Source organism: Oncorhynchus clarkii, chromosome 13, assembly GCF_045791955.1.
Source record: "Oncorhynchus clarkii lewisi isolate Uvic-CL-2024 chromosome 13, UVic_Ocla_1.0, whole genome shotgun sequence".
NCBI lineage: Eukaryota > Metazoa > Chordata > Actinopteri > Salmoniformes > Salmonidae > Oncorhynchus > Oncorhynchus clarkii.
In genome coordinates this window covers 32,094,060-32,216,418 of record NC_092159.1, presented here as the reverse complement: position 1 = coordinate 32,216,418, position 122,359 = coordinate 32,094,060, and the positions used below count along the sequence as shown (strand labels likewise).

Below are 122,359 nucleotides of genomic sequence, written 5' to 3'. Positions count from 1 at the left end.
TGGATTATTGCATTTTTGGGTTGAGTTTGCAAGAAAGGCATTTCACTGTATGTGTGAAATTTGAAACATACCAACGATGCATGTGAACAAATGCTAGATTAACTCACGCGGTGAGGTCGCAGACTTGACTAACAGAGCCCAGAGAAAACATCATGGAAACCATTTATCTTTTTGTAGAGACTTCCCAAAGAAGACACCTCCACTAACTGTGTGGAGCAGTTAATGGTATAGAAAGTATTCCCAATGTTCAAAATACACATCTACATCTTGGCAGAAATTATTCCTGTAGGTTTAATAGGCTTAAAAATATACAGTTGAAGTCGGAATTATTACATACACCTTAGCCAAATACATTTACACTCAGTTTTTCACAAATTCTGACATTTAATCCTTGTAAAAATTCCCTGTCTTAGGTCAGTTAGGATCACCACTTTATTTTAAGAATGTGAAATGTCTGAATAACAGTAGAGAATGATTTCGGCTTTTATTTATTTCATCACATTCCCAGTGGGTCAGAAGTTTACGTACACTCAATTAGTATTTGGTAGCATTGCCTTTACATTGTTTAACTTGAGTCAAACGTTTCATGTAGCCTTCCACAAAATTCCCACAATAAATTGGGTGAATTTTGGCCCATTCCTCCTGACAGAGCTGGTGTAACTGAGTCAGGTTTGTAAGGCCTCTTTGCTCACACACGCTTTTTCAGTTCTGCCCACAAATTTTCTATAGGATTGAGGTCAGGGCTTTGTGATGGCCACTCCAATACCTTGACTTTGTTGTCCTTAAGCCATTTTGCCACAACTTTGGAAGTATGCTTGGTGTCATTGTCCATTTGGAAGACCCATTTGCGACCAAGCTTTAACTTTAACTCAAGACTGATGTCTTGAGATGTTGCTTCACTATATCCACATAATTTTCCACCCTCATGATGCCATCTATATTGTGAAGTGCACCAGTCCCTCCTGCAGCAAAGCACCCCCACAACATGATGCTGCCACCCCCATGCTTCAGAGTTGGGATGGTGTTCTTCAGCTTGCAAGCCTCCCCCTTTTTCCTCCAAACATAACAATGGTCATTTTGGCCAAACAGTTCTATTTTTGTTTCATCAGACCAGAGGACATTTCTCCAAAAAGTACGATCTTTGTCCCCGATGCAGTTGCAAACCGTAGTCTAGCTTTTTTAAAGGCGGTTTTGGAGCAGTGGCTTCTTCACTGCTGAGCGGCCTTTCAGGTTATGTCGATATAGGACCCGTTTTACTGTAGGACTCGTTTTACATTTTACAATTAGCAAATCAGAAGCTTCTAAAGCCATGACATAATTTTCTGGAATTTTCCAAGCTGTTTAAAGGCACAGTCAACTTAGTGTATGTAAACTTCTGACCCACTGGAATTGTGATAGTGAATTATAAATGAAATAATCTGTAAACAATTTTTGGAAAAAGTACTTGTGTCATGCACAAAGTAGATGTCCTAACCGACTTACCAAAACTATAGTTTGATAACAAGACATTTGTGGAGTGGTTGAGAAACAAGTTATAATGACTCCAACCTAAGTGTATGTAAACGTCCAACTTCAACTGTATACCCACTAAAATGTCAGAGAAAAACTTAAGGCTTTCTATAGTTCATCAGTCAATCAATGTATCCCATCATGAGTTAAAATGTTTAATATGTAACATGTCCAAATATAGGCAGTTGTACAGGCAACATTAAGCAATTTTATTTTACAGTATTTACATGAAACAAAAGCAACATGAAAATAAACCAAGTGAGAAGATCCTTATACTTCATCATACCATCTAAAATTTGAGAGAGAAAAAAAACAGGTTTCCTATGGCTCATCTGTCAATCAATTTAGTTAAAATGTTTAATATGTAACATGTCCAAATATTGGCAGTTAAACAATTAAGCACTTTTATTTTACTGTATTTACATGACACAAAAGCAATCGCAAAAGAAACCAAGTCTGAAGATCCTTGTACTTCATCATACCCTCCCCTTTAGTCGTGTAGGCTACATGGAGTCAGCAAGGGACATATAGTGTTACATGTTCAATTTGGCCCCACATATTCTCACTGACTCCCAAACGCATGAGGTAGAGGTCTTACTATGACACCCAAACACCATAACAAACAATATGAACAATGCAATTTGGCAACATTCAACTCATTGCCCACCATAAGGAAAGGGATTCTACAACTGCCCAGAGTCTCTTCAGTTTGACTGCAGTTTTAACAATAGCTTGGCGTGTATGTAAAAAATAAACCTTACATTGCCTGGTTAAATGCCTTAAGTTTACATCTAAAGTGTATAGCATGATGTATTCTAATGCAATCATGCAGATACTTTGTTATGAGTGCAAATTAACCCTACCTTAAATGTATGAATAAAGTGTTTCATTGCATACAACTATGTGCAAATTTCACAACCAGTGCATATCTGAGCATTGACAACTTTCTATGGGGTTGGAATTGAAGTGTAAAAATAAAATGACATTGCATATGGCTCTGTCTTAGGTCAGTTAGGATCACCACTTTATTTTAGGAATGTGAAATGTCAGAATAATAGTAGAGATAATTATTTATTTCAGCTTTTATTTCTTTCATCACATTCCCAGTGGGTCAGACGTTTACATACACTCAATTAGTATTTGATAGCATTGCCTTTAAATTGTCCAATTGACTCAAATTATGTCAATTAGACAGTCGTGAAGAGGGCATGACAAAGCCTATTCCCCCTCAGGTAACTAAAAATATTTGGCATGGGTCCTGAGATCCTCAAAAGGTTCTACAGCTGCAACATCGAGAGCATCCTGGTTGCATCACTGCCTCGTACCGCAATTGCTCTGCCTCTGACCGCAAGGCACTACAGAGGGTAGTGCGTACGGCCCAGTACATCACTGGTGCTAAGCTGCCTGCCATCCAGGACCTCTACACCAGGCGGTGTCAGAGGAAGGCCCTAAAAATGGTCAAAGACCCCAGCCATAGACTGTTCTCTCTACTACCGCATGGCAAGCGGTACCGGAGTGCCAAGTCTAGGACAAAAATGCTTCTCAACAGCTTTTACCCCCAAGCCATAAGACAAACTAAACTGACAGGTAATCAAATGGCTACCCGGACTATTTGCATTGTGAGGCCCCCCCTCTTTTTACGGTGCTGCTACTCTCTGTTTACCATATATGCATAGTCACTATAACTATACACTCATGTACATACTACCTCAATTGGGCCGAACAACCCCTGCTCCCGCACATTGGCTAACCGGGCTATCTGCGTTGTGTCCCACCCACAACCTGCCAACCCCTCTTTTACGCTACTGCTACTCTCTGTTGAACATATATGCATAGTCACTTTAACCATATCTACATGTACATACTACCTCAATCAGCCTGACTAACCGGTGTCTGTATGTAGCCTATTATGTTTTAGTCAAATATTAAATCTGTTTGGGCTTCTTGTGTTCAATTTGCAGGTTACAAATTCTTTGTAATTATGTTCCGGCCCCCTGACCATCCGCTCATGAAAATAAATTGGCTCGAGGCTGAATCTACTGTAGTTGATGATACTTGCTAAACGGATTTAGCCTCAATCTAAAAATGGATTTCTCACCTGTCTGATCCTAGGAGTCCTGGTGTTGTCGGAAATTTCCTGTGTAATCTGGTGGGAATATGGACAAGATCCAATAGTCAAGTCATCGCAGTCACTATCATAGTCATCATATATTTTGAGCCAGCAGCACACCACTCTGCATACCACTGCTGGCTTGCTTCTGAAGCTAAGCAGGTTTGGTCCTGGTCAGTCCCTTGATGGGAGACCAGATGCTGCTGGAAGTGGTGTTGGAGGGCCAGTAGGAGGCACTCTTTCCTCTGGTCTAAAAAATATCCCAATGCCCCACTGCAGTGATTGGGGACACTGCCCTGTGTAGGGTGCCGTCTTTCAGATGGGACGTTAAACGGGTGTCCTGACTCTTTGAGGTCATGAAAGATCCCATGGCACTTATCGTAAGAGTAGGGGTGTTAACCCCGGTGTCCTAACTAAATTCCCAATCTGGCCCTCAAACCATCAGTCACCTAATAATCCCCAGTTTACAATTGGCTCATTCAACCCCCTCCTCTCCCCTGTAACTATTCCCCAGGTCGTTGCTGTAAATGAGAACGTGTTCTCAGTCAACTTACCTGGTAAAATAACAATTCAATTAAAAAAACATTACAACAATAAACAGTTCAACTGTATATTGGTTATATACAATTATTGCGTCCGCCGGGGCATTGACACAACTTGCCTCATTAGATTTGAAACTCCGTCCTTGCATGCCATGTCTCCAGAAAGCCAGAACACTGTCTCGAAGGCAGACTGTGGAAAAGATTCATGTTTAATATACCGTATGAAAAATTCAATTTTGCCAAAATGTCATTTATCATAACATGACTGTGATACTATGCTCTCCTCTCCATTCTATAGCTGTTGATACATGTGTGTGTGTGTGTGTGTGTGTGTGTGTGTGTTTTAGCTAATCTCTAGCAAAGGGGTCAAGGGCGATTACCTATCGACTCAATCTGGAAATTAAACGTCAGCTCAGCTGAAAGCTTTCTACTGGACTTCAGCCTCCCCTGCAGATTCACAATCTTAATGGATCCTGAGGGGGAAAATAACATATGGAAGTTAAACAATGATGCTATTACAAGAGACTGAAGACATCCAGGCACAAAATGGCTGCCGTCCATCCAGGCGGGGTGCATTGGTGGCTATTGAGGTGAGTTTCCCCCATGTCATTTAAAGGACAGCTCAGTGATAAAACATTATACACTGTTAATATATTGTCATAGTGTTATTATCAATGCATACAATTAATGTACAATGCATGTATAATCTATATAGATAATATTACAATACAAATCAGATTTTTGGATAGTCAAGACATGCTGCTAGACTCACGATCCAGGCAGACAAGAATGGTGTCTCTTTCCAGTTGAGTCACATGGATAAGACAGGTCTGTGGAGTGTCTAGGAGGAGATTAAACATAAAAACCTCAACTAACCCATTATCTGTTGCTTTATTAACGTCAAACATTTTCCATTATGAATGTGCACAACGATATAGGACTATATTTTCTCTATAATTGTTTACTTTTGAAAAGTTAACCATTTCCAGTAAGGTCAATGTGTAGAATGTGAACGTCAGTCTCCAGTGTGTGCTACGATAAAAAAGAAAAATAAATATTTAATGTTTTTTTTTTATTTCAATGAAGTTCCATATTAGAGGAGCACTAAAATCTAGAGTTGTGTCAAGTCTATGTCAATGAGGAGTCAAGGTCAGTCTTTGAATGAGACCTTACCGGACTCTTTGAGCCAGGGGCAAACGGTGTTGGGGTCTAGCGTCTCAAAGCGTACCACCTGGTTGAGCTCCGTGCCCTTGTTGACGCCCATACAGATGAGGAGGTACTGGTGCTCGGACACCACAAGCATCTCAAAAACCTCCATCGGGCAGGGCAAGGGAAAGTCAATGTTCTTAGGAGGAGAGGGTTAGCGTTAGCATTAGGCTTGTCAATGTTAGGAAGACAGGGTTAGCATTATCATTATGCTACATGGTCTAGACTCTAGCATGTTATCATGCTAATCTCAAAATCATTATTCTTGGGAGGAGGAGAGTTAGCATTAGGCATGTAGACGGGGTTGGCTTACAATCAAAGTATTATTGACAACATGTACGATATATATAGAACAAAACATAAATAAAAGGGTAAGCATTAGCATTAGCTCGTCGGTTACAAAGCAAGGTTAGCTTAGTCTCAAACACAAACACTTCCAGTGCCAGCGGGCAGGGGGAAGTCAGTGTTTTTAGGAAGAGGGAAGTGTGTTTCCATTAGCATGTAGGCTACAAAGTAAAGGGATGTCTCTTAGCATATCTCAAACACCTCCATTTGATAGGGCAGTTAGGGGAAAGGTGTGGATTGTTATTAGTCAATTTTTCCCCGGAAGCTCTTAGCATAGTCAATGCTTTTTTGTTTTTGGTTGAAACCTCAATGGCCAAACTCTTATATGGCTATGACATGGGTTGTCAGCACTCCTCAAAGGTTTGGGGAGAGTGAGCCTGGCAAACTGATGGAGATGGCTAAAAAATGCAGACATAAAAATTCTTACCTTGATGAGCATGAACTTCTGCATGGGCTCCACCCATTCCAACATGACCACACTGGATTGGAAGGCTCCACACAAGTGCTTGTGGCCCGTGTAAGGATTTCTCACTAAGGGGGAATAGTTGGTAGTCAGCCGGGGTTGTCAATCATACTAAGCTGGGACCACAATAATGTATTTCAAAGACCTTTCTACTATTGGTACCCAGTTGAAGAGGTTGTTGTCCTAATTGGTTATAAGGGGAATGGAGAACTATTGTGTTTATTACATGTAGTGAAGTGATGCATCTACTCTCAATCTTGTAGCAAGATTATGTAGCAACTTGTTGGAAAGTAGTGGGTCTGACGTAGACAGAGATGAAAACCGAGGGGGGAGAGAGAGAGAGAAAAAAAATGTCCATGACTACTCACCCACACAGCACTTCTGACATCCCTTGGTGTCGGGAATCTTGTTGGCGATGGAAAATTTCCTAAAAACCACAATAACAAAGTCTCAAAAGTAGGACTCTACCCACAGAAAACTCCTACACACAGAGGCATCGCCATCTTCTTACCTTGGAATGATTTTGGTGGGTGGGGATGGCCATTGGCAGCTTCTGCATCTGTAGAGCGTGCTCATACAGACCCGCCAGATTGTGACAGTAGAGCTGCGAGGCTTTTCCTGCCAAAAAACACAACGAACACACCTTTTGAATGCTTTGAAGGCAATTATAAAATCTTTAATTTTCACGCAAAAAGTGCATCATCTAACTGCTTGTATATCTGGAGAAAGTATCGACAGGTAGAATTTACATTTACAAGTGCATATTTCATGATAAAATTAGACTAATGCTCTTGATGACAGATTGTTGCTTATGATTTATGTTTTTAATGTCTGTCACAGTCATTGTGTGCGGCCAAAGGTACATTTAAATGATGTGTCTGGAGAATCTATTCTATTCTGGAAACTACAAACAAACAACGTAAAACTTTGTGTGCACTACAGTTATTTATTGAGATATATTAGCAATGTGTGGCAATACAGGTTTCTATGATGAATCCTTACCAGATATGGAGAGCAGACTATTACTCATGACATAAAGCCACGTACACCTCCGGGGAAAGAGCTAGGAAAATTTTTTTTTAATCTGTTTTTAATAGTTCTGTAGGTAGTCAAATCAAATCATAATCCGTGTCTCATTGACCAGTTCTGGATAAAACCTCAAATCCTTGTGGATAAAACCTTGTGGATCAAACCTCAAATCCTTGTGGATAAAACATTGTGGATCAAACCTCAAATCCTTGTGGATAAAACCTTGTGGATCAAACCTCAAATCCTTGTGGATCAGACCTCAAATCCTTATGGATAAAACCTTGTGGATCAAACCTCAAATCCTTTACTTACGTCACAAAGAAGCAAGCATTCAAATTGAACTATAATTTGTAATTTGATGTGACAGAGAATATTTCAATCTTCACATAAATACATAGATTATGTTTAATACATTACACTGTAAAAACATTGGAAGCAGTTAGAACAATTGACATTTACTGACAAAAATATAATTCAAATGAAATAATGAGACACTGACCTGTTCCATGGAGGAGTCATGCAGTTCGTTGAGATTTAGAGTGTAAATACCCTCTTCGGCACCGAATAGCAGGTATTGGTCTAAAACAGAGAATTAAACAATCATTAAGTATTATAACAGAGAGAGACCGGTAAACTTGGACAATACACACATTGCTTAGGACTCTGCCTAAGAAGGAAACTAATAGTAGCACATGCAAACTGCAAATAAGACATAGGGTAAGACAAAGACGAAAGTCAAGTTAGCTTAGACTTCTGTTCTAGGTTTCTCCAAGCCTTTCTCGAACAAGAATACAGTGGGACACCTGGTAGCGCGAGACTGAAAATAAAGTAATCCAATCAATTGCAGATAAAGGTCAACCGCACAGCGGGTTTGGTCAAAATATTAACCGTGCTCCGTCTGTCAGACCCTGCACACCCCACACCCTTGCAGACATTGTCATTGAACATTGACACAAATCCACATGATCTGTCCTTAAAATACAGCATAAATACAGTTTCCTGTTATCTGCAATTGATGGAATCAGGGTCCACGGCAGTTAGACAGAAATGAATTGGCACGAGGCCCACCTCTCGTGTTGGGGTTGATCCATGACGCCGCACAGTGGATCTTTAGAGGGCAGCCATTGAAGACTTTGGAGAAACAGGCTCCCATCTGTGCAGCGAAAACAGAATGTAGATGTTTAGTTATAGTTGATCAATGTAGAGCACCTGGAAAAACCCTTTATAAATTCAGTCCAATATAATAAATAGATTTTAAAACAAAGTTATGGCAGGATCTCTAGCTCGAGGGTTGCGGTAATTACAAATGTGTTATGAACTCAACACTACTACTTTTAGGTTGCTAATGAATTAATTACAATTCACATAAATTATTTAGATAATGAATGTGTAATCAACACATTTGTGCTTTTGTTTCTGTATCTTAGTGCTCATTTGCTTTTTCCTAGGACAGAGTTATAGTTTTCTACTTGACAATGTGTGTGTGTAAGAGCAGGTAAGGGGTGTTAAGACTTACGTGGACTTTTGGCGTGGGGGGAAGGCCATTACTGATTGGTTTCTGAGGAAACAGGAAATGACATCATCATACCAAGGTCAGTGTAGAATAATTAACAATCATAGTTAAAATATACTGCATATTATACTGTAATATTATTAAATATGAAAATAATATGTGGATCTATTGAGCTGTGCGTTAACAATGGCATCACTCTGTCTATCAGTGCTGTAATATCTTGGGAAAAACACAGTGGCACTAAGTGAACTATAAGTGATCTTTAAATCATGAGTCGTTGCTTATTAACGAGTAACTAATGAGGTAAACATAACAAATGCTCTTTGTTCAGAGCTCTGGATGCAAATAAAAATCCACTTCTAAGAAGAATGAGAAGATGTATGTTTAGTCATAATGCAAAACTGCATAATTATCTATTTTGCAATGACAATTTAAGTCTTATTATAGCTGTTAGGACATGTTAATGAATTAATCACCATTTACATTCATTATTCACCAAATAAATCACTTTCAGGTAACACATAGTAAAGTTAGTATGTAAAAATGTGAAAAGGTCAGAAACATTTTAAATAACACTTTCTATGAACCAGCGCTGTGCAATGCATTATGAATAGATTAACGCATGATGTACATAATGAACACCTCATTATAGATATTAATGAATTAATGACAGCCATGACCGGTTATCAATATAATGCACTTTACTACCTATATGTTTAACACATAATGCTTACAGGAAGTCTTATAATGCACTATGGATTTGACAGAATCCACTTCAAGTGCATTATATACAGACAGAAAATTCACCAAAAGTGTCGCCACCAATTTTTACGCACAGCTTCTGACCAAGGCTAAATGACTATGATGTTACCGGAATGTCTTTCCTGTCCTTCCTCGTGGTGACACAAGGTGGCATAGTAGACTGCTTCTCGGCAACACCAGCATCCCCGCTCACTTCTGATGGGCTGAACCCATTGCCTGTTAGGAGGGAACTTAATTATTGATTCATTTTGAAATATTACATTATTGAAATGATTCCCCAATAGCCACAATCTGAATGGTGCTGTGGAGAGTGAAAAGGAAGCAAGAGAGTATGTGGCTCTGTGGGAACTGGGCAATTACAACAATTGTGCTGAAACAAGACACTGATAAGACTAAGATCACCACAGTGACTAAACTAAGATGTGTCTCAATAGTCTAAAGTGGCGTCCACTCCTCGTCTCTTCTCCTTCACCATGACATATCTAAAAACAACAGGACAGGAGAATGCAATAGGATGGAATAGCCCTGGTACTAGTCCAGTTCTTTCATGTCAAATGCAGATGAAGGAAAGCTGATGATGGGAGGAAAACTATTGAGATGCACACGTGAGGGACAGTCAGCTTCGTTTGAAAGTTGGCCCCTGCCACCAGACTGCTCGAAGTGGACAGGATGTGGAAACTGGGGAAGTTTGTGTGAGTGTATTGGAGGGTGACTCATGTGGCAGAGAGGGTGTGTGACATTATCGCATGCCAACACCAGACACACCACTGCTCCTAATTAAACTGACAGGCTATAAATACTAGCTGGCAACCACAGGGTCCACTTTGGAAAAGCTGACTGGCTAAGACAGGGAGGAGGTGGGGCGGAGCCTCTTGAGGATGTTGGCAGGGTTGGAAGGAGAAAGGAGAGATCCCTGAAAACAGTGGTAGCTTTTATCTCAGCATCATCACACTTATTGTCTAAGTGGTCCAGGTTTGGTATTGTGGTTGGTATTGTGATGAATTGAAGTGACTGACTGATTCATTCATTCGACTCACTCACCCACCGACCCATTCATTAATTCATTCAAAGGGACCACAGCTTTGGTCCTCCAATTAAGTGCAGGGTAGATAAGAAAACCCACATTAATGCATTTCTGACAGAATTGTCTACAACTCCCAGAATGCACCCATTCAGTTTGTGAGCATGCCTTTAAACCATGTTACCTACCTAAGCTAAGCTGCTTGTGCGGGGGGAGTCTGGGGGGCGGCGGCCTGGGCGGCACATGGGTGGCAGAGCGGACGGGGTTCTCGGTGGCTGGACAACGCTTTATGGTCCCCCCGTGGTCGTCATGGTCACCAGGGGAGCCATGGTGAGCAGGGGAGCCATGGTGTGCAGGGGAGTTGGCAACATCCTGTGGAATGGGAATGGGCTAAGAGCAAAATACAAAACAAAGAGATAGGATATCAGAACCCTGATATCCTATTTAATGAAGTCAACTGAATTGAAACAAATTACATTTGTAAAATAAAATCATACGTTGAAATTGATTTGACCCCCAACGCTACAGGATCGGCATCAAAGCACACACGTCAACATGTAAACATCATCATTAGATGTAAAGTCACACCAAGAAATACCTCAAATATTATGCTCTATTGCACACAATAGGGCTATAGGAAATATAAACAAATGTTGTGCTATGTTCAATTTAAAGTGGTGCCACAAAAGGATTCCTGTGTGTACACTGTAGTAAATAGATCATCTTGCAGGTTTATATGTGAGAAAACACTACGCTCTCAGTCTCAAAATATGGGCAATGAGTAATTTGAAGAATACATACCTTGACGTTGGGAGGCGGTGGTGGAGGCTCTTTGGGCCGCATTGTGGAGCCCTTGGCACTAAGAGAGAGATAGTTATGCCCTATTAGAACAACCTATTGTACTAATAGTTATACCTTTATTTGTGTATCATATACAGTGTACAAAACATTAAGAAGACCTTCCTAATATTGAGTTGCACCCCCCTTCCCGTTGCCCTCAGAACAGCCTCAATTCGTCAGGGCATGGACTCTACAAGGCAACAAAACCATTCCACAAAGATGCTGGCACAAGTTGACTCCAATGCATCCCACAGGAGTCAAGTTGGTTAGATGTCCTTTGGGTGGCGGACCATTCTTGATACACACGGGAAACTGTTGTATCAAACCGGTGGGCTTGTCACCTGCTACAATACCCTGTTCAAAGGCACTTAAATATTTTTGTCTTGTCCATTCACCCTCTGAATGGTACACATACACAATACATGTCTCAACTGTCTCAAGGCTTCAAAATCTTTTTTTAACCTGCCTCCTCCCCTTCATCTACACGGATTGAAGTTTATTTAACAAGTTACATCAATAAGGGATCATAGCTTTCACCTGGATTCAGTCTGTCATGGAAAGAGCAGGTGTTCATACACACAGTGTATATACTGGGTCACGTTCATTAGGCACTATTTGGCATTATAAGGCATCAAATGGAAGAAAACACAGTAAATAAAAAGACGGACTACCTGGACTTGTCCAATAAGAAACGCTTAATGAACATGAACCTGGCCCCTGGTAGAGTATCCAGTTCCTATAATTTGCATTACAAAAAATGTATAGATACAATTTATAGATGAAATTTTAAGAGGACAGTTAAGTTGAAAGAAGAAAGAGGTTGAAGACAGTAGGACTTACTGTTGCATTTCATCATCATGGTCACCACCATCATTATCACCACAATCATCATCATCACCACCATCATCTAAATGAGTCTCGTGTCCCCTAAGGGAGAAGAGGGATGTACAATACAATTCAATACAACTTTATTAATGCCTTTATAGTTGCCCCTCTGGGATTAATACAATACAATTATTTGTAGTGGTATTGAACTGAAGAGGTACAGTGGTCTAGAGGCATTTCTCAATCATGGCTCAGAATCAGCTGAGGACTCCCTTCTAAGGGCTTATGAGAGATGAGGAAAGATCCACCCCATAACAACAATCCTTTTGAGCAGAATTTCAGCAGTGGGGATGCATGCTCTTCTCCTGTCCAATGCAGAAAAATTGTTAGTAAGCACCTCGTGTCCAAAACATTTCAACAGTGAAATGTGATAATATGCACCATTATTCATTTCAATGTGAGGTCTACCTTAAGGCGTCCGCATGCTTCCCAACCGTAACCAATCGGAAGAGTTTGTGCATATAATGTGTTTGTTTTTGGACTTCGGTGAGGGTTTTTTCGGGGACACATTTTTTTTTCTTGAGGCAAACTAAAGTTGGTAGCCGAAGTCTACGTCCCTTCATCAGTGATTGTTCAACAGTAGGGGTTCCTCAGTAAAGTCTGTTGTCATTCAACGAGCGGTGACTCGTTTTCATGCAATTATTTTGGTTGAGAAATACTGCACCAAAAACGTTAGTTTGGATGTATTGCACAACTAAGATCTCCTTGGCAAAATGAATGATATTTCTTGCGTTATTTTGGATTCATTCGGACTACTTTGAGGAAGCGTATACGGACTATGGCGTCTCAAAACGAACAAACTGTACTATTTCCGCTTTTATCTTGTTTTTCAAGCAGAGGTCTTTTGAGGGAGTATGCGAGCACACTCGTGCTGTTCGCCTAGCCGACTGAAGCATGCTGACGTCTTTAGTAGTGAACCGGCCAACATTTGAGTGCCATTTCATCAACAAAGATGAAAGTAGAGAAGGCACCCGAAACAATCAACACCTTATTTTGAACCGAGTCTAGCTATCCATTTGTGTTGTCTTACCAAACGTCACGTGTGGCAAGACAACGAACACTGGAGTTGGCTATATACAGCATAAACTGATCTAGCACCTGCTCGTCACTTGTGTATTGGAAATCAGTGTGCATGTATCTTTCCTGCATGAGGTGTATTTTTTTTTTACAATAAACAATAGCGGACATCCCGCCCGCTTTCAGTCCCTCTGCGCTATAACTGGGCTTTAATACGGCTTTAACGCCTCAGCAAGGGTGAGAAATGACCCCGGTCTCCGCGGACGTGGTTCTAAAGCAAGTTAGTCATCCATTTCACTCGGACAAGCACAGAGGCAGGAGGTTAGGTCACATTAAATATTGACTAGTGCAAGAGAGGGTGGGGGGAGGAAGAGCGAAAAGTAAGGGGAGGAGAAAGCGAAGCTGAAGATGAGAAAAATATGAGGGGAAAGGGATGAGAATAAAATAGTCCAGAAATAGAAGACAGATAAGATTAACTTTTATTTATCCAGGGAAGTCACATTTATTTTTCCAATTGAGCCCTGTCCTATATAGAGATAGAAATGAGAAGACAGGATAGAAAAGAAAGTTTCAGTGAGAAAGAGAGACAGAAAGAAGGGGGAGTAAAAACGAGAAAAATGGGGAAGGAAAGATATAGCTGGGCCTACCTCTGGTTTAGCTCCTCCTCCACCGATTTCAGAAGACTCCTGTTGCGAGAAAATGACAGGAGATAATTAGAGATAAAACAGAAAATGAGAAGCTGTTTACATTTGAACACAAGGGGTACTTGGCAGGGGGTGGTTGGGGATGAGGGAGACGATTTACAAAAACACGGTTTTATAAAAAAGGCTTTTATTGACTGTAAAGATGGCGCTAGATTGATGTTGATCGTTCAAAGGTAGATTTTGTGTCCGTTTTTTGGAAGATGCTGTGAAAGTACCCAACCACCTTCGCTTTCTTGTCTAAAAATATTAGTGGAGCCATGTTCCTTTTTGTAAAATAACTTTGCCGCCTGTTTCTCCAATCTCGATTCTCCGTGTTTTGGTTGTAAATTATTTAGTGCATACCGGGGTCGTGCACTGAGGGCAGTTCCAACAAACAAATTGCAGAGTGATTGTGTCGGAGAAAAAAAAAGGCTATTTATGTTTTATGAATTAGCACTCTGCAAAACCTCTCGATAGGTAGGAAGAATGTTGGCTGAACATTAAAAAATAAACACAGACAAATATCAAAGCTGAAAGGGGTTCCTGCTAGTGAACAAAAACCTCTCAAACACACTATGCTCAGCAGTAAGCTACTCAATTTACTATTGGTGGTTCCAATGGCTCAATTATGTCATGATGCTTGCAATACAATAGTTGTGGGTTTGATTCCTGCATGGGCCACATACAGTTAACCTATACCCAGTGTACTGTAAGTTGCTTTGACAGGGTCTGCTAAAATGTATGCATCAAAATGATATCATATTAGTAGTACTGTATTGTGCGTTGTGTAGAAAGTACTAGCTGCAAAGGTTGTGGCTACACTAAATTACCATCGATTTTTTTGGGAGGGACCATTTAAACACAATACAACCACACACGTGGATACAGTGCAATGGCATTCAAATCATGGAGGATGAGTTTAAAAATGTATTTTCATTGTGGTCCTCTTGAAAATACTTTAAAACCAAAATATACAACATGAAAACAAAATACATCTAAAATACATCATCAATAGGGAAGAAAGAGCAAACGGAATAAAATAGATGACCAAGTAACGTTCATTGATACAATTATACTTTATTTTAGCCTCTGTCGCTTTAAAACATTTAGCACATAAACCATTTCTTAAAGGGATAGTTCACCAAATTACAAAATGACACATTGGTTTCCTTACCCTGTAAGCAGTCTATGGACAAGGTATGACAGCAATGCATGATATGGTTTTGTGGGACAAATCCTAATCAAGTCATGGGACCGATATTAGCATTTTTCGTGCATAATTTTCAAATCATCCAAAAGTATCTAAAATTGATTGTGAAGCTTAACAAAGTCACTTATAGATGTTTTGAATATGATGTGCGAAAAATGCTAATAATTGGTCCCATAACTTGAATGGGATTTGTGCCACAAATGCACTTGGAACAGTCCCAGGGAAACTAAACCAAAGCATAGATTGTTGTCATAAACCAATATGTTATTTGGTCATTTGGGTGAACTATCCCTTTAAGGTTTATCATAAAACTCCCTTGCGTAGGGATGGATTTTATATGGTTTGGTACACCATTCCATTCCTCTGCACCAGTGTTAAGAAAATAGCTTTTTCCAGCCATGCTCCTATCGTGCAGCGGTCTGATATTGGTAACACTGGCTCCGGTGTGATGGCTACGAGAGTCTCTAATTAAATTAAAATAACCAGACAGGTAACTGGGGGCAAGGTCATGTATAACTTTTAAAATTAACAGTTTGATCTGCACCACCCGGAGATCAACTGGAAGTCAGTTCAGTTCCCTGAAATTATTAGGACAAATGTGCATTCTAGGGCTGAGCTTTAGTATAATTCTCATCAGTTGGTTTTGGGCCATTTTAAGTTTATCTTTCAGATTTTTTTTATGCCACTGGACCATGAGATACAATCATAGTCATAGTGGCACTGGATCAGAGATGTTGCCAGGGTCTGTATAGTAGGCTACTGTTTAAGAGAGGATGCTAGTATGTTGCTTTGTGTGGAGAGCACTAGCTACACATGTTGTGGCTAAGCTAAATGACCATAATCATTATTACTAATACTGTATAAGAGCAGAGGGAGCATGCCACATTGCTAGGCTGTGTGTGGAAAGCGCAAGCTTCACATGTTATGGCTAAGTCAATTACCAACAAATATACTGTATACTAGTACTGTAGAAAGGATTCTACATTGCTATGTGTGGAAAGCGCTAGCGACACAGGTAGCGCCTAAGCTAAATTACCATATTATATTACTATAGTAGTAGTATAATATAGTCCTGTATAAGACAGGATGGTATGTTGTTAGTGTGGAAGGCGCTAGCTTAACAGGTTGTGGCTAAGCTAAATAACCAAATTATTATATTATTACTAATAATGTATATAAGGGTGCTGCATTGCTTTGTGTGAAAAGCTCAAACTTCACAGATTGTGACAAGGCCCATCGGTTAGTGTAACTGGGCGCGACACCTCTCGCCTGTCTCACTCGTGTGTCATTCCATCTGTCTCGACGCCCCACCGGCCTTGTCAAATCTCCATCTTCCCCTATTATCCCTCTCTCCTTCATTCATGGCTGTCTCTACAAATAAACAATAAAATATGAATGGAGAGTGGAAAAGTTTTGAAAAAAAGTCTACACATATTCAAATAAAATCAAATCAAATCAAATTTTATTTGTCACATACACATGGTTAGCAGATGTTAATGCGAGTGTAGCGAAATGCTTGTGCTTCTAGTTCCGACAATGCAGTAATAACCAACAAGTAATCTAACTAACAATTCCAAAACTACTGTCTTGTACACAGTGTGAGGGGATAAAGAATATGTACATAAGGATATATGAATGAGTGATGGTACAGAGCAGCATAGGCAGATACAGTAGATTGTATCGAGTACAGTATATACATATGAGATGAGTATGTAAACAAAGTGGCATAGTTAAAGTGGCTAGTGATACATGTATTACATAAGGATACAGTCGATGATATAGAGTACAGTATATACGTATGCATATGAGATGAATAATGTAGGGTAAGTAACATTATATAAGGTAGCATTGTTTAAAGTGGCTAGTGATATATTTACATCATTTCCCATCAATTCCCATTATTAAAGTGGCTGGAGTTGAGTCAGTGTCAGTGTGTTGGCAGCAGCCACTCAATGTTAGTGGTGGCTGTTTAACAGTCTGATAGCCTTGAGATAGAAGCTGTTTTTCAGTCTCTCGGTCCCAGCTTTGATGCACCTGTACTGACCTCGCCTTCTGGATGATAGCGGGGTGAACAGGCAGTGGCTCGGTGGTTGATGTCCTTGATGATCTTTATGGCCTTCCTGTGACATCGGGTGGTGTAGGTGTCCTGGAGGGCAGGTAGTTTGCCCCCGGTGATGCGTTGTGCAGACCTCACTACCCTCTGGAGAGCCTTACGGTTGAGGGCGGAGCAGTTGCCGTACCAGGCGGTGATACAGCCCGCCAGGATGCTCTCAATTGTGCATCTGTAGAAGTTTGTGAGTGCTTTTGGTGACAAGCCGAATTTCTTCAGCCTCCTGAGGTTGAAGAGGCGCTGCTGCGCCTTCTTCACAATGCTGTCTGTGTGAGTGGACCAATTCAGTTTGTCTGTGATGTGTATGCCGAGGAACTTAAAACTTGCTACCCTCTCCACTACTGTTCCATCGATGTGGATAGGGGGGTGTTCCCTCTGCTGTTTCCTGAAGTCCACAATCATCTCCTTAGTTTTGTTGACGTTGAGTGTGAGGTTATTTTCCTGACACCACACTCCGAGGGCCCTCACCTCCTCCCTGTAGGCCGTCTCGTCGTTGTTGGTAATCAAGCCTACCACTGTTGTGTCGTCCGCAAACTTGATGATTGAGTTGGAGGCGTGCGTGGCCACGCAGTCGTGGGTGAACAGGGAGTACAGGAGAGGGCTCAGAACGCACCCTTGTGGGGCCCCAGTGTTGAGGATCAGCGGGGAGGAGATGTTGTTGCCTACCCTCACCACCTGGGGGCGGCCCGTCAGGAAGTCCAGTACCCAGTTGCACAGGGCGGGGTCGAGACCCAGGGTCTCGAGCTTGATGACGAGCTTGGAGGGTACTATGGTGTTGAATGCCGAGCTGTAGTCAATGAACAGCATTCTCACATAGGTATTCCTCTTGTCCAGATGGGTTAGGGCAGTGTGCAGTGTGGTTGAGATTGCATCGTCTGTGGACCTATTTGGGCGGTAAGCAAATTGGAGTGGGTCTAGGGTGTCAGGTAGGGTGGAGGTGATATGGTCCTTGACTAGTCTCTCAAAGCACTTCATGATGACGGAAGTGAGTGCTACGGGGCGGTAGTCGTTTAGCTCAGTTACCTTAGCTTTCTTGGGAACAGGAACAATGGTGGCCCTCTTGAAGCATGTGGGAACAGCAGACTGGTATAGGGATTGATTGAATATGTCCGTAAACACACCGGCCAGCTGGTCTGCGCATGCTCTGAGGGCGCGGCTGGGGATGCCGTCTGGGCCTGCAGCCTTGCGAGGGTTAACACGTTTAAATGTCTTACTCACCTCGGCTGCAGTGAAGGAGAGACCGCAAGTTTTCGTTGCAGGCCGTGTCAGTGGCACTGTATTGTCCTCAAAGCGGGCAAAAAAGTTATTTAGTCTGCCTGGGAGCAGGACATCCTGGTCCGTGACTGGGCTGGATTTCTTCCTGTAGTCCGTGATTGACTGTAGACCCTGCCACATGCCTCTTGTGTCTGAGCCGTTGAATTGAGATTCTACTTTGTCTCTGTACTGACGCTTAGCTTGTTTGATAGCCTTGCGGAGGGAATAGCTGCACTGTTTGTATTCGGTCATGTTACCAGACACCTTGCCCTGATTAAAAGCAGTGGTTCGCGCTTTCAGTTTCACACGAATGCTGCCATCAATCCACGGTTTCTGGTTAGGGAATGTTTTAATCGTTGCTATGGGAACGACATCTTCAACGCACGTTCTAATGAACTCGCACACCGAATCAGCGTATTCGTCAATGTTGTTGTCTGACGCAATACGAAACATGTCCCAGTCCACGTGATGGAAGCAGTCTTGGAGTGTGGAGTCAGCTTGGTCGGACCAGCGTTGGACAGACCTCAGCGTGGGAGCCTCTTGTTTTAGTTTCTGTCTGTAGGCAGGGAGTCGTGGTCAGCTTTTCCGAAAGGGGGGCGGGGCAGGGCCTTATATGCGTCGCGGAAGTTAGAGTAACAATGATCCAAGGTCTTTCCACCCCTGGTTGCGCAATCGATATGCTGATAAAATTTGGGGAGTCTTGTTTTCAGATTAGCCTTGTTAAAATCCCCAGCTACAATGAATGCAGCCTCCGGATAAATGGTTTCCAGTTTGCAAAGAGTCAAATAAAGTTAATTCAGAACCAACGATGTGTCTGCTTGGGGGGGGATATATACGGCTGTGATTATAATCGAAGAGAATTCTCTTGGTAGATAATGCGGTCTACATTTGATTGTGAGGAATTCTAAATCAGGTGAACAGAAGGATTTGAGTTCCTGTATGTTTCTTTCATCACACCATGTCACGTTAGTCATAAGGCATACGCCCCCGCCCCTCTTTTTACCAGAAAGATGTTTTTTCCTGTCTGCGCGATGCGTGGAGAAACCTGTTGGCTGCACCGCTTCGGATAGCGTCTCTCCAGTAAGCCACGTTTCCGTGAAGCAAAGAACGTTACAGTCTCTGATGTCCCTCTGGAATGCTACCCTTGCTCGGATTTCATCAACCTTGTTGTCAAGAGACTGGACATTGGCAAGAAGAATGCTAGGGAATGGTGCACGGTGTGCCCGTCTCCGGAGTCTGACCAGAAGACCGCCTCGTTTCCCTCTTTTTCGGAGTCGTTTTTTTGGGTCGCTGCATGGGATCCACTCCGTTGTCCTGTTTGTAAGGCAGAGCACAGGATCCGCGTCGCGAAAAGCGTATTCTTGGTCGTACTGATGGTGAGTTGACGCTGATCTTATATTCAGTAGTTCTTCTCGACTGTATGTGATGAAACCTAAGATGACCTGGGGTACTAATGTAAGAAATAACACGTAAAAAAACAAAAAACTGCATAGTTTCCTAGGAACGCGAAGCGAGGCGGCCATCTCTGTCGGCGCCGGAAGTTGCACATTAAGATTCAGTGCAATGCAACCAGAGTTGGGTTGAAATACTATTTGAAATCATTTAAAATACTTTATTTGGGCTTGATTGGCCTTGCCTAGTGGCAAAGGTACACTCCAGATTAGGTGAAGAAAACACAAAGTATTTGAAAAATGTAAAATAGTATAATCGAATCCAGGTCTGAATGCAACTTGCCTAGTCACCATACCCTTACACAAAAAAAGTTGTCTTGCAGCATGACATTCTCCTGTAGAATTCTCTGCGTTAGGTTGGAGTCATTGGAGCTAAAGGTGGTACAACCGGTTATTGAGAGTGTAAGGGGGCAATTATTTTTCACACGGGGTCATCGGGTGTTGCATAACTTTGTTTATGACATAAGTATATAATTGTTGTTATTTGTTCACTCAGGTTCCCTTTATCTAATTTTAGGTTTTGGTTGAAGATCTGATAACATTCAGTATTAAATATGCAAAAATAGATCAAATCAGAAAGGAGGCAAATACTTTTTCAAGGCACTGTATCTACCTCTACTACTCCTGTATCCCTACACATTCTAAATATGGTATTGGAACTGACCCTGTAGCTTTCTTTGTGTTCTTCTTATTTTTATTTATTGTGTGTTTTTGTTCTACCTTATGCTATTTTTAGTACTACATTGATATCGATTACTGCAAACCAAATAAAAAATGAGGTTTTATTGGTCGCGTACACAAGTTTAGCGGATGTTATTGCAGGTGTAGCGAAATGCTTGCATTGTTGGGTTTAAAGCTAGAATTTTACTGTACTTGTGCACGGGACATTAAAACTTGAAACCTCCATGCATGCAGTCTCACTTATGCCCTCCCAAGAAGGAGCTTTTGGGAGATCCCGCTTCGTAATCGATCTGCAAGTCCAAGGAGAAATGAAGACGGTTACAAGACAGAAGCCTTATTTCATTTCACTTTGCATGTTCTATTCCTCAAGAGTCAGAAAGTCATTATAACTGCATGATGATGAGTATTAGAAATGAAAAATAAATGAATGAGGTTGGACCGGCATGTTAAAGCTCCATCTCCTTTGAATGATCGGTGATATTGAGGTTTTGTTGTGCAGAGGTGCTATGTATACTGTAATTCTAGTCGAAATGCAATGTGATTGCTTTTTGATAAATTCAGTTGGTGAACATCTATTCATTGGCATGCCCTATGGCAGTCATTCATTCATGCATGCATGCAAATACATCATACCTCTTAATAATAACATTAGTTTCATTGGTTAAGCACGTAATGGATACACACAAGCAAAGACTATGCTGATTGGTGATTTTTATTTCACCTTTATTTAACCAGGTAGGCTAGTTGAGAACAAGTTCTCATTTACAACTGCGACCTGGCCAAGATAAAGCAAAGCAGTTCGACACATACAACAACACAGAGTTACCTATGGAATAAACAAACATACAGTCATTAATACAGTAGAAAAAGTCTATATACAGTGTGTGCAAATTAGGTAGGATAAGGGAGGTAATAAATAGGCAATGTTGGTGAAGTAATTACAATATTCCAATTAAACACTAGAATGGTAGATGTGCAGAAGATGAATATGCAAGTAGAGATACTGGGGTGCAAAGGAGCAAGATAAAAAATAAATAAATACAGTATGGGGATGAGGTAGTTGGATGGGCTATTTACAGATGGGCTATGTACAGGTGCAGTGATCTGTGAGCTGCTCTGACAGCTGGTGCTTAAAGCTAGTGAGGGAGATATGAGTCTCCAGCTTCTGTGATTTTGCAGTTCGTTCCAGTCATTGGCAGCAGAGAACTGGAAGGAAAGGCGGCCAAAGGATGAATTGGCTTTGGGGGTGACCAGTGAGATATAGCTGCTGGAGAGCGTGCTACGGGTGGATGCTGCTATGGTGACCAGTGAGCTGAGATAAGGCTGGGCTTTACCTAGCAGAGACTTGTAAATGACCTGGAGCCAGTGGGTTTGGTGGAGAGTATGAAGCGAGGGCCAGCCAACGAGAGCATACAGGTGCTGGGTAGTAAATGGCGCTTTGGTGACAAAACGGATGGCACTGTGATAGACTGCATCCAATTTGTTGAGTAGAGTGTTGGAGGCTATTATGTAAATGACATCGCCAAAGTCGAGGATCGGTAGGATGGTCAGTTTTACGAGAGTATGTTTGGCAGCATGAGCGAAGGATGCTGTGTTGCGAAATAGGAAGCCGATTCTAGATTTAATTTTGGATTGGAGATGCTTAATGTGAGTCTGGATGGGGAGTTTACAGTCTAACCATACACCTAGGTATTTGTAGTTGTCAGAACCGTCAGAACCATCCAGAGTAGTGATGCTGGACGGGCGGGCGGGTGCGGGCAGCGATCAGTTGAATAGCATGCATTTAGTTTTACTTGCATTTAAGAGCAGTTGGAGGCCACGGAAGGAGAGTTGTATGGCTTTGAAGCTCGTCTGGAGGCTAGTTAACACAGTGTCCAAAGAAGAGCCAGAGGTATACAGAATGGTGTCGTCTGTGTAGAGGTGGATCAGAGAATCACAAGCAGCAAGAGCGACATCATTGATGTATACAGAGAAGAATCGGGCCGAGAATTTAACCCTGTGGCACCCCCATAGAGAAAGCTGAGCTGTTTGTTTGAACGTCAACAAAATACATGTTGGTTGACACTTCATGTAATGGCAGCTACTGTATATGAACCAAACAAATAGCTGTTTATGCTGGACACAATACTTGTCCTTACTGGTTATGACAATGATCACTATAAAATTATTTGAAATATTTACAGTATACATTTTAAAAGATAAGATGCACCCAATAAGATACATCATTGGTTAGACCACAGCCTTAAACTCAGAAAATCAAGTTGATATGATTTTTTAAAATATATATTATTAGTTCAATACAACTAAGTATTTTAAGTAGGGCAACTCATATTTTAAGGTTTCATTTCCATGCGCTCTAATTGAGGTATCACCAACATGTCAAAAGGAGACAATCGTTAAAAGGTGAGACATTATGAGGATTTAGTACAATGATGAGAAATGACCAAGGTCGACAATGACACAGCAACTCAGAAATAATGCAGTTATCTAATTCAGGACATAGTTTACAGTTAGAACAAAACAGGCTTGGCAGTTTAAACTCAGTTTTAAACTACAGTTTTCTTTGAAAGATAAAAAAAAAAAAAAAAAGCTTGGTAATTCTGTCAGTTTAGTCAAGATTTTATAGAGTAGGAGGGGTAAACCAATGGCAAAGGCCTTTTTAACCCTTTTCTCTGAGCTTAAACTCTATCTCCACAGTAAAGACAGGAGAGTTGACAAAATATCCCAGGCTTTCCGGCTCAGTGACTGTCACCTCTCTGCCCTCCTCTATCCCTCTCCAACCTCCCCCTTGTCTGAGTCCGTCATCATTGAGAGGGCGGTGCGCTTTGATAACCATCCCCGTTGCTTTTCTTCCCCTATAAAAACGGTCACACAGAGATTCCAGGGCTGTGTCTCAAATGGCACCCTATCCCTTATATTTTGCAGTAAAGTAGTGCACTATAGGGAATAGGGTGCCATTTGGGGGACACACACACACAAGGTGTCAGCCGTGCACCCAATGTACACAGAATCTCAGAGGGTGAATTTAAGAAACGGTTTAGCTACCATCTTTAGTATCTATGTTATGACAGTGAATAATGGCAATATATATGTACAACTACAACATATATGTACAACTAAATATATGCGCAAGATGTGTGCATAATTGTATCTTTAGATTAGATAAAAGCTTCAGCTAAATTCCATATTACAATATGATAATTCCAAAACGCCATCTCAGGGCACATTTCTGCTGTATGGCCTAATGGGAAACACTTAATAAATCCTTTAAAAAGGGATGTTACCACATCACAACCCATACATGCAGAGGTTGTGGGGAGATGTGAGGAGGTTGTGTGGCTAAGCAGAGGCCTGTTTTACTGCGGTGCAGCTGTTGTATGGTTGCTGTATGTACCGTTTGTTACGTAAAGCATCTGCAGTGGGCGCTTAGGCAGCACTCCCCTGTCCAACTAGGAGAGACTTGCAGCTCACTACAGTTTGAACGTCTCGATGGGACAAACAATGACACTTCTCTATCAACCTCTTTCTCTCAACTGCTCTATCGATCACTTGTTCTCTCAACATTTCTCTCACTTTCTCAACATCTGCCTCTCCCCCCTCTCTAAACCTCTCTATCAATCCCTCAACCCCTCTCTCTCTCTCTCTCTCAATCAATCCCTCTCTCAACCTCACGCCCCTCTACCTCGCGAGCTCCCTACCTCTACCTCGCTCGCGCTCTCTCTCGCTCTCTCTCTCAACCTCTCTCTCTCTCAACCTCTCTCTCTCAACCTCTCTCTCTCTCAACCTCGCTCTCTCTCAACCTCGCTCTCTCTCAACCTCGCTCTCTCTCAACCTCGCTCTCTCTCAACCTCGCTCTCTCTCAACCTCGCTCTCTCTCGCTCTCGCTCTCTCTCTCAACCTCTCTCTCTCTCTCGCTCTCTCTCAACCTCTCTCAACCTCGCTCTCTCTCAACCTCTCTCAACCTCGCTCTCTCTCAACCTCGCTCTCTCTCAACCTCGCTCTCTCGCTCCTCGCTCTCTCTCAACCTCGCTCTCTCTCAACCTCGCTCTCTCTCAACCTCGCTCTCTCTCAACCTCGCTCTCTCTCAACCTCGCTCTCTCCCTCTCTCTCTCTCAACCTCGCTCTCTCCCTCTCTCTCTCTCAACCTCGCTCTCTCCCTCTCTCTCTCTCTCAACCTCGCTCTCTCCTCTCTCTCTCTCTCTCGCTCTCTCTCGCTCTCTCAACCTTGCTCTCTCGCTCTCGCTCTCTCTCAACCTCGCTCTCTCTCTCTCTCAACCTCGCTCTCTCTCTCAACCTCGCTCTCTCTCAACCTCGCTCTCTCTCAACCTCGCTCTCTCTCTCTCTCAACCTCGCTCTCTCTCTCTCTCAACCTCGCTCTCTCTCTCTCTCAACCTCGCTCTCTCTCTCTCTCAACCTCGCTCTCTCTCTCTCTCAACCTCGCTCTCTCTCAACCTCGCTCTCTCTCAACCTCGCTCTCTCTCTCTCAACCTCGCTCTCTCTCTCTCAACCGCTCTCTCTCTCTCTCAACCTCTCTCTCTCTCTCTCAACCTCGCTCTCTCTCTCTCAACCTCTCTCTCTCTCTCAACCTCTCTCTCTCTCTCAACCTCTCTCTCTCTCTCAACCTCTCTCTCTCTCTCAACCTCTCTCTCTCTCTCAACCTCTCTCTCTCTCTCAACCTCTCTCTCTCTCTCTCTCAACCTCTCTCTCCCTCTCAACCTCGCTCTCTCTCTCCCTCTCAACCTCGCTCTCTCTCTCAACATCGCTCTCTCTCTCTCTCTCTCTCGCTCTCTCTCTCTCAACATCGCTCTCTCTCTCTCTCGCTCTCTCTCTCTCTCTCTCTCGCTCTCTCTCTCAACATCGCTCTCTCTCTCTCTCTCTCAACATCGCGCTCTCTCTCTCTCTCAACCTCGCTCTCTCTCTCTCTCTCAACATCGCGCTCTCTCTCTCTCTCTCAACATCGCGCTCTCTATCTCTCTCAACCTCGCTCTCTCTCTCAACCTCGCTCTCTCTCAACCTCGCTCTCTCTCAACCTCGCTCTCAACCTCGCTCTCTCTCTCAACCTCGCTCTCTCTCAACCTCGCTCTCTCTCAACCTCGCTCTCTCTCAACCTCGCTCTCTCTCAACCTCGCTCTCTCTCAACCTCGCTCTCTCTCAACCTCGCTCTCTCTCAACCTCGCTCTCTCTCAACCTCGCTCTCTCTCAACCTCGCTCTCTCTCAACCTCGCTCTCTCTCAACCTCGCTCTCTCTCAACCTCGCGCTCTCTCAGCCTCGCGCTCTCTCAGCCTCGCGCTCTCTCAGCCTCGCGCTCTCTCAACCGCGCTCTCTCTCAACCGCGCTCTCTCTCTCTCTCAACCGCGCTCTCTCTCTCTCTCAACCGCGCTCTCTCTCTCTCAACCGCGCTCTCTCTCTCTCTCAACCGCGCTCTCTCTCTCTCAACCGCGCTCTCTCTCTCTCAACCGCGCTCTCTCTCTCTCAACCGCGCTCTCTCTCTCTCAACCGCGCTCTCTCTCTCTCAACCGCGCTCTCTCTCTCAACCGCGCTCTCTCTCTCTCAACCGCGCTCTCTCTCTCAACCGCGCTCTCTCTCTCAACCGCGCTCTCTCTCTCAACCGCGCTCTCTCTCAACATATCCCTTTCTCTCAACATATCCCTTTCTCTCAACATATCCCTTTCTCTCAACATATCCCTTTCTCAACACTTCCATCCCTATATTTCCTTCTCAACCCCTCTCTCATCTCTTCAGCTCCCTGTCCTCCCTCGTCTGAGTGCCATCATTGATAGGGCGTTGCACTTTGATAACCATCCCGCTCTCTTTCAACCTTTCTCTCTTTGAAAAAGAGACGCTTCGCATTGTGACAAGCCCTAAAAATAAAGCCCTTCTGTGCCCCTGTAAAAACAAGCGCATGTCAAAAAAAGACTTACTACAAAATAGGCCAGGGGAGAACTTACATGCGATATTTCATCATTATAACCCGTTTGGTGATTTTTCATGCTGATATTACTGTGTTATTTCATCATCCACGTCAAAACCAGGTAGGAATACAAATTGATCATACTGTAAGGTATGCAGGGCATTAATAAATGTGCAGTGATACATGACACTGTAATAACCAAAAGGAACTATAGGCTGCAAACTATATGTTACAAAAGGGAGTATATGCCGCAAGGGCACGGTTTATGTCTTTACATGTGTAGGCCGTCATTGTAAATAAGAATTTGTTCTTAACTGACTTGCCTTGTTAAATAAAAGGTTACACATGCAATGACAAGTGAAAGTGTCATGGGATACCAGCGAAAGCAGCAAGACAGAGGGCTTCACCGAGTGAAAAGCATCCAAACGTGAACTGACAACATATGAACTGCGATGAGGATGAGACAACACAAAACAGAGGTAAAATATGGGCAAAAATAAGAACAGAAGTACCATATTAGATCTTGCAGTGTAGTATTGTTCTTCCACACAGTCCAAAAAATTGTCAGGGTCGGGCTGTTTAGTAGACAGACCAAGAAAATACAGATTATTCACAGTCATGGGGTATTTAAAAATAATCACACACACAGTATTAAAAAAAAGTTGTTTAAGTTCTTTGAAGAGATGGGATGAAGGTTGGGTTAAAAAAAATGTATAAACATATTTTTTTAAAACACACATAAGGGGTGAGAGACTCAAAAGGCTGGCCAAGGTGCCAAAAGGATTCCATGCAAGTGGGGCCTTCAGAAAATAAAAGAAGAAAATACTTGGAAGGTACTGTGTACAGGACTTGATGACTGATTGTTGATTAACACTCACACACACACATTCAAACACTGCTACATTTAAACACTGTTTAGACTCGGTTAGATATTTAATTGGAAGGGTTAGAAAATGTATTTTACAATGTGAGACTCTCACCCCTTCGGTATTTTGAAGTCAACATACAAACTACAACTCGTATTTGTTGACTGTGGGTACGTCCCAAATGACACCCTATTCCATATATACCTTTGACCAGGGACAATTTGGTGTCATTTGGAGCGCACGCTCTGGGTTTCCAATATATCTTTGTATGCAGGCGTCTGTCGTCGCTATTATACCACATACAGTTAATATAGTCTATATAACATATCACCAAATACTATAGTATGCCTCATCCAAAATACAATGCACAGTTATGGTATGATAGCAGTGCACTAGCAATAGCCATGGAAATTGTGAGGTTCTGAATTTAAACAGTCATTATTGTTGCAACGCATGATTTGGTTGGTCGAAAAGTGTGAAATGTTGATGGGCAAGCCTGTGCGTGAGCTTGTGTTTGTGTGTGTTAGAGTCACTCACTGCTGGTTTGTGATGAGGTTCAGTCTCTTTCCTAAGCAGGGGATCAAACTTGACTTGATCGACTATCAGTGTTAAAAAATGAAACAGAGAATTAAACTGCAGTACTAAGAAATGAACACACAACACATTTCTAAATATAGTCACAGTGGCCTGGCAATAAAAAAATAAAAACCTGCATGACTCGAACAGCAACATAAGCACAAAATATCACTAAAGATCGCTTACGGGCATATTACTACTAGTGCACTTTCCCTCCTATATAATCTCTGTGGGTACTGAGTCAAAACTAAATGGCAAAGATTAAGACCCTCAGATATAGAGCCGCTGAATGAACAGTAAGCAGTTCCCCATGCGCCTTTTGCACATGCAGGGCGAATATTCAAGTCTCTTGGGAAGTGATGCTCAGCGACTCAGTGAGTGACAAAAAGGAGAGCTGGAAAGATAAGAAGCGAGTGCGGGGGAGAGGCAGAGAGAGGAAGGAGTGGTTTTCCATACTTAACCACAAAAGGTAATGAGAAGGACCACTCAGGAAGAAATTTGAAAAGCTTTCGTTACATTGTTATAAACGTGACATTATAGATGTCATAACCAGTCACAGTGACCTTAGGAGATGTTAGATTGTGGCTACTCACTTGACGCAGTCATAAATAAAAATTATTTTTATAATTTCAGCCAGTTGTTTTGAAAGTAGAGCTCACAACACAAAACGGGTCCCCGAATATTGTTCACAATTGTGTACAACGTCAGTGCATGTGGGGTGTGCATGTTGGGCTCACCTCGCAACCTCATTGGACAATACTGTGCTGACCTGAATCCCGCCTCCCACTTTAACCTTGCAACCTTACTGGACCTCATTCCACCTGCCAATAAACATTCTCTATCAAGTTCTGTTGTTGCAGGCTAGCTCCCGTTGTAGGGTATGGTCCCATCAGACTAATATGGCAAACGAGCAAGCAAATGTTATAAAGTAAGTTTAAACAACGGAAAATGTACACTTCTACAATACGTGACCATAAGTTTGTGGACACCTGCTCATCAAATATCTCATTCCAAAATCATGGTTATTAATATGAAGTTGGTCCCCTCTTTGCTGCTATAACAGCCTCCACTCTGCTCGGAAGGCTTTCCACTAGATGACGGAACATTGCTGCGGGGACTTGCATCAGGCACTGATGTTGGGCAATTAGGCCTGGCTCGTAGTCGGTGTTCCAATTCATCCCAAAAGTGTTCGATGAGGTTTAGGTCAGGGCTCTGTGCAGGCCATTCAAGTTCTCCACACCGATCTTGGGAAACCATTTCTGTATGGACCGCACTTTGTGCACAGGGAAATTGTCATGCTGGAACTGTTTCCACAAAGTTGGAAGCACAGAATTGTGTAGAATATTATTGTATGCTGTAGTGCTAAGATTTCCCTTCACTGAAACTAAGGGGCCTGGCTCGAACCATGAAAAACAGCCCCAGACCGGTATTCCTCATCCACCAAACTTTACAGTTGCCACTATGCATTGGGGCATGCAACGTTCTCCTGGCATCCGCCAAAACCAGATTTGTCTGTCGGTGGTGAAGCATGATTCATCACTCCAGGGAACGCGTTTCGCGGCTGAGCTGTTGTTGCTCCTAGACGTTTCCACTTCATAATAACAGCACTTACAGTTGATCGGGGCAGCCCTAGCGGGGCAGAAATTTGACGAACTAACTTGTTGGAAAGGTGGCATCCAATGACGGTGCCTGAGCTCTTCAGTAAGGCCATTCTACTGCCAATGTTTGTCTATTAAGACTGCATGCTGTGTGCTCAATTTTATACACTGCTCAGCAACGGGTGTGGCTGAAATAGCCAAATTCACTCATTTGAAGGGGTGTCCATCTACTTTTGATTATATAGTTGCATCAAATGTCCTACTCCTTGAAAGTCAATCGGGGGAGAAGGGCGTGACGCTTGGCATACCAGACGTGACGCTTGGCATTCAAGCCAAAGAGTTCAATCTTGGTTTCATCAGACCTGAGAATTTTGTTTCTTATGGTCTCAGAGTCCTTTAGCTGCCTTTTGGCAAAAAAAAGAAATGTCCTCTCACTGTCAACTGTGTTTCTTTTCAGCAAACTTAACATGTGTAAATAATTGTATGAACATAACAAGATTCAACAACTGAGACATAAACTGAACAAGTTCCACAGACATGTGACTAACAAATGGAATAATGTGTCCCTGAACAAGGGGGGGGGGGGGGGGGGGTCAAAATCAAAAGTAACAGTCAGTATCTGGTGTGGCCAGCAGCTGCATTAAGTACTGCAGTGCATCTCCTCCTCATGGACAGCACCAGATTTGCCAGTTCTTGCTGTGAGATGTTACCCCACTCTTCCACCAAGGCACCTGTAAATTCCCGGACATTTCTGGCCCTTGCCCTCACCCTCCGATCCAATAGGTCCCAGACGTGCTCAATGGGATTGAGATCCGGGCTCTTCGCAGGCCATGGCAGAACACTGACATTCCTGTTTTGCAGGAAATCACGCACAGAACGAGCAGTATGGCTGGTGGCATTGTCATGCTGGAGGGTCATGTCAGGATGAGCCTGCAGGAAGGGTGCCACATGAGGGAGGAGGATGTCTTCCCTGTAACGCACTGTATTGAGATTGCCTGCAATGACAACAAGCGGGTGTAACTCGGGCAGTTGTTGTTGCCATCCTATACCTGTCCCGCAGGTGTGATGTTCGGATGTACCGATCCTGTGCAGGTGTTGTTACATGTGGTCTGTCACTGCGAGGACGATCAGCTGTCCGTCCTGTCTCCCTGTAGCGCTGGCTTAGGCATCTCACAGTACGGACATTGCAATCTATTGCCCTGGCCACATCTGCAGTCCTCATGCCTCCTTGCAGCATTCCTAAGGCATGATCACGCAGATGAGCAGTAGAAAGGCCTCTTTAGTGACCTAAAATGTCATAACTGTGACCTTAATTGCCTACCGTCTGTAACCTGTTCCACAGGCGCATGTTCATTCATTGTTTATGGTTCATTGAACAAACATGGGAAAGTTTGTAGTATACATTTCTTGAGCGCATTATCACGATTCACGAACGGAATGGATGGACGCGCCTTGTATAAACCTTATAGCCTATTGCACAATATATTACAAAATTCAAATAAAATACAAGATTGCTGGTTCAAACCCCTGATCCAACTCGGTGAAAAATCTGTCAATGTGCCCTTGAGCAAGGTACTTAACCCTAATGGCTACTGTAAATCAATCTGGATATGAGTGTCTGCTAGTATACAATTTTTTTTAAAAAATAATATATAACTTCTAATTTCAGATGTTTTCTAACTTATGATGCATGGATTTGATCCATCTTTTTTAGCTGCTATCAAAACAACTAATGGTAAGCCATACAGGCACTTGAAAACTTGCTTCAGAGTGCAATACATGACAGGCACGAGTGCGTAATCTCATGCACTAAATGATGGCAGGTTAGAATGTAAGGATTCAGATGCTTTTCCCGCTTGGAGAGGACTGTAGATCATTTATTATGCATGTATGAGCCATACATTGACACGTTGAGTCCAAAACAGAAGGTTTAATTTTTTTTTATAGTTTTCAATCTTCCGGAAGATCTAACCATGTAACCTTTCAGTGTTGTATCATTTGACATGTCATGACTAAGGCTGTAGCGGTCACAAAATACTGTCAGACGGTGATTGTTAAACAAATAAACTTGATAATGCCTCGGAATTTCACGGCGGCATCCCCTTTGTGTGGCTGTAATGCACCCTAAAAAAAAATCTAAGTCTTTTGCGACCAGTGGCCATTGTGCACTTCTCCCTGAGTGATGCGTGCTCCATCAAGTGATTGGGTCTTTCTCACAAGCTACAAGTGAAGACCGACACATCGGGCACGCACCTGCGTGCATCCATATCCAATTCCGAGGAGCATATTGAGGATATTGAGGATATTTGAAGAACTGTCCACATTTACATTTACTTTTTTCAACAAGATGAGTAGGCCTAACGAACAGTGAAAGAACTAGCCTATGTCAATCTACTATCCCCCATAGTACAAAGGTTAACCTATTCTATTCTGTGCGAGAAATAAATATTCCAAACATAGTCTGGGACAGTTGCGGGATGCAATAGATCCCAAATTAATATAACCACTAGCATCCAAAAAAATATTTTTTTAAGCAATTTGGCTGAGGCAACATATCAGAAAGTTTATCAACATTTTAAGCTAAGAGATAAGTCTATTTCTTCACATTATAAGCACAGCAAATGCGCACATGGTAGTATTATTTCAATAAGCGTGAATGTTACATTAGCGGAAAACACCATCAAAAATAACCGCAAATGCAATTATCCATGTAATGCTTTTATTATAAAGGTGCATAAGGTGAAAATGACCTTCCCCAAACTTGAAACTCAAGCGCTGCTTATGTATGCCCGTTGCCAACTTTAGTTGTGATACAAACCTTAAAACATATACACCTATGGACTAGGCTACATGACATGTGACTATGATTCAAAAAGTAGCACAAAAAAAAAGGCATTGTTTCTTAAGCTGGTCATCATTCACAAGTGATAATATATAATTCACAAGTAATTGGCTAATATTGTCACCCATCAGACTATTCTTGATTTAATATAGTTTTTACATATACTAAATAATATATGTGTGAAATACGTTTTGATTTAGAATGGACCATAATCATGCACCTGTATCGAAACAGGGTCGGCAGGAAAAAAATGCATGTAATCTATGCACTTAAATTGCGACTGAAGGACACTTTTCCCCGTGGTTTATTTTCATGCCAGCCAGGTACTCCTGTTGTAAATATAAGCAATGTGCTTAATATTAAAAAAGTTGAGAAATAAATATAGTAGGCCTAGCCTATAGAATGCTGATCCTCCTATTTTTATTAGAGGCCATTAATCTGTTTTAACGCACAATTGCATAGCCTACTGAAATGTTGCGCAACATTAGATCATGTGCTCTCATGAAGTGTTTGATTAGATTTTTAAATACATTTGCATTAACGTCAGAGAGATTAGAAGGACAATAGAGCGCTGAGTACCAGGCAGTTAGCAAGTTTGGTAGGCTACTAATGAACATCGGCAGCATCAGGGCTGGGAGAAGCCTAATTTACTGTGACTAAAAATTCACGTGGAATTAGACTGCCTTCATGACTCGTGACCGCCGGTGTGGTGGTAATACGTTCACCCTAACTGCCCTAGTCATGAATGCTTATGACATACTATGGCATGCTAATGTCAATCTTATGTCTTATACCAAAGGGATTAAGTCAAATATGCTACTGAAGACACTCACAGTTGATCTCAGAGAGGGTCTTCCCTTCTCGTGTGTTCCCAGAGCGAATCCGATGCGGCACTGATACAGGGGGCTGTCAAAACAGATAAAGTGGAGTGAGGGAAACAGTACAACACTAACTAGCCTGGTCCCAGATCTGTTTGTGCTGTATTGCCAAATGTTATGGTCATTGTCAGCCCAAAACGATCTGGGACCAGGCTAGGCATACATTAGTCGCAAGGCAAAAATGTAGCATTGTCTGATGCAGGCATTCTGACATACATACCACCTACAGTACCGTTTATGAAAGTGTTTGATATTATTTCAATGTGCTTGTATGCATCTGATACTGCCTTAAAATTAAATTTAAAATGGGATTTAATTGTATTTTAAAGTATTGTGGTGGCAGCTTTATGTAATGGGTTTGCTGGTCAATGGCAGGGACTGGGGGATTTGTCAGGATCAAAATAAATATGAAAGGAACAAAGCCCAGGTAAAAAGGAAAACCAGCCTCAGTCTTCTGAAAACCTAACCCTGTTGTGGAGTTATATTTTTCAGCCAGACAATTACACACATTGTTATGCCAAAGACACACCAGTGGCTTTCCAAGAGGTGTTGAGTGTTTGAGTGGTTTAGTCTCAGTCCTGAATTAAAGTTGCTTGAAAATCAGAGACGAGGTTAAATTATTCCTGTTCACCATTGATTCCCAACCAAATTTACTGACCTTAAGCAATTTTGACAAAAATAATGGACATATGTTGCCCTAAGAGTTATGCAAAGTTGGTAGAATATTATTCACAGCTGTAATGGCTGCCAAATGTACTTCCACCAAGTATTAACTCTGGGGTGTGAAGACACATGCAATCAAGACATCTTCGTTCTTTTATTTTAAATTAATTTAGAAATGTTTCTATCATTTAAAAAATGTGGAGTAGATTGTGTAGATCTGTAGGTAAAAATTCCAGTGTAATCCCTTTTTGTATGTAATTTTAAGGCAGCAAAATGTGAAGACAGTGCAAGGGGTGTGTAGAAAAAGTATTCAAGACCCCTTCACTTTTTCCACATTGTTACGTTACAGCCTTATTCTAAAATTGATTAAATTGTTTTTTTCCACTCATCAATATACAGCGATTCCAGCCTTGAGTCGTCTTGGGAATAACGCTAAAAGCTTGGCACATCTGCATTTGACGAGTTTCTCCCATTCTTCTCTGCAGAGCCTCTCGAGCTCTGTCAGGTTGAATAGGGAGTGTCGCTGCACAGCTATTTTAAGATCTCTCCAGAGATGTTCATTGGGTTCGAGTCCGGGCATTGGCTGGACCACTCAAGGGCATTCAGAGAGTTGTTTCCGAAGCCACTCCTGCATTGTCTTGGCTGTGTGCTTAGGGTCGTTGTCCTGTTGGAAGGTGAACCTTCGCCTCAGTCTGAGGTCCTGAGCACTCTGGAGCAGGTTTTCATTAAGTATCTTTTTACTTTGCTCCGTTCATCTTTCCCTCAATGCTGACTAGTTTCCCAGTTCCTGCTGCTGAAAAACATCCCCACAGGATGATGCTGCCACCACGCTTCACCGTAGGGAAGGTGCTAAGTTTCCTCCAGACGTGACGCTTGGCATTCAAGCCAAAGAATTCAATCTTGGTTTCATCAGACGTGAGAATTTTGTATCTTATGGTCTCAGAGTTCGTTAGCTGCCTTTTGGCAAACTCCAAGCGGGCTGTCATGTGCCTTTTACTAAGGAGCAGCTTCCGTCTGGCCACTCTAACATAGATGCCTGATTGATGGAGTGCTGCAGAGATGATTGTCCTTCTGGAAGGTTCTCCTATCTCCACAGAGGAACTCTGGAGCTCTGTCAGAGTGACCAAGGCCCTTCTCCCCCGATTGCGCCGTTTGGCTGGGTGGCCAGCTCTAGGAAGAGTCTTGGTGGTCCCAAGCTTCTTCCATTTAAGAATGATGGAAGCCATTGTGTTCTTTGGGACCTTCACGGTGGCAGAAATGTTTTGGTACCCTTCCCCAGATCTGTGCCTCGACACAATCCTGCTCTGACATGCACTGCCAACTGTGAGACCTTACAGGTGTGTGCCTTTCAAATAATGTCCAATCGATTGAATTTATCACAGGTGGACTCTAATCAAGTTGTAGAAACATCTCAAGTATGATCAATGGAAACAGGATGCACCTGAGCTAAATTTCAAGTCTCATAGCAAAGGGTCTGAATACTTATTTACCCCCTGCCCCGTATTTAGGTTTATTATTTTTCATAAAATGTGTAAACATTTCTAAAAACATGTTTTCGCTTTGTCATTATGGGGCAGTGTGTACATTGATGAGGACATTTTTTTTTTAGAATAAGGCTGTAACGTAACAAAATGTGGAAAAGGGGAAGGGGTCTGAATACTTTCCGAATGCACTGTAATTAGTGTCAAGTGGTAAGATAAGAGATCTGTATATAATGATGAGATGCTCATGTCTCCTTCCTAACAATGGGAGTTGTTGTCCCATTGGCGGAAGACAGGCGACATGTTTAGATTTCAGCGAGAGTGAAACCTCTCGCTTCGTCTCTTCCTCTCTGGTAAGACCAGTATAATGTAACGACAATCAGTGATAACGATGATTTTTTTTATTTTACCTTTATTTAACTAGGCAAGTCAGTTAAGAACAAATTCTTATTTTCAATGACGGCCTAGGAACAGTGGGTTAACTGCCTGTTCAGGGGCAGAACGACAGATTTGTACCTTGTCAGCTCGGCGATTTGAACTTGCAACCTTCCGGTTACTAGTCCAACGCTCTAACCACTAGGCTACTCTGGACCCTATGGACCCTAGTCAAAAGTAGTGCACCATATAGGGAATAGGGTTCCATTTGGGAAACAAGTGAGTCACGTCTTCCTGGCAACCTTCCACATTTCCCTGATTAAAAAGGCTAGTGTAAAAATACCACCATTGAATGTCGCACTTAGATGACACGTGTAATGACCCTTCTGGGGGGGCATCAACCTGATATCCTCCCTTCCACTAAGCCATGTGGGGAAAATCATTAGTTGGCTGCCAGTCGTCTTTTGTGTCATGACTATAAGAAAGGCGTGCGTCCCAAATGGCTGCCCATTTCCTATATAGTGCACTAATTATGAGCACAGCCCAAGTAGTGCACTATGTAGGGACCAGGGTGACATTTGGGGGCAGCCAAGTTAGTCCCAGGATGGCTTCCACTGTTATTTATTTAGCAGTGTGTCCTCCTTCGTGCATCAGAGGACATGCACTTTATGTGAAGGGCTCACAGTGGAACTAACATTCCCAGGGCACAAAATGGCAGTTGAAGGACGTCCTTCACTGCCTGGTTGTTTTGAAGAAGAGACTAAAAGCATTTAGAGCCAAACCGTTGGAAGCCAGGGGCGGTTGAAGGAGCTTCTCCAGCACAACTTAATCTTGGGATATAATATAGGACCATTCTTGTCTACATTTTATTCATTTAGCAGATGCTCTTATCCAGTAGTGGGTGCATAGATTTTCATACTTTTTTTTGTAGTGGATCCCGTGGGAATTGAACCCACAACCCTGGAGTTGCAAGCACCATGCTCTACCAACTGATCCACATGGGTCTACCATTAAAGACAAATAGCATTTGGTTCCAATTTACAATAAGAGTCCCCGATACCGTTGTATTTACATGCAGCTCTACAGTATCTACACTGTAATTATACTACCTGATGTAAATATTTATTAAGGTCGCCCACTGTAAAGTGGGACTAAGTACTCAAATGGTAAAATGTATCATACATTTTAGCTTTAGCAAGGACCCAATGGTTTCACACCATTCTCCACATCAAACAATTTCAGCACATGCTCATTAATGATGTTACACCCGAACACACTTACCATGCACAAACGTTTAAAAACACGAACCACACATCTATGCCTGTGTGCACACAATCTCAATTACCAGAGCAAGCAAACACACCCATATAGGCCCACAACGCCCACAAGCACACAGACAGACACACGGTACCTCTCTGCCAACGGAAAAGCGTGGGAGTCGCCGAGATAGGGGGACAACGGGTTGAAACACACCCCAGTATGAGCCAAAGCACCCTCTTGTATTTCAACTAAGGGCAAAGGAGAGAGGCAGAGACACTCAGCCCAACTGATAAGAGGAGTTGAGGAGGATTAGGGTGAAATTGCCCTTAGATGCTGATCTTCGGTCAGTTTTGCATTTCTCCCACTAATGTTTAAAGGTTAGGCTTTGGGGAAAGGAAGCTGATCATAGATCTGTACCTAGGGGAAACTTTACCCCGGAGCAGTTGAGGACAGGGGGTGAAACGGCCTAAATAATTCCTTTAAGGCACAGAGTCAACACCTAGAGTCAGTTATTATGGGCCTTGGACAATGTGTGACTACTGCCAGCTAAAGTGACAGTGCAACTTTTTGGAATGAGTCATGCGTACATTTGATGAGACAATGTTGAGGAAATGTAAAAAATTAAAATTAAAATTGCAGGCAGCTAAGAGGCTAATTAATGCTTATGCTAAGGCTAATACATCTTTAAAATTCAAACAAAAATGTGTAGATGCTGTATAATATTATACATTCCGTAATTGTCTAACAAATATGCATTTAAGTGTGCCAATGAACAAGACAGAATGTTCAGTCAGTGTATTCTAGTATAATATTGACAAAGATAAAAGTACTGCTGAGTGTGAATACCGTGGCTTTGAATAGCAAAAGCACTCCCATCAAACTCTTGCTGTGCATTATACACAGACTAAATTGACCCCTAAAACCTAGTGACACAATGTTCTGTATGACAAAGTACAATAGATGCTCTATAACCAATGATAGTCCTTTGTAGTCAAATAAAATGATTTAGGGCCTTGATCAATCAAAACCAGTAACCAGGAATACAGGATAAGACAAAGGAAAATCTAAATGATTACTATTTCCACTGTGAGAATTGATGTCACCATTGAATAATGGCAACTTCGAAGTCAACCTAGCCTGGGTGCCAGTCTTATTCTGCTATCTTGACAACTCCTTATGGAATAGTTATGCCAAATGTTTGGATTGACACTGAGTGACAAGGAGTTGGAAAGATTGTATTAACAGACTAGCAAAGGTTACCGGTTTGATTAAATGAGGATGTGTCCTGTGAGTGTCTGCAGCTGTACTGTACCTCCTCGGACTCATCATCTAAGTGGTCGTCGTAGGAGGAGTGGTCCGGGTTGCTGGCCTTGTCCAAGAGCTCGATGGCCAGCGTGCGACTTAGAGGTTGCGAGACAAAGGGATGCTGGGAAAACATCAGGGGACAACAATGAAGCTGAGTTCATACTGTAGGATAGCCTGGTCTCGGATCTGTTTGTGCGGTCTTGCCAATTCCTATGGTTATTGATGGGGCAATGACCATAGCAGTTGGCAAGACAACACAAACAGATCTGAGACCAGACTAACTGTAGGAGACTATGGGCCAGATTCAGTAAAGAAAAACCACGTGTCAGAAAGATTGCATTATGAGAAATGCAATCGAGTAAAACAAATTAATCATAGCTCTCAATTATTTAAAAAAATAAATACATTTCCTGCTGTGGTTGTTCCCTCTTGAGCCAAATAGCAGTTGAATAAAATAAAAGTTGGCTTGGCTTGGGGAAAATGTTATCTAAGATGAGATAAGATACAACTTTATCCATCCCCTTAGGACAATTAGATTCAGGGCTAAAGTGGTGCATCTGATATGAACTGACATACAAAAACACTAGACAGACAACACATTTAGGCTGCGTCCCAAATATGGGCATACGGTGCCACTTGCCTCAGACAAGCATGACACAAGACATTATCACATTTTTATTACATGCTTGTGCAATAGATTATTAAAAGGCTAAAGAGTAATGTGTAAAAGGCACTTTAAGTGAGGTAGATCTAAACAAGATTTCTAAGATAAAATACTAAAACGGTTGAGCCTGTAAGAGTTAGGTGGGATCCTCTGTCCAAGTTTAGTTGAGTGATATACATGGTCGAGTTCTAAGAACACAAACCTCAGGCTAATAGTAAATAAGAGTTGCTATGTGGAAACTGAAGCACTTTCTACAGCACTTTCTGCAATTGCAACATCCTTTTTTGGACTGTTAAATAAATGTTTACCCATTGATTCTTTAAGAATCTTTTAAATGCCTCATGAGCTTAGCTCAACTGTCATACACCATCAGAACCCAAAATGTAAGCTTGTTTTACTTGAAAACAAACACTGTATAGCCTCAAAGTGTATAACTGGGGGCAAAATCCCCCCCCTCCTGGACACCTACACCACCCGATGCCACAGGAAGGCCAAAAAGAAAATCAAGGACATCAACCACCCGAGCCACTGCCTGTTCACCCCGCTATCATCCGGAAGGCAAGATCAATACAGGTGCATCAAAGCTGGGACTAAAGACTGAAAAACAGCTTATATCTCAAGGCCATCAGACTGCTAAACAGCAATCACTTGCACATCAGAGGCGGCTGCCTATAGACATATATCAGGAATCACTGCCTACTTTTAGAAATGGATCACTAGCCACTTTAATAACGTTTCCGTATCTAGCACAACTCATCTCATATGTATAGACTGTGCTCCAAGCTATTCTACGGCATCTTAGTCACTTTAATTGTGTGTAAATATTCCATCACCCATCTCATATGTACAGTTGAAGTCGGAAGTTGTCATACACCTTAGCCAAATACATTTAAACTCAGTTTTTCACAATTCCTGAAATTGAATGTTAATAAAAAAATTCCCTGTTTTAGGTCAGTTAGGATCACCACTTTATTTTATTTTGATTTATTTCAGCTTTTATTTCTTTCATCACATTCCCAGTGGGTCAGAAGTTTACATACACTCAATTAGTATTTGGTAGCATTGCCTTTAAAATTGTTTAACTTGGGTTTGTAGGCCTCCATGCTCGCACACGCTTTTTCAGTTCTGCCAACATATTTTCTATAGGATTGAGGTCAGGGCTTTGTGATAGCCACTCCAATACATTGACTTTGTTGTCCTTAAGCCATAACTTTGGAAGTATGCTTGGGGTCATTGTCCATTTGGAAGACCCATTTGCGACCAAGCTTTAACTTTAACTGATGTCTTGAGATGTTGCTTCAATATATCCACATCATTTTCCTCCCTTATGATACCATCTATTTTGTGAAGTGCACCAGTCCCTCCTGCAGCAAAGCACACCCACAACATGATGCTGACACCCCAGTGCTTCACGGTTGGGATGGTGTTCTTCGGCTTGCAAGCCTCCCACTTTTTCCTCCAAACATTACAATGGTCATTATGGCCAAACAGTTCTATTTTTGTTTCATCAGACCAGAGGACATTTCTCCAAAAAGTACGATCTTTGTCCTCATGTGCAGTTGCAAACCGTAGTCTGGCTTTTTTATGGCGGTTTTGGAGCAGTGGCTTCTACCTTGCTGAGCGGCCTTTCAGGTTATGTTGATATAGGACTCGTTTTACTGTGGATATATATACACACTGTTGTACCCGTTTCCTCCAGCATCATCATAAGGTCCTTTGCTGTTGTTGTGGGATTGATTTGCACTTCTCGCACCAAAGTACGTTCATCTCTAGGAGACAGAACACGTCTCCTCCCTGAGCGGTATGACGGCTGCGTTGTCCCATGGTGTTTATACCTGCATACTATTGTTTGTACAGATGAACGTGGTACCTTCAGGCGTTTGGAAATTGCTCCCAAGGATGAACCAGACTCGTCGAGGTCTACAATTTATTTTCTGAGGTCTTGGTTGATTTCTTTTGATTTTCCCATGATGTCAAGCAAAGAGCCTCTGAGTTTGAAGGTAAGCCTTGAAATACATCCACAGGTATACCTCCAATTGAGTCAAATTGTCAATTAGCCTATTAGAAGCTTCTAAAACCATGACATCATTTTCTGGAATTTTCCAAGCTGTTTAAAGGCACAGTCAACTTAGTGTATGTAAACTTCTGACCCACTTGAATTGTGATAAAGTGAATTATAAGTGAAATAATCTGTCTGTAAACAATTGTTAGAAAAATTACTCGTGTCATGCACAAAGTAGATGTTCTAACCGACAAGCCAAAACTATAGTTTGTTGACAAGAAATTTGTGGAGTGGTTGAAAAACGAGTTTTAATGACTCCAACTTAAGTGTATATAAACTTCCAACCTCAACTGTATATAGTGTATTCTATACTATGCCACTGTATCTTAGTCCAATGGCGCTCTGACATATGTATATAGTCTTAATCCATTCCTTACTTAGATTTACATGTATTTTGGGTATATGTTGTGAAACGGTTAGATATGACTTGTTAGCTATTACTGGACTGTTGGAGCTAGAAGCACAAGCATTTTGCTACACCCACAATAACATCTGTTAAACACGTGTATGTGACCAATACATTTTATTTTATTTTAAACATGGTTAAAACTGTTGATACAGTATCATTATTCCTTGAATCCGCTAGCTCATTCTATTAATTTGAGAGTGGTTCAATTTCTCCAGCACCATTCCTCAGCTGTTTACAAAAACAGTAGCGGGGTCAGTGCTTGTTATTGTTTGAACTTCATATTGCCCATTTAACCAGCATATGTACAACAACTGCAAAGGGGGCTCTATTTCCAAATATTCACACTATTTCACCCAATCTTGACCTTGAACATTTGAAAGACTTCCTTACAATACTCTTTGGGTTGTCATTGAGGCAACCAAATCCCTTGATCCACACAATGACATCACTACAATCACATTGCTGTTATGTAGCTCAGGCCAAGATCATCTTACCTGCAGCAGCTTGTCTGAGGAAGGCCTTTTCTTTGGATTTTTCGTCAACGATATTTTTACAAAATGATGAAAATTACTGGTCCTTGGGGAGGGAAAACGAAATTGTATTTAAAAAAAAATCTATTTCACCCATTCTATCATTTTTTAAAGTAAATATTCAAATTTATATGCTAATAATGATCAAACCTCTTTGGGATAAAACTTGACCCCATATTATGTGTAAATCGAGTTAGGCTGTCAATTCTCCAACCACTCCCCACAAAAAAAGCCTTTGTCTGAGTCCAATGACATTGACACAAATCTGAGGCTCCTTTACCCCTATGACAGGTGTGTCTGACTGTCAATATTTTATCAGCATTTTGATTTGATTCATTAATATTGTATTACGTCTCTTTTTCCATCCAGTTCTAACATATAAGTGTTGGGGTGGGAGAGGACGGTGTGTTCAAGTAACGAGATAGAACCGGACAGGGTTAAAGTTATGTTGCAGGCAGCAAGCGTAAAGACACTTACCACTTCACCTTGTCTTTCAACTTGGGTGGCTGGAAGTTACTTTTGGTCATAAAAAACAGGACTCTGAGAAAAATACACAACTGCACCTTTTTTGTTTAAGGAAATCAGTCCTTTCACTTCCAATCCTTGCTTTTACTCAGTTAAAGGCGCTAACTTTCTAAACATACATTGAAAATAATTAGGATCTGCTTTCTTTACGTTCTGCAAATGCATACAACGAGTTTGTCGAGTCATTGCGTGTTAGAAATATGGGACCAAATACTTAACTATTGACTACTTCAATACACTATAAGTGAATTTGTCCAAATACTTTTGACTTCAAATGGGATACTAGCTACATAAAAATGCTTTCATTTCTTAACGGTAAAACAGATATGTCTGAAAATAACCTCAAGTAAAAGGTGTCATTCTGTACTGTCGCCTCATATGAAACATTTAATCTCAAATCCAAAATGCTTGAGTATAGAGCCCCAATAGATATATGCTTCATTGTCCAAATACATGCGGAGGGTGAGTGTATACGATTCCCCTGCATGCATGGATAAGAATCCCGGCACCTACTGTCCCTATTCTGTGTCTCCATTTTCTCTGTGCTCTTCATTTCATAAAGGTCTCTGTCAAAAAAAAAGGGCCCTGGTCTGATGCCAACAGGTTCAAATGCTAACCTCATCGGGTGAAGGTCGAACATGGGCGGCTGCAGCTCTGCCAGCTCGATGGCGGTGATGCCCACCGCCCAGATGTCGCACAGTTGGTTGTACCCGCCCTTCCTCTCCACGGCTGCCACCTCAGGTGCCATCCTGCACACAGGGAGTCGGCTCAGTTAAATGAACCGTTCACCACATAGCCTTGGCACAGTCAATAGCAATTAACACTACAGGGGCATCTCAACCAAGACCTCTGAACTCAACTGTATAACTCACTGTATGTGCCAATTACTCGCTTATAAAATGTTTATAAATATTAACACATTTTGTAAATATTTCTAAACTTTTGTTTAGTGGTGGCTCTACCGCTAGGGGTGCCATGTGGGGGGACACCCTACCAAAACTCGCTTAATTACCCAAAATGGCTAGAGCCAGCACTGATTTTAAGTTTTAAAATGTATAAGCATTTATAAGGCTTATTCGTGAAAGTTATTATAAAGTGTAACTCAAACACTGGTCTTAAATTAATTTGATCATCATTGAAATCAATATAATCAGAATTGTTTGACTTGTTTAATAGGTTACTTTTTTTTTTAAATCTATTGAATACACTGTTCTAAAATTGGATTTGATGATACAATTTAGAACAACATTATTATTACATTTTAGTCATTTATCAGACGCTCTTATCCAGAGCGACTTACTGGAGCAATTAGAGTTAAGTGTCTTGCTCAAGGGCACAGACAGATTTTTCACCTAGTCGGCACTTAACCACTAGTCTACCTGCCGCTCATCATCATCACCACCACCACCAAATCAATATAATCAGAATATGTTAACCCCCTAGAGTCTAAGCCCTGCCTAAGCTGGGTGGGGGTTCTACTAAGCTAACATATGGAATTATTTTAAGAAAGTCATACCAAAGATCATTTAGCTATTTGATTTAGAATTTTAAGAAATAATTTTTTATTTTTTATTTTTTTTTAAACAATTATTTGACTAAAATAAGTTTGTTCTGATGTGTCTGTCCTACAGTGCCGTGAAAAGTATTTGCCCCCTTTCTGATTTTCTCTATTTTTGCTGATTTTTGATACTGAATATTATCAGATCTTAGTTCTAGATCTTAGATCTTAGATCCTATTTTTGCATATTTTTGATACTGAATATTATCAGATCTTAGATAAAGGGAACCTGAGATAACAACCCCCCCCCCCCCAAAAAAAAGTATACCAATTTATTTAATTTACAAAGTTATGCAACACCCAATTCCCCTGTGTGAAAAAGTAATTGCCCCCTTACACTCAATAACTGGTTGCGCCACCTTTAGCTGCAACGACTGCAACCAAATGCTTCCTGTAGTTGTTGATCAGTCTCTCACATCGCTGTGAGGAATTTTGTCCCAGTCTTGCATGCAGAACTGTTTAACTCAGTGACATTTGTGGGTTTTCAAGTATGAACTGCTCATTTCAAGTCCTGCTCCAACATCTCAATTAGGATTAGGTCTGGACATTGACTAGGCCATTCCAAAACGAAACATTTGTTGCTTTTTAGCCACTTTCATGTGGACTTAATTGTGTTTTTGGATCTTTGTCTTGCTAGATGACCCAGCTGCACTTCAGCTTCAGCTCACAGATGGCTGGCCTGACATTCTCCTGCAGAATACTCTGATACAGAGCAGAATGCATGGTTCCTTCTATTAAGGCAAGTTGTCCAGGTCCTGAGCCAGCATCCCCAAACCATCACACTACCACCACCATGCTTGATCGTTGGTATGAGGTTCTTACTGTGGAATGCACTGTTTGGTTTTCGCCAGGTATAATAATACTACTACTACAACATGGAACTTATATTGCGCTTTCAAGGAAAGAACGTTGCTTTATAATGATAGAAATGAAAAAACAACAAAACAGGAGTCAAAACAAAACAGACTAAACAAAACATGAATTAAGAGAGGTGTGGGCTCAAAAAAGGGAAAGAGTATCAGTGTAAGGGTAGGGTAGGGTCAGGATTTGGATACGAACCCGGTCTAGGGTAAGGGTCGGGATTGGGGTTAGGGTTCTCTGCCAACTTTTACCACATATGCAGAAGTACAACATTGGCAGATGCAATGCAAAAAAACATATCCAGCTTAAACGGATGGATTTTGATGGAAATGTTTTCTTTATGCTAATTTGATTTTTGTGGGGCCACGGATATCGACTCTAGGGGGTTAAAAACCTTCTAAAATCAATCGAAGAGCACATTCATATCCTGCTTGACAAAATGGTGGATGATAGATCCATGGATAGATTCACCTGACTTGGGTATCAAGGGACAGAGAGAATTGATAGAAGGGGGGAAGTGATGAAGGACATTACCAGTAAGGTGTGCCGATGAAGGATTTTCTCTTTGCAATGGTCATTGTGATTTGGGCCGAGACGCCGAAGTCAGCTGCCAAGAAAATAATGAAAGATTTGAGAACCTGACTTTATAGTTATATTCCCATCAACAGTTGAAGTCGGAAGTTTACATATACCTTAGTCAAAAACATTTCAACTCAGTTTTTCACAATTCCTGACATTTAATCCTAGTCAAAATTCCCAGTTTTAGGTCAGTTAGGATCACCACTTTATTTTAAGAATGTGAAATGTCAGAATAATAGTAGAGAATTATTTATTTAAGCTTTTATTACTTTCATCACATTCCCAGTGGGTCAGAAGTTTACATACCCTCAATTAGTATTTGGTAGCATTGCCTTTAAATTGTTTAACTTGGGTCAAACGTTTCATGTAGCCTTCCACAAAATTCACACAATAAGTTGGGTGAATTTTGGCCCATTCCTCCTGACAGAGCTGGTGTAACTGAGTCAGGTTTGTAGGCCTCCTTGCAAACACACGCTTTTCAGTTCTGCCAACAAATTTTCTATGGGATTGAGGTCAGGGTTTTGTGATGGCCACTCCAATACCTTGACTTTGTTGTCCTTAAGCCATTTTGCCACAACTTTGGAAGTATGCTTGGGGTCATTGTTCATTCGGAAGACCCATTTGCGACCAAGCTTTAACTTCCTGACTGATGTCTTGAGATGTTGCTTCAATATATCCACATCATTTTCCTACCTCATAATGCCATCTATTTTGTAAAGTGCACCAGTAACTCCTGCAGCAAAGCACCCCACAACATGATGCTGCCACCCCAGTGCTTCAAGGTTGGGATGGTGTTCTTCGGCTTGCAAGCCTCCCCCTTTTTTCTCCAAACATAACGATGGTCATTATGGCCAAACAGTTCTATTTTTGTTTCATCAGACCAGAGGACATTTCTCCAAAAAGTACGATCTTTGTCCCTCTGTGTAGTTGCAAACCGTAGTCTGGCTTTTTTATGGTGGGTTTGGAGCAGTGGCTTCTTCCTTGCTGAGCGGCCTTTCTGGTTATGTCGATATAGGACTTTTTTTACTGTGGATATACAGTAGATACTTTTGTACTTCCTCCAGCATCTTCGCAGGGTCCTTTGCTGTTGTTCTGGGATTGATTTGCACTTTTCGCACCAAAGTACTTTCATCTCCAGGAAACAGAACGCATCTCCTCCCTGAGCGGTATGACGGCTCAATGATGTTCCCATGGTGTTTATACTTGCGTACTATTGTTTGTACAGATGAATGTGGTACCTTCAGGCGTTTGGAAATTGCTCCCAAGAATGAACCAGACTTGTCGAGGTCTACAATTTATTTTCTGAGGTCTTGGTTGATTTCCTTTGATTTTCCCATAATGACAAGCAAAGAGCCACTGAGTTTGAAGGTAGGCCTTGAAATACATCCACAGGTACACCTCCAATTGACTCAAATGATGCCAATTAGCCTATCAGAAGCTTCTAAAGCCATGACATCATTTTGGGGAATTTTCCAAGCTGTTTAAAGGCACAGTCAACTTAGTGTATGTAAACTTCTTACCCACTGGAATTGTGATAAAGTGAATTATAAGTGAAATAATCTGTCTGTAAACAATGGGTGGAAAAATTACTTGTGTCATGTACAAAGTAGATGTCCTAACCGGCTTGCCAAAACTATAGTTTGTTAACAAGAAATGTGTGGAGTGGTTGAAAAAATTGTTTTAATGACTCCAACCTAAGAGTATGCAAACTTCCAACTTCAACTGTAAATGTCCAAATGCAATCAACAGTTCATCATTAATACAGTGAATGTCTAATACATGTTTGATGACCATTTCCTAAGCCTGGTTCGCTCTGTAGTAAATTATGCATAGCAATGTTGAAATCAATGAAAATCATGCAATGCTCATGTATTGTAGTAATTATACAAAAAATGTAAACTGGTGTAGGCAATATTCCCAAAAGGAATATGATATAAATTGTAGTGGTAGCACTGATATACAATTATTCCAATCACTGTCCAGGCATCTCAGACTTGATTTACCTTACTACACACATTGAATATAAAAGCACACACACACACACACACACACACACACACACACACACACACACACGTGTGAAAGCAGAAGGTGCTATTCACAGCCAAGCACAATTAACAGCTTGTCAATCACAGCCAGGTGGCGATCACACACTCAACAAATTGCCATTATTCATCATATTGAAACGCAGACATCAAAGAAAACAGTTGGACGTCTGGACTCCTTACCTAGTTTGACGTACCCGTTGTCTGTCAACAGTATGTTTGCTCCCTTTGTGCAGATAAAAGAAAATTACAACTTCAATGGATTTGCAGTTGCATAGGCCTATGTAAGTGTTTAGTACGTTTATAAATATGTTTTCTCAACAACGTATCAAATGTCTTACCAACTTGTATCTGCACATTTTCAATGCAGTTTCATATATGCAGCAGTCTCTTAACAAGGCTATCTATCGAACAAAACTTTGCATGGGAACGACCAAACGGGACAAGCCTGAAGTGACTTTGAAAGATGTCTTGTTGGGGATTCAAATGGTGGCTATTAGTGTCAGAAATGTTTTTATAATGGCTATTACACCGTCTGTGCCAAGAAATTCCAGAAGAACACATTAAACTACTGTAAATGTATTTTGTACATGTCTGGGTGAAGGTGTTGTTGGTCTATTTGTGTGTATTTGTTGTGTAGATAGTAGAGACCCTGTGAAGGGAAAAATGCAGAGAGTGAGTCAGTCCATTGACCTCTTCACAAATAATATCCCATCCTAATATGGTGTCCCTTTTTAGCCAATTCACATTCAACCAAAATCAGCCACATACCTTTCCAAAGCATAAGATAACTGTCATTTTACCAGAAAAGCAATAGTCTGTTTACTTATTTTTTTTGCGATTTGTAATAAAGGATTTATTATGATATAATAGTTGTGTGTATCAAAATCGAACACATCAATGACAACAATAGTCCTACGATGTTGCTATTGCTAACGGCTGTTTTCAATCTCAATCGAGCGGATGGATGAAATCAAAGGCAGTTCAAAGGCTTTTAGCTGAAAGACATCTGTCTGAAGAAGAGTGAATGCTTGAGTGCTGGAGGAGGCAAAGTGAATGGACGTACCTGAAGAGTTTCTCGAGACACGTAGGCTATTTGTGATTCTGTAAGAGGCCCGTTCACTGAAAGATAAGGAGAGACATGATTGGAGCCTGAGAAGCACTGGTGCTTTATTAAAAGGTTCCTCGCCATTGGTTATTGAGACAACATCTGGTACCTGAACTCAAATGTATCACGTATTTCATTAATATTATTTCAGCTAAAGGTCTTATGTGGGCACACATCAGCATTTCAAGTTACATCAATATTGCTTGTTGGTTAAATTTGCCCCCCAAAATCATCAATGTACAGTTTTTGTGTCATTTAACCTCAGCTTCAACCACTTATCAACAATATGGGTTCAAGGTGGGCAATGTAGGTTCAGGGTTCACAATTGGATGTTGATCTGACAGCTTTACCTGGCAACGTTAGGTTATTTGAAGGTCATTATTGGGACTCTAGAATAGTTATGACTGGACTGAACAGACCAGCCACAACAGGACCCTATTAAAAACAGAAAAAATATATATTTGCTACTGAATTAGACAGAGCTAGATTCCTAGGTTGTTCTTAGATTTCAATAACATGTGTAGTACTATACAGTAAATTGCATATTCTCAATGAAATCGCCTGTATAAACAAATACAATAGCAGTCTATTCAAACATGATCCTCTGGAATTGACTCACATGTCTGTCTGTCTGCCTGTCTGCAGTTTGAGTGAGAACACGCATCGTACTCCATCCTTCTCCAATCCTAGGCTGTGTGGGAGTGCTTTGGCCATAACATTGAGAGACTAATCTTCTTAAAACGTTCTACTAAGTAGATTGCAAGTCATGATAGCACCAGTTTATTGGGGTCTGATTAAAAGATGCAGTTAGTCACATGACGGAGCTAATTAAACTAACTTTCTCTTAAGGCTCTAAGGGGTATATCAAAAAGCAGGGTCACCAAGTTAGCCAGTTGAATCAATTATAACATTCCCATTTTATTTTTTATATTTTTTACCTTTATTAAGAACAAACAACTGCCTTGTTCAGGGGCAGAACGACAGATTTTTACCTTGTCAGCTCGGGGATTCGATCTTGCAACCTTTCGGTTACTAGTCCAACACTCTAACCACTAGGCTACCTGCCGCCCCTTTCAAGCTTATCTTTCCAAAAAATGAGAAATTTACTTCCAAATAGTTACACAGGTTAGCTGGCTAACTCATTGATCCTGTTTGATGGGTTCTGACTTCTTAACTTGAAACATTGTTAATCATCAGGTATCCTTTGGAAATGAGAAGGGCCACAGTCTGGTTTCCACACAAGAAGTTAATGGTTATCTGTAGGAGGAATGTCTATGGTGGAGTCAATTAAGGTTGGACATGTGTAAAGGAAAGGCAATCACACGGTTGCGGTCACTGATAAGGGTGTAGAGCTATGAATTAGTGAGTAATGGGGGCAGAGGTCATGTAACATGAATGGAGAAGGAACAGTTTATTACCCGCATCACTTAACTTCCTACCTAGCAATAAAGATGTAATGTTTAGAGGGAAGGAGGAGACTTAACCCAAATTGGGGTATATATACTTGTGCTGGTATAAACATGTCTTTGTCAGTTCAGCTGTCTGACCCATTGGGTGAATAAACTTGGTTTGAGATTTACTAATCGTCCATGAGTTAGAACCTAACATGTTTAAATTGGAAAACTCAGTCTAAAATTACCTCCTTCCTTTATATTCTTTCTTTCATCGGCACTGACCTGAAAGAACCTATACAGGTGACAGCATAGGGTCTACCATACTGCTTTCACCTATCCTCCATTTTCAGATCAATGCAGATGGAAAGGAGAAAAGGAGAGGAAGCTATGTTAGACTAATCAACATGCCCCCTTAAGCCTTGTTAAGAATACCCAACAACTAAACGATGAAGGTTAAAGGAATGTAACGATGCGACAAGCCTACTGGGCATTGTGAAGGCCACGAGGAACAGTGCGCCGAGCACGTAAGCCTTCCGTTTCGGTGACCCTCTATGTACTCCGGAGACAATGCCTAGGGTTGGGGACATTATGAGCAGTGTGTCGTCACCGTGGCAGCGGGGAGCCGATATGTGGGAGGATGAGATCAACGGTAGTTGGTGGTGTCGACTGCTGTTCCTGTCTCTCTAATGAGGAGCCTCGCAGCCGACTGAGCCCAGCACAGTCATTAAGAGCAGAATCAACACCGTCTCTGTGTGAGTGTATGTATGTGTCTGTGTGTGCGCAAAAGTGCAAAAACAGCTGCTAAAGACGGCCACCCTAATGACCTGCTCTTTAAATGGGCAATCTGCAGTTCAAACAATTACAAAGTGGTCACGCCACCAGTACTTTCGTAAATAGCTCGGGGATGGGGCTGAAGAAATGTAACTACTCAAATGTATAGATGGAGCTATGGATGCAAAAACTGACCATCCATGACATCAAACTTATAGTTTTAGCCATGTTTTAAATCTATACACAGTGTTTGTTTACAAACATTGGAGTAAAACCAGCTTATATTTTGGGTTGTGATGGGGTAAGACAGTTGAACTAAGCGCGTGAGGCAATTTATAAGTTATATTCTTCTAGAATAAAATGGATATATCATCTCTTTTAAAGTCCAAAAATGGACGTAGCAACTGCAGATTTTCCCTTTAACGACCAAGACAAGAAGAAGAAAAAGCGTACTAAGAATCTGTTAACTGTCTGTCTGGTTATGTGGTAGGAGCTAGGTTACGTCCAACATGGCAACCGATTCCCCCTGGGCCGTAGTATAAAGTAGTGTACTATAAAGGGAATAGGGCGCCATTTGGGACGTACCCCTAGTAAGAGGACGTCTAGCTTGAGTGAGGAATTAGCTTAAAACCACACACCGAAACGTATTGAATTTGGCTTCATCGAACCGGTTGAGCCAGCTGTCATTTTTCAAATGCTTGTGTGTTTTGTGTGTGTGTGTGTGTTTGTGCGCTGTATGTTGTTGTGTATGCTTACCGTGATATATGTCTTGTAGAAACCCTCCCCCGCAATATTCCATACATATCCATAATTTATCTCTCCTGTAAAGAGCAAAAGGAAACAAATTACATTACAATCGATACTGTACGGCTCAAAATAGTCAGAGTAAAAAGCTAAAGCAAAGAGGCAGGGTGGAGTCTGGGGAGGGGGGAGGGGGGGGGGGGGGCAGAGAGAGAGTATGGATGAATGCTTTTGGGGATCTTTTTCTAGGTTGTGACACAGCATGATGCGGTTCGGCTATTAGGTCACAACTACCCTCCGGCCAACCAAAGCGTTAAATCTTCTCAAAATGGCCACCCTCCACCTCCCTCACCTCTTGAGCTGTTCAATACAAAGCATTTCCCCAGAGCTAGTAATTAGCCCCATTGTTAGCATGCTAGCGTTAGTGCGGCTAGGCTTGGAACGGATGCTCTGTCCGTAGCTTGGCTGCAGTGGAGAACGACTACGCTGAGCCTGTGTGTACTTCAAAACCTGATAGTGGCTGGGAATTGACTGAGCCAGGACAGGGGTGGAGAAGGGAAGGGTAGGTTAGGTTAGGGATGGTGGCGGAGGAAGCATGGGGTGCGGACCTTTAAATATGCTACCTTAAGTAACTGCCAAAGTAGGCCACGATGTTAGAGTGCTTGCAGTCCTTCATCATGACGATTTCCTGCTGCACCACCACAAAGTCCTCCCCTGTGGAGAGACGACAGACGTGAGGCAAGGTGAGAAGAGAGACAAATTAACATACGTACATAAACACACATTTATAAACACATACTCACATAAATGTATACAAACTTGAGTATGTTTTGTGTACACTACCGGTCAAAAGTTCTAGAACACCTACTCATTCAAGGGTTTTTCTTTATTTGTACTATTTTCTAATTTGTAGAATAACAAACATTGAAACAGTGAAGACATCAAAACTATGAAATAACACATATGGAATCATGTAGTAACCAAAAGAGTGTTAAACAAATCAAATATATTTTATATTTGAGATTCTTCAAATAGCCAACCCTTAGCCTTGATGACAGCTTTGCACACTCTTGGCATTCTCTGAAACAGCTTCAAGAGGTAATCACCTGGAATGCATATCAATTAACAGGTGTGCCTTCTTAAAAGTTAATTTGTGGAATTTCTTTCCTTCTCAATGCGTTTTAGCCAATCAGTTGTGTTGTGATAAGGTAGGGGTGGTATACAGAAGATAGCCCTATTTGGTAAAGACCAAGTCCATATTATGGCAAGAACAGCTCAAATAAGCAAAGAGAAACAACAGTCCATCATTACTTTAAGATATGAAGGTCAGTCAACACGGAACATTTCAAGAACTTTGAAAGTGCAGTCACAAGACCCATCAAGATCTATGATGAAACTAGCTCTCATGAGGACCGCCACAGAAATGGAAGACCCAGAGTTACCTCTGCTGCTGAGGATAAGTTCATTAGAGTCACCAGCCTCAGAAATTACAGCCCAAATAAAAGCTTCACAGAGTTCAAGTGACAGATACATAAACATCAACTGTTCAGAGGGGACTGTGTGAATCAGGCCTTCATGGTCGAATTGCTGCAAAGAAACCACTACCAAAGAACACCAATTTGAAGAGACTTGCTTTGGCCAAGAAACATGAGAAATGGACATTAGACAGGTGGAAATTTGTCCTTTGGTCTGGAGTCCAAATTGGAGATTTTTGTTCCAACCGCCATCAAATCAAATCAAATTTATTTATACAGCCCTTCGTACATCAGCTGATATCTCAAAGTGCTGTACAGAAACCCAGCCTAAAACCCCAAACAGCAAGCAATGCAGGTGTAGAAGCACGGTGGCTAGGAAAAACTCCCTAGAAAGGCCAAAACCTAGGAAGAAACCTAGAGAGGAACCAGGCTATGTGGGGTGGCCAGTCCTCTTCTGGCTGTGCCGGGTGGAGATTATAACAGAACATGGTCAAGATGTTCAAATGTTCATAAATGACCAGCATGGTCGAATAATAATAAGGCAGAACAGCCATGTCTTTGTGAGACGCGGAGTGCGAGAACGGATGATCTCTGCATGTGCATTTCCCACCGTAAAACATGGAGGTGTGGGGGTGCTTTGCTGGTGACACTGTCTGTGATTTACTTAGAATTCAAGGCACACTTAACCAGCATGGCTACCACAGCATTCTGCAGCGATACACCATCCCATCTTGTTTAGGCTAAGTGGGACTATCATTTGTTTTTCAACAGGACAATGACCCAACACACCTCCAGGCTGTGTAAGGGCTATTTTACCAAGGAGGAGAGCGATGGAGTGCTGCATCAGATGACCTGGCCTCCACAATCCCCCAACCTCAACCAAATTGAGATGGTTTGGGAATAGAGTGAAGGAAAATGCTTTTCCAACAGTCTTGAAGGAGTTTCCACATATGCTAAGCACTTGTTGGCTCAGCATATGTGGGAACTCCTTCAAGACTGTTGGAAAAGCATTCCAGGTGAAGCTGGTTGAGAGAATGCCAATAGTGTGCAAAGCTGTCATCAAGGCAAAGGGTGGCAATTTAAAGAATCTCAAATATAATATGTTTTTATTTGTTTAACACATTTTTGGTTACTACATGATTCCATGTGTTATTTCATTGTTTTGATGTCTTCACTATTATTCTACAATGTAGAAACTAAAGAAAACCCCTTGAATTAGTAGGTGTTCTAAAACTTTGGACTGGTAGTGTATGTCCACAATGAAACACTATAAAAGACTGAAACACTTTAAAAAGGAACTTAAGCTGCTTCTACATGAATAAAATGGCATAAAATGAGTTTGAATTATATATATATTTTTTTATACAGACACACACTTGGACCACCTCACTGAACCACAGCACTCTGACAATACTAGCTGGGAACTTACAGAATGGGCCAAATAGTAAGCAGACAATTACAAACTGTGCAATAGTCTGCATACTGACCAGATGCGCAGAGATAATGGCTCGGAGGATTGGTTTAGCAGAATCAATGCGTTATTTGTAATCTATGCTAGTCCCTTTTGATGAAGGCATCTGTCAAACCGGCAAAGCTATCGGTGCAAACTTTAAGCTACACACCTCCCAAATGAAGACCATACATCTCAGAATCAATGAGCCGCACGACGTCCAACTACGATCACTGAGGGGAATCAATTCCACAGATCATAATTACACAGGCTGGGAATATTCAGTTTGGCAGCTTGTCAACACCACCAGAAGGCCAGTGTTTCCCGACACTCAACGCTATTCTAATGCGGGGGGAGTGCGATGGACTTGGAAACTGGGGATATAGAAATCAATAGAAGCTAAGTTTTGGAGGCCTGTCTCCTTGAGGTTGCACTCAAACACATGCACACACACTCACAGATAAGAAATTATCTCAATGACAAGGCGGCAGTAAATAGCCCTTGATTAATAAAACCCGCTGGGGATGCTTGCACTTCGATTTTAGCACTTCTCTCAATACGGGATGCGTGCCGCCCATTCAAACCCCGCACTCTCCATCAGCACTGTTGCTATGTCAGCGCATTTCTCCCAGGCAGAGCTATCGAGTGCAGCTCCACCCGATGCTTCTTCAGAGGGAGAAGCAGGACACGTTTATTGGTTTTAACGAGAAATGACTGCCCATGAAGCTCTCCCTCGCCTTCGATTGGCCCAAGGGACGGAAGGCAGGGCCCGGTTGATTGGCTGAATGGGCGAGAATCAAATTTTTTCCCTCTTTTTTTCTCCGACAATGTCCCCTGGGGTTCGTGGACCTGACAGCGTCGATCTGGGCTGACCTTGATCTCTGGCTCGGATCTCAACATCTATAAGCATGTGCGTCATCTCATGCGCGGCGGGACAAACGCTTTGGAGGAGAGAGAGAGAGAGAGAACAAAGTCACTTTAGTGTGACTGCTGGCTTAATGATGGACGCTCCAGGCCTCATTAAAAAGCTGATCTATTTTTTGTATTATTTTTTTCTACACCTCTCTCTCACCACTCTTCAATATTTCTACGTCTGTCATTCGCTCTGTGTTCAAAATCTCTTCTGGAGCCTCAATGAGAGATGAAAATAAATATGTATGCTGGCTTATGTAATGGCTCATTAAAATGTATGGAACATGCTGGATATGCAAGGCGAGGGTTGTGAATAGAGTTAGCGCTGCAGCAAAAAAAAGCCCTATTAATAAAGTTTACACGGACCCTATGATGAATTAAATATCGATGGGGGGGTTTTGCGGGTATTTTTCTGCTTACGGCCTCCTCCCGAAGGAGCGTCCCAGGATTCACTTTCAACAGTGACCAAGATCAGATGGCCCTGGTGCTTCCTGTCGTGGTGAGCCTGTCCTTCTCCGGTGACGCAGTGACATTTTCCCAGTACAGGAGGGATTGGAGAGAGGGACTGACTGTGTAGGATACTCTGGGTGAAGTTTCCCCTAGGTACAGATCCAAAATTAGCGTCTCCTGCTCTAATCATAACCTTAAACATTAGTGTGGAAAAGGCTAAACTGACCCAAGATCAGCGTCTAGGGGCATGTAGGACTGGGGGAGACGCCTACTACCGACTGCCATCACCTCTACGTGCTAATACCAAAGTAGTGACTTTGGATAAACTCCTGCACACGTATGTCGTTCTTGCCAGAATGAGTCTTTGGACTCAAAACAATTTATAAATATGTTATATTTAGAACACAAGTGGAGATTTACTGGCTTATTACAGAGATGTAATGTTAGCTGAATTGCTTCCATTTTTTTTAAGTTAAGAACATGGCGTAACAATAACTCAAAAAGTACATTTTTTAATTTTGTCATTTACTCTTATGTATTCTTTTTGATCACAATATTCTACAAATTCATGGAATCTATTTATTTATCTGCAGTTACAAAACAATGTTTAATAATTACATTCTGGTCACTAAGCACTTACATATAGTAACTGTATGGACCAATGGTAGTTTTTAAATTTGGACTATTTAGCAAACAGTAGTGAATTTTTCCTTTCATCCAAGGTGACATGGAATAAAGCAGTGCAATAAGCAATAGGATGCCCCCTTTGGGATGCTCACATACGCTGACAGTAAGCAAGGACCTCATAATATGATCTCATGTTGGCTAATAGAACAGCAAATGTTGGCAAATACCATGGAGGACTGGAAGCCATCAGGGTTGTGCTCATTAGGCACCAAACGGAAGAAAACGGAATTAAATGGAAACGCTCATTTTGGTTTTCCGTTGCAAAATGTTTTTAAACTTTTCCAGTTGCATGCCCTAATGAACAGGATCCAGATTTGGGGGAGGGGGCCTTGTGCAAACAGATTGGCTGCGTTGCAATGTATTGGAGCAGTTACAAATATCTTGGCAGCCTCTAACCCAGATTCTTGGACTGTACATGGACATCACGAAGCACAAGATGAAGATAAAGCCTGGCAGCCAGCCCAAATTAAAATGTATTTATGACCGAGATGCCATTTGAAAATCAAACACAGATTAGAACAAATTGGAACAAGTCAAAAAAGCACATATTAAATGACTTATTTGAATTCTGCACAGCATGCCACTAAAGCGAGATAAGCCAATGAGTTCCCAGCAAACTGTTGCTAGGGTATATTAGTTGGGCTTGCATTGAAAGCATCTTTGGGAAACAGTTTTACATTTGAGATTGAAACAGACTGGCAGATATAACAAGGTGCTGAATATGGTGTCTTTCGTTGGTTAACTGTGACATGTTAGCCGCTCACCCATTAATTTGTCTTTTTTTTTTTTTAACCCTTTTTCCTCCCCAATTTCATGGTATCCAATTGGTAGTTACAGTCTTGTCTCATCGCTGCAACGGACGGACGGACGGACGGATGGACGGACGGACAGAGACAGAGAGAGACAGAGAGACAGAGAGAGAGACGAAGGCCGAGAGCCGTGCGTCCTCCAAAACACAACCCAACCAAGCCGCACTGCTTCTTGACACAATGCCCACTTAACCCGGAAGCCAGCCACACCAATGTGTCAGAAGAAACACCGTACACCTGGCAACCGTGTCATCGTGCACTGCGCCCGGCCCGCCACAGGAGTCGCTAGTGCGCGATGGGACAATGACATCCCTGCAGGCCAAACCCTCCCCTAACCCGGACGATGCTGGGCCAATTATGCGCCGCTCCATGGTCACGAAAGGCATGCGACAGAGCCTGGACTCTAACCCAGAATCTCTAGTGGCACAGCTAGCACAGCAATGCAATGTTTTAGACCATTGCGCCACTCGGGTTGGCCCCAGCCGCTCACCCTTGGGTGTGTCTGTGTGTTAGTCCACTCCACACACTATGATAGTTAATCACTCTGCCTATGTCTAGGCTACATAGGTTTCCATGGTCCTGGCATTGGCGACACACCTCGAGCCATCGACCCTGTCACCAAGAAACACACTCATGGACACCATGGCTACATCTGTCAAGAGTGCTAGTTGCCCTGGTCTGATGCGTACTGACAAGCACCTCCATGTCACTCCACGCTGTCACAGTGGATTGTGGCACCTTCCCTTCGTCATGCAGTGCTGTTGGCATTTTAAGGAGATAGGGGAAAACCTTGGCCACATTAATTTTAGATGGGGTTCCTGCAGTGCGTTAGCGTGAATGGCTAATAAGAGACCTCCGGGCTGAAATCGACTGCATGTGATCCACCTGATAAATCTGGGAAGACACACACTCTCTCTCTTTAAAGCTTCTGACCCCTTTCCAGCTCCAATTGTCACTGTCAATCTAGCAAACCATCAAAGCCCTGTCTGGTGCATTCTCTACCTCTAATGTACTGTAAGAAGAAAATAAAGCATTTAACCCATAGACATCCGCAAAGGGAAGTTCAAACAACATCAGAAACCCCATTTTGGACGTTGTCTTAAGCGTGTGGATGTGTCACAAATAATAAGTCCACTATTTTTAGCCAGAGCCCAATGGGCCCTGGTCAAAAGTAGTTCACTATATAGGGAATAGTCATTAGAGACGCAACCTTGAAGTGACTGGTATTCCCAACAACTTCACAGTACAGTGTTCTTTTATGATAAACTGACTCACACACCTAACATTGATGGTCTTTCATAAAGGGGGCCTTGAAAAAAGTGCCTTGAGCGACTACATACAGAGGGCAAAATGCACTCCTATTGGCCTATTGATTTGATTGATGTCTCGCACGTCCCTCGGCGCCAGTCCAGCGTGTTAACTCCATCGTCACACAGGCCTCTGCATAGAAGATCATGTGATGTTGTATAGAATATGGTTCTATGGAACTCATTAATGAACATTTAAAGATATGGGGCATATCATTTGTATTAGAATCCACACCCTTTTAAGATTAAAGGGATAGTTCACCCAAATTACTTATTTGATTCCTTACCCTGAATGCAGTCTATGCCATGGACAATGAGACTCTGTAAGAACTGCTCACAAGGTAAGGCTACAAATATGTCATTTTGTAATTTGGCTTACTATCCCTTTATATAAATAAAACATGGTTTACTGTCAGCTGTGGATGATAACACAACTGACACAAATCAAAGGTTAGAAATGACCATGGCGTGAGCACAACCTAAAAATATGCCACAAATAAACCCCAAATCAATTCCTGTTATTGTAGAATTATGCAGTGTCCTTACAAGAATAGACACAAATGGAGGGAGAGGGAAGTTGCAGCAAATCAATAGTGCCTGTTAAAGTTAAAAGCACTACGACAGAGGTCCCACAGTCCAAAAGCCTTGCAGAAATACTCTAGTCTTGAGTGTCTATACTAAATCTTCCTCCTCAAATGGCACCCTATGTAGTGCACGATTTTTTATAAAAAAGGGAATAGGGTGCCATTTAGGACACACCCCAAAAGCAAGGCAGGAGCTGTCACAGCGGATATGGTAAAGAGGTGGTTTGACATTAAAAAGAGAGGATTGGGGGGGGCGGAGCTAGCATGTTGGAGTGAACGGCTGTGCGTGAGAGGCTCCTGCAACTTTTTTGCGAAATAATCTAATTTAACCTACTTTATGGCACTTTTTACAACAAACGTTTCTTTCTAATACAAGATTGTAACTTTTTATATGAAAATGCCGAGTAATAAGCGACCAAAGGACAATAAATCCACAGCGGAGGCCTACTCCCCACTAAACAACGAGACAGACATGGCGGGAGGCACCTGCAACAACGTGACACTTACAGAACTTACCCGGGCTTTGGGGGAGCTACGTGTTGCTATAGCTGAGGATCTTAAGACCACTATTGCTGAACTGGACACCAAAATCGAGAGCATCATTCGAACGGTCGCTTCGCATGGCCAGAGTAGTGTGGACCTTGAGAAAGCTTCTGAATTCAACGCTGGTAGGATCGACGAGTTAGAGAAGCTATGCACGTCATTGCAGGATACTGTGCAGAGGCTTTCTGTGAAAGTGGTGGACCTGGAGGGCCGATCCAGACGTAATAACCTTCGCGTTGTTGGTCTGGCAGAGGGGGTAGAGGCGGGCTCTCGCCCCACTGACTTCTTCGCCAAGCTATTGAAGGATGCAATGGGATCGGATGTTTTGGATTCGGATCCCTAGCTGGACCGCGCACATCGCTCCCTTGTCCCAGTGCCTGGACCGGGCAAACGTCCTCGCCCAGTAATCATCTGCTGTCACAGTTTCAAGACCAAGGATCTTATCCTGCGTGAAGCTCGAATGAGGGGCAACCTGTCACATAAAGGGCATCCATTCCGTGTCTATGAGGATTATGCGCCCGATGTGGCAAAGCATCGCGCCGACTACAGAGATGTCATGACCAAACTCTACAAACTCCATCTTCGCCCAGCCTTACTCTTCCCTGCAAGGCTAAGAATTACCCCGCCTTCCGGTGAGAAGATTTGGCTCTCCTCGGTTTTGGACGCAGAGAAGTTTATCCCAGGATATACACCAATCCCCCGTACAGGTTAGAGTGCCTTGTTATTGCGTGTTAGGGTCTGCTCATGGACTCGAATCCATACTATACCATACTGGGTGAAAACGTATTAAACGGGCTCAACAAAGGCTACCGAACATGTAAAACGCTGAGCAGACCAAGGGATGGCGGTCAGAGCTCTCAATTAACGTTACATTCACTTTCATCCCGGCTGTGCTCAGCGATGCATATTTTTTACTTCCAGGTTTGATCACTGACACCTTCGGACGGATATACTTATATTCCCCCACTTTTGTTTTGTTTCGTTATTTATTTTACAATCCTTACATTATTCTTACTACCATACCATTTATTTATTGCTTGCAGGGGACTGGGGGTGATGGTTGGGAGGGGGCAGACACCTGGTTAGCAGGTTGATGTTTTGTTCCGTTCTGCCTTTGTCTGGCCGTGGGCCTCTCTCCCGACTAGAGTCCCACCAGCCCGCTGTAGGGTTTATGTCTGTGTAGGTGTGCGTACATATAATTACTATTTGTACTTTATTACTACTTTCTCTTAATACTAAAATGCTATGTATGTGTATATTTTAAATCAGGGTAGATTGTTATTCTGGGGTATGAATGTTTGTATGTGTATGTGTACATGTGGATGTATATACATATTCTTTAAATATATATTTTTATATATGATTTTTTTTTTTGTGTATGTATACATACATGTATATATGGGTGTGTATATGTGTGTATGTATGTGTGTATGTATGTATGTGTGTATATATGTATGTATGTATGTATGTATGTAAGTATGTGTGTATGTATGTGTGTGTGTGTGTGTGTATGTATATGTATGTATGTGTATATGTATATCTGTGTGTGTATGTATGTGTATATGTATATCTGTGTGTGTGTGTATGTGTGTATGTATGTATATATATATATATATATATATATATATATATATATATATATATATATATGTATGTGTATGTGTGTATGTATGTATGTGTGTGTGTATGTGTATACATGTATATGTATGTATGTGTGTATGTATGTATATGTGTGTGTGTATGTGTGTGTATGTGTATATATGTATATATATATGTATATATATATATATATATATAATGTATATATTTGTATTTATTTTTTATTAAACATATTTTGTTTATGGGGGGAACGTTTAATTTAACAAATCCTTGTTCCGATCTCCTGACCCACAGTATGTAAAGGTACGGCTGACTATGTCGGTTGCGGATGGTTTATTTTTTGACCGGCAGTGCTTAGCAATATAATCTTGAGGCTATATCTTGCTTATCTCTGGGATTGACCCAGGATGACGCTTAAATTCGCAATATGTTTAAGTTGCAACTTATTCTGTTTAGGTTTATTAGATGTTAACTGAACACTTAACTCGCGGGAGCCTCCTCAGTTCATATGTTAGTAGAAGTTCTAGGATAGTGAGAGGTGAACGTATAGTTGGGATTTTATTTTTGTTTTACCTCTTGTTCGAGGTCGCGCCGTGCTTTTTTGGCATCGGCCAGACAATGTGTTTATTATTTTTATTTTTCCTTTTTTTTCTCTCCTGTTTGTGCATGCCTGTTAAATGTGGGTTGATGGGGGGGGTAAGTGTTGGGGAAATTAGGGGAACAGGGTGGGAAGTAAAGGTGCTTGCATGGGGGGAGGGGTGGGTTGGATACTGCTCGGGTGTAGGTGCTACATATGCTGATCGTGATGGTTTGGTGCGCTTTCTTACCTTTTTATCAAGTTACATGGTATGCAGGCCACCATAGGAACTACAAACGAGAGGAGGGCGGGGCTTACATTCACTTCCTGGAATGTCAAGGGTTTAAACGAACCAATTAAGAGGGGCAAGGTCCTAGCCCACTTGAAAGCACTCTCGTCTGATATTATATTTTTGCAAGAAACCCATCTGAAGAATAACTCTCATGGCAGACTTAAGTGTAGGTGGGTGGGGCAAGTGTATCACTCTAACTTCTCTGCCAAAACTAGAGGCACAGCGATTCTGGTACGGAAAGGAATTCCCTTTCTACATAAAACGACTATTGCGGATAAAGAGGGTCGGTATGTGATCGCAATAGGAGAAATCCACTCTACCTCAGTAACTCTACTAAATATCTATGGGCCAAACATTGACAACCCCTCTTTTTTCAAAAGAGTCCTTGCCCTGATTCCAGATATCTCCCATACTAACCTGGTCATTGGAGGGGACCTTAACTGTGTGCTAGACCAATATTTGGATAGATCCTCTACCCGGCGAACCCCTACCTCCTATTCAAGCGAATTCTTGAATACCTACATAAAAAATTCGAACTTATTTGATATATGGAGGATCGCTAACCCTACGGGTAGGGAATACTCCTTTTACTCACATGTTCACAAGGTTTACACTCAAATTGACTACTTTTTGTTGGATGCTAGACTACTCCCCTATACCTGTAATATGAGGTATCATGATATTATAATCTCGGACCACAGTCCACTCACCTTCTCCCTGAGATTGGGTGACATTGTACCAAACGAGAGGGTCTGGAGGTTGAATCCTCAGCTCCTCACAGAACCAACATTCTGTGAATATCTTAAAGACCAAATTACATTTTTCTTTGATACCAACGACAACACAGAGACCTCCCCAGCATTATTGTGGGAAACACTGAAGGCTTATCTGAGAGGCTGTATCATCTCCTTTCAGGCTGCCAGGAGTAGGCAAAACAGAGGAAAACTGGAAGAACTGGAGGGACAAATTCACTTACTGGATAGGGAGAATGCTAGCCACCCATCTATGGAGAAACATAAAAAAATTACCTCTTTAAAATTTGAATATAATCAGATTCTCTCAGCTAAAATTGCTAAATCTTTTCTCTATGCCAAGCAAAAATATTTTGAGTTTGGTGACAAACCACACAAATTACTCGCCAGACAACTTCGAAAAAATGTGAGTGACCGAATGATTCACAGGGTTAAATCTGCATCTGGGGAATTACTCTCTTCCCCCAAAGACATCAACGACAGATTCCGGCAGTTTTATGAGACTCTATATACATCTAAAGCGGATCCTAACCCCTTAATTATGCAAACATTTTTGGAGGACTGTAATCTTCCTGCCCTGAACCAGGAAGATTCTAACTTCCTGAATAAGGAAATATCTCTTGATGAAATTCGAGAAACAATTCAATCTCTAAAGAGTGGCAAGACCCCGGGCCCAGATGGATACCCTGGTGAATTCTATAAAACATTCAGCAACATGCTCTCTCCCTATCTGCACAAAATGTTGGTTCAGGCCAATGAGGATGGAGCTCTCCCTTCTACTTTGGACGAAGCGTTCATTACAGTTATACATAAGAAGGGTAAAGATCCAGAAGAGGTAGGGTCATACAGACCAATTTCTCTCCTTAATACAGACCAAAAGATTTTAGCAAAAACTCTGGCTAACAGGCTTAGCACTTTAATTGGCAAATTGGTCCATTCGGATCAGACCGGCGTTATCCCTAACAGAAACTCATTCTTCAATCTCAGGCGCCTCTTCAATATTATGTATTCTCAGAGGTTACCCAACGTGGACCTTGCCGTCATATCTCTTGACGCCGAAAAGGCCTTTGACCAAGTTGAGTGGCCCTATCTATTCAAGGTCCTACAGAAATTTAATATTGGAGATAGGTTCATAAATTGGATCCAGCTTTTATATAGGAACCCCTGTGCCAGAATACTCACTAACCAATCATTGTCGCCCCGATTTAACCTCAACAGGGGGACAAGGCAGGGTTGTGCGCTGTCGCCTATGCTCTTCGCCCTAATTATCGAACCGCTCGCTCAGACGATTAGATCTCATGCAGCAATACACGGCTATAATACTAAAGATACTCTAAATAAGATCTCCCTATCTGCGGATGACATCCTCCTCTATGTAACAGAACCCCAGGCTAGTATCCCAGCTATTCTTGATGTGATCAATTTGTTCGGTACCTTCTCGGGATACAGAATAAATTGGAACAAGAGTGAATTAATGCCCATACGGTCGCAAAATACCTCCTGGCTAGAACATCTCCCATTTAAGTTATCTTCAGAAAAATTTACCTACCTAGGAATTGTAGTTACCAAACAATACTCCTTACTGTTTAAAGAGAATTTCCCCTCTCTGATACAAAAACTCAAAGCAAACATACTATTTTGGAGAACTCTCCCAATTTCTCTGCTCGGAAGAATTAATGCCATTAAAATGGTCTTCCTCCCACAACTGCTCTACCTATATCAGAACATCCCAGTATTCATACCTAAATCCTTTCATAAACAACTGGACTCAATTATCAATCCTTTCATCTGGGATTATAAAACACACAGGATAGGTAAAAAACACCTCTGTAAATCTAAGATGGAAGGAGGATTGTCTCTCCCAAATTTTATATTTTATTACTGGGCCGCTAACCTCCGCATTGTTACGTTTCTGCTGGATGACGTACTTCCGGCATCCAGCTGGCTCAGTATGGAGCGTGAGGAGTGTCACCCCTTCTCTATTGGCGCTGTGATTTTGTCGCCTGTCAATCTGGAGATGTCACTTTATTGTAACAATCCTATTATACATAGCACCGTTCGAATCTGGAAGCAAATTAAAGTCCACTTTGAGCTTAGACCAATGTCATTCATGCTCCCTGTCGCCAGGAATCCCTCCTTTGCCCCTTCTAACCTTGATAACACCTTTGAGCGATGGGGAGAGTTGGGGATAAGTACCATAGGGGATTTATACATAGAAGGGACCTTTGCTTCCTTTGAGTTGCTGAGGGAAACTTATAACCTTCCCAGAAGTAATTTTTTCAGATACCTACAAATTAGAGACTACGTTAGAAAACACCTCCCAACATTTGGGAATGCTAAACCTTCCATGTTTGACGGATGCATAAAAATATGCCCCACCTCCGATAAACTGATATCGCGTCTATATGATGCTTTTCAATCTGTTAGCACACCGTCCACTGATGCCATCAAGGCAAAATGGGAGGAAGAACTAGGGACTGACATCTCGGTGGCAGACTGGGAAGAGAGCTTGGAGTATATCCACACATGCTCCATTAATTCCAGACATCGTCTCATACAATTCAAGGTATTACACAGATTACACTATTCCAAAACTAAACTGCATAGGATATTTCCTGAGACATCCCCTACATGTGATAAATGTCAAGCTACTGTACACTACTCCACTGCTTTGCCCTATGCTCTAGCTTGCATGGTTATTGGAGTGGAATTTTTGGGATCCTCTCTGAAGTTTTGGAGACTTCAATAGATCCAGACCCGCTTCTGATAATCCTGGGAGTATCTGAGTCCCTAAACGGATTAACCTACCCCCAAAAACAACTAATCTCGTACGGTCTCATCTCGGCAAAAAAACTAATCTTGTTGTTTTGGAAGAGGAGGGAAGCGCCCTCTACCAAATTATGGCTCCAAACACTGTATGGAATTAGATATATTCTCAATAAACTATCAACATTTGTGTCGTGTTTTGTATTATTTCTCAATTGTAATATTTTAATCTACCTTTGCACTGGCCCCGCCACCCGAGCAGTTGGGGGGGGGGGGGGGGGGCTCTGTGTCCTTGTTTTGTATGTCGTGTTTTGTATTATTTGTTCTTCTGGGTCTTGTTGTTCTTGTATACTCTTTTATGTTTAGATAAGAATTGTATACCTGTCTTGTATTCCTTATACACCATTCTTGTGTGTGTTTAATAAAAATATTTGAAACAAAAGAGAGGATTGGGAGAGTCAGGGGGCGGTTCAATGCTGACTGACCCCTCAACCTTCCGCCCAAGAATAGCTTTGGTTGTTGAAGAACACACTCACGTGCAAGGACAACAACACATACGGCCACACATGCACACAAAATTATGAAAGTCAACATTGGATAACTACAGATGTAGGAACTTCATTTGAGCCAGTTTGCAACAGCAGAAAAATAATCCTGCAGCAACAGGAAATGTATTTTTTTTAAAGTGGATTATATTTAATGAACATTTTCATAGGGGTTGATACATTTTTTGTAATGGAAAATTAAGTCAAATGTCAAAGTGGAAATTACAAACTTCAGAAGCCTTTTTAAAAACCTAAAATACACCACACGTTTTAAATGTCCTGTACTGTAAGAATGTACTCTAGCAACAGGGTATTCAAATCAAGATCCTATTCTGTACTGTATATTTAACGGACTGCCTGAAAGTTGAATAGTACTGTCAAATCTGCACAAAGAAGTACGCAAACAAGCAAACACCGGCAACGAACGATATTAGTGGTCATATACACACACGTGTGCTTCGCACAAGCAGAGGCTGCTTCCTGTCTGAACTCTTTACCATCCGCAACATCAGATAGTACCCCACAAGCCTCAGGCTGCATATCTGTACACACACGGATGCACGTACGCACAGATAACCGCACACATGCCCGTACACACAAAGTCCATCAAGCCTACCACCTGCTGACTGTCAGTCTAACAAGCCAAACTCAAAGTGAATCCCTGTTGATTCATAGAAAGAAAAAGTAAGTAAACATTTCTTTAGTCTAGCCTAGCCTACACCCACCAGTTCCCACCCCCTGGGTTGGTTCGACTATAGCAGCAACAGTTAACTGTAAAATTATTATGAAAGTCGACGAAGACCAAAATGTTAATAAGATGTATTGAATCGTTGTTTGATTCGGATTCTAATAGCACCATACCTATTAGAGTCAGTAAAATACAATATCATATGACTGTACAGAATGATATGTTCTAAACTCCACATTGACCCCTAGCCACCCATTTGTAGATCTGAAATAAATGGATTGGATAAGCAATAAGGTAATAGCTCCACTTTGTCGTCAAATGTTTTCATGATATTGCTTATATGTATCCGCACCTTTCAGATTTTGTATTAAGAGGGGTTAGGGCTATCGGTTGATTTGGAATTAGTGTTATACGTAGCTCAAAAGTAGGGATGCACGATAGAGGTCGACAGATTAATCAGGGCCGATTTCAAGTTTTCATAACAATCGGTAATAGGCATTTTTGGTCACCGATTATGGCCGATTACATTGCACTCCACGAGGAGACTGCGTGGCAGGCTGACTACCCGTTACGCGAGTGCAGCAAGGGAGCCAAGTTAAGTTGCTAGCTAGCATTAAACGTATCTTATAAAAACCAATCAATCTTAACATAATCACTAGTTAACTATACATGGTTGATGATATTGCGAGTTCATCTAGCTTGTCCTGCATTGCATATATAATCGATGTGGTGCCTGTTAATGTTTCATCGAATCACAGTCTACTTCACCAAACGGATGATGATTTAACAAGCGCATTCGCCTAAAAAGTACTGTCGTTGCACCAATGTGTACCTAACCATAAACATCAATGCCTTTCTTAAAATCAATACACAATTATATATTTTTAAACCAGCATATTTAGTTAATATTGCCTGCTAACATTAATTTCTTTTAACAAGGGAAATTGCGTCACTTTTCTTGCGTTCTGTGCAAGCAGAGTCAGGGTATGCGAACGGTTTGAAGACCATTTCTTCCTAACAAAGACCGTAATTTGGCAGAATTGTACATAATTATGACATAACCATTGAAGGTTGTGCAATGTAACAGCAATATTTAGAGTTCGGGATGCCACCCGTTAGATAAAATACAGAACGGTTCCGTATTTCACTGAAGGAAAACTTTTTTTTCCCTCGAAATGATCGTTTCCAGATTTGACCATATTAATGACCTAAGGCTCGTATTTCTGTGTGTTTATAATTAAGTCTACGATTTGATATTTGATAGAGCAGTCTGACTGAGCGGTGGAAGGCAGCAGCAGGCTCGTAAGCATTCATTCAAACAGCACATTCCTGCATTTCCCAGCATCTCTTGCTGTTTATGACTTCAAGCCTATCAACTCCCGAGATTAGGCTGGCAATACTATAGTGCCTATAAGAACATCCAATTGTCAAAGGTTAATGAAATACAAATGGTATAGAGAGAACTAGTCCTATATAACTACAATCTAAAACTTCTTACCTGGGAATATTGAAGACTCATGTTAAAAGGAACCACTGGCTTTCATATGTTCTCATGTTCTGAGCAAGGAACTTAAACATTAGCTTTTTACATGGCAAATATTGCACTTTTACTTTCCTCTCCAACACTTTGTTTATGCATTATTTAAACCAAATTGAACAAGTTTCATTATTTATTTGAGACTAAATAGATTTTATTGATGGATTATATTAAGTTTGACACTTTTCTTTTTTCAGTATTGTTGTAATTGTCATTATTACAAATATATATATATAAAAATTGGCCGATTAATCGGTATGGGCCTTTTTTGGGGGGTCCTCCAATAATCGGTATCGGCTTTGAAAAATCATAATCGGTCGACCTCTAATGCACAATATATCGGTGAACTTATCGGAATCGAACGATATTAGCTAAAAATGCCAAAATCGGTATCGGCCCGATGTCTAGTTTAACGCTGATACTAAAAACCTTGCATACCTATATAACGTATGCCGTAATGAGGCCACGTAAAATTTTGCGTTACATTCCTTACCTGGACCACAATGTCTGCTGTATGGATCAAGCAGTCAACAAGTAATTTGAAAGAGTAAGAACATTTCAGCGAGACAACTCAAAGGCAAAATCCATTAAAGCCAAGATAATGGAATTCAATGCCCCTGACAATCAACCGTTCTCTGTCGTGGGTGATGTTGGCTTTCGCCGACTGGTCGAGCACCGGTACACACTACCAAGTGCAATATTTTTCAGATGTTGCCCTACCGGAGTTAAACACTAATAGCATCACTGCTATTAGCGTCACGAAAAACATACTGTGGAACGCCGTTTGGGTCTTTACGTGTCAAAAAAGATACAGTAGCACTGTCAAATCTGTACAAAGAAGTCTGCAACAAGCAAATACCGGCAACGAACGATGTGTTTACAATACCGCGTTGGTAATAAAGCATCATTTGTTCGACCTCAACTTCTGGGGTAGCTAGCTTTAGCTTGGTACCTAGCTAGCACCAATACAACCAGTCTGAAAACAATGACCAGTAGAAACTGCAGTCATTTTCATTATTCTTAGCAATGATTTAGAAATCCTTGGGAGTAAGTATTCGCTAGGTAGCCACTTGTTGTTCGCCTATTGAAATTGAACTTCAGTTTATGAAAATAAATAGCTAGCTAGCTACTTAACCCTGGGGTTAGGTGCGCAAGACAACTTTACCAGCATCATAGCATATGTATCGATAAATCGCTGTGACATATGAAATAGAGTGACTGGGTAATAACTACGTAACACATTTATGAACGCTTTAAGTTATTATATGACATGCAGTCATATTCAGGTCTTGATTGGTCAAATAGTGTTATTTGACACATCAAATAGTGTTATGTGACACGTGCATAATTTTTGACACGCAAAGACCCAAACGGCGTTCCATAGAATTCCTGGTTGATACTGAAACGAATGAACAAATGACCAACAAAACAGTACAGTAAGTAAGTGAAAGAAATGGGTTTTGATTATGTTTTTCTGGTAATGGGGACATACGTAAATGCAAACAAAATAACTTTTTAGTCAGTGTAGTGTGTGTGTGTTTAACCTTTTTTCAACTAGGCAAGTCAGTTAAGAACAAATTCTTATTTACAATGACGGCCCGGACGACGCTGGGCCAATTGTGCGCCTCCCTATGGGACTCCCAATCCCGGCCAGTTGTGATACAGCCTGGATTCGAACCAGGGACTGTAGTGATGCCTCTTGCACGGAGATGCAGTGCCTTAACACACACACATGGATGCAGCGGTCTAACTATTTAATTGTACTAGAATGCTTAAAAGGCTGCGAAAGATGTTAATATCTGTTATCGGGAATTGTGTTTTTCTTGGCAAGGAAAATATTGGATATCGGGCAAAAATGTCATATCGGTTGTCACACGTAGCAAACATCCTTAGAAAATGTATAGATGATGATTACAAGAATGGATCCACAGGAGGTTAATGGCACCATTATTATGAGCTGTCCTTCCCTCTGTAGACTCCTGTGAATGGAACCAAACGAATTCAAACATTACTTACATATGATCAATTCAACCTCAATAGATTACCTAACCAATCCACTTATCATAGCCAAGGGACAGAAATGGGTTTAGCAGATAGCATGTGAGAGCTAGTTTGCTATTATTCCCACATATGGAAGCAACAGAACAGAATGCAGTTTAGAGATTGCAAGGAGACTGATAACGTGCTATTCATAGCAGAATGCAATTGTGCAACTGACTGGTGACAAACTATCACCAAACACAAACCAACTGTAAATAGGCTGTTTTATGGTTGCAATTATGACTAACTGTGGATCAATGAGTAAGCCTGCTAATGCTAACTAAGAAAAACACTACAATAAAAATTGCTTTTTTGGATTGTTAGACATCCCCTCTATAGGTTATTGGTGTAGTGGGTCAGTTGGCCTATACCTCGTATAGTTTATCTTTATGAAAAAGGATATGTGTGTGTGGGAGGAGGGAGGGTGTCAGAATTAGGGTTGCAAAATTCTGGTAATTCTCCCAAAATTCCCAGGTTTTTCCAGATATCCTGGATGGCAGATTCCCGAAATAAGGAATTTGTTAACCCTATTCTGAATATTTTGTGTTAATGCTGGGCTAGAATAAAAATGTGACAAATGATATGGTAGGTATGATGCAGATGCCTTTTACACTAATAAGGCCAGTGTGTGACCTATACAGGATTTAAACCCGCAACTCTACTGTAAACAACATGCTCCAACCAACATAACCACTAATGTTATGCTCTCACTTGGTCATAATATACTGTATGCATATGGCCTGGGGCATTCAGGTGGGCTTCATTTGCATAACACTTTTGTATTTTGCCTAGGGTCTTAAGTCAATTATTCCAAATGTTTAGTGGGTCTCATAAACAGGCACAGTATGACTGGAGAAGTAGAATGGTGGGGGAGAGAAGACTTGAGTCAAATGGAATAATAGGACAGTCTAGCTGATGCTAGATCTGTACGTAGGGGAAACTTAACCCCAGAGTGGGAGAAGAGGGAGGCAAAGATTCTTACCGGGCTCCAGTTTGATGACCTTGATGGCCGCCATCTCCCCTGTGGTGACGTTCCGAGCCTGGAAGACAAACAAGACAGAGGGGGAGCACATCGACCAGTCTCCAAAAACACACACAGAAAGCCTCGGGCGATCGATGAAGAGCTGACCAAGAGCACACCTTGAGAAGGATGTGTTTTGGAATCGGGGCTCGACCCATAGGTCCAATTCAGACATTTTTATCTGAATATCAAATCATTTCTGGGTAACAATTAAGTACCTTACCGTGATCACTTTTAATTAAAATGGTCAAAAAGAAACAACAAAATTTTTTAAGCAAAGAGCAATTTCTCATTTAAGAATTTTGCGAGGACTGTCGAGGAATGGTCTGAGTTGGGAGAGGAAAACTGAAAACTAGCTGTTACTGGTAAACCGATTTGAAACTCTATTTCTTATTGGTCTATTAAGGTGATGACACCAGGCAGGCAAAAACTCCATCCCACCAAAACAGGCTGGAATTTCACAGTATTATTCCAACCTCATAGTATGGGAATAAATATAAAACACAGGAAATCACGTTTGACTGCACTGGGCCATTAAATAGCTACAGATAAAATGTGCATAGTCATGATGACTTCAGTTTTTTGAGATTCTGGTCTAATGGGACAACTGTGTAGTATTCTGTTTTTTATCCCGACCTGTCTAGTAAGGAATTGTCGGTCTCAAGGAAACTCATGTTTCATGTGTTCAAATCATTATGGATTGAAAACCACCATGTGGTCATTCAGGATCAGGGAATCATCATTTCGATAATATGTTAATTTTATTGTAGAGAAATGCAATAAGCCTACCGTCAATACAAGTTATTACTAGACGGGAAAATCAAAACACAGAAAAGAAGCAATCAAACAAGCGTAATGTCAGTATAGAGACAAAGAGGAGTCACAATTCAGCGGCTCAGACATGAGTCGTATGTGGCAGGGTCTACAGACAATCACAGATTACAAAAGGAAAACCAGCCCCGTCCTGGACACCGACGTCTTGCTTCCAGACAAACTAAACTTTGCATGCTTTGAGGATAATACAGTGCCACCGACACGACCCACTGCCAAGGACAGGGGGCTCTCCTCCCCCATGGCCAACGTGAGTAAGACATTTTAATGTGTTAACCCTCGCAAGACTGCCAGCCCAGACGGCCTTCCTACCCTCAGAGCATGCGCAGACCAGTTGGCTGGTGTGTTTACGGACATATTCAATCTCTCCCTATCCCCGTCTGCTGTCCCCACATGCTTCAAGATTGCTAGCATTGTTCCTGTACCCAAGAAGGCAAAGGTAACTGAACTAAATGACTACCGCCCCGTAGTACTCACTTCTGTCATCATGAAATGCTTTGAGAGACTAGTAAAGGATCATATCACCTCCACTTTACCTGTCACCCAGACCCACTTCAATTTGCTTACCGCCCCAATAGGTCCACAGACGACGCAATCGCCATCACACTGCCCTGTCCCATCTGGACAAGAGGAATAAATATGTAAGAACGCTGTTCATTGACTAAAGATCAGCATTCAACACTATTGTACCCTACCCCACTATTGTATATCTATATCCACAGTAAAACGAGTCCTATATCGACATAACCTGAAAGGTCGCTCAGCAAGGAAGAAGCCACTGCTCCAAAACCGCCATAAAAAAAAGCCAGACTACGATGTGCAACTGCACATGGGGACAAATATCATACTTTTTGGAGAAATGTCCTCTGGTCTGATGAAACAAAAACTGTTTGGTCATAATGACCATTGTTATGTTTGAAGGAAAAGGGGGAGGCTTGCAAGCCGAAGAACACCATCCCAACCATGAAGCACGGGGATGGCAGCATCATGTTGTGGGGGTGCTTTGCTGCAGGAGTGAGTGGTGCACTTCACAAAATAGATGGCATCATGAGGTAGGAAAATTATGTGGATATATTGAAGCAACATATCAAGACATCTGTCAAGAAGTTAAAGCTTGGTTGCAAATGGGTCATCCAAATGGACAATGACCCCAAGCATACTTCCAAAGTTGTGGCAAAATGGCTTAAGGACAACAAAATCAAAGTATTGGAGTCAACATTACAAAGCCCTGACCTTAATCCTATAGAAGATTTGTGGGCATAACTGAAAAAGTGTGTGCGAGCAAGGAGGCCTAAAAACCTGACTCAGTTACACCAGCTCTGTCAGGAGGAATGGGCCGAAATTCACCCAACTTATTGCGGGAAGCTTGTGGAAGGCTACATGAAACGTTTGACCCAAGTTAAACCATTTAAAGGCAATGCTACCAAATACTAATTGAGTGTATGAAAACTTCTGACCAACTGGGAATGTGATGAAATAAATAAAGGCTGAAATAAATCACTCTCTCTACTATTATTCTGACATTTCACATTCTTAAAATAAAGTGGTGATCCTAACTGACCTAAAACAGGGAATTTTTACTAGGATTAAATGTCAGGAATTGTGAAAAACTGAGTTTAAATGTATTTGGCTAAGGTGTATGTGAACTTCCAACTTCAACTGTATGTATATATTCTTATTCCATTCCTTTACTTAGATTTATGTGTTTTAGATATTTGTTGTGGAATTGTTAGATTACATGTTAGATATCGCTGCACTGTCAGAACTAGAAGCACAAGCTTTTCGCTACACTCGCAATAACATCTGTTAACCATGTGTATGTCACCAATACAATTTGATTTGATTTAAAGGCAGACATTTAGCCGGCAGATTCAAAGGTTAATCAAAATTGGTTTAGGATTAGGGTTTAGTTTAGGAGGGGTGAGTTAAGTTAGATAATAGGTGTTGATCCACCTATCCCGGCTTTTCAGATTTCTGATCGTCAAGGGCCACTGGCAAAGGGCAGAGAACAAGACTCCATAGCTCTCAAGAGAACATAATTTCAGTAACCCTGAACCAAGAAAATCACGCAAAGTACTTGATTAGGTTCTGGGGGGAGAAGTGTTAGATTATAAACCGGAAAGTCTTTGGTGGCTTCATACCCCTCTCTGAAAGTCTCAGGGGCCAAAATGTCACCTCCCCATCCCAAAATTCAAAGGATGCCCGCCCTGCGATAGTGTGATTCCACGATATAACCAGTGATTCAAACCCAGTGAACTGGAACTATGTTCCTCGCTAGTCATCGCATGCCAGTCTGTTGATAGACGCCACAATAACATTTATGTTACGTAGTCTGTCCACGAGTGATTAAAGCAAATTAGCCTACAGCAAATGCCACTGCAAGCACACACTCTGCAACATTCCACGACCAACATTACCCAACCTTCCACCGCAGTCACGGTGACAAAGAAGAGGAAAAGCAGAAGCAGACGACAGATGACATGAAACCTTTACTCTGACTGGCCCACACCTATTTCTACGCCGACTTCTCTAAGAATTCCAACCTTCTCCTGCAGGCTGCCCATGGCTCTTTTCCCACAGACCCCAACCGCTCCAGCGCCACTCAGCCAAGGCAACACAGGTGCAAGGTACAGAGGGTAAAGGGGTAGGCCATGAAACCTTTACTAACACCTGTCTAAAAACTCCAACCTCTACTCCTTCTGCCAACCTTCCCCCTGCAGGCTGCCCCCCCCCGCCCCAATTGGGAACGCTGACCCAACTCTCCTCCGTCCCAGTGACATGTACTCAGTCTAGCTCAGGCAGCACAGGTGCAGGGCACAGCAGGGCATTTGGCTGCCATCTCAGGTAATTACAGACGGAGAAAATAAATCACAACATAGGCCAACGCAACACGGGCCCAAGGGGCCACAGGGTTCGCACCGACTGTAGAGGAGAATCTGGAGCAACATTTTCTTTGCACCAAGGCAGAATTTATTTCACTGCATTTCGAGAAAAGGAGAGAGATAAAACATGTATCTATGTTCACGGCAATATGTATCCGTGTTGCTTTTGGATGACGTCAGTTATAGCGGTTTTGTCGTGTTTAATAGGTGATGTAATTACTGTCATTGTTCGTAAGAACAACAGATGGGAAAATTATCCAGAAATGCAGAGAGACATGCTATCTGTGTCTGATCAATCTAGTCCTGAATGTCAAAACTCAAACATCAGAGACATGTCAGGAGGGAGGCTAAAAAGAGGACGCTCATGGCAGAAACTCTTGTCTTTATTGTGTCATTTAATGTGAAAATGGAGCAACTAATGACCCTGACGTTATAGACTTTCCTGAAATGCAATCCATAGAAATGTCCTTTGGAGGAAATATGTTTATCATCTATTTCACATCTGTCTCCAAATGGATTATGGAGAAATAAGTCACATTTTGTTCCCTTTTCACACAGAATTACCCTATTTTCCTTCTGCATGCCTGCTCATAGCAGTGCTGTGGAATTCCACACACTTCCTGGTCTGAGTGAAATAATACAGTGCCTTGCGAAAAGTATTCGGCCCCCTTGAACTTTGCGACCTTTTGCCACATTTCAGGCTTCAAACATAAAGATATAAAACTGTATTTTTTTGTGAAGAATCAACAGCAAGTGGGACACAATCATGAAGTGGAACGACATTTATTGGATATTTCAAACTTTTTTAACAAATCAAAAACTGAAAAATTGGGCGTGCAAAATTATTCAGCCCCCTTAAGTTAATACTTTGTAGCGCCACCTTTTGCTGCGATTACAGCTGTAAGTCGCTTGGGGTATGTCTCTATCAGTTTTGCACATCGAGAGACTGACATTTTTTCCCATTCCTCCTTGCAAAACAGCTCGAGCTCAGTGAGGTTGGATGGAGAGCATTTGTGAACAGCAGTTTTCAGTTCTTTCCACAGATTCTCGATTGGATTCAGGTCTGGACTTTGACTTGGCCATTCTAACACCTGGATATGTTTATTTTTGAACCATTCCATTGTAGATTTTGCTTTATGTTTTGGATCATTGTCTTGTTGGAAGACAAATCTCTGTCCCAGTCTCAGGTCGTTTGCAGACTCCATCAGGTTTTCTTCCAGAATGGTCCTGTATTTGGCTCCATCCATCTTCCCATCAATTTTAACCATCTTCCCTGTCCCTGCTGAAGAAAAGCAGGCCCAAACCATGATGCTGCCACCACCATGTTTGACAGTGGGGATGGTGTGTTCAGCTGTGTTGCTTTTACGCCAAAAAGTTTAATTTTGGTTTCATCTGACCAGAGCACCTTCTTCCACATGTTTGGTGTGTCTCCCAGGTGACTTGTGGCAAACTGTAAACAACACTTTTTATGGATATCTTTAAGAAATGGCTTTCTTCTTGCCACTCTTCCATAAAGGCCAGATTTGTGCAATATACGACTGATTGTTGTCCTATGGACAGAGTCTCCCACCTCAGCTGTAGATCTCTGCAGTTCATCCAGAGTGATCATGGGCCTCTTGGCTGCATCTCTGATCAGTCTTCTCCTTGTATGAGCTGAAAGTTTAGAGGGACGGCCAGGTCTTGGTAGATTTGCAGTGGTCTGATACTCCTTCCATTTCAATATTATCGTTGCACAGTGCTCCTTGGGATGTTTAAAGCTTGGGAAATCTTTTTGTATCCAAATCTGGCTTTAAACTTCTTCACAACAGTATCTCGGACCTGCCTGGTGTGTTCCTTGTTCTTCATGATGCTCTCTGCGCTTTTGACGGACCTCTGAGACTATCACAGTGCAGGTGCATTTATACGGAGACTTGATTACACACAGGTGGATTGTATTTATCATCATTAGTCATTTAGGTCCACATTTGATCATTCAGAGATCCTCACTGAACTTCTGGAGAGATTGCTTCACTGAAAGTAAAGGGGCTGAATAATTTTGCACGCCCAATTTTTCAGTTTTTGATTTGTTAAAAAAGTTTGAAATATCCAATAAATGTCGTTCCACTTCATGATTGTGCCCACTTGTTGTTGATTCTTCACAAAAAACACAGTAATACAGTTTTATATCTTTATGTTTGAAGCCTGAAATGTGGCAAAAGGTCGCAAAGTTCAAGGGGGCCGAATACTTTCGCAAGGCACTGTACCTACCATTGATCCAGCAGCTTTGTTTACAAAGGGAGTATGACAGATAGGGGTGGCTAATGTTAACTTTTCATGGTGAGGAAAGAGAAGACCTCTTTTGAACTTCTACTCACAGTGGAGAGAAGGCATCCATGCAGTATTTAACGTGTTAAAGGGATAGATCACCCAAATTAAAAAGTGGAATGCATCGACTTGCATTGTACTTGTCCCTTAAATGCTAAGAAGTTAGCACTTGGAGACAGTTGCCAGGTAAACAAAACCAAAGCAAGACACCTTGTCCATAGACTGCTTACAAGGTAAGGAAACCAATAGATCATTTAGTAATTTGGGTGAACTAACCCTTTAACGTTTTCCTGAGTCAAGTAAAACCGATGTATGGTTTTGGGTAGCAACCATAAAAAAATACCAAGTAGACACATCTGAAATATGTAACCCATAAAAATGTAAACCAAAATACTGCCAACGATTTTTAATGTCGGTTTGATATAATCCAGCCGAGTTAGTGTACTTATGACAGACACTCAGAATGACATATTTCTAATATAATAAAACATGTCACTTAGTAGATGCTTTATATCCAAAGCGACATATAGTTTAGTAAGTGCATGTGATCACTGGAGGAATTGAACCGGCGATATTGACGTTGCTAGTGCAATGTCTTCCAACTTCAAGGCTTGATGAACTACTCTCTAAAATCCAACCCTAGGCAACAGTGACTAGGGCTGGTTTCAATGAAGGACTCCTTTGGCAACTTCGATAAGAAAAAATTATAATAATTCCAGGGTGGGTTCTCTTCAGACAAACAATTTCCCAACAAATCATGAGTCAGACATGCCAGAACTTCGCAATTCGAAACTTAAGATTGCAGGCAAAACCTTTGCAGTGGTTTTAGTGAAGGTAGCTGAAGCAAACTAGCCACTTGTGAAATGCACTCACTGATCTCCATCTTGCTAGCTACTATTTAGTATTTTATTCAAGCAGATAAAATAGTGACGTAGGCAGTGGCGTAGTTACTCTATACCTAAAGAGTCCATCATTGAAACCATACCCTAAATCACTGTTGCTTAGGGTTGGGTTTTCAGGACTACTGAAGAACAGGTTCGTTAAGAGCTCAGGGGGAGCATATTTTGGTCATATTACTTTCTACCTTTACGAAAATACCTAATCTTTTGTGCGTCTGTGTCGAACTAAGCAACCGTGTTAACAGTCATTGATCAACAAGTAATTTTGCATGCCAAACAACCCGGACATTATCAGTAGCCTAGTCAAACTGTGCGCTGCTTCGCACGCTGACCAAGAGATAGGCCGCGCATCATCTTCAGCATTAAAAGAATTGTAAAAAGGCTTGCTCATTATTAGGCGTTATTAGTTGAGTGACGACCAACGTAATTTGCTAGGTTATTGTAATCAAATGCGCTGTTGAAAGTTATGTTTACAGGAATAAAGTAGCCTAAGCTACTGCCTGAGAAATGTCTCTCACCTAGCTATAGTCTACCTGCTGATAAGGGCTTAATCTACATTCCATTTTTGATTGTTCAGGTTTACCATCAGCAATAGTTTTGGTAGTTTTGCTTTAAACATTCGGTGTATATGGTCATTTATTTAGATATACAGGGTAAAGTTTATAATTTCAGAACGAGGACAGAATACCTCCAGAAGGTCTGAACCATTCGATTTTGAGATGGGGCATGGAACCCAAAGTTGTGCTATATGTTCATTGGCTATGTCAGATTTATTTTAAAGATAAAAATGTATTACATTACTAGCTCAAACACTTTGAATCTGCAAAAATGACAAATTAATTAGTGGGTGATGTCAATTTCAGATCAAAAAGCAAACATTGCCCCCCTTATCTGATAGTGGGGTGGTGGTAGATGCCCTGTTTCCATTATGGCTCAGTACAGGTGCCTACACATACCGTACACATGTATATAATTCTTACACACAGACAGACAGACGGGGAGAGAGGTCAGCTCAGACAGATCCAGCTCAGAGGCCTTGCACCGGAGTTCCATCAGCAGCGGTTTTGAATTTACAATGGAAAATGAATGGGTTTATGCAACAAATGTTTGTGCGCTGAATCGTTTTGTACCGAATTGCTTTGATTCGTTCATCTAATCAAACCGCATTGCACCGAATTAATTTAAACTAAAATGTATCGTTCCTGTATCGTATCAGAGGCCAATAGATACGTTTTGAATTGTCTTGTAAGGGAAATATGCACATCCTTACTGCTAACTATAGCCAGAAAGACACAAAAGGGGTAGATGGGGGGCCCAAAGGGTGCTAAGAAAGAAATGGGGTAGATGGGCGGGCCCAAAGGGTGCTAAGACCGAAATGGGGTAGATGGGAGGCCCAAAGGGTGCTAAGACAGAAATGGGGTAGATGGGGGGCCCCAAAGGGTGCTAAGACAGAAATGGGGTAGATGGGAGGCCCAAAGGGTACTAAGACAGAAAAAAAGGAGGCCTTTAATTATTCTAAGCATTTGACTCCTGAATAGGGTGTTTTAGATGATTCCAGGATGTGGATACAAGTTCATACAAAGTGCCTGTGAACGACAGTCTAGTGTGATTTCAGTGTCTGACCATTAACTCCATTCTTTAATGTTAGAAAAATTTATTCATTATTTAAAAGCTTCTTTATAATGCCTACATAGAGATGTCATAAGCATGTCATTCAAGCACAAAATAAGGAGATGGGTTTAGGGTCTGGTTATGTGACATCATTTGTCAACTTATGTAATGTCAATTAAGTAGTGCTTATGACCAAAGGCATTATGACAACACATTTAAACAAAGTGTTAGGCTATTTTAAAGCAGTTGTGACATAAGAATTTATGAACCGCTCATATACCTCTTATGAATGTGTTATGAAGGCCTTATGTACATACCCTTCAAATAAACCACTGCCGGCAATGTATCAGAGCCAGAGGTGTTCAAAGTCAGGGTTGCACCCTTGGTCATGCGCAGTATTGTTCTATGTTATTCTGGTACTAACTAGTTTTGAGTAAATGTGAAGCTCCAGTTCAATTGCTTGTATTCCAAGTCTTTCTTATTACATAAATAAGTACTAAGTGTTAAGACACTACAACCATATTTCCTTCAGACCCGCACTCTTCCTCTCACTATATCTCTTGTCCACGTTCTCTCACTCTTTTTCTCTATTTATCTATCTATCTGCCTCCCTCGCCCTCCTCCCCTCAATTTTTCCTCTTTCCATCCCAACTCCACACTGACACACTCCCTCCCCGGACAATAGGGCTTCCTCAGATTGTTGAAATCAATACAAAACCATTTTCTCGACGCATAGAAGCCGCAGAACTATCAAAACAACCCAATCTAAGCCTGACATACTGTCCAAACAGGCAGTTCAGCAATTTAAAAGGAGTGGGAGGATGGTTTAACCACTCTGGTCAGTCTCAATGGAGGAAACGAGAGAGCAGGGACAGTGAGAGGCAGACCCTCTGCTGCTCGCTCCCTCCCTCCCGTCGAGACTGACCAATAGATGCAGGTACAGTACCATCAGTCTAGTAAAATAAAAAAGCTGTGCCTCGCAAGTGATACAACAACAGATCCATTTTGTTATCAAAGCTTGAGTTTTGAATTATAATATGGTCTTAAAAAGAACAATATTGTCAGGCCAAGCACATAGCCAATAGGCCGTGTTAATACAGTATATGGCCTACTGCACAAACTTCAGTCCTACCGAACTGTTTTTATTAATGTTGCATAGGCTTAAATTTTAAGTTATGTTTAGAAAAAAATCTGAGCAGTAGATCTCGGCTTGCTTTTTAACTGCGAACGTGATCTTGACTTAGCAGTGATCACCAACCTTTTCTATAGACAGTACAAGCCTATGGGAAATAATAATTTTGGCCGTGATGGATGTCACCATTTCTGTATAGAGCAAGTTTTGCAAGGTGTTTGTGGGGGCTGCATGTTGTGGTAATTTGGCCATTCTGTGGCTCCGGGAGTTACCTATACAGCTTGCCAGGTGCGGGCGCAACTGAAATGCCACGCTTCGGCCATGGATCCGGATCTGCCGGCATTTCGGGGAAGCCTGAGAGCCATGCTTTCTTTGGAGGGTGGAAGTTTATTTTTTGATTTTAGGATCAATGTCGCCACAGTCTCTTCTCGTTGAAGAGGCAGCTGCTAACAGCTAGCTATCCTTGTCCTCTTTTTCTGAATACATTTGTGACCATTTCTTTCTGGTTGGAAAAATAAGTGAGATAGATTTTGTGTATTGCCATATATCGAATACATAGCTAAGTTTGTCACTGGTATGGACTAGTAAATATCCTAAACCTAGCCAGCTAGACAGTGATAGCCACAAGCTAAATCCGGGGAGAGAGGGAGGAGAGAATTCACTTGGTTTCATCAAGCTGCTAGCTTGCTAATGTTCACTTAAACACATATTTCCACATATAATTGATATGTTAAAGAAGAATCCTCACAGCCGTTTCCCATATTAAAAAGTGAAGTGCCACTTACAGCTTACAGTAGGCTACAGGCAACATGTTCCTCCACCGTGTGACTCACAGAAATTACTAATCTTGCATTCGGGGCATTCCAGCAGCCGTCGTGGCTTTTATACGCAGGAAGCATAAGTTGTACAATTGTAAACTAACAACTTATGTTAGAAATTAAATTAAGTTAGAACTCATGTATATTTGTTAATATACAGAACCAACTACATAAATATATGTTAGGGTCAGTCCATTGTCAACTACATGGACTTGGTGTTCATTACAATAACAGTTAACACTTACTATCATGACCATGCTATAACACTCATGTCAAAGTCATAAGAATGTCATAGTAGAGAGACACAGCCTAAGTAGGGCTGGACGGTATACCGTATTTTACTATATACCGGTATTGCTGCATGGAACAGTTAGGGTTTTTCACTTTACCTTATATAACTGAATTTGAAAGTTGGTATGTTAAATGTGATACGCCGTGTGTAACATCCATTTTTATAGTTTACACCGCTACTTTGGTCATCCCTGTCCGCACTCTCCGTGCCACTTTCAACACAGACTTAGCCCCTCCCCATGTCACTCAAGGAGCGCATTTGTAGCCTCCTGGGTGGCGCAGTGGTTAAGAGCGCTGTACTGCAGCGCCAGCTGTGCCACCAGAGACTCTGGGTTCGTGCCCAGGCTCTGTCGTAACCGGCCGCGACCGGGAGGTCCGTGGGGCACAATTGGCCTAGCGTCGTCCGGGTTAGGGAGGGTTTGAGCATGTTTGGGGTGCTATGGATCGACGTGTACGAGTGTTTTCCAGTTTCTGCCAATATCCAGCAACTTTGCACAGCCATTGAAGAGGAGAGGGAGAACATTCCACAGTCCACAATTAACAGCCTGATCAACTCTATGCAAAGGAGATGTGTCGCACTGCATGAGGCAAACGGTGGTCACATCAGATACTGACTGGTTTTCCGATCCACACACCTACTTTTTTTGTGTTTTTATCTGTGACCAACAGATGCATTATCTGTATTCCCAGTCATGTGAAATCCATAGATTAGGGCCTAATTTATTTATTTAAATAGACTGATTTCCTTAAATGAACTGTAACTCAAAAAAAATATTTGAAATTGATCTAAATCGCAAGTCAAATTGCAATTGTAACATTTTGTTAATAATAAGGCCTAGTTTTTTGGCCCAATTCATGCAGCCCTATGTGGTAGTGTGGAAATTATCTCAAAAGAGTGCAGGAAATGCAGAAATTGATTGAAATGTAGGGAATTCTTTATGGTTGAAGTTGAATTGAACAGTATAAAACAATCAGAATTAAGAAAGACCTATTGAAATCACTTAGAATATATGTGTTGCCACCCTAGGGTCACACACTACTCAAAGCAAATTTAGAACTTTTATTAATCAAAAACAAAAATACCGTCCAAATGTTTTAAAATAGGTGATATGATATTTTGGCCATATCGCCAAGCTTATACTGAGTAGAGCTCCTAATTATAAGCCATTTGTTAGCAAACAACTGCTATGGTGTCCATTACAATATTTTTTTATTTCACCTTTATTTAACCAGGTAGGCAAGTTGAGAACAAGTTCTCATTTACAATTGCGACCTGGCCAAGATAAAGCAAAGCAGTTCGACACATACAACGACACAGAGTTACACATGGAGTAAAACAAACATACAGTCAATAATACAGTATAAACAAGTCTATATACGATGTGAGCAAATGAGGTGAGATATGGGAGGTAAAGGCAAAAAAAGTCCATGGTGGCAAAGTAAATACAATATAGCAAGTAAAACACTGGAATGGTAGATTTGCAATGGAAGAATGTGCAAAGTAGAAATAAAAATAATGGGGTGCAAAGGAGCAAAATAAATAAATTAATTAAATACAGTAGGGAAAGAGGTAGTTGTTTGGGCTAAATTATAGGTGGGCTATGTACAGGTGCAGTAATCTGTGAGCTGCTCTGACAGTTGGTGCTTAAAGCTAGTGAGGGAGATAAGTGTTTCCAGTTTCAGAGATTTTTGTAGTTCGTTCCAGTCATTGGCAGCAGAGAACTGAAAGGAGAGGCAGCCAAAGAAAGAATTGGTTTTGGGGGTGACTAGAGAGATATACCTGCTGGAGCGTGTGCTACAGGTGGGAGATGCTATGGTGACCATCGAGCTGAGATAAGGGGGGACTTTACTTAGCAGGGTCTTGTAGATGACATGGAGCCAGTGGGTTTGGCGACGAGTATGAAGCGAGGGCCAGCCAACGAGAGCGTACAGGTCGCAATGGTGGGTAGAATATGGGGCTTTGGTGACAAAAGGGATTGCACTGTGATAGACTGCATCCAATTTGTTGAGTAGGGTATTGGAGCCTATTTTTAAATGACATCGCCAAAGTCGAGGATTGGTAGGATGGTCAGTTTTACAAGGGTATGTTTGGCAGCATGAGTGAAGGATGCTTTGTTGCGAAATAGGAAGCCAATTCTAGATTTAACTTTGGATTGGAGATGTTTGATATGGGTCTGGAAGGAGAGTTTACAGTCTAACCAGACACCTAAGTATTTGTAGTTGTCCACGTTTTCTAAGTCAGAGCCGTCCAGAGTAGTGATGTTGGACAGGCGGGCAGGTAGCGATCGGTTGAAGAGCATGCATTTAATTTTACTTGTATTTAAGAGCAATTGGAGGCCACGGGAGGAGAGTTGTATGGCATTGAAGCTTGCCTGGAGGGTTGTTAACACAGTGTCCAAAGAAGGGCCAGAAGTATACAGAATGGTGTCGTCTGCGTAGAGGTGGATCAGAGACTCACCAGCAGCAAGAGCACCTCATTGATGTATACAGAGAAGAGAGTCAGTCCAAGAATTGAACCCTGTGGCACCCCCATAGAGACTGCCAGAGGTCCGGACAGCAGACCCTCCGATTTGACACACTGAACTCTATCAGAGAAGTAGTTGTTAATAGTTCAATTGAGTGAAGAGGGGGGGATGGCCGCAGTTTTATGGGCTCTTAACCAACCGTGTGCTATTTTGTTTGTTTTTCGCATTGTTTGTAAGTTTTTGTACATAATGTTGCTGCTACCGGACGAGAGGGATTTACTCCAGACAAGGCCCTCATCCCGTTATTAGCAGGAGAAAGAGACATAGATATCGCGGAATGAGATCGGGGTGCCTTGTAAGGATCTGGCGACGAGGGGCTAATCTGCCGGAAGCACCAGTGACTCGGTCAATAAAAAAAGTGGTCAGATGAAGCAGATGCTAAGCTACAGGACTGTTTTGGGGTGGCAGGTAGCCTAGTGGTTAGAGCGTAGCCTAAGGTTGCTGGATCGAATCCCAGAGCTGACAAGGTAAAAATCTGTCGTTCTGCCCCTGAACACTGTTCCCCGGTAGGCCATCACTGTAAATAAGAATTTGTTCTTTACTGACTTGCCTAGTTAAATAAAGGTTAAATAAAACATTTAAAAGTGGTACACCACATCAGTCACTGGCTTCATCAATAAGTGCAGCGATGACGTCATCCCCACAGTGACTGTACGTACATACCCCAACCAGGAGCCATACATTACAAGCAACGTCCGCACTGAGCTAAAGGTTAGAGCTACCGCTTTCAAGGAGCGGGACTCCAACCCAGAAGCTTATAAGAAATCCCGCTATGCCCTCCGACGAACCATCAAACAGGCAAAGCATCAATACAGGACTAAGATCCAAGCGTACTACACCGGCTCTGATGTTTGTTGGATGTGGCAGGGCTTGCAAACTATTACAGACTACAAAGGGAAGCACAGCCGCGAGCTAAATTACTTCTATGCTTGCTTCGAGGCAAGTAACACTGAAACATGCATGAGAACATCAGCTGTTCCAGGCGGCTGCGTGATCATGCTCTCTGCAGCCGATGTGAGTAAGACTTTTAAACAGGTTAACATTCACAAGGCAGCAGGGCCAGACGGATTACCAGGACGTGTACTCCGAGCATGCGCTGACCAACTTGCAAGTGTCTTCACTGACATTTTCAACCTCTCCCTGTCTGAGTCTGTAATACCAACATGTTTCAAGCTGACCACCATAGTCCCTGTGCCCAAGAACACTAAGGTAACCTGCCTGAATGACTACTGACCCACAGCACTCAAGTCTGTAGCCGTGAAATTATTTAGACCCCATCATAGCACTGAGACTGCACTTGTGAATGTGGTAAATGACCGTTTAATGGCGTCAGACCGAGGCTCTGCATCTGTCCTCATGCTCCTAGACTTTAGTGCTGCTTTTGATACCATCGATCACCACATTCTTCTGGAGAGATTGGAAAACCCAAATTGGTCTACACGGACAAGTTCTGGCCTGGTTTAGATCTTATCTGTCGGAAAGATATCAGTTTGTCTCTGTGAATGGTTTGTTCTCTGACAAATCAACTGTAAATTTCGGTGTTCCTCAAGGTTCCGTTTTAGGACCACTATTGTTTTCACTATATATTTTACCTCTTGGGGATGTCATTCGAAAACATAATGTTAACTTTCACTGCTATGCGGATGACACACAGCTGTACATTTCAATGAAACATGGTGAAGCCCCAAAATTGCCCTCGCTAGAAGCATGTGTTTCAGACATAAGGAAGTGGATGGCTGCAAACTTTCTACTTTTAAACTCATACAAAACAGAGATGCTTGTTCTAGGTCCCAAGAAACAAAGAGATATTCTGTTGATCTGACAATTAATCTTGATGGCTGTAAAGTCGTCTCAAATAAAACTGTGAAGGACCTCGGCGTTACTCTGGACCCTGATCTCTATTTTGACGAACATATCAAGACTGTTTCAAGGACAGCTTTTTCACATCTACGTAATATTGCAAAAATCAGACATTTTCTGTCCAAAAATGATGCAGAAACAATAATCCATGCTTTTGTTACTTCTAGGTTAGACTACTACAATGCTCTACTTTCCGGCTACCCGGATAAAGCACTAAATAAACTTCAGTTAGTGCAAAATACAGCTGCTAGAATCCTGACTAGAACCAAACATTTTTATCATATTACTCCAGTGCTAGCCTCCCTACACTGGCTCCCTGTTAAGCAAGGGCTGATTTCAAGGTTTTACTACTAACCTACAAAGCATTACATGGGCTTGCACCTACCCATCTTTCCGATTTGGTCCTGCCATGCATACCTACACGTACGCTAAGGTCACAAGACGCAGGCCTCCTAATTGTCCCTAGAATTTCTAAGCAAACAGCTGGAGGCAGGGCTTTCTCCTATAGAGCTCCATTTTTATGGAATGGTCTACCTACCCATGTGAGAGACGCAGACTCGGTCTCAACCTTTAAGTCTTTACTGAAGACTCATCTCTTCAGTGGGTCATATGATTGAGTGAAGTCTGGCCCAGGAGTGTGAAGGTGAACGTAGGTGAAAGGCTCTGGAGCAACAAACCTCCCTTGCTGTCTCTGCCTGGCCGCTTCCCCTCTCTCCACTGGGATTCTCTGCCTCTAACCCTATTACAGGGGCTGAGTCACTGGCTTGCTGGTGCTCTTCCATGCCGTCCCTAGGAGGGGTGCGTCACTTGAGTGGGTTGAGTCACTGACGTGATCTTCCGGTCCCCCCCCCCCCCCCCCCCTTTAGTTGTGCCGTGGCGGAGATCTTTGTGGGCTATACTCGGCCTTGTCTCAGGATGGTTGGTGGTTGAAGATATCCCTCTAGTGATGTGGGGCCTGTGCTTTGGCAAAGTGGGTGGGGTTATATCTTTCCTGTTTGGCCCTCTCCGGGGGTATCATCAGACGGGGCCACAGTGTCTCCTGACCCTTCCTGTCTCCTGTCTATATCTGGAGTACTTCTCCTGTCTTATCCGGTGTCCTGCGTGAATTTAAGTACGCTCTCTCTAATTGTCTCTTTCTTTCTCTCTATCGGAGGCCCTGAGCCCTAGGACCATGCCTCAGGACTACCTGGCATGATGACTCCTTGCTGTCCCCAATCCACTTGGCCGTGCTGCTGCTCCAGTTTCAACTGTTCTGCCTGCGGCTATGGAACCCTGACCTGTTCACCGGACGTGCTGCCTGTCCCAGACCTGCTGTTTTCAACTCTCTAGAGACAGCAGGAGCGGTAGAGATACTCTGAATGATCGGCTATGAAAAGCCAACTGGCATTTACTCCTGAGGTGCTGACTTGCTGCACCCTTGACAATTACTGTGATTATTATTGTTTGACCATGCTGGTCATTTATGAACATTTGAACATCTTGGCCATGTTCTGTTATAATCTCCACCCGGCACAGCCAGAAGAGGACTGGCCACCCCTCATAGCCTGGTTCCTCTCTAGGTCTCTTCCTAAGTTTTGGCCTTTCTAGTGAGTTTTTCCTAGCCACCGTGCTTCAACACCTGCATTGCTTGCTGTTTGGGGTTTTAGGCTGGATTTCTGTACAGCACTTTGAGATATCAGCTGATGTAAGAAGGGCTATATAAATACATTTGATTTGAAATTTGAATTGAAAGGCTGGCTCACAACACCATTATCCCAGAAACCCTAGACCTACTCTAATTTGCGGAGCGCCCCAACAGATCCACAGATGATGCAATCTCTATTGCACTCCACACTGCCCTTTCCCACCTGGACAAAAGAAACACCTATGTGAGAATGCTGTTCATTGACTCCAGCTCAGCATTCAACACCATAGTGCCCACGAAGCTCATCACTAAGCTAAGGACCCTGGGACTAAACACCTCCCCCTGCAACTGGATCCTGGACTTCCTGACGGGCTGCCCCCAGATGGTAAGGGTATGTAACAACACATCTACCACGCTGATCCTCAACAAGGGGGCCCCTCTGGGGTGAGTGCTCAGTCCTCACCTGTACTCGCTGTTCACCCATGACTGCATGGCCAGGCACAACTCCAACACTATCATTAAGTTTGCTGATGACACAACAGTGGCCTGATCACTGACAACGCCGAGACAGCCTATAGGGAGGTCAGAGACCTGGCCGTGTGGTGCCAGTACAACAACCTTTTACGCTGCTGCTACTCTCTGTTTATCGTATATGCATAGTCACTTTAACTATACATTCATGTACATACTACCTTAATTGGCCCGACCAACCAGTGCCTCCGCACATTGGCTAACCGGGCTATCTGCATTGTTACCAAGATGCACACTGTCTGGAACAGCCAAGTCCTCCTACTCACAAAAAAACACTGGAGGAACTCAGACATTTCGTTAGCATTTTTTCACATGCAAAAATGTTATCTTAAGGAATCTTATGGAGCCAAATGGGAGTAGGGTGAAGTTGCCCCTAGACACAGATCTTGGGTCAGTTCAGCATTTTCCCCATTAATGGTTAAGGTTAGGATTGGGTGATGGGCAGCTGATCCTAGAGCTGTACCTAGGGGAATGCTTTCACATTGCAGCTAGGTAAATCACCACTACAAAGCCTCCTTGAGCCTCCTTAGTCTTGGTATTGCAATCATGCAAGTGTTTTCGGGAATGTAGGGTACATTCCCATGTTAGCAAATGTTCTCACTTGCATAGATGATGCTGATGACTGAAAACAACCCAGCAGCTATGAAATTGGCTGCATGCTATAGGCAAAGAAAACAGATAAATGGAACAATTATGGCTTTCATTATTTCTGCATTTTGAATAGCAACTCCATCTAGGCAGTTTTAAAAATGTAGTCAACTGGGTTTTGTCAATATATTAATAATAGAATGCACTTCAAATTATTTTGGTGATCAACTCAATTGGCACGTTTGTCTAAAAGTGGGTCCGAAATTATTGATCAAAATATTTTAACAAGAATGACTGTATAAAATAATGAAAATACTGAGCTATATTGTAAGCAACAGAAATTATATTATTTTATACTAATACAATTGCTCAGAGAAAGAGATTTTGTTCAACAGGTAATATTTTTTTTCCTCAAGAAAGGTAGGGGTCAAAATGATTGACACCCCTGTTTTCAATACCTCACCTTGCAAGAATAAGGGCACGGAGCCTTTTTCTAAAATGTTTTATGAGTTGGAGAACACATTGGGAGGGATTCTTAGACCATTCCTACATACAGAATAATTCCAGATCCTTGATATCCTTTGTCTGTGCTTAAGGACTGCATCCGGCTCTTTAATTCAAATCACAGGTTTTCAATGGGTTTCATGTCCTGAGACCGAAATGGTAATTTCTTTGTGGATTTTGATGTGTGCTTGGGATTATTGTCTTGATTCATTGTGGCATAGGCTATCTCCCTTATCCCTCTTATTTAGGGGCATTGTGGGCACTGTTGATAAAAAGAAGTTAGCGTATATATAAGTGCTTGTTAATAACCTTGCGCCAACTTTCATGACAGAATTATGATTTGATTTTAATTACCCATGTTCGCATCAATTATTACCAGGCATTTAAATACTCGTTCCCGAGTTGCACAGCGGTCTAAGGCATTGCATCTCAGTGCAAGAGGCGTCACTACAGTCCCTGGTTCGATTCCAGGCTGTATCACATCCGGACGTGATCGGGAGTCACATTGGGCAGCTCGCAATTGGTCCAGTGTTGTCCGGGTTTGGCCAGGGTAGGCTGTCATTGTAAATAAGAATTTGTTCTTAACTGACTTAAAGGTTAAATAAAAAGTAAAAAATAAAAGTATTTCATGAAAGAAAGTAAGAAACAAATGTAAATCAAGAGGGATGGTTTAGTATGTAGTGTTGGTAACTTAAAGTGATATGGGCCAACTTACTTTGGTGTAGTAGCTCATTTTCTGGCCTAACTGCCCACTCGGGTGCTTGTAAGCTAAGGCCTTCAGAATGAAAAGATCGACGAGTGGGTTGAATCCCAACGTTGAAGTATGGATAGAAACTCATTATATGGCCAGTCATCTATGCACCTTTCATAAGGGGTAGAAAAACAAAGTAGGCTTTTTAAAATATTCAAGCTTAGCCAAAGATTATGCAGAAAAAATATTGGGGTGCATTTCAATACATGACCCACATTCACATAATAAGTTGAAACTGAGAAACAATTAACCGTATAAGCCAGCATTTTTAACTTTGGGAGCCCCTTGAGCTATCGTTTTCTTGGGCCTGAAACTACAATTTGTTAAAGATAGGCTACTTTGAATATAACAATAGGAAAACTAATGTCATCATCTGTAAACTACTTTTCCTGTCCATCTTGATATATATATACACTGTACATTGTTAAATATAACAGTTCCTTATCTTTCATATCAGCGAGAGAGAGAGATATAGATAGATACAGTTGAAGTCGGAAGTTTACATACACTTAGGTTGGAGTCATTAAAACTTGTTTTTTAACCACTCCACAAATTTCTTGTTAACAAACTATGGTTTTGGCAAGTCGGTTAGGACATCTACTTTGTGCATGACACAAATCATTTTTCCAACAATTGTTTACAGACAGATGATTTCAATTATAATTCACTGTATCACAATTCCAGTGGGAAAGAAGTTTACATACACTAAGCTGACTGTGCCTTTAAACAGCTTGGAAAATTCCAGAAAATGATGTCATGGCTTTAGAAGCTTCTGATTGGCTAATTGACATCATTTGAGTCAATTGAAGGTGTACCTGTGGATGTATTTCAAGGCCTACCTTCAAACTCAGTGCTTGACTTCGTGGGATAATCAAAAGAAATCAGCCAATATTTTGTTGTTTGGGCACGTCATTCAGACAGGAAATTGAGAAAAAAGGGGCCTATCCCTAAGAAGTTTTAAGGACAACAAAGTCAAGGTATTGGAGTGGCCATCACAAAGCCCTGACCTCAATCCTATAGAACATTTGTGGGCAGAACTGAAAAAGCATGTGTGAGCAAGGAGGCCTACAAAACTGACTCGGTTATACCAGCTCTGTCAGGAGGAATGGGCCACAATTCACCCAACTTATTGTGGAAAGCTTGTGGAGGCTACCTGAAACATTTGACCCAAGTTAAGCAATTTAAAGGCAATGCTACCAAACACTAATAGAGTGTATGTAAACGTCTGACCCACTGGGAATGCGATGAAAGAAATAAAAGCTGAAATAAATCATTCACTCTACTATTATGCTGACATTTCACATTCTTAAAATAAAGTGGTGATCCTAACTGACCTAAGACAGGGAATTTTTACTAGGATTACATGTCAAGAATTGTGAAAAACTGAGTTTAAATGTATTTGGCTTAGGTGTATGTAAACTTCCAACTTCAACTGTATATATTGATACACATCTTTAAAGGTTAGGGTTCCCACATTGAAAATATGGCATGTTATACATGTTTAAGAAAACAAGAAGACAATTAGCTATCTGCGTCACGTGTTGTGGAAGTGTGTGTTTTGGGGGATGCTCAACATTGCCATCATAAATGCGTACATTTTGGGAGACTCTACAAAGGCCCCTTCCCAGAAACACCAGACGCTGGTCCCTGAAGGCGTTCAAAATGCAGCTTGTGCATTCACTTTCTGATATGGCTACAGTAGCAGGAAGGGGGGGGGCTGAGTTGTAACTAATTTGAAAGCAGGTGAAGTTTGAAGGGCGCAAGAGAGTGTGCATCTGGAGTGGATGCAGGGCAAAGAGTGGGAGATGTGTAGAAATCTCTTTTGGGTACTCAGCGTGTTATGTGCAACTTTGCAGGATAGTGTAGAGCTTCCAGAAGTTCCATGACATGTTGTAGGCTAAATGCCAATACTACAGTGACAGTGTGAAATAGGAATTTCTCCTACAAATATTTTATTGTCTCTGTAACAGTTGTGTTTTGTATCTTCTCTATCTAATACTTGTTGCATTCACTGAACTGTTGTTGAAATAGGCTACTATTTCTACATTTTGTGTCAGGCCTGGTCTATTCTAAATATTATTGAGAGAGGTTACCCACATTTTGAAAGTCTCTGAATAGTTTTGAATTTTTACGTTGTTACAGAAGTAGGAATCATTGTCAATCAAATAGCATACTTTGTGTGGGCTTTGAAATACTTTCTGAATAATTGTCCTCTGGTCAAATGTTGGATAATTGTTCTATTGATATGTAGATAATATTTACAGTGGCAAGAAAAAGTATGGAATTACCTGGATTTCTGCATAAATTTGACATACAATGTGATCTGATCTTCATCTAACTCACATCAATAGACAAACTCAGTGTGCTTAAACTGTTAACACACAAATTGTATTTTTCTTGTCTATATTGAATACATCATTTAAAAATTGTAGGTTGGAAAAAGTATGTGAACCCCTAGGCCAGGGGTGTCAATGACTAAAAAAATCAGCTACAAGACGAGGGCCGGAAAGCATAAAAATTTTTAAATGACGCATATAGTCTAGTGAACCTAATTGTACTGAAAACCTAACAAATATATTACAATATGATCAGATAAATAAAGCAATATTTTCTTATGGCTCTGTCAGTAATCTTTAATTTTCAACAGACACAAAAGACAAATTTCCTTTATATAAATATCCCCATAACATGAACATTAAATGAAAGAAACCGGTATTCAAGGCACCATCAGTAGACTATATTTTCTATTTTAGCAAAAGTGGGCTAAATTTACTTCAAAGAAAAAACAATAATAGCAATTTTCTATCATCCACTCAACTGAAATATTTTTAAAATATAATTGGATTGAAATACAAAAAAATAAAGTGCAAAAATCTATTAATCAAAAACAACACTTTGTTTAAGGAGAAGTAACTGCAGTGAAAACAAATATTAAATTTTAACTGAACTGAGTAAAAACTCTAAATATGTGATTGCACAGTAATGTTCACTTGTTTGAGGTTGAGGGTGATACACTTTTCCAAAGTTCATCAATGTTCGAAGGCTTTGCCTCAGAATTGAGTGGAGGTGTTCAGCAGTAAGTCGACTTCTGTGTGATGTTTTGTTCAGGTTCATCAAAGAAAACAGTTGTTCACACAGGTATGTGCTGCCAAACATAGACAACGTTTGAGCAGCCTGGATGCGCAGCTGGGGCATTGTGCCGGGGAGGAAACGGGCGAACTCCGCAGCACCCACTGCCGCATATTTTGCCCTCAGTGCATCATTGCATTGGAGGTCAATCAACTCCATTTGGAGGTTTGGTGGTGAGCTTTCCACGTCAACAGCAAATGGGTTACCGAGCAGTTCCAACTTGCTTTTTTGTGCTTCAAAGTCAGCAAATCGGCGTCGAAAGTCAGCGGCAAGCATACCTATTTTATCAGCCAACTGTGTGCTCGGGAACGCACTGGTAGAGAGCTTCTCTTTCATGGTCTGGCAGCTGGGAAAGTGGCTCAAATTTTCTTTCCGCATCTGCGTCTCCCACAGAGTCAGTTTGGTTTTAAATGCCTTCACTGTACTGTACATATCAGAGATGACACGATCCCGACCCTGCAGCTGCAAGTTTATTGCATTCAGATGACTCGTAATGTCACACAGAAAAGCCATTTCACACAGAAACATTTCGTCTCGGAGTTGTGTTGTGTCTTTCCCTTTGCTGTCCAAGAACAGACAAATCTCCTCACGAAGCTCGAAACATCTTTGAAGCACCTTTCCCTGGCTTAGCCATCGCACCTCTGTGTGATAAGGCAAATCACCATGCTCCGTTTCTAACTCCGTCAGAAATGCCTTGAACTGGCGGTGATTCAAACCTTTGGCTCTGATAAAGTTAACTGTGCGCGTGATGATGCTCATTACATGCTCCATTTTCAAGGCTTTACCGCACAACGCTTCCTGGTGTATGATACAATGATAAGCTGTCAGCTCACCTGTCGCGTTTTCCTCTTGCAAAAGCATAAACCCACGAGTGGCAGCTCCATCTCATTTACACATCTTGTTGTGCCATGCATAGGACGTAAAGCCTGTCACGAGTTGAACTCCGCGGATGAAAATTGACAACTGGGCAATGTCATATGCAATAAAATCTTTTCCCTTTTTCACAAGCTGCTCTTTTAGATTGATGGACAACTGGTCTACTCTCTCGGCAATGGTGTTTCTGCTCAGACTCACATTTAAAAAGAGTTGCCTTTTTTCTGGGCAAACTTCATCACAAACTTTAATCATGAACAATCACAAAATTGGCCTTGAGCAGCCTGGCCTTGTGATTTGGCTTTTTTGATCTAATGTCGTCTCAGATTATACTCTTTCAGTGCCAACTTTCCCATTTTCCAGCTACCTTCGTGAACATATAAGTTTGAGAGTATCTTCCGTTTTGCCATTTTTGAATCTGAAAGTTAATTTTACTGTGATGCTGACGATTAAGAATGGTTGTCTTGCATAAAGCTGGGAAGGGTTACAAAAGTATCTCTAAAATCCTTGATGGTCATCAGTCCACAGTAAGTCAAATTGTCTATAAATGGAGAAAGTTCAGCACTGTTGCTACTCTCTCTAGGAGTGGCTGTCCTGCAAAGATGACTGCAAGAGCACAGTGCAGAATGCTGAATGAGGTTAAAAAGAATCCTAGAGTCTCAGCTAAAGGCTTACAGAAATCTCTGGAAGATGCTAACATCTCTGTTGACAAGTCTAGAATACATAAAACACTAAACAAGAATGGTGTTCATGGGAGGACACTACGGAAGAAGCCACTGTCCAAAAAAAACATTGCTGCACATCTGAAATTTGCAAAAGAGCATCTGCATGTTCTGCAGTGCTACTGGCAAAATATTCTGTGGACAGATGAAACTACAGTTGAGTTGTTTGGAAGGAACACACAACACTATGTGTGGAGAAAAAAAGGCACATCACACCAACATCAAAACCTCATCCCAACTGAAAAACTAGGGTGGAGAGAGCATCATGGTTTGCTGCCTCTGGGCCTGGACAGCTTGCTATCATCTATAGAAATATTAATTCTCAAGTTTATCAAGACATTTTGCAGGAGAATGTAAGGCTATATGTCAGCCAATTGAAGCTCAACAGAAGTTAGGTGATGCAACAGGACAACAACCCAGAAGACAAAAGTAAATCAACAACAGAATAGCTTGAACAGAAGAAAATGTGCCTTCTGGAGTCCTGACCTCAACCCAATTGAGATGCTGTGGCATGACATCAAGAGAGCAGTTTACACCAGACATCCTAAGAATATTGCTGAACTGAAACAGTTTTGTGAAGAGGAATGGTCCAAAATTCCTCCTGACCATTGTGCAGATCTGATCAACAACTACAGAAAACATTTGGTTGAGGTTATTGCTGCCAAAGGAGGGTCAACCTTTATTAAATCCAAGGGTTTCCAACCTGCACTGTGAATGTTTACACAGTGTGTTCAATAAAGACATGAAAAATTATAATTGTTTGGGTGTTATTAGTTTAAGCAGACTGTTTGTCTATTGTTGTGACTTAGATGAAGATCAGATAAAATGTTATGACCAATTTATGCAGAAATACAGGTCATTCTAAAGGGTTCACATACTTTTTCTTCCCACTGTTCAAGTAAAATGTATTATACTTGGTACATTTTAAGTGAGTAATTCACTACAATTTAAATACTCTGTTTTTGTTGTTGTATTGAGTGTTAATAGTTTTTTGATAACGGAATACAAAATGAGTGTTATTCCTATTGACATGAATGAGGGGTCATACACTACATGACCAGATGTATGTGGACACATGCTCGTCGAAGATCTCATTACAAAATCATGGGCTGCCATAACAGCCTCCATTCTTCTGGGAAGGCTTTCCACTAGATGTTGGAACATTGCTGCAGGGACTTGCTATCATTCAGTCACATGAGCATTAGTGGTCGGGCACTGATGTTCGGTGATAAGGCCTGGCTCACTGTCGGCGTTAAAATTCATCCCAAAGGTGTTCGATGGGGTTGAGGTCAGGGCCCTATGCAGGCCTGTCAAGTTCTCCCACACCAATCTCAACAAACCATTTCTGTATGGACCGCACTTTGTGCACGGGGGCATTGCCATGCTGAAACAGGAAAGGGCCTTCCACAAACTACTGCCACAAAGTTGGAAGCAGAGAATCATCTAGAATGCCATTGTATGCTGTAGCGTTAAAATGTACTTTCACTGGAACTAAGAGGCCTAGCCAAAACCATGAAAAACATGGTTTTGAAGCGTGATTCATCATTCCGTATAACGCATTTCGCAGCTGAGCCATTGTTGCTCCTAGACGTTTCCACATCACAATGACAGAGCTTACAGTTGATCGGGGCAGCTCTAGTAGGGCAGAAATTTGACGAACTGACTTTTGGAAAGGTGGCATCCTATGACGATGTAAGGTCATTCTACTTCCAATGTTTGTCTATGGAGATTGTATGGCTGTGTGCTCGATTTGATACACCGGTCAGCAACGGGTGTGGCTGAACAAGCTAAATCCACTAAATCCATTTGAATGGGTGTCAACATACTTTTGTGTGTGATATAAATAAAATATATATAATTAATGACTTGTAATTGTAATTTGTTCTTTGTTTTTGAGTCATGTCTGTTTGTTTGAAATGTTAGCTTTATCTTAAATTGTCAGTAATCTACAGCAACATTCTAGAACTATATTGGGGTCAAACAGAACATGTGGAGGGGGGGGCGGAGGAGGGAAAGATGGCAGAAGTGGTTGCTGAGGTTGAATCAAGCATCGCAATGAGCAAAGTTGGTGAAGATGAATGTTCTGAATGGACAACAGTAGTATCAAAAACTGGAACAAAAAGGAAATTGTCTAAAATTGGAGTGGAGGATACGTATATGAATGATAACGAATTACTTGTTGTTGGTACGCGTTTGTTGAGTAAGGATGCATATGTGGGAGACCCGTTTGAGGTGTCGAAAATGGTGAGGTATGCACAAGAAAAAGTTGAGTTTGTCAGGAGTGGTCTTATTTTTTTATGAATAAGAGACGTTTTGAACTTCTGAGTAGAGAACCCGTCAAAGGAATCATCTCAGGGGTGACGACGTATGTTCAGGTTGAATACCTGAAGAGAAATCCTGGTGTGGTTGGTGCCCGGCGTCTGACCCATTGGGTGAATGGAAAAAATAAGAAAGTCTGTCGGCCCTGTTGTTTTTTGATAAAGAGCAAATATCTACATGTGAAGCTTGTATATGTAAGATACGCTGTAAGAGTTTTCGTCCGCAAACCATTGCACTGTAAGAATTGTAAAGGATTTGGCCATGTTCAAGTGAGGTGCAGACAGACAGAGTATACCGTGTGTATACTTCTACTGTGTGTAGAAGGACAGTGGTGTTGCAATTGTGGTGGTGATCATGATCCTGAGTTCCCAAATCAAGGTGATTGAGGTAGCAAAGGTTAGAGCGGTCAATCAAATATCCCATGCGGAGGAGATTAAAAGAAGAGAAAACAAGTGATGCTAGCGAAGACATGGTAGTGGACCAACCACAGCCTGTAGTAAATGTTTGCTGCCAGTCAAAAGATACCGTGTGTTAAAAAGGTGAATTTTATGGCATTCATTGCCACAGTTATAAAGTTTACAGCACAAGTCTCAAAGAAGTCTAAGAAACTGGACATTAATTGTGGCTGCAGCAAAACTGTTTTGGGGACTTGTAAGAGGTTCTGGCTCCAGAAGACCCGCCTACCCTCTTTCGCCTTGAGCCTTTGTAGTGATCAGATCTGTTAGATTTTTTTATCAGAAAAGTTGTTTGATTTAGTTTCGTTTATTTTTTATTTATTTTGGGGGGGTGGGTCCTGATTCCATCCCGTACAGTAGGTGGCAGAAAGCACACTACATTGTACGATCGCCAATATACCATAGAAGAAGAAACAGAACATGTAAGGTCCTTTGACTCTAAGGAGTAATGTTAGACTCCTTTAGTCCATTATTGTGCTAGGGATAGCGATGACAAACATTGTAACAGTATCGTTCGTGGAATTTCACAGGGATAAGTATGCGTTTATCACAAGAACCGGTAGAATTCCTTACGTTGGGCTTTGTGAATTGGAACACATCTGTAGCGAGTTGGTAAACATGCTAACAGCCTGGATATAACGTTACTAGTTCAACAACCATTGTTGGCAAGTTATTGCCCGACTGGCTAAACTCCTGAAGGCTACTCCAAGTTCCTAAACTGTAGTCAGGTTACTAATAACAATGTCTTTATTGGTAGCATATCAATGGTTTATCAAAAAAGACGATGTCTAACTAAAATCCCATGTTACCTTGTATACATCTCCGTAGGTCCCGCTCCCAATTCTCTGTATTAGCTCGAAATCCTCTTGCGGATTTCGCCTTGAAAGGTCGAAAGTGGAAGCCATTTTAAGTCCCCGGTTTAGTTATCCAGTCCTTATATTTGTTGGGACATTGACACCACAAATGACGAAAAACATACAATATTTAAAAACACGTCGTCAGAAAAAAAAATCCCTGCCTAATTTCAACATGGCCTTCTCTGCACACTGCGCGTGCGCCGCAGCCAGGCTTGTCCAAGAAGGGAACGCAAGGAATGGGCTGGGTGGGGTCTCCCCTGGACAGAGATCTGATCTGAAACCAGACTAGGAGTGACTGGTTTGGTTTTGTGTAGCCTCCAGAAATGTCTTCGACAAGGGGATCATGAATACCCTACTAATTCTCTACTTAATTACAGCTGGATTATTTCTTCTCATTCTCACAAATATCCAGAGGTGCAATAGAGCAGAATAGCATCGAATTTGAGAATTAGGAAAATGAAGATCATAAACTTGGAAAAACAATGTTATGAGTTTGATTATATCAATCCATAATTATGGTATAATAGATAATATGCTGCATTAGGCAACAATATTGATAGAATGTATTACTTGTCATTAAAACTGGAAAGCACACAAAATAATAACCATACAAACAATCATATTGTGTTAATTTATTATATTGCCTAGAATTACTAAGAATTTGTGCATGTGGAAAGTTTGCAATAAAAAAGTCCTTATTACTGAATGATCGAAAAATGACTAATACAAAGCCAATGCGTTATCACATTTGACCATATCACAAATCACTGTTATTCTTAATTTCCCTTTATGTCCTGCCTTTGTGTAATATCCTCCAGAGAAAAACAGGTGTCACTAGATGGATCTGTCCCTACTCCCTAGGCCTACATTAATCGGAAAATAGAAATGCACAGCACAAAAATATATTAAACGAAGGCAATCACCCACACAATGTGAAAGTAACCTTTTCCAATGCCCTGCAGTGTTATTTTTTATCAAATTACTTCATTTACTGTTGGGCAACACTGAAGCATGCATGAGAGCACCAGATGTACCGGACGACTGTGTGATCGCACTCTCCGTAGCCGATGTGAGTAAGACCTTTAAACAAGTCAACATTCACAAGGACGCAGGGCCAAATGGATTACCAGGATGTGTACTCCGAGCATGCGCTGACCAACTGGCAAGTGTCTTCACTGACATTTTCAACATGTCTTTGACCAAGTCTGTAATACCAATGTCACGTATACACCCTCTCTGGCGCTCGAGGTCACCAGTCTCCTTATTATTACGCACATCTGTCACCACCATTACGGGCACCAGCGCCTCATCAGACTCACCGGGACTCCATCACCTTCCTGATTACCTTCCCTATATCTATCACTCCCTTTGGTTCTTTCCCTAGGCATTATTGACTCTGTTTGTGTTTCATGTCTGTACGCTACTCGTGTTTCTTGTGTTGTTCCATTTTCATTTAATTATTAAATATTCACTCCCTGTACTTGCTTCCTGACTCCTAGTATACACTTTGCAACCAACATGTTTCAAGCAGACCACCATGGTCCCGGTGCCTAAGAACACTAAGGTAACCTGCCTAAATGACGACTGACCCGTAGCACTCATGTCTGTAGCCATGACGTGCTTTGAATGGCTGGCCATGGCTCACATTAACACCATTATCCCAGAAACCCCCATTCACACCTGGACAAAAGGAACACCTATGAGAGAATACTATTAATTGACTACAGCTCAGCGTTCAACACCATAGTGCCCTCAAAGCTCATCACTAAGCTAAGGACTCTGGGACTAAACACTAAACATTCTGCAACTGGATCCTGGACTTCCTGACAGGCCGCTCCCAGGTGGTAAGGGTAGGTAACAACACATCTGACACGCTGATCCTCAATACGGGGGCCCTTCATTGGTGCATGCTCAGTCCCCTCCTACTCCCTGTTCACCCATGACTGCATGGCCAAGCACGATTCCAACACCATCATTAAGTTTGCCAACAGCATAACAGTGGTAGGCCTGATCACCGACAACGATGAGACAGCCCTATAGGGAGGAGGTCAGAGAACTGGCAGTGTGGTGCCAGGACAACAACCTCTCCCTCAACGTGATCAAGACAAAGGAGATGATTGTGGACTACAGGAAAAGGAGGGACGAGCACGCCTCCATTCTCATCGACGGGTCTGTGGTGGAGCAGGTTGAGAGCTTCAAGTTCCTTGGTGTTCACATCACTAACAAACTATCATGGTTAAAACACACCAAGACAGTCGTGAAGAGGGCACGACAACGCCTATTCCCCCTCAGGAGACTGAAAATATTTGGCATGGGGTCCTCAAATCCTCAAAAAGTTCTGCAGCTGCACTATCGAGAGCATCACCGTCTGGTATGGCAACTGTCGGCCTTCGACCGCAAGGCACTACAGAGGGTAGTTGGTACGGCCCAGTACATCACTGGGGCCAAGCTTCCTGCCATCCAGGACCTCTATACGATGCGGTGTCAGACAAAGGCCCTAAAAATTACCAGAGTGCCAAGTCAAGCCATAAGACTCCTGAACAGCTCATCAAATGGCTACCCGGACTATTTGCATTGACTCCCCCATTTCTACGCTGCTGCTACTCTCTTTTTATTATCTATGCATAGTCACTTTACTTCTACCTACATGTACATATTACCTCAATTATCTCAACCTAACCTGTGCCCCCGCACATTGACTCTGTACCGGCACCCCCTGTAAATAGCCTCGTTATTGTTATTTTATTGTTGCTATTTAAATATTTGATATTTTTCTATTTTCTTCTTTTACATTTTTTTTTTAAACTTCTGTTTATTTAGTAAATACTTTTTAAACAATTTGTTACGGCTGTCGTCGGAATGAGACCAAGGTGCAGCGTGGTAGGCGTACATTTTCTTTCATTTTAAATGTTCCACCAAAAACAATAAACAACTCAACGAACGTAAAGTTAGGAGTGCAACATACAAAGACAAGATCCCACAACAGAAGGTGGGAAAAGGGCTGCCTAAGTATGATCCCCAATTAGAGATAACGATAGACAGCTGCCTCTGATTGGAAACCATACTCGGCCAACAAAGAAATATAAACATAGTCACACCCCGACCAACCAAATGGAGAATTTAAAGGATCTCTAAGGTCAGGGCGTGACACAATTATTTTTCTGAATACTGCATTGTTGGTTAAGGGCTTGTAAATAAGCATTTCACTAAGGTTATATTCAATGCATGTAACAAATAAAATGTCATTTGATTTGTAATTTGCACCAGTTTGGTTAACCTAGCAAATGTACCAATTTAATTGCTCAATGTTTTCTCATGTCCACTCCACCAGTACAGATTGCAATCCTTGTCATCCCCATTTACATGTTTATTTATGTAATTTTTGTCATGCCAGGCACACATCCAGGCTCCATTTTAATGGGCCATTATTAGAGCAGGCAAAGGCGCAGATCAAACAAGCCAAGTAAACACCCACAAATCCATTTCACCAATGCTCGTTTGATGGCAATTATTTCATCACTATGAGCTCAATTCAGACTTTGATACTGACACCGAATAGAATTGCAATAGCATGATGCTGAAATGTATATTGATCGTTTGTTTGGGGACAGATAGGGGATTGTTGAAAATCCTGACATTTTGGATATGTCCCCTGAAAGCTTTATATACAGTTCATGAACTCCGTTCATTAGTTCACTTTGATATGTCCATTGTTTGTGTGTGTTTTTTTTGGTTTCACTATCCTTGTGGGGACCAGAAATCCTCACAAGTATAGTAAAACAAGAAAAATTGGGGACTTTTCGACAGTCTTCCCCAAAAATAAAAAGGTTATTTTAGGCTTAGGGGTTAGGTTTAGGGTTACAATTAGGGTTAGGGGGTAGACTAAGGGTTAGGAGTTAGGGTCTGGTTTAGGATTAGGGGTTTGGGTTAAGGTTAGGGTTAGGGTTAGGATTAAGGTTAGGTTAGGGGTTAGTGAAAATATAATTTTGAATGGGAGTCAATTGTTTGGTAGTGCATATGTGGGTGTGTGTGTAAGATATATATAGAGAGAGAGTACTGCAGTAGTGGCTCATATCATTCCTTGAAAGTTTGTGTGACCATTGCGTTCATAAACAGGTGCATCTTCCAACATTGTGTAGCTGGTCCGCACTCGAAAGGAGATTCAAGGTTTCTATTTAGTATTAATTTCATTCAGGGGTAGGTACATAGACAAATGTTTTGGCAAGTTTCGCGTGTGTCATGTATGTGTGTGTATCTGAGAGAGAGTAATTTAAGTTTTACACATTAAAATTGTCAAACTGTAACATGTTACTTGTTGTATTGGGAGTGTTGATGTTTCATCAAAATAAGGACGCAAGGGTTAAGTTACATTTGGAGCCTTGGAGTCATACGAAACCATTATTTTATCTTAAAGACACCCATCTTTATGGCTGACTTTGAAAGAGTAGGACAACCTTGACATTCCCTCACACAAGCTGTGTGTCGCCTCCGGGAGATGGTCATTCCCTCTCCATGTGAATAGGAGGAGCCTTTAGTTTTAGAGGACACGACTTCAAGTCCAGGTGCTGAGGAGAGAGAAAGAGCGAGAGGGGTGGTGTGGTTTATGCAGGTAAACACTAGTAATCTCGACCACAGAGAGGCAAGTGCGGAGTTTAGCCCACACCCAGCACGCTTGCGGACACCGTACCGATCCACCTGTGTTACTGTATCTTCCGTTTCAGCAACCCGCGAGTGGGAAGCAGCCAATGCCAATGCGCTCTCGACTGTGGACCATGCTCGCTGGTCAGAGGATGCGTAAAAATGCTTAGTAACTGGAATAGCAGGTGCTGGAAGAAGGGCGTCCGACTGTCAACACGTCTAAACTGTGCGCATAGCGCCGAGCGCTGATGTTCAAACCATGGAGAAACAAGCTCTTGCAACGGCTCTGAGCTTGTCCATGAGCGTTGTCTCTTTACTCTTGCTGGTCACCGCTATCTTCACCGACCATTGGTACGAGACAGACACCAGAAGGCATAAGGAGAACTGCGACGAGTATGGGTCGGATTCTAACGACCAGAAAAACAGGGAGATGCCAATATACCACTTGCCTCTTGTGGACAGCGGTAACTCCAAACGGAACGTGGCGCTTATGAAGCCGATTCACGTCGGGAGTAGAGAGGAGGAATTGCTTGAGAACTGGAGGGCGATACTGGGGATGGGGATTCTTGAGACGGAATGTGGGCGTCCGTTGTTCTCCACATATTCTGGACTGTGGAGAAAATGCTACTTTCAAGGCATGGACCGAGATATCGATAAACTCATATCAAAGGGTAAGTTTTAATGTGCACACTAAAAAGTGTAAGAAAAGAAAAACAGTTGTGAAATTTGCTGTCAATGATCCGTGACTATTAGGCAAGGACTGTTTTTCATTCCTTTAATCGAGGTAGCTCCATCTGTGGTGATGATTCTGCATACGTGCGTGCATTGCGTCAAAACAAGGTTTATGAGGGCTCATATGCACAAGGGCTCATGATTATACACGCCCAAACTAATTTCCAGGAACATGAATTGCCATTTCAAACTCATTGCAAAGGCTTGCTTTAGTAGGCTATTTTTATTTCTATAATTGTCGAATCATGATGAGGGCGCTGAGAAATTATAGCCTAATGATTTAAGTTATTAGTAGGCTAATTTATGAGGAACATTTTTACATTTATTTCCCTCTCATTTTCCCACAGTGGTAATCGTTGTAGACTGGCCTGGGAAATGTTTGTTTATGTTGTTATCCCAGTTAAATCGTCAATAGAGCCATCGATAGGGCTACAAAAGCCAAAAATGTTGATTGACGACAGAACCCAAAAGGGTTCTTTGGCTGCACCCAAAGGAGAACCCTTTTTGATTCCAAAATGGTTTTACTTGGAAGCAAAAGGGTTCTACCAGGAAGGGACAGATAGCACCTTTTTTACCCACAAAGAAACCCCTTTGAAGCCATTTTTTATTCTACGGCGATGTGTTCAACATGGAACCCTACAGGGTTCTTAAGAATAATCTCTATGGAAAAAAAGGGATCTGAAAGGTTCATTTGATTGAAAGTGTTCTACCTACAACCATAAAGACTTCTCCTTCAGGGAAACGCCAGAATAAACCTTTTCTAAAACTGATACGGTGAATTCATGCCCAATGTGCTGAAGTTCAAGTCCCTACAAAGTCTTTTTAAGGTTGACACTCAAAAGGTCGATCGGTTCCCCACGGTGTCCAGTCCATCAAGATTAATGTCGCCCTGATTAAGCCAGGGGCTAAATGTCACCGAAACCCACTTGCCACCTTGCATTTAAAACAGATAAGGTGTCATGTGAAGGATCTCAAGCTTCAACACCTACCCTTTGATTTCTGTCAATGTTGATTTAATTTGATACCTGTGAAGGATTGTGCCCATATACACTCTTAGAAAAAAGGGTTCCAAAAGTGTTCTTTGCGGAAGGATAGGGTTATACCAAGAACCGTTTTGATCAGAAGAAGGGTTCTTTGTAAGGCGAAGGGTTCTACCTAGAACTATTAACATCCTAAAAACATCCGTTTTTGGAAGAAAGGGTTCTTTGATGATTCTTTGGAAGGCAAGAAGGGTTCGACATAGAACCACATATACAGTGCATTGGGAAAGTATTCAGAGCCCTTGACTTTTTCCATATTTTACGTTACAGCCTTATTCTAAAATTGATGAAATCGTTTTTTCCCTCATCAATCAACACACAATACCCCATAATGACAAAGCAAAGCAGGTTTTTAGACATTTTTGCAAATGTACATTATCACATTTACATAAGTATTCACACCCTTTATTCAGTATTTTGTTGAAGCACCCTTTGGCAGCTATTACAGCCTTGAGTCTCTTGGACTCTTGGATATGACACTACAAGCTTGGCACACCTGTATTTGGGGAGTTTCTCCCATTCTTCTCTGAAGATCCTCTCAATCTCTGTCTGGTTGGATGGGGAGCATCGCTGCACAGCTATTTTCAGGCTGATTAATTAGGGCCGATTTCAGGTTTTCATTACAATCGGTAATCGGCATTTTTGGACACCGATTATGGCCGATTACATTGCACTCCACGAGGAGACTGCGTGGCAGGCTGACTACCTGTTATGCGAGTGCTGCAAGGAGCCAAGGTAAGGTGCTAGCTAGCATTAAACTTATCTTATAAAAAACAATCAATCTTAACATAATCACTAGTTATTAACTACACATGGTTGATGATATTGCTAGTTTATCTAGCTTGTCCTGCGTTGCATATAATCGATGCGGTGCCTGTTAATTTATCATTGAATCACAGCCTACTTCGCCAAACAGGTGATTTAACAAGCGCATTTGCGAAAAAAGCACTGTCATTGCACCCAATGTGTACCTAACCATAAACATCAATGCCTTTCTTAAAATCAATATACAATTATATATTTTTAAACCTGCATATTTAGTTAATATTGCCTGCTAACATGAATTTCTTTTAACAAGGGAAATTGTCTCACTTTTCTTGCGTTCTGTGCAACAGAGTCAGGGTATATGCAGCAGTTTGGGCCGCCTGGCTCGTTGCGAACTGTGTGAAGACCATTTCTTCCTAACAAAGACAGCCAACTTAGCCAAACGGGAGATGATTTAACAAAAGCGCATTGCGAAAAAAGCACAATCGTTGCACAAATGTACCTAACCATAAACATCAATGCCTTTCTTAAAATAAATACACAGAAGTATATATTTTTAAACCTGCATATTTAGTTAAAATAAATTAATGTTAGCAGGCAATATTACCTAGGGAAATTGTGTCACTTCTCTTGCGTTGTAATTTTCCAGAATTTTACATAATTATGACATAACATTGAAGGTTGTGCAATGTTGTGCGATGCCACCCGTTAGATAAAATACGGAACGGTTCCGTATTTCACTGAAAGAATAAACATTTTGTTTTTGAAATGATAGTTTCCGGATTTGACCATATTTATGACCTAAGGCTCGTATTTCTGTGTGTTATTATATCATAATTAAGTCTATGATTTGATAGATCAGTGTGACTGAGCTGCGGTAGGCAGCAGCAGGCTCATAAGCATTCATTCAAACAGCACTTTCCTGAGTTTGCCAGCAGCTTTTCGCAATGCTTCAAGCATTGCGCTGTTTATGGCTTCAAAGCCTATCAACTCCCGAGATTAGGCTGGCAATACTAAAGTACATATTAGAACATCCAATAGTCATAGGTATATGAAATACAAATGGTAAAGAGAGAAATTTTCCTATAATCACTACAACCTAAAACTTCTTACCTGGGAATATTGAAGACTCATGTTAAAAGGAATCACCAGCTTTCATATGTTCTCATGTTCTGAGCAAGGAACTTAAACGTTAGCTTTTTTTGCATGGCAAATATTGCACTTTTACTTTCTTCCAACACTTTGTTTTTGCATTATTTAAACAAAATTGAACATGTTTCATTATTTATTTGAGACTAAATTGTTTTATTGATGTATTATATTAAGTTAAAATAAAAGTGTTCATTGTTCATTCAGTATTGTTGTAATTGTCATTATTACAAATATATATAAAAAAAATCGGCAGATTAATCAGTATCAGTATCCGCATTGAAAAATCATAATCGGTCAACCTCTACTCCAGAGATGTTTTATCGGGTTCAAGTCCAGGCCCTGGCTGGGCCACTCAAGGACATTCAGAGGCTTGTTCCTGAGCCACTCATTCGTTGTCTTGAATGTGTGCTTAGGGTCGTTGTCCTGTTGGAAGGTGAACATTCACCCCAGTCTGAGGTCCTGAGCGCTCTGGAGCAGGTTTTCATCAAGGATCTCTCTGTACTTTGCTTCGTTAATCTTTCCCTCGATCCTGACTAGTCTCCCAGTCTCTGCCACTGAAAAACATCCCCACAGCGTGATGCTGCCACCATCATGCTTCACTGTAGGGAGGGTGCCAGGTTTCCTCCAGATGTGACACTTGGCATTCAGGCCAAAGAGTTCAATCTTGGTTTCATCAGACCAGAGAATCTTGTTTCTCATGGTCTGAGAGTCCTTTAGGTGCCTTTTTGGCAAGCTCCAGGCAGGCTATCATGTGCCTTTTACTGAAGAGTGGCTTCTGTCTGGCCACTCTACCATAAAGGCCTGATTGGTGGAGTGCTGCAGAGATGGTTGTCCTTCTGGAAGGTTCTCCACAGAGGAACTCTGGAGCTGTGTCAGAGTGACCATCGGGTTCTTGGTCACCTCCCTGACCAAGGCCCTTCTCCCCGATTGCTCAGTTTGGCCGGGCAGCCAGCTCTAGGAAGAGTCTTGGTGGTTCCAAATGTACATTTAGGAATGATGGAGGCCAGTAGGTTCTTGGGGGCGTTCAATGCTGCAGAAGTTTTTTGGTACCCTTTCCCAGATCTATGCCTCGACACAATCCAGTCTCGGACATCTACGAACAATTCCTTTGACCTCATGGCTTGTTTTTGTTCTGACACGCACTGTCAACTGTGGTGTGTGCTTTTGTGTGTGTGCTTTTCCAAATCATGTCCAATGAATTGAATTTACCACAGGTGGACTCTAATCAAGTTGTAGAAACATCTCAAGGATTATCAATGGAAACAGGATGCACCTGAGCTAAATTTTGAGTCTCATAGCAAACAGTCGGAATACTTTATTTTTTATTTTTTACAATTTAGCAAAAAAATCCTGTTTTTGCTTTGTCGTTATGGGGTATTGTGTGTAGATTGATAAGGAAAACAATTAATGCAATCCATTTTAGAATACGGCTGTAACATATCAAAATGTGGAAAAAGGGAAGGGGTCTGAATACTTTCCAAATGCACTGTACATTGTATATAATATTTCGCAGCATGCTCTATTGCACGGAGATTTTCAGAATTGCTTGTTTTACTGTAATATCTGTGTTTTTGCATGTACATTGATCGCTTGATAAATATTATGTTACACAGAGATAAATAACATACCATTTTCTAAACTAATCCAATCTCTTAGTAATTTGATTTATTTAACCTATTACTGAGATTGCTGTTTCAATTTAGATGATTGAAGTTGTCTCAGTATTCAATCTTTCCTACCCTGGCAGTCATTCTGTAAGCAAGTTGCAGATGATTAACAATTCCACTTTTTGGATATCCTATCTCTGTCTATCTCTGTCTGGATTCTAATAGGAATTACACATATTACACACAATATTGCCGTAAATAATTTGATTTTAAAAGCTAATAAGCCTAGTGGAACCGTTCATATAGGGTTCTAGGAAGAACCCTCAGAAGATAAAAGGGTTCTCAGTAGAACCATTTATAGATGGTTCTAGGAAGAACCTTTAGATGATAAAATGATTCTTGGTAGAACCCTTCATAGAGGGCTCTAGGCAGAACCTTTCACAAAGAGTTCTCGGTAGAACCATATACAGGGGGTTCTATGAAGAACCCTACATTGAGGGTTCTAAATAGAATTCTATGCAAAGGGTTCTATTCAGCATCAAAAAGGGTTCCCCAGGGGGACAAACCAAATAACCCTGTATGGTTCTACTTAGCACCTATTTTTCTAAGTGTGTAGACTAAGGCTACTCAACCTCATACCAAAGAAGTTGCCTCTTAGACCTTCTTGGACCTAAATAGCAGCATAATGCCTCAATGAGCATCTTATTTACTCAGTGGCTGCATCTCAAATGGCACCTTATTTCCTGTAGTGCACTTATTTTGACCAGGGCTCATAGAGCAATAGTCAAAAGTAGTGCACTATACACTCTTAGAAAAAAAGTGCGATCTAGAACCTAAAAGGGTTCTTCGGCTGTCCCCATAGGAGAAACCTTTGAAGAACCCTTTTTGGTTCCAGGTAGAACCTTTTTGGGTTCCCTTAAAAACCATATCCACAGAGGGTTCTACATAAAACCCAAAAGGGTTCTACCTGGAACCAAAAAGGGGTTTTACCCAGGCTCCCAGTGTCCTGTCTGGAGCGTGAAGTCACGAGCTCTGCTGGTTGGCTACTGCGAAGCAACATAGTGGTGCCAAAAGCCCTAGAAAACCAATGTAAATTACGATCGTCAGAACGGCCCAAAATTTTTTGGGGGGGACAGACGTTTTGGCCTCAACCTAGTTTATTATGGTCAAGTTCGATCCCCACAGTGAATTATTTAAGAGTTTGTTACGAATTGAGATATTTAATTAAATAGTCATCCAGTCTGACTACTACTGTCACGCCCTGACCTTAGAGCTTTTTATGTCTCTATTTTGGTTTGGTCAGGGTGTGATTTGGGTGGGCATTCTATGTTCTTTTTTCTATGTTTTTTTGTATTTCTTTGTTTTGGCCGGGTATGGTTCTCAATCAGGGACAACTGTCTACCATTGTCTCTGATTGGGAACCATACTTAGGTAGCCTCTTTCCACATGGTTTTTGTGGGTAGTTTATTTCTGTTTAGTGTTTTGCACCTTTACAGGACTGTTTCTGTTTCGGTTATTCTCTTTGTTATTTTTACTATAGTGTTCAGTTTCATTAAAAAGCATGAACACTTACCGCGCTGCGCTTTGGTCCGATTCCTCTTCCTCAGATGACAAAAACCGTTACAACTACACAGGACCACGTGCTGACACAGACCAATCATGGGATATGAGGATGCTCCCAGTTGACTCTCTCAGGCAGGATGAAAACGATTACATCGACCATGATCCTTTGCTCGTGACAGCCACTTTCACTATGATCCTTAGTGCCATTCAGACCCATTTAGCAATAGGGCATGCTTAAAATTAACATACTTCTGGCTTCATGTGCCAATCGGGAGTTTTCCATAGGAATACGTGGATGACGTCAGCACTATCACTATCTACTGGAACCAAAAAGGGTGCTCCTATGGGGACAGTCGAATAATACTTTTTTCTAAGAGTGTATAGGGAATAGGGTGCCATTTGGGACACAGTCAGGGATTGCGAGCAGAGCTACTCATATCTATGCAAAGGCACGGCGTGTTGGTTACTGTAAATAAACAAACAACCTCCCGACTCTCTGAGCGTGAGATGCAGATGCTCGGCTCGCAGCCTCACACGCCTCACGTTCACAGTGAGAGATCAAACACATGTGTCAGCTTCAAAGTGCCTGCTCAAATATGCACATGATGATGTTTCATAATTTCTACCAAGTATGAAATGGTAGCGGTTCCCATGCATTATGTAGATGTGGACCACAAGACCTATGATAGAGCTTTTGAATGTGTGTTAAGATTTTGAATAAAAAAATTGTTTTAAAGAGCATCAGGGCTTCATTCGATGGTAAACTGTCTAGATTTTGTCCCACCAATTCAAGTTGTGGGAGCTCAGCTTGAAATAAGGACAGACGTTCTCACCGGCAACGTAGGACTTGTACTCTCGTACAAGAAAGAGACAACATTTTACAGTAGCTCACATACAGAGACACCGTAACAGCAGCAAAGGTAACTTGGTAACACTTTATAGGTTGCCTTTATAAAGTTAATTTTTCTAAATGGCTTATAACAGTTATTTAATCATTTGTAAATGCATCATAAACAAATGTGAAAGGGTACCTTATAAAGTGTTTACTGAGCACTCACTATGTGAACCTGTCTAAATCGGCCCAGTTTGGAAAAATAACAAAGTAAGCAACAGCACAGGCCAAGTTAAATGAATTTGTCCTGCATATAGTTGATTACTATACCAATTAAACTCTACAGAAGACCTAGGCCTACCATTCGTGTAAGGGAAACTGGACACCCCAAGTCATAGGTTGCTTCAAAGCCAAGTAAATGTTAAAGTGTTTACCCTTTTCAAACCAAGTGAGCCATTGCATGGAAATACAAGAGCTCTCTCAAATGTCACAGTTTGAGGCAGTTAATGAGGGTAAAAAATGTTTTGGAGTATTGCAATGGCCCTTTACAATGCGACCTGACACATAAAAATGCCTGGTTTATGACACAAAGGCTTTTGTTAACCATCAGTGACATAAAGCTGTTATGAAATTCAACATTAAATTCAACTTTTATACAGTACATGATTATAAACCATTATAATATGGCATTATGCCATATACAGTACCAGTCAAAAGTTTGAACACGCCTATTCATTCAAGGGTTTTTCTTTATTTTTACTATTTTCTACATTGTAGAATAATATTGAAGACATAAAAACAATGAAATAACACATATGGAATCATGTAAAAAAAAAGTGTTAAACCAAAAAAGTGTTAAACAAATCAAAATATATTTTATATGGATATTCTTCAAAGTAGAAAGTAGAACTCTCTTTTCCTTGATAACAGCTTTTGCACACTCTTGGCATTCTCTCAACCAGCTTCATGAGGAATGGTTTTTCAACAAAATTGAAGGAGTTCCCACATATGCTGAGCACTTGTTGGCTGCTTTTCCTTCACTCTGCGGTCCAGGTCGGGTGATTGTGGAGGCCAGGTCATCTGATGCAGCACTCAATCACTCTCCTTGGTCAAATAGCCCTTACCCAGCCTGGAGGTGTGTTTTGGGTCATTGTTCTGTTGAAAAACAAATGATAGTCCCACTAAGCGCAAGCGAGATGGGATCGTGTATCACTGCAGAATGATGTGGTCACCATGCTGGTTAAGTGTGCCTTGAATTCTAAATAAATCACTAACAGTGTCACCAGCAAAGCACCATCACACCTCTTCCTCCGTGCTTCACGGTGGGAACAACGCATGTGGAGATCATCCATTAATCTACTCTAAATCTCACAAAGACACAGCGGTTGGAACCAAAAATCTCAAATTTGGACTCGTCAGACCAAAGGACAGATTTCCACCAGTCTAATGTCCATTTCTCGTGTTTCTTGGCCCAAGCAAGTCTCTTCTTATTATTGGTGTCCTTTAGTAGTGGTTTCTTTGCAGCAATTCAATCATGAAGGCCTGATTCATGCAGTCTCCTCTGAACAGTTGATGTTGAGATGTGTCTGTTACTTGAACCCCGTGAAGTATTTATTTGGACTGCAATCTGAAGTGCAGTTAACTCTAATGAACTTATCCTCAGCAGCAGAGGTAACTCTGGGTCTTCCAGTCCTGTGGCGGTCCTCATGAGAGCCAGTTTCATCATAGACCTTGATGGTTTTTGCGGCTGCACTTGAAGAAACGTTCAAAGTTTTCGAAATGTTACGTATTGACTGACCTTCATGTCTTAAAGTAATGATGGACTGTGGTTTCTCCTTGCTTATTTGAGCTGTTCTTGCCATAATATGGACTTGGTCTTTTACCAAATAGGGCTATCTTCTGTATACCACCCCTACCTTGTCGCAACACAACTGATTGGCGTAAACGCATTAAGAAGGAAAGAAATTCCACAAATGAACTTTTAACAAGGCACACCAATTTGGTATTTTATTAGGATCCCTATTAGCTGTTGCAAAAGCATCAGCTACTCTACCTGAAGTCCACACAAAACATTTAACATGGCATAATACAGAACATTAACAGACAAGAACAGCTCAAGGACAGAACTACATACATTTAAAACAACGCACACGTAGCCTACATATTAATGCATACACACAAACTATCTAGGTCAAATAGAGGAGAGGGATTGTGCTGTGAGGTGTGGCTTTATCTGTTTTTTAAATCAGGTTTGCTGTTTTTTTGAGCATCAATAGATGGAACGGAGTTCCATGCAATAATGGCTCTATATAATACTGTACGCTTTCTTGAATTTGTTCTGTATTTGGGGACTGTGAAAGACCCCTGGTGGTATGTTTGGTGGGGTAAGTGTGTGTGTCAGAGCTGTGTGTAAGTTGACTATGCAAACAATTTGGGATTTTCAAAACATTAATGTTTCTTATAAAAAGAAGAAGTGATGCAGTCATTCTCTTCTCAACTCTTAGCCAAGAGAGACTGGTATGCATTGTATTATATCAGCCCTTTGATTACAATGAAGAGCAAGACATGCCTCTCTGTTCTGGGCCAGCTGCAGCTTAACTACGTCTTTCCTTGCAGCACACAAATGGACAATAATTATGATTAGACAAAACTAGAGCCTGCAGAACTTGCTTTCTGGAGTGTGGTGTCAAAAAAGCAGAGCATCCCTTTATTACGGACAGACCTCTCTCCATCTTTACAACCATTAAATCTTTATGTTTTGACTATGACAGTTTACAATCTAAGGTAACGCCAAGTAATTTAGTATCCTCAAATTGTTCAACAGCCACACCATTCATTACCAGATTCAGCTGAGGTCTAGAACCTAGGGAATGATGCTCTTAGTTTTAGAGATGTTCTGGACCAGTTTATTACTGGCCACCCATTCCAAAACAGACTGCAACTCTTTGTTAAGGGTTTCAGTGACTTTATTATCTGTGGTTGAATCATCAGCATACATGGACACATATGCTGTGTTTAATGCCAGTGGCAGGTCATTGGTAAAAATAGAAAAGAGTAGAGAGCCTAGAGAGCTGCCCTGCAGTACACCACACTTTACATGTTTGGCATTAGAGGAACTTCCATTAAAGAAAACCCTTTGAGTTCTATTAGATAGAGAGCTCTGAATCCACGATATGGCAGAGGTTGAAAATTCATAACACATGCGTTTTTTCAACAACAGGTTATGGTCAATAATATCAAAGGCTGCACTGAAACTAACAGTACAGCTCCCACTATCTTCTTACTATCAATTTTTTTCAACCAATCAGTCATTTGTGTCAGTGCAGTACATGTTGAGTGCCCATCTCTATAAGCATGCTGAAAGTATGTTGTTAATTTGTTTACAGAGAAATATTTGGTCAAACACAATTTTTTCCAACAGTTTGCTAAGAGCCGGCAGCAAACTTATAGGTCTGCTGTTAGAACCAGTAAAGGCCACTTTACCACTATTGGGTAGCAGAATAACTTTGGCTTCCCTCCAGGCCTGAGGGCAAAGACTTTCCTCTAGGCTCAGACTAAAGATATGACAGATAGGAGTGGTTTTAGAGTCAGCTACCATCCTCAGTAGCTTTCCATCTAAGTTGTCAATGTCGGGAGGTTTGTCATTATTGATCAATAACAATATTTTTTCCACCTCTCCCACACTAACTTTACAGAATTAAAACTTGCAATTATTTTATTCGTTTTTTATGCATGAATACGATGGTTCACTGTTTGTTGAATTGAAATGCATTCCAGGTGACTACCTCATGAAGCTGGTTGAGAGAATGCCAAGAGTGTGCAAAGCTGTTATCAAGGCAAAGGGTGGCTACTTTGAAGAATATAAAATATATGTTTTGGTTACTACATGATTCCATATGTGTTATTTCATATTTTTGATGTCTTCACTATTATTCTACAATGTAGAAAATAGTAAAAAAATAAAATAAAGAAAAACCCTTGAAGTAGGTGTGTCCACACTTTTGACTGGTACTGTATGTTGTCCTAAGAGTTGTGCAAAGCTGGTAGAATATTATTCACAGCTGTAATGGCTGCCACAGGTGCTTCCACCGAGTATTAACTCTGAGGTGTGAAGACACATGCAATCAAGACATCTTATTTTGAATTAAGACATTTTTCTCTAACTTTCTTTCAATTGAAATATGTGGAGTAGGCTGTAGGTAAAAATCCAGTGTAATCCCTTTTTAAATGTAATTATGGTAACCGCAAGTAAAGATATGCAAGTTGGGCAAAGATTGTACGTAACGAAAGTAATGCGTTCTAATGTTAAAACGTAGAGCTTTTTAGTAACCCATTCTCTCCACAGGTATTGCGGACCGATGCACAACTGTCAAGTACCATTTCTCTCAGCCCATTCGGCTTCGAAACATCCCGCTCAACCTGACGAGAACCATTCAGCAAGATGAATGGCATCTCTTACGTAAGTATTGCAGACTGAACGTCCCACAACCACCTGCAATAAACCTCTTGCATGGCTAGCAGTTTTTTATAGAGAGAAATAGTCATCGTGTCTTTATGTAGGATCTAAAGGAGGCTAACTGCACCATGGATCGTTGGCCAAAGCCTATGGGGAAATGTATATTTTTTTTGGAGGGGGGGTTGGATAAATGTTTAAAAAAAATAAGGTCTGTGGTATAAGGCCACAGGCTTATGAGATCTTATGCATTTCGTTCTATGAGATAATCTTCCTCAGCTAATTTTTAAGCATTTATGTAATCAAAACAAGCACACAAAGCACATAAATACTTTATAATTCATAAAGGTCATGCAGTCTTACTGATATTATCTCATAGAACAAAACATATAAGATCACCTAAGCCTGTGTTAACTTCAGATCTTATTTTCAGTGTTTATCCTAAAATCCCACTCCTTCCCCATTCATTTCCCCCATTTCCCCTAACGAACCAGAGGTGGAAAATGCTAGCTCATTTCCGGCTGGGTCTGAGCAAAAAGTATTTTGAACAATGGATAGATAGCCTTGGTGTGATGTGAGAAGTTTGATTCCAGGTGCCCCACAACTGCTCTCTGTTGGTGTCTGCGGTGGGATAGTCTGACGTCTGTCATGAGTAGTGTTATGGTCCTTTAAGATCAGCTTTTCCAGGTAGTTGTTGGTGCAAAAACGTAGCGATCCTAACTTTCATCTTACGGGGCAAATTCTACCACCATCTTTGCTCAAACAATAGCATTGTATCCCTACCCATATTATTTCCATTATTTATTGGGGAATATTTGTACTGTTCTTGCTCTTCTCATCCCTTGTATTGTGTGTTTTTTAAAAATAAATATTTACATGTTTTGTATGTGTGTTTTTTAAATGTTTTTCAATGCTTCATACAGTACTGTAGACTAAAGGTTCTGTCTGTTGTGTCTAGGTTTGATAATGAAATAACAGTGGACGTCCAAATACCAGTGCTCCATATTAATTTGGCTTCATGCTGTGGAACCTTTAGAACCTTCAGACAACCCTAGTGATCTCATCAGACATCCATGATCTGTAATAAGGCTACTACTGTACCCACATGGTGAATATGTTAAGTTAACCTTTCGAAGCTAGTATTCCTACTCCAATGTCCAACCCCTGATGAGTGGATTACTACATGGTTATGGAAAATGTTCACGGGGAGGAAGTAAATGTCAGCTCATACAAGAAAAACATATTAACGCCACACAGTCTATTATTACTGCACAACTAGTCTGAGGAAGAACATTCATCAAAGTCAAAATACGATTGGTTTTCTTTGTCTGCATGCCATCTTTAGACAGTGGTAGCATCCCAAATGGCACCCTATTCCCTATTAAGTGCACTACTTTTGAGTGCACAGTTGTTCCCTATTAAGTGCATACAGTGTTATTTGGGACGCTGACATTGTTTTTCCTGCTCGAGTTTGATCCTGTGTTAGGATACTGCAACTCGATCTGACAAATGTATGAGATGCAGAGTAGGCCTAAACATTTTTGGGGAAAGTATCGGATATGTGATTTATGATCAATGTGCCATAATGTTGTTGCAGTATATCATAAGTTGCAGGAATTGAATATTACCATCAACATATCCCACTATAAAACTGTTGTGTGTTGAGTGACATAATGCTTGCCATAACGTTTACTGAAAACAAGGCACAATGCTGTCATGATGCATTAAGGAAATCATTCAAATTCACCTATTTTTAACAGTCGTGGCTGGCCATTTTATGTTATGACAGGCGTCATGTCATTCTTATGACAGGGTTGTAACAAATGTAGGACAGGGGAGACCAAAAGAAAAGTATTACCTAACAAAAACTTGTGTTTTTTCCCGTGTTTGTTTGGAGACTGTTGAAGGGCAGCACGAGCGGGTTTACCAGGGGGCGGTTGTCATGGAAATGTTGGTGTGTGCATGTGTGCTAATGTTTTCACTCGTGTTTGTGCTCTTGTGTGTGTGTGTGTGTGTACGCTTTGTGTTTGTCTGTGTGTGTGTGCATGTGTGCTTGTGTGTGTGTGTGTGTGTGTGTGCGTGCGTGTGCGTGCTATGTTTATATGTGTGTGTGTCTCAGATTTGCGGCGAATCACGGCGGGGTTCCTGGGGATGGCGGCTGCCGTTTTGCTGTGTGGCAGCATTGTGGCCACAGTGGGCTTCTTTTGGGAGGAGAGCCTCACCCAGCACGTCTCCGGCCTGCTCTTCCTCATGGCAGGTACAACGCCTGCCAACTACCAACACCCTACCTCTCCTGTGTGTGTGTTAGGGCTTTCATTGCCAACGACCTACCTATCCTGTGTGTGTGTGTGTGTGTGTGTGTGTGTGTGTGTGTGTGTGTGTGTGTGTGTGTGTGTGTGTGTGTGTGTGTGTGTGTGTGTGTGTGTGTGTGTGTGTGTGTGTGTGTGTGTGTGTGTGTGTGTGTGTGTGTGTGTGTGTGTGTGTGTGAGAGAGACAGACCGAGAGAGATATAGAGAGTGTGTGGTTCTCTTTCACTTTCATTGTTGGTTTCTTTGTGATGGCAGCTTTCAACTTTTGTCTCTCTCTGCCTCTTTTACTGCAACCTATCTCTATATCTCTAGTTTTCTCCCCCTTTATCTCTCTCTCTGTCACATCTTCTCCTGCTCCTCCCCTCCGGCGTACGACATCGCCAGAATACTAACCACAGGTCCTGGGATTCATCATTACGCACACCTAGCACTCATCATTACGCGCACCTGTTAATCATTATGATTCACACCTGGGCTTCATTACCTTCATAATTTCTTCCCCTTTATATGTCACTCTCTTATGTTTTCTCACCAGTTGGTATTATTCTTGTGTACCAGCGTATAGCCCGATGGAATTGTCTCGTTTCTGGTTTTGTTGTTTTATTAAACTTTTCACCTGCACCTGCTTCCTGACTCACAGTTCCGTTATTACACTCTCTCTCTCGTCCAAATCTTCCTCCAAAGTGTTCATCAAACACATACAGTAAAGGCTCTTTTTTTAGCAGAATTTGTAAATGCCTAATGGATACAGAGGCATTCATAATACCTTACAGACAGGTGTTAATATGCATAATAAAACATGCCACAAGCATTCATAATAGCTCATCGCTACAAACAGGAAACTACTTCTATGGTTGTATGCAAACATTCCTATAACATATTTATAACATTACAATAGGGCGGATAATTTTTAATTTCAGTTGTGTTTTAGATTTCCTTTCAACTTGTGTTTTTTATTTATTTATGTTATACTCATTAATTTCCGTTCCATGTGAACGGCAATCCGGATTGGCACATCCATTTTTTTAACTTTTAAATTAATAATATATATAGCCATTGAAGAATATAACTTAGAAATGCCTCATGATCTTACTTCAACTGTCTAACCTGTCATTTGTTATTTTAATCCTGCATTGTCTCTTTAATAAAAATCTTGGAAGTTACAATTTGTCCCCTCCAGGGATCTTCTGCACCATCTCCTTGTGCACCTACGCCGCCAGCGTCTCCTATGACCTCTCCCGGAACCCACCCTTCATCTACGGACTGCCCGGCGACGTGGACCATGGCTACGGCTGGTCCATTTTCTGCGCCTGGGTCAGCCTGGGACTGACCGTGGCATCAGGCTGCCTCAGCACCACCTACCCCTTCCTCAGCCAAACCAAGGCCCTGCACTCCAAAACCGCACGGGAGTCCTCAGTATGAGCGGTATGAGCAGTGTGAGAGAATTGAGTGGCCCCTGTAGATTCGGGGGGGGGGGGGGATGAATTGTTGGTGTGGACATTTTGTTGCTGACTGAAAACCAATATAAGAGGAGATGCTTTATTTTTATGAAACCAGAGATGACAACATAGTGTTTCAGTGAGATGTGGGAATCTTGTTGCTCTTTTGTGGACTCTCGTCATCCTTTATCGAGGTGTTATGGAAGGTGCAGGTGTTATGATGTGTTATTTATGTGTGTTTGTATGTGCACACAGGCAAACTCACACATACATATGGACCTACACACCCGTACACAAGTACACACACAAATTGTTAGTTCTCTCTCTCTCGCTGTCTCTCTCTCTCTCTCTCTCTCTCCAAGACATGGAGAACAACATGAGAGTGAATAACATGAAACAACGTAAATACCCACACAGGCATACCACACACACATAAAACATGTGTGTATATATTACCATATATATGAAAAGGGCATACTTCTTATTGGTGGTTTGGTAAGATTGAATCAAATGGACATTGTATAAAAATACTAGTATCACTTTGAAAGCAAGAACCCTTTTTTTCAGATGTAAGTGGTATATTTTCAAAACTCTTGAGTACAAAACTCTAAACTGATAACATGTGTAATGCCCCCTATCTTATGTTCAGAACTTTTGACTGTGCATTCATCGGGGTTTCACACATCTTTCACCCCTGAGTCATTAATGCAAAATCAAAGTTTTCCTCAAATACCACAAGCACATTTTTTTTGTCACCAATACATCAGATAATGATAGGCTCACCATATAGTCATTTGAACTACCACTTTCAATTGTTGTTTTTTTCAATCACTTTGGCACAATTTTCAGTATGTAGTATGTGGTAAATTTCGCAACAAGCACAAAAATCAAAACAGATCATCACAATCGCTCATGTTTCAAAACTTTAAGCACATTTTTAATTGACTGAGTACAACAAACAAATTCACAACGTCACTTGTTCACTGCACCAAATCACCTTTTCAATTTAGATAAATATTCAATATATATATATCTGCTTTTCAAAATGCAATATTCACTTTACTTTTGATATTAGTTTCTTGTTATTTGTTAACAATACTATAAACTATCACTTAATCAAACTGCTCAAAATGACTGAACCACAATTATGTACTGCCTAGTTAACATATATAGTTTGATAACTGTTGAACACTGTAAATGTCTACATTTTTACCTAAATGTATCAATTTGACATCAATTTATGCTGGAAGTTTTGAAACATGAGCCATTTTCATTATCTGTTTCGATTTTTGTGTTTGGAGTTGTGTACCACATACTTGTGAAAATTGCACCAAAGTGATTGAAAAAAACTGTAATCCACAGTCTATGAGATCCGATGGATTCGATTGGTAATTTCAGTTGTGGCAATCAAATAGTACAAAGTTTTTGCAAACCCATTAACCAGCCCCTTCCCAAACAGATGAGGCATAATCACTAATAATTTGCCAGACTGTGAGAAGAATGCTGACAATGATAGACAAAGGGTTTGTTGCTTACATAGTTGAGGAAAGTCATTTTTCTCGCCCAACACAAATGGTGCACAATTCTACATTGAAATGTGAAAACAGTGGAAACTGGATGAGATAATGTTGACACCGCTTGAATGGATGTAAGACTTTTGTGTTGAACCATTATCACAGATATTCTGAGCAGCCAACAGTGAGCGGTGGGCTCTGAAAGTTAGTTGCTGCCCCATGGAATGGCCAGCTTTCGCAACAACTATCTGACCTGGAAGACTTGTAGGGACCTTGAATGGCTTGTGGGGACATTAAATGACATGTGTGGACCTTGCAGGTTATGTATGTTCAACTCAGCGTGCTGTTTCAGAAGCAGAGCAGCATTTCTGAAACAGTACAATGAGCTTCAAGTCTTCTCTATGAATTGTAAATAAAATATTATCAACAAGAACGTAACTTAAGAGTTTATGACATGCCTTATGTTGAGCTTTGTCTCTGTGTGTTACCTGTGTTACGAAGGCCTGCATGATGCTGTTATAATGCATTTTCAAGACCCCCTTATAATGTCATATAATCATATCATAATGATCCTTACTAAATGCACCATTTCATATCAGTTGACAAAACATATTTTATTCTTAAGGTATTATAAAGGATCCTTCATACGCTCATGACAAAGTCTTGTCAGTAAATCCATTGTAGCACATCAGAGCATGGTTTCACTACCAGATACCAGAGGTCTTAAGCAGTATTGCCATAATCGTCTTTGTTGGGAGCTGGGAGCGGCGCCTACTGGACAGGTGACTTCAACAGGTCCCTCATACAGTTTAGATCTGCCTGCACTCGAGATCACGATGTGTAAACTACACTCTCTGTCTTACTTGCCACAAACACATTGGTAAAACAAGACACAACAGCCTCTACTGCAGTCCTGAATTAATCTGAGGATTTCTGGTCTACACGCATGAATATACATTCTGAGGTGTGTACACAGCACGCAGGAGTCGCTCAAACATCTCAATCTTCTCATGGACCACAATGGAGTAGGTGATGGGGAAGTCTCTCTCCTCCACACCCAGGAGTATCATGACGAACCCTCTGTCTGTAACATAACTTTTACAGTTTTAGGTCACGTCGTGGCAGAATGCCTCAGACAGGA

General features: G+C 41.5%; 1 protein-coding gene and 1 pseudogene across 1 annotated transcript; one reads left to right on the top strand and one right to left on the bottom strand.

Annotated features, from left to right (window-relative positions):
• Positions 1–3,350: 3,350 nt before the first annotated feature.
• Positions 3,351–99,344, bottom strand: LOC139364540 (mitogen-activated protein kinase kinase kinase kinase 3-like; annotated as a pseudogene).
• Positions 99,345–103,641: 4,297 nt separating this feature from the next.
• Positions 103,642–121,656, top strand: LOC139364539 (transmembrane protein 178A-like). The gene is made up of 4 exons (XM_071101349.1): positions 103,642–104,483; positions 115,849–115,962; positions 118,076–118,213; positions 119,446–121,656. Exons 1-4 carry the CDS (start codon positions 104,072–104,074, stop codon positions 119,685–119,687), a joined length of 906 nt encoding a protein of 301 aa, XP_070957450.1. The 5' UTR covers positions 103,642–104,071; the 3' UTR covers positions 119,688–121,656.
• The last annotated feature ends 703 nt before the right edge of the window (positions 121,657–122,359 follow it).

Bases quoted from the DNA above. Each gene is read 5' to 3' on its own strand.
- LOC139364539 (XM_071101349.1), top strand. From the start codon at position 104,072: ATGGAGAAACAAGCTCTTGCAACGGCTCTGAGCTTGTCCATGAGCGTT. The intron at 115,963-118,075 runs GTAAGTATTGCA...TGTGTGTCTCAG, and splicing joins AGATGAATGGCATCTCTTAC to ATTTGCGGCGAATCACGGCG. The intron at 118,214-119,445 runs GTACAACGCCTG...TGTCCCCTCCAG, and splicing joins CCTGCTCTTCCTCATGGCAG to GGATCTTCTGCACCATCTCC.